The sequence below is a fragment of the Sminthopsis crassicaudata genome, chromosome 3 (genome assembly GCF_048593235.1).
Source record: "Sminthopsis crassicaudata isolate SCR6 chromosome 3, ASM4859323v1, whole genome shotgun sequence".
Classification (NCBI taxonomy): domain Eukaryota; kingdom Metazoa; phylum Chordata; class Mammalia; order Dasyuromorphia; family Dasyuridae; genus Sminthopsis; species Sminthopsis crassicaudata.
In genome coordinates, this window is record NC_133619.1 from 450314385 (window position 1) to 450458563 (window position 144179).

The 144179-nt window shown below is 33.7% G+C and overlaps 1 long non-coding RNA gene across 1 annotated transcript; it reads left to right on the plus strand.

Moving 5' to 3' along the window:
* Positions 1–29771: 29771 nt before the first annotated feature.
* Positions 29772–101642, plus strand: LOC141559667 (uncharacterized). Its single transcript, XR_012487519.1, has 4 exons — positions 29772–30276; positions 58419–58527; positions 60477–60512; positions 101515–101642. It is a non-coding gene; the product is annotated as an uncharacterized LOC141559667 (long non-coding RNA).
* Positions 101643–144179: the final 42537 nt, after the last annotated feature.

A 144179-nucleotide genomic window follows, 5' to 3' on the forward strand; every position in this document is an offset into this window, starting at 1 on the left:
AAAGTTCAGAATAAAATTTGATTAAATTTTTTAAAAATTAGAATTTTCTAGATCACTGAAAAACTGAGTGAATTGTACAGTCACATAATAAGAATATGTAAAGAACTGGAATGGAACCGAGATATTCATACCTTTGAAGCAGAACATCTATCTACTATGTATATTAATTTTATGGGGGTAGAATATCTGTGTTCAAGTATCAGTCTTGTGGAAAGAGGATCACTACATTGCTCCAGAATATGAAAAGTGACCAATAAATAAAAATTATAACGAGACAAATTTGAGGTAATTGATTTTTTAGCACTGTTGTCTGATTGCAGTTCTTGAAAAATCTAAATTGAAAATTCTCAAAAAGGTGAAGGAAAGTCTCATGATCTAATCAAATTAGGCCAGCAAATATGTATTAAGCACCTACTATGTGGTAGGCAAGGTGCTAGGTGCTGTGGAATCAAAGAAAGACAAAAATGATACCTGCCCTCTGGGAACTCATAACCTAATTAAAGAAATAACATGCAAACAACTATGTACATGCAAGAAAAATATAGGGTAAATTGGACATAATCTCATACAAGACTAAGTAACCTTTAAGAGGAATGGGAAAATTTTCTTGACAGAGCCAGCTGAGTTTTAGTTGTGACTTAAAGAAGCCCAAGAAGCAAAGATAAATAAGATGTACATGTAAATATCATTGAATCACAGAGTACTCGGAGGGAATTAAAGTGTATGAAGACTGGAAAGAAAGCAAAGATCCATGTTACAAAAGGCTTTAAAAGTCAAATATAGTGTTGTATATTTTATCCTGGAGGTAATAGGAAGTCACTAAAATTTATTGAATTGGGGGAGGGAAAGGCAGTGACAATCAGACATGAACTGAAAGAAGGTCACTTTTATAGTTAAATGAAGCACTAACTGGAGTGGAGAGAAACTTGAGGCAGGGAAATCAATCAGAAAGTCACTGCAAAGTCCAGATATGAGCTTATGAAGACTTCCACTAAGGGAGTGGCAGAATCAGAGAAAAATAGAAAAAATATTGTGAAAGAATTAAAAAGACTTTTCAACAAATATGGGGAGTGAGAGACAAAGAAAGAAAAGTCAAAGATGTCACCTCGATTTTTAGCCTGGGTGACTGAGAGAATTCATATAATTCATGACTGTAATAGGAAAGTTAGGAAAGTGGAAGGGATTTTTAGGGAAAATAATATTTCAGTTTTGGACATATTGAGTTTAAAATATCTAAAGAACATCGATTTTTAAATATTCAATAGGCCATCAGAAATGTGATGCTGATGGTCAGGAAAGATATTAGGACTGTTTTAAAAAATCTAAGAATCACCTGTATAGAAATAATAATTGACTCTATAGGAATTAATGAGATCATTAAGAAAAATAGTGTAGAAGGAGAAGAAAAGAGCACAGAATAGTCATTGGGGAGAAAGCATAGTTAATAAGAATAATCTGAAAGAAGGTTCAATAAAGAAGAGTGTGAAGAAATAGACAGATATAATGAATGAAAACCAGAGAAATGCAGTTTTAGGAAAACCTAGACAGAAAAATACAGGAAGGAGAAGAGGTAATTAATAGTGTCAAAGTCTCCCAAAAGGCCATTAGATTTGACAACTAAGCAAATTACTGGAAAGAGCTTAATTTCAATGGTGAGATCTGAAGGCATACTACAGAGAATTAGGAAGCAAAAAGAAATAAAATGGAGGCAACAATGCAGAAGTTTAGACATGAAAATGATGAGAGATATAAGATGACAACTAACAGAGACTGATGGATTTAGTGAGGTTTTTTTTTGGTGGTGGAGAGAAAATGGATGTTTTTAGACAATAGGAAAATAGACAATAGATAGGGGAGACACAATTAGTGAGAGAGTGGAGATGAGAAAAAGGAAAATCTTCTGGAAAAGACAAGATGAAATGTTATCATTTGTATATGTATAAAGGCATGCCTTAGCAAGAAAAAGAGGCATTTCTTCATGGGTGAATATCAAGTCACTGATGATGACATATGTCCATTAGAAATGTAACATAAATGAAAAGAATATAAATGAAGGAGACCTTGGAGAACAAACTATTATTTCAAAGTGAAAACATCAAAACAAGTTGGTACTAGATAAGGAATGAAATGATTGATGAATGGCAAAGATTAATGACAAAAGCAAATGAACAAAGTAGCTTAGTGTTTGTTATCCTCAAAGATCTTAAATACTGGGTTAAGAACTCACTACTTGACAAAAACTATTGTGAAAAATAGAAAGTCATCTGCCACAAACTAGACATAGACCAACAACATCTCATACAAAGAGACCCACATTATATATTGAAAAGAGAGAAAGAGAGGGAAAGAGGGAGAGAGATGGAAAGAATGAAGAGAGGAAGGAAGGGGGAAAGGAGAGAGATGAAAACTGAGTACATGATATCATTAAGGGCATAATAAAGGACGATAAGTAAATTAGAAGAGCATGGACAGAATATCTGTTAAATTAATGAATGAGGAAAAATTCAAGAACAAGAGATAGAGAAGTACATTGAAGATAAAATGGACAAATTTAATTACATACAATTTTTAAAATTTTTTTAAATTTAAAAAAATTTTAAAAAGGTTTCGCCCAAATTATTATTAATTAGGAAAATGCAAATTAAAATAACTATAAGGTACCACCTCATGCCTATCAGACTGACAAGGATGACAAAAAAAGAAAATGACAAATGTTAAAGGTGATATGGGAAATGAGTATAATAATAATTGGTAGAACTGTGAAGTAGTCCAATTATTCTAAGAACAATTTTGAACTGGTCCAAAGAGATATGAAACAATGCATTCCCTTTGAATGAGCAATAACCCTACTTGGTTCATACTCCAAGATGATCAAAGAAAAAGGGGGGAAATAGCTATATGTACAAAAATATTTATAGTTGCTCTTGTGATAGCAAAAAGAGTAAACTGTAGGGATGCCCATTAATTGGTGTTAGCTGAATAAGTTGTGATATATAATTATGATGGAATACTATTGTGCTGTAAGAAATAATAAAGGAGATGGTTTCAGAAAAACCTGGGAAGACTACTATAGATAAATGCAAAGTAAAGTAATCAGAACCAAAAGAACAATATACACAGTAGCAGCATTGTATATAAACAGCTGTGAAAGATTTGGTAATTGATAAATACAATGATCTACCACAACTTCAAAGAACTCATGATGTCAAATGCTATCCATCTCCAGACAGAGTCCTGATGAACCCAGGAGTGCAAGTTGAATTATATTTTTATCTTAGTTTTTTTATAGTTTTTTTTGGAACATGGCTAATGTAAAAATATACTTTGACACATATATATGTATATGTATGCATACTTGCATATATATATATATATATATATATATATATATATATATAATTTAAAAATAAAAAGAAGCTAAACAATCATCTCATTTCTCATATCTCAAGAAAAATTTGCTTCATTGTTTAGTCAACAGTCAGAAAGACATGAGTTCCAATACCATTTCTGACACATACTAATTGTGTAAATGCCCTCTTTAAGGACATTTATAATTTATTCATTCTATAAAAAAAAGGTTATTAAAATCTATATAGTGCCTATGTCAGAAAATTGTTGAAGAATTAAAATGAGATAATTTATCTAAGGATAAAATGCTACATAAATATTCTGTAAACCAAGTGATATAAAATATATTATCTAAGAGATATTTTACTACAAAAGGAAAAGAGGAAATCTTATAGTTACTGTGAGAAAGAGCAATTAGACAATGTTCCACATTGCTCAAATAATGTGATTAGCATAGGAAAGATTCTAGAAAATTGAGTGAGAGCCTTGGGAAGATTGATGAGAAGACAAATCCATGGCAGATAGGTGGTACAGTGGATAATCGAGTGTCAGCCTGAAATCAGGAAGATTCATTTTACTGAATTCAAATCTAGCCTCAGATATTTACTATGTGGCACTAGGCAAGTCATTTAACCATGTTTGCCTAGTTCCTCATCTGTAAAAATTAGATGGAGAAAGAAATGGCAAACCACTCCAGTTATCATCCTCAAGAAAATTCCAAATAAGATCAAAAAGAGTTGGACATGACTAAAATAACTGAACATGGATAATTGTAGTGTAAGAGAAAAAAAAAAAAACTCCATAGGATCATGAATTTGAAATTGGAAGAGACCTGAGATGGCATTAAATATAGCACCCTCATTTTACACATGAGGAAACTGAGGTCTACATTGGCTAAGTGAATCATGTAGAAACATGAAAAGTGTCTGAGGAGGGACTAAACCCCAGATAGTCCTCAATACAAGTATAAGACTTCTGATTACTATGTTAATATGTCAGTTGGCTATTAGTACATTGGGGATGCATTTCACATGGATAAAGTCATATATTTTTTGAAGTAAAATAAGAAACAATTTCCCAATAATTAGTGACATCAAACAATAAAAATACAGAGTGAAATAGTGATTTCTCACCAATCAAACTGTCCAAATAAAGGATGGAGATCTTTCTTTTAAAATGCTCTAAAATAGTATAATTTGAACTCAATTATTCCAGAAATCCTTTCCAATTTTTTAAGATTCTTTGAATCTGTGAATTTGCAAAATTGCTCAAATAGGGATTAAATATTTTCATTTCTAAAATGCAAGTTTCCTTTAATAACATATTGCTTAGGTACATTTATATTTTTCTGAAGTTAATAAATATGATTACGTGCAATTTTCAAGAAGATGTTTATTTTCTTACTATTTCTACAATGTTTTATTGATATATTTTAATCACTTACATTATCATATAAAACACCACATTCAAAAATAATCTTTTGTAAGAAAGAAAAATAGTCAACTAAAAAACAACAGGAGCAGTTAGAAGGCACAGTGGATAGAATTGCTGTGTCTGGAGTCAGGAAGTTTCATTTTCCTGAGTTCAAATCTGATCTCACACATTTACTAGCTGTGTGATTCTTGGCAACTCACTTAACTCTGTTTACCTCCATTTTCTCATTTGTAAAATGAGCTGGAGAAGGAAATGGCAAATCACTCCAGTACCTTTGCCAAGAAAACCTCAAACAGGGTCACAGAGTCATTCATACAGGACTGAAACTACACAAAAACAACAAAATACAACCAGCATGTCTCTATATCCTAGAATGTCTACAACTTTCTAAATAATCTCCAGCTTCTGTGATAGGATAGGATATTTATTTAAGATTCTGTTTTGTAAGACTGATATCAATTTTTCAGTTTCTCAGAGTTCAACTTACTTTAGTGTTTTTATATACATTTTTCTGGTCGTTATTTGCATTCTTCTCCTTGTTTAAAATATTTTACTTGACTTTATTTCTTATGAATCCATTCTTTCTGAATTCTTCATGTTTATCATTTTTACTACATAATAATATTTGAGTACACTTACATATATTATAATGAAACTTAAAGAACTTATAATATGTAAAATGAAAAATAGGTATTAGAATGTTTTCTTTTTGAAATTACTCTGCCTTAGATTTCTTTCTGACTTCCTTAAAAATTTTAAAAAGCCATCTGGTCTAGTTTCTCATTCTATAGATTAAGGAACTTTTACCCTGTCTTTTCAAAATTTTCAAATCAAATCTTTTTTTGTATGGGAGAATTTTTGTTAAATGGAAAAGCTTAACAACAGAAATGTTCATGTATTTTATTATGAGGATCATTTTTTAATTTTTTACTTTTTTACAATTAATGATCCTTGCTTTATTTGTTTGACCCTGGTGGACCCTAAAGTATCATGAGAATGAAAAAGTTAGAATTAATGGCATTGAAGTAGGTGCAAAGTGTTAGATAAGAGACAGGAAAAAAAAAAAAAAAGAACCCAGGTGAAAAGAGTATTGAAAGGGAGTAAGAAAACTGATGAGCCTTTACATTTTCTTTCAATGTTTTACAAGTCTAGAAAGTCAGGGATTTGAATTTTGATAGCAACTTTTTCACTCATCACTATATGACTGGGCAAATGACTTAATCACTCTAACCTACATTTTCCTAATTTGTAAACACAGTAAAGGGGAGGGGACGAGAATAATATTAACAAGATTTGCCTGAAAAATTAACAAATTATTGTTAGTCATTCCAAACCTAAGGGACACCTAAGGAGAGAATTGTAAAATGAGGTCAAAATGTATAGCCTCGAAGATCTTTTCCAGCTTTAAATCTATGATTTTATGAAATGTTTATAAATCCTATCCCATAATAATTTACCATCAAAGATTGGGAAGAAAATCTAGATATTTCTAAAAGTACTTCATTTCACAGTGCCAAGTTGTTTGGCTATTTGTCAGAGGATCTGTTGAAACATTATATCTTATATCAGAACTGTCTTTGAGAATGATTGTTTGCTTTGGGGTCTTATGGCAGTAATTCTAAAATCTCCAGAGTTAAGATTATTTACAGAATTCTGGACATTGTTAAAACCAACAGTCATTCAGAGTAAATTTTTGTGGACATAGCTAGAGTCTACTACTGAATTTAAAGCAATTCAACATGTCAGGTTGTCTAGATAATCATTTGTAATGAAGAATTTGTTATAATCAAAGATTTTACCATTGAAAATTTGCATCAGGAAACATGGGCATAGTTTAAAAAAAAAGCTATAGCAAAGAATTCTTACCATCTTACAAGGTTCAAGTCATCTCCTCTTTGAATGCATAGGTGATCTCCTGTATTATAATAGTTCTCTCCTTCTTCAAATTGCGTTGAATTTACTTATCTTAGTACATGTTGCATGCTCTAAGTAAATAGGAGCTTCTTTTTTTGGTTGTTTTTAATAGTATTTTATTTTTTCCAAATACATACAAAAATAGTTTTCAACATTCATCTTTGTAAAACTTTGCATTCCAAATTTTTCTCCCTCTCTCTCCTCCTCCCCAAAATAGCAAGCAATGCAATATAAATGCAATTTCTTCTAAACATATTTCCATATTTGTCATGTTATGTAAGAAAAAAAAAAACAGATGAAAAGTGAAAAAAAAAAAGCATGAGAAAGGAAAAAAACAAACAAACAAGCAAACAAACAACAACAAAAAGGTGAAAATACTATGCTATAAAATGCATTCAGTCTCCATAGTTCTCTTTCTGGATGTGTATGGCATCTCTAGTCTGTTGGAATTTCCTTGAATCATCTCTAAATAGGACTGTTTGTTTGTTTTTAAAATCCCCGACAGTGTCATCATATAGTACAACCGTAACTGAAGTAAACTTAATTGAGCTTAATTAATTAGATCGAATACACTGATCATTACTATAGCAGTTAATAAAGCAAATATTGTACTTGTATATATAACCTAAACAATCATTTCTTTATTTGAAGGCTCATATAAGTGGATATTCTATCATCTTTATTTTCCTACCAAGTTTAATGAATAAGAGAATATATGGAGAAGCAATAAGCTGAAACAATTTTCTATATCACTTTGTTTATGAAGTGGGAGTTCAAATTTATGCCATTCATATGAGCAAAAACTTTTATATAGGAAAAATAATTATGCTATATTAATCATAGATCCAGCAATTGAAATATTTGTAAAAGTAAAGAAAACTTAAAGCCACATTTATATGTTATTAGCTGGGGATCATTTTCATGCCAGATATTAATCACCATAACCATAATGAAAAGGGGCAATATATGAATCTAAAAGACATAATGGCCATAGAATCATATGATGTTCAAATAGAGAAAAAAATGGCTACTTATCAGAAATGTTTTTCAAGAAAGGTTCAATTGAATGACCTTTCTGATTCTTTCCATTCTACAATTAGAGTCTTTCAGTCAAAAATAGGACAGGATTACAAATCTTCATTCTAGGTCACCAAAATTTAGAATTTTCAGAATTTTAAAGTAATAATAGAAAAATATGTGATTTTAAATCATCACTTACATTCTTTCAGATTAAGTGAAACAATTATTTGTTGCTTAAAATCTTCCAGACACTGTGCTAAGTGCTGAAAAAAAAACACATAAATAAATAAACAAAAAAAAAAATGACAACTCCAATGAGCATAAATTCTAATAAAGAAAAACTATGCATAAAAGGAAGGCAAAGTGGAAGTGGAAAAGTAATCTGAAGAGTCATGATCTGAGCTATTTAGAAGTGAGCATGCCCAGAGTGAATTGTTTTTGGCTTTTTGTTGTTGTTGTTGTTGAATCATTTCAGAGTCTCAGTGAACCCAGTTGGTTTTGTTTGTTTGTTTTTGGCAAAGATATTGCAGTTGTTTGTTATTTTCTTCTGCAGCTCATGTAACCCATAAGAAACTTAGGCAAACAAAATTAAGTAGCTTGTTCAGGATCACACAGCAAGTAAGTGTCTGAGGCCAGACATGAACAAATAAAAATGAGTCTTCCTAGCTTTAGGTTCAGAATTCCATCCATTATACCATCTGACTGCCCTGTAATATGGGTAATTCCTCAATTAAAAATTCTTAAGGGAAACTCATGAGAAGAGGAAATTTCAGGATAGGAGGAGTTAAATATATCAGGAACTAAGAGAAACAAGGTGGCAAAGTAAAGAAAACATTCAGCTAAGCTCTTTCAACATATTCCTCTAAACAACTTTAAAATAGTGCTGCAAATTAAATTATTGAGTGGCAAACCAAGAAAAACTCAGAATGAAGTATTCTTTCAGCTCAAGACAACATAGAAAGGAAGATCTATGATATGAGGGAAATGGTTAATCCTCAGCCCTTGTAGATGAAACACCAGTAATGGGATTTGGTGGTGGTGATTGAGGAAACAACAACTTCAAGAGTTCTCAAGTCAAAGACAACAAGGGGACTTGGCAATTGATCTTATCAGAATGTCAGAAATTGACATAAGAAAAACACTTGAAACAAAGAGACATACACAGAGTTAAAATAAGGGGCAGCAATAGAGTCTATTGTACATCAGCTAAAAGAAAAAAGTCGGGATAGCAATCATGATTTCAGACACAGAAAAAAGAAAAACAGACCTAACTAAAAGACATAAGCAGGAAACTACACCTTGTTAAAAAGAACCATAGACAATGATAAAATATCAATGTTACACATATACTCACCAAATGGCATAATATCCAAACTCTTAGGAGAAAAATTAAAGGAATTAGCTGAGGAAATAGACAGTAAAACTATAATAATGGGGGAGCTCAACCTTCCCCTATCAGAGTTAGATAAAGCTAACTTTAAAACAAATAAGAACTCAAGGAAATAAATAGAACCTTTGAAAAGACAGATATAATAGATCTCAAGAGAAAATGAAATGCAAATAGCAAGGAATATGCCTTTTTCTGAGTTGTACATGACACCTTTACAAAAATTGATTATAAGGACATAAAACTCTCCCAATCAAATGGAGAAAAGCAGAAATATTAAATACACCTTTTCCAGACCACATTGCAATAAAAATTACACTTAATAAAGGGCCATGCAAGCACAGATTGAAAGTTAATTAGAATCTAAACACTCTCCTAAAGAATGAATGGGTCAAAGAACAACTCAAAGAAACAACCAATAATTTCATTAAGGAGAATGACAATAATGAGATAACATTCTAAAATATGTAGGCTATAGTATTTAGGGAGAAATTAATCTCTTGAACCAAATACATAAATAAATGAGAGAAAGTATAGATCAATGAATTGGGCACATGAAAAAAAAATACTAGAAAAGAAAACAGGCACTAAAATGGAAATCCTGAGACTCCTAGAAAAGATTAATAAGATTTAAAAGTAAAATATAAAACAATAAAAATTTTGAACTAATAAAACTAGGAATAATATTTATGGGGAAAACAAAAAAAAAGGTTAAGTTAATTAATTTGATTTTTTAAAAGGAATAAAATCAAATTACTAAAATCAAAAATGAAAAGTATGAATGTATAACAAATGTAGATGAAATAAAGGACTTATTAGTAGTTATTTTACTCAATCAAGTGCCAATAGAATCAGCAATCTAAGTGAAATGAATGAACATTTACAAAAATGTAAATTGTTCAGATTAACAGAAGAGGCTAATATTTAATTAACCCTATTTCAGAAGAAAAAGAGATTGAACAAGTAATCAATAAGTAACTTTAAAAAATTCCCAGAACCAGATGGATTTGTAGATTTACTCTACCAAATAATTAAGGAACAATTAATCCTAATATTATATAAACTATTTGAAAAAAAAACAAAGGTGAAAAAGGGATTCTATCAAATCTGTTTTATGACACAAATGTGGTGTTGATATCTAAATCAGAAAGAACAGAAGCAGAGAAAGAAAACTATGGATTAGTTTCCTTAATGAATATTGATGCAAACATTTCATATAAAATACTACCAAGGAGATTAGAGGAATATATTATAAATAGCAAACACTTTGACCAGGTGGAATTTATACCAGGAATGCAAGTTGGGTTCAATATTAGGAAAACTATCAGCCTAATTTTCCATAACACTAACAAAACCAAAAATATTTTCTGAATATATCAATAAATGCAGAAAAAGCTTTGAAAAATGCAATACTTCTTCCTATTAAAAAACACTAGAAAACATAGGATCAATAAAACCTTTCTTAAAATGATACATAGCATCCACTTAAAACCAAGAGCAAACATTATCTGTAAAACAGATAAATTTTAAGCTTTCCCAATAAGATCAAGGGGGAAAAAAGGATTATCACCAATATTATTCAATATTATAGCAGAAATGTTAGCTATAAGAATAATACAAGAAAAAATTAAAAAAAATAAAAATTAGCATTGAAGAAACAAAATCATCACTCTTTGCAGATGATATGGTGGTAGAAAAGCCTACAGAATTAGCTAACAAAGTTGAATCAACAACCTCAGCACAGTTGAAAGGTTATAAAATCAATCCACATAAATCATCAGTATTTCCATATACTGCCAGCAAAATCCAAAAACAAGAAATAGCAAAGAAAATTCTATTTAACATAATCATAAGCACTACAAAGTACCTGGAAGTCTATATACCAAAACATACTAAGGAGTTATATGAACACAATTACAACACAATTTTTATAGAAATAAAGACAATTTGCAGTTATATGTACAACCTTTTTTACTTTTTTTTTTTTTTTACTGTAGTATGTTATGGAAATACTTGTTTTATTTCATAAATTAAAAATAAAATAATTTTAAAATAAATAAAGACAAATCTAAATCCCTTGAGAAATCTTGAGTGCTATTGGGTAAGCAAAGATAATATAATAAAAATGACAATTGTACCCAAGTTAATTCCCTTAGTATCACACCAATCATACCACCAAAGAATTATCTTTAGAGATGGAAAAAATAGCAACAAAAATCTATCTGGAAGAACAAAAGATCAAGAATATGAAGGAAGTCAATGGAAAACAAATATGAAGGAAAGTAACCTAACAATTCCAGATTTCAAACTATATTACAAAATTATAATCATCAAAACAATCTGCTACTTTGATAAGAAATAGTAGTAGATTAGTGGAATAGATTAAGTATACAATAAACAGTAGCAAATAATCTTAGAATCTGGTTTTTAATAAACTCAAAGATCCATGTTTTTGAGGTAAGAACTCAACATTTGACAAAATTTGCTAGGAAAACTGTGAAATAATTTGGTAGAAACTAGGCACAGATCAACATCTCATATCCTATGCAAAGATAAAGTCAAATGGAAAAATGATTTAGACATAAAGAATGATATAAGGGTAGCATTGAAAAAAAATATAACTGTGTTACATAAATTAAGGAAAAGTTTATGTCAAAACAAGAGATAGAGAGCATCACAGAATGTAAAATCGATAATTTTGAATTACATGAAATTAAAAGGCTATTGCACATATAAAACCAATGTAGCCAAAATTAGAAGCAAAACAGAAAACTGAGGAAAAAATTATAGCAAGTTTCTGTGAATAAGGTTTCATATCTCAAATATAGAGGAAACTGAGCCAAATATACAAAACTAAGATCCACTTACAGTTGATAAATGTTCAAAGGATATGAACAATTTTCAGAAGAAAAAAACAAAATTATCATCACATGAAAAAATTCCTATTTATTATAGCAATACAAATTAAAACTGCCTCACATCTATTAGATTCACTAACATGACACAAAAGAATTGCAAATGCTGGAGGGAATATGGAAAAATTGTGAACAAGTCTAACCATTCTAAAGAACAATTTGGAACTATTTTCAAAGGATATAAAACTGTGTCTATCCTTTATCCCAGTAATGCCATGATTATGTATGTATCTCAAAGATATTGAAGAAAAGGGGGAAAAACTTATTTGTATGAATATATATATATATATCTATATCTGGAGGGATATATATATATATATATATATATATGGAGGGAGAGAGAGAGAGAGAGAGAGAGAGAGAGAGAGAGAGAGAGAGAAACAGCTCTTTTTGTGCTTACAAAGAATTGAAAAATTGAGGCGAAGTCCATCAATTGGTGAATGGCTGAAAGAAGTTGTAGTATAAGATTTTGATGGAATAGTATCACACTATGAGAAATGAAAAGCAGATTGTTTCAGCAAACCTAGGAAGACTTAAATAAATTCATACAAAGTATAGTGAGCACAACCAAGAGAACATTATACTGAGTAACCGCAATATTGTAAGGATGATCACGAAAGACTGTTCAAGACAATGACTGAAGACAAGTATAAAGGACCCACAATGAAAAATGCCATTTACCTCCAGAGAGAGAACTGATGTATTTTGAATGCAGATTGAATCATATCTTTTAAAATTCCATTTTTATTATTTTATTTTTGCATCCTGGCTACTATATAAACATGTTTTGTTTTGTATGATATAATTGATATCAAATTGTTTGCCTTCTCAAGAAGGGGAAAGTATTAGGAGAGAGAGGGAATTTGAAAGTCAACTTTAAAAACATATTGTTAATTTTTTTTTTACATTCAATTGGGAAATGTTTAGTGAAAAATAATTTAAAAGAAAAAGAATATCAGGGGCTTGTAAACATTTATAAAAAATAACTGAACATACAATAATTAAGTTTAGTACCTACAAAAATAATTGAAAATAGGAAGCTATATATGCTCTGGTATCTCTTCTTAGATAAGTCAGTCCAACATGACTTAGTCTCACCTTCTCCTTTCCATGTGACAGCTTCTCCTGAAGCAGCTTCAGGTAGTCTTCCATCATTATTTAAAACAACTGGTGGCTAGGAGCTGAACTTAACTTTTAAAAATGAGTAAAAAAGCAAAAGGAGTCCTGACTGTAGAAAGCTACTATGGAGACAGGGAAGACCAGAACACTAACCAAAAAGAGGACAGCAAAAACAATATGCCTTCAGGTGAAACCTCAAACTAGTCTCCAGCTCAGAAGGCTCTCTTATAAGAGTTCAAAAAGCATCTTTTTAAAAAGGATCTTAAGAGATAGAAGTAAAATATGAAAAAGTAACAAGTACTTTACAGGAGAACTATGAAAGGTGGGGAAAAGAGTGAACCACTTAGAAAAGGAAACATAGAAACTGATTGAAGAAACCAATTCTTTAAATAATAAATTTGGTGAAATAGAAAAAAATATATATTCTGAAGAAAAGAAATTCTTAAAAAATGAATTTTGCAAAATGGAAAAAGAAAACAACTCCTTGAAAAATAGGACCAATGCCCCCGAAGTTCTATTTTCTTACCATTGAACTCTGTCTCAGGATCTTCACACTTAGGTGGGCACATGCCTGAGATTTCATTCCTCCTGTTCAGCTGAATTTGTCTTATTTTTATAAGTTCACATCATGAATTATAACTTACGTGAAGTAGTATTTCCTGCTTTTTGACCTAAGTGTCCAGACTACTAATTAGATCTGCAGGATTAATGGAAGAATATATAGAAGACAAATGTAGATGATGAAAAATTTTGAAATTTGCTAAGTGATGAATTTGGAATAAGAACTTGGGTTAGATTCTCACTTCTGTCACTATATGTGTGACTCAAATGAGTCATTTCATTTCTGGAAGTCTCAGTTTCCTCATTTGAAAATAAAAAGGTTGGACTAGATGATGTTTTAGGCCCTTTCCAAATCTAAAGTTATGCTGTCATACTACTCTATGATTCATGTCAAATGAAAACAAACGAAACAAAAATAAAAACAAAACAAAATCCAACTATGGTTCTCTAGCCTTAGGAAAGAAATCAATTAAGAGAAGCATGGTAACCATCATTGAATAATTGAAGAGATATCAAGCGGCAGAAATTAAGATGAACTAGGGAAAATGATTTGACTTAGAATAAGGAAGAGCACTGCAGATAGTAAAATACAGGGTGCCCCCAAAACTAGTACAATTTTAAGATTTTATAGCTCAATATAAAAGAAAACTGTTTAGAAACAAACTGGACTTTTTCATAAAGTAATGTTTGATCCATCATTGAAGATAAGCTATGTGAACTCAGAAGTCCCTTCCAACTCTTATTTTATAGTTAAAATTATCATTTTTGCCCATCACATCATTTTTATCACCTACATGCAGAAGCTTTATCTCAGGTATTAGCAGTGCCTTAACTTGATGATTGGTATTCAGTCCTATGTAGATCATATACGAACATGGAAAAGAAAGGAAGGTTCTTGAGATGCTATAGCTTGTTTGCCCAAAGGACAGATAGAGTTTTATAAGTAGACTCATAAGATGCTTGGGGGGAAAATAAAACAAAAAGGTTCACTGGATTTGCAGTTTCTCCTTCCATGAACAAATCCTTGGAGGTTACTGAGTGCAAGCTGTTTGTAGCTCTTGAAAGTAAGAATGTGTCTTAAAACACAATAAAAGCTTCTATACTTATAAATGCAGATGCAGCCATCTATTTTACACAATTTTTATTAATGAATGTAGAAGAGTATAAAGCTTTAAAAGTTTGATTTATTTTAGAAGTAATGGTCTATATAGTAATTAGAGAGGCAACCACATGTCACATGAAATCAGTAACATATGCAGTTGGAAGAGTTTATCTGGGGTTTCAGTACTATCTACAATCTTTGATTTTTCAAAGTTAATGAATGATATATCTATAAAATAATATATAAAAGAATTCTCATTTGAATCATCAATAATTCCCATTTTAAGAAATCTTCAAATTCATATTTTGAATTTAAATTTTTTTTAATTTGAAAAGAGCAGTATTATTCTAGTTTATAAGTCAAACTACTTTTCATTCTGTGCATAGTGACCCACTGGTTTAGAGTGCAGTAACATATAAGATCTAAAAATTCTAAAAAGTAAACTCAGTGCAAATTTTCAGTTAAGTCAGACAAGTCTTCACACTTAATTTTGGAATCTTTACATAACTGAGGAAAAAGTAGGATTATAGCTCAGAACTACCAAGGTTATTTCTACACTAATTCCAATAATTCTTTTTTTTTTTTTTTTTCTCTTGGCATTGATTTGTATAGACTTGCTCTGAAGTAACTAAAGGTTGTTTATGTATGACCCAACAATTCAATGCTGTCATCATCAAGCCATCCAGTTTGTCCATCTTAAAAGTTAATCACGATTACTTCTTGATCATTTTGCCTCTGGGAACATCTGGATTCAATTTAATTGAGTTCAGTAAGTCTAAAGGGACAGATGCCAAAAAAACAAAACGATGAACTCATTCAAGCTATGCTCCAGTCCCCTTACTTATGCCATGTCATCGTTGTCTCAGACGCCTAAGTCATGTGATTAAGCTTCTAATTCTAGCCACTAGATGGCCGGAATGTTCTTGAAAAAATTAGACATCTCTTCTTAGGAAGAGGCATTTCAAGTATTTTCTAATCAACATTAAGAAGCCGCAGTTGGCAAACTAATACAGTTCCTTCGGCTCTTTGGAAAATCTTTTATCTAGTTGCCTATCTCTAGTCATAGTCTACTGACCACTGCCTGATTTCATCATTAGTACTTGTCAAAATTTAACTTGCATTGCCTTTGGTCTTTGCCCTTATCATGCCCAATCTATGTTTCTCTATGCTAGGAAAATTGTCAGTGCCAGGAAAATTGTCACGAGCTGGTCCTTCCAGCCATAACTCCCCTTCAGGCAATTTAGCTCTTAATACTTTTCCCTTATTGCCTTCTTATTGGATGAAGACAAGTAATATCACCCTTTCTCATTCAGCACTACAACAAGTCTCTCAAGTTATATATCAGATTCAATCCATGTTAAGTAAAGCATACATATTTTCAGGTACAATGGAAAAAACACATAGAAAATAAAAGTTTAATAATGCCCTCAATACGTTAGGGTCCTAGAAAGGTCTGCCACAAGCGCACCTTAACTTGGTTATAGGATATTGAATATTACTTGTCTCAGAGTATCATTGAAACCAATCTCTTCAGACCAAATTTATCTATGTTATTCTAGCAATCCTAGTTCCAAAGCATTCCCAGTGGATCAGTAGTATTGTGTCTCTTGGTCTCAGTTTATATAGAAAGATTTCTATGCATCTTGCCAAGATGCCAAGGGGAAAAGGCTACTCACTTCATTCTCATTTTATCTTATTACTATTTAAAAAGTCTTTACTCCCAACATAAACAGCAACAACAATCCACAAACTGTGTCTGCTTCCTGTGATGATTTGCACAGAACTTAAGGAATTTTTTTTTTTAATTTGTCTCAGAGTTCTCATGGAGAAAGAATTTTTAGAATCTGGATGTTTATTTGAAAAAAAAAAAACAACTTTTTTCATTGTAGTTGTTTTATCATTTTTCAGAGATAGACAAGTCTTCATGACCCCTATTTGTGTTTTTTTTTGCAAAGATACTACAGTAATTTCCCATTTCTTACTCCAGCTCATTTTAGCAATGAGGAAATTGAGGTAAAGCTGATCAATTGACTTGCACAGGGTGTAACAGCTAGTGAGTATCTGAGATCACACTTGAACTCAGATCTTCCTGTTGCCAAATCTGGTGCTCTATACACTGCTCCACTCTGCTGCCTCATTAATTAGTAAAATGCTACTTTAAAGTTTGGATATTTTGTTTTATATAGTCCCTAACACTCACCTCTATAGATTTGAGTTGAATGGAGTTTCTATAAGTATCACATACAAAAGGCTGAAGAGCATTTGTGGGATTTATTTGGTACATTCAGTCTAACCCCTACTCCAGAGAATACTAGAGTTGGGAAAGATTATAGAGGTCACACATTTCAACCTTTTATTTGAAACAGTAATTTGCTCTATGGAATGCTAGACAAATCGTTATTCAGCCCCCGTTTGAAATATTAAATGATGAGAAGCTCACTAACCTACAATTCTATTTCATTTGGGGGCATCTTTAATTATTAAAACATTCTCCCATTTACCAAGCTAAAATGTGTTTCTTTGTAATGTCTGCCTATCAGTCCTAACTCTGCCCTCTAGAACTATAAGTATTAACTCAGCTTCAACATGACAATCTTCCAAATATTTAAAAATAGTTATCATGCCTTCCTAACATCATACATTTTCTAGGATAAATATCCACAATTCTTCTAACTATTCTTCATGTGGTATTATTTCTAGAGTTCATGATTTATAAGCTTCAGGGTGTTGATGTATTTTTTTTGAAGTAGCCTCCCAGAACAGAATCCAACCTTCCAGGTGGCTGATGAGCACATTGTGCATTGAGACAATTACCTCCCTTGATCTGGACACTTTTATTAATGCAGCCTGAGACTGCATCAGCTCTTTTTGGCAGCTACATCACAATGCTTGAAATCAGATAAAACCAATGAACTATTTTAAACAGGTCTCTCCTACTTTATATTTCTGAAACTGAAACTAGATTCAGTTTTACATATTCCTCTGAAATTTCATCTTGTTAGTTATGGTCTGTTAGTATACTTTCTAGTCTTAATTCTGAAATACAGCATATTCATTGCCCCTTCCAACTTAGGTGGATTCCGATTATACCCTCTATGCATTCATTTAAATATTTGATAAAAATGTCAAATGTGACAATTAATATGGAACTATACAGCATTTGATACATTTTGCCCACTTGATAATCATCCATCATTCAACTATTTATGAATTTTCCTAACTGAATGATCAACTGCTCCATATTTTTTTCTGTATTGTGCATAGAAATTTCATGAGAAACTTTTCAAATACCTTACTGAATTCAACATATAGATGTGAAAATTCCTTGATTTAATAAACTAATAATCCTATCAAAGGGGGTAAATACAATCTGGATATTTAAAATAAAAAAAAAAAACAGTGATCTACAAAAGTTACATGGATTCAGTAATAATAAATTATTCATTTAATAATTTATACTTAAAACAGAAGTCATAATGGGACATATGAAAGGTTTTCAGATTGATAAGCAACAGTCTTAAATTTCTGAGAAAAGAGATTTGATAGCTTTTTAAAAATAAACTATTCCAATAATAAACCTTACTGCTAAGATGATTTCTCAATATTATAAAAATGATAATTATATTACAATCATCTTTTATGTATATAACATCTTTCAACAAACTCAACGTACTTTTCTCACATCATTATGATTTCTATATGTGGTATACAGATCAGGGTAATTCAAATGCATGTATAAATGGCTCACTTTATTATTTACTTGTATGTTATAGAATTTTACTTAAACCCATTCTCTGATATCATGAAAGTTGCAACACTTGCTCCCTTCATCTATACCCTGATTGTTCTATGGTCTGAAGCTAAATGTCAGGATTAACTATAGAAATTTTAAGTATCAAATTTTCCCAGGGACATAACAATCCATTCTTCTGGAGTTTCATTTCAAGGAGGAAATGGAGAAAAAAATGAAATCTGTCTTAACTTACTCTCTCACCCCTCACCCCTATTTGCCATCTTCTCTATTCAGCATATTTTGATCACCATCTACATCTAGGTTTTCAGTGTCTTCATGTGACTGGGCCCTCTCCATTTTAGAAAGCAATCTCATAAACAAAATTGAATTAAGACATTGATAAATATCCCTATGTGTTTTTATTTTTAAAGATGGGACCTGATACCAATATTTAAATAAAATGTGTGACTCTCTAATTTAGAATTTCAGGCCCTATGGAACCTAAATGGAAGTATTTTTTAGCTGAGAGGAAGTATTTTTTAACCTGCCACAATCCCTCACCTACCATCCAATACATTTCTTCATAATTTTAAATTCAAGTAGAAAAGTATCATAATCCTTTACACATAAGTAAAATGGTTCTTTCCTTAAGCTAAATATGGAACAATGTCAAGTTTCTTCTTTCCTCTGGTCTCAGAGAACACTCATTCCCAACTATGGAAATCAGAATTGAGCTGATTAGTTTGCTTATTAATAACAAAATTCCTGGAAGATAGGGAGTGAGAGATATTATTATGTCTTTTATATGTGGAAGTAACCTTTCTATAAGTCAGGCTAAATTAGTTGTTTGAACCCTGTCATTCAAAGGTCTATAGTAGAGATCCAATTGGACTTGATTCCCAATTCAGTTTTGTGTATTAACTGAATAGTCAAATAGACAAGCAAGCTTATTTCTGTTGGTAATAAAGAAAATATTTCATGATTCAGGTTATAAAAATTATGTTTATTAAAATAAGCAGAATGTAATTAGTACACTTTATGGTCTCATTTTGCTAGAGAATGAAGGGGGAAATGGTTACTTACAAAAATCCTATTATAGAACTCAATCCTGAAATTTTGTATTTCCTAGAACAACTCAGCAGAAGCTGGGCAAAACGCAATTATTTTCTGCCTGCAGAAGAATGGATAGATAAAGATTTTTTTTTCTTTTTACTGTCATCCTCAGGGAAATAAACATGTACTGTAGGTTAGGTTATTGTAAGGAAGGCAGTTCTAATAGTAACTTATCCTTGTGATTGTGCCTATCTCTACAAATAAGTTATGGATTTAACTTAAGTTGAAAAAAAGTCAAATGTTTTCCTTGTTTACCTGCAATAAAAGAAATGACCTCATCTCTCTATTATCATGACTCTCCAATTGGACTCTAACCCTAAACTCTAACTTGTTGTTCCTGCCTTAAACAAACATAGAAGCTCAGATTAATCCCATTCCTATATGCAACTGGTAGCATAGGAGTGTTGTTAAATCAATATTGCATGTCATAGATTATTGTAGTAATACCACCCTCAAAAAAATCTCAAATATTTAAACTTAAAGCATTTTAGAGGTTACTTTCAAAGTTTTATACCTTTACTAGTTGACTTGTGATAAAGTAACAACTGGGTACTGGTAAAAGTCCCATCAAGAAATAAGTAAAATAAATGTGTGGACCCTGCCACTCCTTACAAAATTATATAGCCCCTCTTTTTATAAATGAATAATACCTGAAACTCAGTTTTCTACCTTGCAGGAACATGAATATATATATATATATATATATATATATATATATATATATATATATATATATATATATATATATATATATATATATATATATATCACATTTCTTTGTACTTTAATAATGAAGGCAAATCTTATATTACATAGAATAATGACTAATCTGAAATGAGGAATTCAATAAAACACTGTTTAAATACTGTTGGAATTTTCTTTTGTAAGATTCACAAGAGTAAGGTGCTTATAAATATCTCAGGAAAAAGTTGAAACAGAAACTATATAGAAAAGTATGCTCTGCGTGTGTGTGTGTGTGTACTCACTCATGTACATACACACAGGCATAATGATCAAACATAGATAAAATGTGAACTATCAAAAAATGTCATTTTTCATTCATCTCTTCTGCAAACATTTATTAAGTGCCCAGTATTAGTTCTTCTATATAGGAGCTAAGGGAAGAGAGGGAATCTTCTAACTTCTCAGTTGCAGGACTTCCTCTTTCTATATACCAGAAACAAAAATACTTACATTGGCCTACCTATATGAGAAGGTTAAAAGATAAGTAAGTCTTGCAAATCATGTTGTAATCTGCAAACCACTGTGTAAATGTTACCTGATTTTGTTTATTTTTTTGTGTATTATTTGAGACACAATTTAGTGTAATGAATACAGACCTGATTTTAAGAGTTAGGAAGATTTGGGATTCAAGCTCTGCCTCTTATACACATTAGTTGCTACTATAGGCAGGTCACTTAAACTTTTAGTATCCCTAAGCAAATTTAAGACTACAAATTGCAGAAAAGGTGTTGCCCTCTTTGATCTGGGGAGTTTCCTCACTGGAAATTCCCTATGACAATGAAATCATAGGTCTGGACACCATTCTTTCCTTTCTTCTGACTCTCTCTCTTTACTCTGGAACTTCTTTTAGTTTCTAGGGTTTTCTCACCTTATAATATCCTTCTGCCATGACAATCCCCTTCTCCCACTGGAGAGTTACTTTTGGTGGTTGGTGTGGCTAGATCCAGCTCCTAACAATGCTCTAGAGTAAAACATTACATTTTGAGTGTGAGTACTTAATGCTGGCAAATTGGCAAATGCTATAAAACAGGACTTGGCTTTTGTTAATTGTTAAAACTCAAGAAAGTAATTGAGAAAATGTTGAGTGTGCCGACACATTTAGACAAGTATGTATGTATTTTATATACACACATGTGCATACATATATGTATACATACACATATATATACTATACACATATCCATACATTCATACACACACACAGAACCAATTTGTTAAACACTTAGCAGTATACTCTTATCCCAGGGCTTTTATTTTGAGGATGGGTACAGGCCAGTCATGCTTGACTCTCTATAAACTATACCATGCCTACATGTGAGCATCTTGGCGTTAAGTTCCTTTCATTTATTTTCTTCCCTCATTAGAAGCTAGAATCTAAGATCCTTGTGGGCAGGAGCTGCCTCTCCTTTAACTTCTTTTTGCATTCTCAACATTTAGCTCAGTACCTAGCAGGAATAAGTGTCCAATAAATATTTGTTGCTTTATTTACTTGCCTTATTAATGATTTAAAAAATAATAATAATGCTATCAATGGATGACAAGTATTTTGAAGGCAGGGAGTTTTTATTATACATCCTTTTCTGTCCATTGGTATATTGTGGTTTACCAATTGTAGTGTATAGTGGTAGTGATAATGATGGTAGGAGTTTTAATATTAGTTGTTGGTAAAATAACTACTAATTTTTTTAATTGAATGAAGTCCCCACAAACTCTTATGTAATTGATTAGTATTATTACTATTTCCAAAGTGATAGGTGGGTAAATTGGATATGGAGATTAGTGCAGCTTCCTGAAAGATAGGGTAACCCAACAACTTTGCCTGTTACTTTATTTGCCTCTAGGGGGAGAACATTACCTATCACCCTTCTCTACTATTATAAACTCAGCCTTCACTCTCCCTAGTCCCTATTTTCCTCTGCCTTCTCTTTCCAGACATAACTTCCTAGAATTCTCTTTTATTATTATTTCCCTCTTCACTTTAGATCCCTTCTTCTCAATTTATTTCCATCTTCCATTCCTCACTAAAAACCAGGCTTTTTCCTAAAAGTCTATGCCATCTTTTGGAGTCTTCACAAGGCTGATTTCTTGTTTACTCGTGCCACTTGGCACACAGAACCAAGAAGAAAAGTTCCCTTTCATTTATTCCCTTTCCTTATTAGAATTAAAGATTCTTGAGGGCAGGGGCTGCCTTTCCTTTGACTTCTTTTTGCATTCCCGGCATTTAGCAGTGTCTAGTTTAAACAGAGTAACTAACCAATAAATGCTTGTTGCCTTGTTGTTTACTTTCCATATCCATAATTTTACAAATTAATAATCATTAAGAACAAACAGATTGTAAGTATTTTGAAGACAGAGAGTATTTATTATATATCCCATTGTGTCCCTTAGTATATAGTGATTTAGCAATAGTAGTGTGGTAGTGGGAGTTTCTTGTTCTCCTTTGTCACTTTCAGATTTCCCTCTACCACCACCATTCAGTAATTGCTTCTCCTCTTTTAGAGTTCATCTTTGTTGCTATCATCTATAGATTTAAAGTTCATCTTCCATTCCCCATACTAAGGACAGTATCTGGGATTCATAGACAATCTCTGTCTCCTTCAAATACCCTGAATTTCTAGTTCTTTAATCTCTTTAAATGTCATAATCATAGAATCACAAAATCACAGATTAAGAGTTAGAAGGAATCCTAAAGACCACTAAGTCCAACCATTTAATTTTATAGATAAGAAAACTGAAGCACAAAAAGGTAAAGTATCTTGCACATGGTCACACAGCTAATGTCTGAGACAAGATTTGGACCTAAATATTTCTGACTCCAAGCCATTAGATTAGACATTTTGACTGGCTCTTTCTATTTCTTGTTATAGTCAAGCAGGCACAGGAAGAATGATCATACCTCTACTAAAACTCAACTGAATTTGCCCCATATGCTATTTCATTCAACAATGCTTATGATGAATGTAAGTAAACATATTCTGCTGAAGATAACTTCAGTGTATGATCCATCAACCACTGGGGGGAAAATGAAATAGAGAAATTATATAAAGAACTTTAACAAAGTCCTACAAATTCGGGTAACTTTCTTACCCAATTATTTCAATGTGAAAGTAATATGGGAAAATGGCAAAAATTGGGTTGAACAATGTCACTTGTAATCAAGAACTAAAGGCCAAAAAAAGGCTTAAAAGACTATTTAAAAATCCCAAGTCTATATATCTTACATTAAAAAAAAAAGAACTTTAAACAATATTTATGGCAAGCATAGATGACATTCAAAAAAAAAAATCAACATTCTCTTAACAAGGTGTAATTGGCTAAGATGCAGTATTGTAGAATCATTTGTCTTTACCCATCAAATCATTGATAGCTCCAGGCAAAAGTCAAAGTAAATACCAAATTAGATACAGATAATGAATGTAAATCCTTCACCCAATAATTCCAGTCACCATGCCCTCTGAAATCTATGCCCCAAACTTTCCTCCCTCCCATATGCATCACTTTCCTGTATGAATTAATTTTCTCAATTAGAGTATAAATTTCTTGAGGGTAGGGACTTTCTCATTTGTTTACTTTTATGACCCTAGTTCTTTTTTTTCCTCAATAATATTTTACTTTCCCAAATATATGTAAAGTTAGTTTTCAAAATTCATTTTTTGTAAGATTTTTATGTTGCAAATTTTTCTCTTTCTTCCAAATACCTTCCCCCACTCATCCAAGACAACAGGCAATCTGATATGGGTTAAACATGTACAATCCTTTTAAATATATTTCCATATTTGTCATGTTGTGCAAGAAAAATCAGATCAAAAAGGAAAAAACCCATGAGAAAGAAAAAAGCAAACAAATGAACAAGCCAAGGAAAAAGATATGAAAATTTTATGCTTTAATCCTTATTCAATCTTCACAATTCACTCTGGATACATATGATTTTTTTTCCATTGCAAATTTATTGGAATTGTATTGAATCATGGCATTGCTGGGAAGATCCAAGTCCATCATAGTAGACCATCACATAATGTTGCTGTTCCTATGTGGTGCCCTGATTAGTTTTCTAGCAGTCCTTGGACCATCCTTCCTTACAGCAGAGTAATCACCGTGAGAATAGCCAGGTGTTAAAGTCCAAAAGTCTTTATTGTTTTCTTCACAGTCTGTTTCCTTGCCTGTGGCCAGCCCAGCTTTCTGGAGGTCTTCCAGAATGTGTCTTGGTTTCTGTGGGGGAGGCAAGAGGACCACCATGACGGTCTCTATCTTGAAGTCTCCCTGAGTCGGGGGACTTGTGCTCTAGTCTCCAGTCCTCTGTCTTCCCAGAGTCTGTTCCAGTTCCCCTCCGAGTCTGTCTCTGGCTGAATTTGTCCCAGTTTATATGCAGTATACTGAGTATAAATCAATCATTATATCACTAGGGAACCATTATTTGTTGTAAGATTAAATCAATCATACTGAACTAGAGAACTATTAATCACCATGCTAAACTAGATAACCATTGTCTCATCAATTCCATTGAGTTAACACCTTGTTGTAGGACTAAATCAATCATACTGAGCCTTAAGTATGTTTCTCCAAGAGTTCTGGCCCATTATATTACTATGAACAATGTTCTCTTGGTTCTGCTCATTTCACTCAGCACCAATTCATGTAAGTCTTTCCAGTCTTTTCTGAAATTACCTTGCTTATAATTTATTTTGATAATAATATTCCATTACACTCTTATACCATAAGTAAAATTTCCCAACTGATGGGCATCTTCTCAATTTCTAATTCCTGTCCTTTGTAAGAGTTGCTACAAACATTTTTACACATTTAGGTCCTTTTCCCTTTTTTATGATTTCTTTGGGATATTGATCCAGTACTAACACTGTATAGTACTAGTTCTTAATATAGTTCCTAGTACATAGTAGGGAAAATGAAAGGAATAAGCATTTTTATAGTGTATAAGGCATTGTGCTAGTTATTATTATTATTTTTATTTTTTACAAATAGTATCCCTCACAACAATCCTTTAGACTAGGTGCTACTATTGCATCATTTTATAGTTGTTATATGTTGTTTATGTTATGTTATACTTGTTTATGTCTCTCTTATAACAGAGACAAAAATTAAGTAACTTGCCTAGCACCATACAACTAGTAAGTATCTGAGACTAGATTTGAACTCAAAAATAAATCCAAGCATAGAGCTCTATCCACTATGCAACCAACTGCCTCTATAGTAAAGGCTTACTAAGTGATTTTTCATTTTTTATTCATTTTTCCATTCAAAAGGAGATAACACATGTGAACATAAAAGATTTTAAGTAAACTATAGATTCAAAAAAGAAAAAAAGGAAAAAAAAGGAAAGGCATTGATCTTATCACCATTTTTTAAAGAACATTTCAACCAGTACTTAATAGTAGCCATGAAGAAAGTAAAAGAGGCTATAAACTATTCAGCAAATGCTTTATTGCATTTCCTCAGTGGGATAAGCACTGGGTTTCCTGAAAAGGCAAATGCGTGTGTGTGTGTGTGTGTGTGTGTGTGTGTGTATGTGTGTGTGTGTGTGTGTGTGTGTGTGTGTGTGTGTGTGTGTGTGTGTGTAGTAAGCTATGAAGAGCTTCAAATGCCAGAGATGTTTGCACTTAATTCCAGAAGGGACAGCACCATATAACTCAGCTCTGTCTAGCAGTCAGGCATTCAAGACGTGAATGCTTAAAGGCTTGTGTCACACATTATGCTAAATTTTGAAGAAATAAACAAAGAAAAAAAAAGCAATATTGCCTTCAAGGGGCTTACATTCTAATGAGGGATAGAGGCTGTAAATAAGTATGTATATATAAGTTATATGCAGAATAGATGGAATATGTAGAATAGAAGAGAAAATATTATTAGATGGGGAATAGGAGAAAACCTTTATCAGTTGTAGGATGAGTCTTAAAGCAAGGCAGGGAAAATAAGAGGTAGACACAAGAGGATAGATAATCCTAAGTATTGGAAAAACCAGTGCAAAAGCATAAATATGCAAGATGGAGTGTCATATGCTAGTTGCAATATGTTTGGATCACAGAGTGAGTGGAAGGGTAGGGCCAAAAGCCCTAGCTCTACATGAGCAATCTGGTACTTGCAGCTCCTTTCTGACCTTCAGGATAGAAAAGTCTGAGCTTGTCCCAATATATGTAACTTTTCATCCCTATTCTTACCTTTAGGCAGTTATTATTATGGTTAGAGTTATTATAGGTTACTTGTAGCTAAAATCTTTTTCCAAATTATTCTTTTATGAAAGAAAACAGGAATGTTTCAAATGACCAATACATGTCAATCATGTCATAAATCAATGAGCAATTATTAATTGCCTCATAAATCAAAGAGAACTAAAAAAAAATCACTTGATTAAATTCACACAAATGCAGGTATGAAGGAATGAAATTTGAATCTAAATCTCCAAATCCAGCATTCTTTCCATGGGAGCAAATGTTTAGCTTTTTATAGGGTAACAAAAAGAAAAATAGAAAAGGCACATATATCTCATGAAGGCTCAGAAGAATAAGAGACACAGAAGAATAAAATAATGAAAAATGTCCTTATTTCATAGTACTTATGCATAGTTTTTACAATAAGATTATGTGGTTATTTTTTAACTAATAAATGGAACTTAATATCTAAACAAACTAGATACAGTTGTTTATATTAAATACATTCCATTTTGAAAAGAAAAATTAATCCTATCTCACAATTGGGTTTCTAAAATGCTTTTCAGATATATTAGGATTTTTACTCATTAGATTGTCTCAACATTAGGAAAAGGTCTTAGGTCTTTTTATTTTATTTTATTTTTAGCACACAAGCCAAATTTCTCTTAGCAGAGAAGGTATAAAGATCATTCGTAATTGGGAGTTTCCTAAATATCTAAGAGATTCAATATTATAGCTTTTAGTTGTAGTTGGAATTGCTCAGTAAAGAGACTTTTAGTTCTTATCTTTAAAGTCATCTTCATTTGGAATTTCCAGTTATTTAAAAAATTAAAAGATTTAAAGTCAGAAAAGTTTGCTTATTTCTAAGTTTTTTTAAGGTAATTTTTTAATCCCTCCCACCCCTGCCCAGAGAAGAAATGGTCATGGTTTTGGAAAAGAACTTGTGGCTTGCCAATATTTTAATGACACAACCAAGAGTATAATAGCAAACTGTTGATGAAATCAGAACGCAGAATTATAGATATTTAGAGCTGAGAGGAATATCAGAGGTACATGATTTTTTCTCTTTTTATATGTTATTTAATACTTCTGGTGCTATTTTATTCATATTGATTAGCTAGATATATTGTAAAAGAACTGATTACAAATTTTCCATGAAGCCTATATGATTCTAAATTTTACATGCAACATTAAAATATATTGATATTGGTCCTCTCACATTTTTATAGTCCAAGGGAAATTATGAGGTCGTGAATGAATGTGCATCAACTGCTATTTGGAGAATAGGCATATAATACTTACTTATTTTCATTACAAAAATTGAGAAATTACAGGGTGGAGTGGAAAGATTTCTACATTTCTTTTCAGAAACTGGACCTAAATCCATCTACTTGCTGCCCATATGTTCTTGAATAAGTGAGTGTTTGTCTTTGGGTATCAGTTTCCCTATGGATATGAGAGGACTTGTTTAGGTAATCCCTAAGGTCTTTTATAACACTTAAATCTATTATCTTATGTGTGTAAATATGGTATTAAAGAAATGAAGTGGGGAGCAGCTAGATGGTGCTTGCTGGCCTTGAAGTCAGGAGGGCCTAAATTCAAATCTGGCCTTTGACACTTAATACATCCTAGCTGTGTGACCTTGGGTAAGTCACTTAACCCCAATTGCCTCAGGGAAAAAAAAAGAAGTGATTCATACATTATGGGCAAATCATGTCTATGAAAAATGAAAATTTACCTTAGTTACTTACTCATATAAAATATATTATAATGCCTAATTCCTGGTTATTTCAAAGTAGTTTAAGATATGCCATTTTTAGGATCAAAAGGATTATTATCATCAATTTTCCTTTTATAACTCAACATTTCTACAAGCACTTGGAATAAAAATACAAGTGAAAAGGAAGATAGTCCTGGCCTTCAAATTGCTTATATTCTATTGGAAGAAAAGGAACACATAAAAGGAAGCTGAAGGGGGAAAGTGGCAAGAATGGGAAAGGAACCTGGCAAGAAAGGAACCTGGCAAGACATGTGGCAGAAAATGTTCCAAAAATTCAGAAGTATAGTTTAGAGAAAAATGGAGACATGGATAGCAAAAATGTCCTTCTTTTTTAAAAAAAGGAAAGAAGGAAAGAAGGAAGGAAGGAAGGAAGGAAGGAAGGAAGGAAGGAAGGAAGGAAGGAAGGAAGGAAGGAAGGAAGGAAGGAAGGAAGGAAGGAAGGAAGGAAGGAAGGAAAGGGGGAAAAAAGGATGAGGATTCTGGGAAGATGGAAGACTAGGTTTGTAAATTTCAAATACTCCATATTTCCCTTAGAAACAGAACAAATTTGCACCTCAGAGTGAACATAGGCTGATGAAAAATCAAAAAGATTTGGGGTTCTCCTGGTATACTCCAAAAAGATACAAGGAAAGATCCCAATGGAGAATTAACCAGTGTGAGGTTCAAAGACCTGCAGGTTAGCTCTATAGAAAACCCAAATAGGGACCCCTTTGGGTAGCTGGATTGTGCTGAAGCCATAGAAACTTTCAACTCTCAGATTTCATGCTAAATCAAAGGTCTAAGTTAAGGAAGAAGGAAAGAAGCTCTTTGATTAGGAAGGACAACTGTGCTGCTGATATTAGGCCTTGGACAAGAAATAATTAGCACAATTAGTGAGTGCAGAAATAGTGGGCAGAGACTCTGCTGGCTGCAGGCACTTGCAAGAGGGTGGAGCTTTTCATTTGGGGAGAACTGAAGTGAAGCTAGAAGTAACATTCCCCCACCCCACATTAGAGAAGCTTATACTAATACTTCTCATTAAAATAATAAGAATAAATAAACAGGCAAATGAGAAAGAACCTGACTATAGAAACTTACTATGATAATAGGGAAGACTGGGGGTAAAGCTTCAGAGGAGGAGACTGATGTAAAAAAGCTTCTATGCCAAAGTAATATTTTTTTTTCTTTTTAAAAAATATTTTAAATATACATTGCTTTATGTTGGAAGAGAAAATCAGAGCAAAAGAGGAAAACCATGGGAGAGTGCTATGGGCCAGAACTTGAAACAAGGTGCTAATTCACTGGAATTGATAGAGACAATGATTATATACTTAGTACTTATTAGAATTCACACCTATAAGAGATCTATATAAGGAGCAGCTCCCACAAGCCCACTCTCAGAGGTGGAGTCAGATTCATTCCAATTTCCACCTTTGTGCTGGTTGGGGACTTTGGGAGCTTCAGATCCAGGATTCAGTCCAGTAGATTCACAAGTTGGGCAGAACTATAAGCAAGAAGCTCTCAGGGCCAGACACAGAAGCCCAAAAGCCCACTCTCTCTCGGAAGCAGAGTCAGATTCACTTCATTTCCCACCTTTGTGCTGGCTAGAGGCTGAAGGACAAACCTTTGGATTCAGAGACATTCATGGGAACTCTTGGAACCAAGGAGAGAGATGGCCTCTATTAAAGCTAACCAGGCCCCAGGAAAAGAGACAAGAATTAAAAGGAACAATAAAGGATCTGGAATTTTAACTCTTGGCTGAATTTGAGGTGATTATTACACTGAACTGAAACCAAGGCTGCTCCCAGAAGTTCCCCAAGAAACCTGTTCCTAGAGAACATTTTAATTTAGAGAAAAACATTATATTTTGATGCCTGAACGTGGGACAGACACAATCCTGATTTCAGTGGAAAAGTCTCTGATCCTGATCCAGCAGAAAAGTCTCCTCGACCCAGAAATTAGGGTGAGTACAAACAGAAAACTGTTAAAGAGCTAAAAGAGTATTTCAGCTAAAATGGGACAGAAGTTTAGAAAACAGCCTTTTGTTTCTCTTCAAGGAAAATATGTACAGAATGTTGTCAGGGTTATGAAAAGCCAAGGTTTGATTATAATTTGGGAACAGATTACTGAACTTTTAGAAACTGTACAATACACATCTCCTTGGTTCTCTATGGAAAAAAAAATTGAACCCAGATGAGTAGAAATTAGTAGGAGAGCAGCTAGGTGAATACTACAATTCCAATCCAAACTCAATTTCCAAAAATACATTTTATACATACAATTTAATACAACTGGCTTTAAGAAATTATAAAAATACTATTATAAGGAAAAAGAAGAAAGAACAGGAGGGGAAGTGCCAAATAAACTAGATGAAAAGGATGAAGAATCAGATAAGAATGGAGTTAAGTACAATTTTAAGTATGCCATTTCACAACAGGAGCATTTCCCATCTCCTCCTCCCTCAATTAACCCTTCATGGGTGGAGGGAGAAGGAGAGGGGGAAGGAGAAGTAACATAGTTAGCTTCACTTATGAAGCAGACTATGACAAGATTAGAAAAGGCATTGGTTAAGGCAAAAAATGAATGAAATGATATATTTGATTTAAAAATAAATATATACCCTGTGATTGAAGAGCTTGACTCTTCAGGTCAACAAAGGAGAAGACACACTCCTTTTGATCTGGAAAAAATTAAGGATTTGAAAAAGGGTTGTACTCTTTATGGGGCTACATCATAGTCTTATGTTAAGATGTTACTAGATAATTTGGTTTATGAATCTTAATCCCTTGGGATTAGAAATCCATAGCAAGAACATGTTTAGAACCTGGACAAAACTTGTTGTGGCTTTCAGAGTACCATGAATTATGTAGGAGTCAAGCCCAATGAAATAGGCAAACTGGAGTTAACTTCTGACCAACTAGCAGATGAAGATCAATATGTAGAGATTTTAGCACATAGAAAACCCCAGAGATTCTACTAAAAAGTTATTAGAAATAATTCACAACTTTAGCAAAGTTGCTGGATACAAAATAAATCCACATAAATCCTCAGCATTTTTATACATCACCAATAAATTGCAACAGCAAGAGATACAAAGAGAAATTCCATTCCAATCAAATGTCAAAAGCATAAAATATTTGGGAATCCATCTACCAAAGAAAAGTCAGGAATTATATGAACAAAAATACAAAGCACTTGCCACAAAAATAAAGTCAGATTTAAATAATTGGAAAGACATCCAGTGCTTGTGGATAGGCCGAGCGAATATAATGAAGATTACAATACTCCCCAAACTAATCTATTTATTTAGTGCTATACCAATCAGACTCCCAAGAAACTATTTTAGTGACCTAGAAAAAATAACAACAAAGTTCATATGGAAGAATAAAATGTCAAAAATTTCAAGGGAATTAATGAAAAAAAAAAAGTCAGATGAAGGTGGTCTAGGTATACCTGATCTAAAGCTATATTATATAGCAGCAGTCAACAAAACCATTTGGTATTGGCTAAGAAATAGACCGGGTCGATCAATGGAACAGATTAGGTACAAAGGACAAAAAAGGGTACAACTATAGCAATCTAGTGTTTCATAAATCCAAAGATACCAACATTAGGGATAAAAATTCATTACTTGAAAAAAACTGTTGGGAAAACTGCAAATTAGTATGCCAGAAATTAGATATGGATCCACACTTAACACCATATACCAAGATAAGATCAAAATGGGTCCATGATTTAGGCATAAAGAACAAGATCCTAAATAGATTAGAGGAACAGAGGATAGTCTACCTCACAGACCTGTGGAGGAGGAAGGAATTTATGACTAGAGAAGAACTAGAGATCATTATTTATCACAAAATAGAAGATTTTGATTATATCAAACTAAAAAGTTTCTGTATAAACAAAACTAATGCAAACAAGATTAGAAGGGAAGTAACAAATTTGGAAAATAAAGGTCTCATTTCCAAAATATATAGAGAATTGATCCTAATTTATAAGAAATCAAACCATTCTCCAATCGATAAATGGTCAAAGGATATGAACAGACAATTCTCAGATAATGAAATTAAAACTATTTCCACTCATATGAAAGAGTGTTCCAAATCACTACTGATCAGAGAAATGCAAATTAAGACAACTCTGAGATATCACTACACACCTGTCAGATTGGCTAAGATGACAGGAACAAATAATGATGAATATTGGAGGGGATGTGGGAAAACTGGGACACTAATACATTGTTGGTGGAGTTGTGAAAGAATCCAACCATTCTGGAGAGCAATCTGGAATTATGCCCAACAAGTTATCAAACTGTGCATACCCTTTGATCCAGCAGTGCTACTACTGGGCTTATATCCCAAAGAAATATTAAAGAGGGGAAAGGGACCTGTATGTGCCAAAATGTTTGTAGCAGTTCTTTTCGTAGTGGCTAGAAACTGGAAGATGAATGGATGTCCATCAATTGGAGAATGGTTGGGTAAATTATGGTATATGAAGGCTATGGAATATTATTGCTCTGTAAGAAATGACCAGCAGGATGAATTCAGAAAGGCTTGGAAAGACTTGCATGTACTGATGCTGAGTGAAATGAGCAGAACCAGAAGATCACTATACACTTCAATAACAATACTGTATGAAGATGTATTCTGATGGAAGTGGATATCTTCAACATAAAGAAGATCCAACTCACTTCCAGCTGATCAATGATGGACAGAAACAACTATACCCAGAAAAGGAACACTGGGAATTGAATGTAAAATATTAGCACTACTGTCTATCTACCCCGGTTACTTATACCTTTGGAATCCAATACTTAACGTGCAACAAAGAAATTGGATTTACACACATATATTATATCTAGGTTATACTGTAACACATGTAAAATGTATGGGATTGCCTATCATCTAGGGGAGGGAGTAGAGGGAGAGAGGGGAAAATCTGGAAAAATGAATACAAGAGATAATGTTATAAAAAAATTACTCATGCATATATACTGTCAAAAATTTTATAATTATAAAATTAATTTTAAAAAAAAGAAAGAAAAGAAAGAAAAAAAAAAAGATTTCAGCACAGATTAATTACCTCATAACAGCTTAAGAGCAGATCACCACTGCTGCAACAAAAGCTTGGGGTTCCCTCCCAGGAAAAGATCGGGAAGAGGGGGAAGCCTTCACAAAAATAGAGCAAGGCCCCAATGAACCTTTTGTAGATTTTGTAGGATGCTTGCAAACAGCTGTCACAAGAACCATTGGAGAAAATGCAGCTACATAAATAATGACCAGACAACTGGCTAAGAAAAATTCCAATGAAGTTTGCAGAAGAATTATATGGGGAGTTTAGAGGAGAACATAAGACGCTGTGCTACAGTGGGCAGAAATGCTTATTATACCCAGACTATGATGAACATGGAAAGACAGGGTCCCTCTTGGCAAGCATCTTCTAGAGAGAGTCATCAATGATTTCAGACAGGGTGAGAAAAGACCTAAAACCCTACATCCAAATGCCTCAAGGGCTTCCACTGGGCCTCAGAATGTAGATTGACCCAGGGAAATGAAAGGCAGGGCCCAGCTCCAAGAAATCATACAAAAGGCAGGTGGGGCATGATGGCAGCTGAGTTTACACCAGAGAGTCTTTAGAAGTTCAGGGCTCTGACGTGATATATCAGCTGAAAAGCAATCAGACATCAGAAAGGGATTACAATTGGGGAGAATACAGGCTTTTTAACCTAACAGAAGGGCAGTGTCCAGTTCAAATAGCTCCAATGTAATTGCCAGATAATGAGGAGAATTCCCAAAAGTGGTAAATAGAAGGGATTAATCTATCTAGTAACCTATCTAAATAGATTAACTACCTGGGAGAGAGAGTTTGCTTGTATTCCTGCAGATGGAGAAGGAAACAGATGGGTGGCAATGAGCATCTGGAGAGAGAAAGAAAAAAAAAAGAGAAAAATCTGGAAACAAAAGAGAAGACCTAAGAAAAAAATCTTCAGGAATCATTGGATTCCCTAATACAAGATAAGACTGTTGCAGGACTTGAAAAACAGCAGGAGTCATTGGATTCCTTGAGATGAAAAATTGTTGATAAAGATTATTGCAGGACTTGAAAACCAGCAGGACTAATTGGATTCCCTAACACAAGATAAGACTATTGTAGGACTTTAAAACTTGCAGGAATTATTGGATTCCTGGCATGTGAACTAATGGACAATAGATTCCTTTTGGACTATTTCTAGGATTTATGGATATGTATAATTCCTCATGTTGATTCATGTTATTTGTTACATTACTACTAGCCTGTGTTACTTTACTATGTGCTTATGTAATTTGTGTGATTATGTATAATACCTCCCATATTGATGGATTTGTGTATACCTATTTTAAGAGTAAGCCCCTTCAGAAACCCACTAATCTGATTTGATTTCCCATTACCTTTGGTGTTTTCATCTCCCTTCCTGAGATGTCAGGGAGGGCATGACCACCTCCTTTTCATGGTATTTTCACTCCTTTTTTGAGCAGTTAGGGAAGGTGTCATCACCTTCTTTGGGGGGATTTTCACCTCCTTGATAAGTCAGAGAAATCATGACCACCTATGTTCTAAATCAAAAGAAATCAGGAGATGTTATGAAACAAGGTGCTAAGTCACTGGAATTGATAGAGACAATGATTATGTATTTAGTACTTATTAGAATTAACACCTATAAGAGATCTATATAAGGAGCAGCTCCCACAAGCCCACTCTCAGAGGTGGAGTCAGATTCATTCCAATTTCCACCTTTGTGCTGGCTGGGGACTTTGGGAGCTTCAGATCCAGGATTCAGTCCAGTAGATTCACCAGTTGAGGAGATTCACAAGTTGGGCAGAACTATAACTAAGAAGCTCTCAGGGCCAGACACAGAAGCTCAAAAGCCCACTCTCTCTCAGAGGCAGTCAGATTCATTCCATTTCCCACCTTTGTGCTGGCTGGAGGCTGAAGGACAAACCTTTAGATTCGGAGACATTCGTGGGAACTCTTGGAACCAAGGAGAGAGATGGCCTCTATTAAAGCTAACCAGGCCCCAGGAAAAGAGACAAGAATTAAAAGGAAAAATAAAGGATCTGGGCTTTTAACTCCTGGCTGAATCTGAGGTGATTATAACACTGAACTGAAACTAAGGCTGCTCCCAGAAGCTCCCCAAGAAACCTGCTCCCAGAGAACATTATTATTTAGAGAAGAACATTACAGGAGAGATTTAAAAAAAAAAAAAAAAAAAAAAAAGTGAATATAGCTTATATTGATTTACCTTCCATCTATTTAGTTCTTTTTCTGGATACAGATAGCATTTTCTGTCCAAAATCTATTAGGATTGCTTTGAATCACTAAACCACTGAGAAGAGCCAAGTTTTTATAGTTTACCATCACACATTCTTGCTGTTACTGTGTACAATGTATTCCTGATTCTGCTTGTTTTGCTCAGCATCAGTTTCCATAAATCTTTTCAGGCCTTTCTAAAATCAGCAAGTTTATCATTTTTATAGAACAATAATATTCCATTAATTTCATATACCACAGCTTATTCAGTCATTCCCCAATTGATGGGCATCTACTCATTTTTCAATTCTTTGCTATCACAGAAAGAACTGCTACAAACGTTTTTTGAACATGTGGGTCCTTTTCTCTCCTTTATGCAAAGTAATGTTAAATGACTTCTTGCCCAGAGAGAATTTATAGAAAAAATAAAAAAATAAAAATAAAAATCACATGAGAGATATGGAGGAAAAATTAAAACTAAAAACTTTTCAAGAAAAACAAAATTATGAAAAAAGTCAACCAATTAGAGTAAACCAAGAAGATACAAAGTCTTAAAGATGAAAACAATTCTTTGAAAATTAGAATTGAACAAGGGGAAGCCAATGAAGCTATAAAGAGACCAATAAATAACAAATATATATATATATATATATATATATGAAAACATAGAATAGGATGTTAAACATCTTATAAGAAAAACAACAGATCTGGAGAACAGATCAAAAAGAGCAAATGTAAGAATAATTGGACTACCTGAAAGCTGTGGCAAAAAACAAAAAACAAAACCCTGATCCAATAATACAAGTAATATTGTCCTGGAGTGATAGACAAAGAGAAAGTAGAAATAGAAAAAATTCAACAATCACCATCTCAAAAATATGTTTAATAGAAAACACATAGGACTATTATTGCCAAATTTCAAAAACCCCAGATCAAAGAGAAAATGTTGCAAGAAACATGAAAAAAATAATTCAAATATGTGGGAGCTACAATTAGGATTATGCAGGACTCATCAGCAGCTATAATAAAAGACCACAGATCCTGGAATTACACATACTGGCAATCAAAAGAATTAGGCTTGCAGCCAAAAATATATCCAATAAAATTATCCACAATATTGAGTTAAAAAAATGAACATTAAACAAACTTTCAGATTCTCAAGACTTTCAGCTAAACCCAACTCAATAGAAAATTCAGCATATAAAACACAATATCAGAGACCAATTTTAGGGAACTTCACATGGACAAATTATTTAGTGTTTTTTTTTTTTTTTAATGGAAATGGATACCTTATGTTTAAGATTGACATCAGCAATTGGGTAGCTCAAACAAACAAACAAAAAAAAAAACAGTGAAGCAGAATTGGATATGATCTGACTCTGAAAAGCAAATCATCTAGGAAAAAGGTAAAAAAAAAAAAGGTAAACATATTAATTATATTTATATGTGTATATATACATATACACATACATATATATATAGTGTATAGGAAGAAAAGACATAGAAGCATTAGAGGGGGGAGGAGGGATCATATTTCTGAAAACCTACTCATATTGGTAATGGGTTAAATAGATAGTACTACATATATACTATGAATGGTATAGTACTCTCCAAAATCTATAAGGAAATAAAGGGAAAAGGATGGATGGGGAAGCAAAGAATGGGTGGAAAGACAAGGGAGGATCCATGAGTAAAGGTAGGGGCTAGATAATAGTAAGGCAAGTAAAGATCAAAATTAAAGTAGGAATTAGGAATAGGAAAGATATATATAGACATATATATATACACACACACATATACATATACATTCATACACACACAGAAATATTACAACAAGAATCAGGAATAGAATTCTTTTTTTTTTTAAGAAAAAGTAGGATGACAGGGAAAGATAATGCAGAATGTCAATGCTGTAAAATTACCCATGCATATATCTTGTAAATAAAAAGCTATAATAAAAAAGAAAAAGAAAAAGTAGGGCTAGTAATCACTGATCTTAGACAAACTCAGACTTAAGGATTCAATGAAAAAAGAAATCTACATTATATGTCAGCCATACTAATATTGTTTTAGATATGTTTACATATGGATAAATGCTTATGTGTGCATATCTATGTATATATGTGAGAGTCAATGGGAAAGTATGAATGTATATATATATACATATATACATATATATATTTATGATGTATGCGTGCAAACATGTGTATGTATGTATATATTTATATATGTACATATATATTATATATAATATTATATATATTTATATATATATATATATGTATATATTTGGGAAAAAAGAACAAAGTAAAAAAAGTATGTAGCAGAGAACAAAAAAGCAAAGAAAAGATGGACATTCATGAATATAATTTTTTCTACTATTTTATATTTTTTCTTGAAATGGTAATTTTTTGTTATAGATTTTGAATCCTCCTTTTTTTTTTGAATTTTTATTTTATTTTATAATTATAACATTTTTGACAGTACATATGCATGGGTAATTTTTTACAACATTATCCCTTGCACTTACTTCTATTCAGATTTTTTCCCTTCCTCCCCCAACCCCCTCCCCCAGATGGCAAGCAGTCTTATATATGTTAAATATATTACAGTATATTCTAGATACAATATATGTGTGCAGAACCGAATTTTTTGTTGCACAGGAAGAATTGGATTCAGAAGGTAAAAATAACAGTTTATATTCGTTTCCCAGTGTTCCTTTTCTGGATGTAGCTGGTTCTGTCCATCATTAATCAATTGGAATTGGATTAGCTCTTCTCTATGTTGAAGAAATCCACTTCCATCAGCATACATCCTCGTACAGTATCATTGTTGAAGTGTATAATGATCTTCTGGTTCTGCTCGTTTCACTCAGCATCTGTTGATGTAAGTCTCTCCAAGCCTCTCTGTATTTCTCCTGTTGGTCATTTCTTATAGAACAATAATATTCCATAACATTCATATACCATAGTTTACCCAACCATTCTCCAATTGATGGACATCCATTCATCTTCCAGCTTCTAGCCACTATGAAAAGGGCTGCCACAAACATTTTGGCACATACAGGTCCCTTTCCCTTCTTTCGTAGTTCCTTGGGGTATAAGCCCAGTAGTAGTATGGGTGGGTCAAAGGGTATGCACATTTTGATAACTTTTTGGGCATAATTCCAGATTGCTCTCCAGAATGGTTGGATTCTTTCACAACTCCACCAACAATGTATTAGTGTCCCAGTTTTCCCACATCCCCTCCAATATTCATCGTTATTTGTTCCTGTCATCTTAGCCAATCTGACAGGTGTGTAATGATACCTCAGAGTTGTCTTAATTTGCATTTCTCTGATCAATAGTTATTTGGAACACTCTTTCATATGAGTGGAAATAGTTTTAATTTCATCATCTGAAAATTGTCTATTCATATCCTTTGATCATTTATCAATTGGAGAATGGCTTGATTTCTTATAAATTAAAGTCAATTCTCTGTATATTTTGGAGATGAGGCCTTTATCAGAACCTTTAACTGTAAAAATTTTTTCCCAATTTGTTACTTCCCTTCTAATCTTGTTTGCATTAGTTTTGTTTGTGCAGAAACTTTTTAATTTGGTGTAATCAAAATGTTCTATTTTGTGATCAATAATGGTCTCTAGTTCTCCTTTGGACACAAATTCCTTCCTCCTCCACAAGTCTGAGAGGTAAACCATCCCATGTTCCTCCAATTTATTTATGATTTCGTTCTTTATGCCTAAATCTTGGACCCATTTTGATCTAATCTTAGTATGTGGTGTTAAATGTGGGTCCATGCCTAGTTTCTGCCATACTAATTTCCAGTTTTCCCAGCAGTTTTTGTCAAATAATGAATTCTTATCCCAAAATTTGGGATCTTTGGGTTTGTCAAAGATTAGATTGCTATTTTTATTCACTATCTTGCCCTGTGAACCTAACCTATGCCACTGATCAACTAGTCTATTTCTTAGCCAATACCAAATGGTTTTGGTGACTGTTGCTTTATAATATAGCTTTAAATCAGGTACACTTAGACCACCTTCCTCTGACTTTTTTTTCATTAGTTCCCTTGCAATTCTCGACCTTTTATTCTTCCATATGAATTTTGTTGTTATTTTTTCTAGGTCATTAAAATAGTTTCTTGGGGGTCTGATTGGTATAGCACTAAATAAATAGATTAGTTTGAGGAGTATTGTCATCTTTATTATATTCGCTCGGCCTATCCAAGAACACTGAATATCTTTCCAATTATTTAAATCTGACTTTATTTTTGTGGCAAGTGTTTTGTAATTTTGCTCATATAATTCCTGACTCTCCTTTGGTAGATATATTCCCAAATATTTTATACTATCGACTGTTATTTTGAATGGAATTTCTCTTTGTATTTCTTGCTGTTGGATTGTGTTGGTAATGTATAAAAATCCTGAGGATTTCTGTGGATTTATTTTGTATCCTGCAACTTTGCTAAAATTCTGAATTATTTCTAATAGCTTTTTAGCAGAGTCTTTGGGGTTCTCTAAGTATACCATCATGTCATCTGCGAAGAGTGACGATTTGATTTCTTCATTTCCTACTCTAATTCCTTGAATCTCTTTCTCGGCTCTTATTGCCAAGGCTAGAGTTTCTAGTACTATATTGAATAGTAATGGTGATAGTGGGCAACCTTGTTTCACTCCTGATCTTACAGGGAAAGGTTCTAGTTTATCACCATTACATATGATGTTTACTGAAGGTTTTAAATATATGCTCCTTATTATTTTAAGGAATAGTCCATTTATTCCTATACTCTCAAGCGTTTTTAGTAGGAATGGATGTTGGATTTTATCAAATGCTTTTTCTGCATCTATTGAGATGATCATATGGTTTTTATTAATTTGATTATTAATATGGTCAATTATACTAATAGTTTTCCTAATATTAAACCAGCCCTGCATTCCTGGTATAAATCCCACTTGGTCATAGTGTATTATCCTGGGGATGATTTTCTGAAGTCTATTTGCTAATATCTTATTTAAGATTTTAGCATCAATATTCATTAAGGAAATTGGTCTATCGTTTTCTTTCTCAGTTTTCGATCTACCTGGTTTAGGTATCAGTACCATGTCTGTGTCATAGAAGGAATTTGGTAGGACTCCTTCAATCCCTAATTTTTCAAATAGTTTACATAGCATTGGAGTTAGTTGTTCTTTAAATGTTTGGTAGAATTCACCTGTAAATACATCTGGTCCTGGGGACTTTTTCTTAGGAAGTTGGTTAATAGCTTGGTCTATTTCTTTTTCTGAGATGGGACTATTTAGACTACTTCTTCCTCTGTTAATCTGGGCAAGCTATATTTTTGAAGGTATTCTTCCATTTCATTTAAGTTATCGAATTTATCAGCATAAAGTTGAGCAAAGTAGCTCCTAACTATTGTTCTAATTTCCTCTTCATTAGTGATGAGTTCACCCTTTTCATTTTCAAGACTATCAATTTGCTTTTTCTCTTTCCTTTTTTTAATCAGGTTTACTAAGGGTTTGTCTATTTTGTTGGGTTTTTCATAAAACCAACTCTTAGTTTTATTAATTAGTTCAATAGTTTTTTTACTTTCAATTTTATTAATCTCACCTTTTATTTTTTGAATTTCAAGTTTTGTGTTTGTCTGGGGGTTTTAAATTTGTTCCTTTTCTAGCAATTTTAGTTGTAAGCCCAATTCGTTGGCCCTCTCTTTCTCTATTTTATGCTAGTAGGCCTGTAGAGATATAAAACTTCCCCTTATTACTGCTTTGGCTGTATCCCCCACATTTTGGTATGATGTCTCATTATTGTCATTTTCTTGGGTGAAGTTATTAATTATGTCTATGATTTGCTGTTTTACCCAATCATTCTTTAGTATAAGATTATTTAGTTTCTGTTAGGATTACTAGGTGAGAACTCAGGTTGTCTGGACAGTGACAAGGTGAGAATTCAGGTTGTCTGGACAATTACAAGGCGAATATGACTCGTTGGCACCCATCTGATTATGTTATTTATGCTACAAATGATTATGTTTTTATGCTACAAAAGGAGTAAAAGCTCCTGTTTCTCCTTCAAATACCCATCTCAAAGGCCTAGCACTAACTTCTGCTGCTATTGATCCTCCCACCCCAGACATATAGGTGTCTGCTTTAATCTTTGGCCAGTGACCGGGCCAATTGGCACCTCTAATAACTGTACGATCTGCACCCGTGTCTACCAATCCTTCAAATGGTATTCCGTTTATATAAATAGTAAGCATAGGTCGGTCAGCTGTCACAGCTGCTGTCCAATATATTCCTGGATTTTGTTCATTGGAGTCAAAATCTAGGCGACTATCACGAGGTTGCTTATTAGGGGTACGTAACAATAAGCCTGATGCTACTACTTCTCCTGGTTGATAAATCACACGTTGTCTGCCTGTGTTAGTGACTGGGATATTAGATACACGTTCTCCATTAGCAGATTCTCATTAAGGTTTTTCCCTGAAGAAAAGCATGGGCAGGGGAATAAGAAGAAAAAGAAGGAATCAGATGGGTGCCAACGAGTCATATTCGCCTTGTAATTGTCCAGACAACCTGAATTCTCACCTTGTCACTGTCCAAACAACCTGAGTTTTCACCTAGTAATCCTAACAAGTTTCCAATTATTTTTTGGTCTATTTTACCCTGGCTTTTTATTAAATGTTATTTTGATTGCATTATGGTCTGAAAAGGATGCATTTACTATTTCTGCCTTACTGCATTTGATTTTGAGGTTTTTATGCCCTAGTATATGATCAATTTTTGTATAGGTTCCATGAACTGCTGAGAAGAAAGTATATTCCTTTCTGTCTCCATTTAGCTTTCGCCAAAGATCTATCATATCAAACTTTTCTAGTATTCTATTTACCTCTTTGACTTCTTTCTTATTTATTTTGTGGTTTGATTTATCTAATTCTGAGAGTGCAAGGTTGAGATCTCCCGCTATTATAGTTTTGCTATCTATTTCCTCTTGCAGCTCTCTTAATTTCTCTTTTAAGAATTTAGATGCTGCACCACTTGGTGCATATATGTTTAATATTGATACTGCTTCATTATTGATGCTGCCCTTTAGCAAGATATAATGCCCTTCCTTATCTCTTTTAATTAGATCAATTTTTGTTTTTGCTTGATCTGAGATGAGGATGGCTACTCCTGCTTTTTTGGTTTTGCCTGAAGCATAATAGATTCTGCTCCACCCTTTTACTTTTAGTTTGAATGTATCACCCTGTTTCAGGTGTGTTTCCTGTAAACAACATATAGTAGGATTCTGACTTTTAATCCAGTCTGCTAACTGCTTCCTCTTTATGAGGCAGTTTGCCCCATTCACATTTATGGTTAGAAGGACTAATTCTATATTGCTTGCCATCCTATTAACCCCTGCTTATGCTTTTCCCCTTTCCTTCCCTTTTACCCTCCTATCCAGTATTAAACTGGTGAACACCACTTGCTTTTCACAGCCCTCCCTTTTTAGGATCCCTCCCCCACCTTAAAGATCCTCCCCTTATTTTACCCCTTTTCCTCGAAATTACTGTATTCCCTTCCCCTTAGCTTACTCCTTCCCTTTCACTTTTCAATGAAGTGGAAGAAGTTTCACCATAAATCGAATATGTCTATTGATACACGCTATGTTCATCTCCCTCCTTTCTTTCTCTCAGATATAATAGGTTACCTTTGCCTCTTCATGAGATGTAGTACCACCACTTTACACTTTTTTATGATATAATCTCCTTTCCACCTCTAGTTTCTAAGACAAATTGTACATATGTTCTTTACATATTTTTTTGACAGAAGTATAGTTCTCAAGATTTCTTTTTACCTTTTTAGAAATCTCTTGAGTTCTGTATTTGAAGATCAAACCTTTTATGTAGGTCTGGTTTTTTCATCAAAAATAGATGGAATTAATTTATTTCGTTAAATGTCCATCTTCTTCCCTGGAAAACGATGCTCATTCTTGCTGGGTAAGTTATTCTTGGCTGCATACCAAGTTCCTTAGCCTTTCGGAATATCATGTTCCAGGCCCTGCGTTCTTTTAATGTGGACGCTGGGCTAGATTCTGGGTTATCCTTATTGTGGATCCTCCATATCTGAATTGCTTTTTTCTAGCAGCTTCCAATATCTTTTCCTTTGTCTGATGGTTCTTGAACTTGGCCACTATATTTCTTGGCGTTTTGATTTTAGGGTCCCTTTCAGTAGGTGATCAATGAATTTTTTCAGTGTCTATTTTACCCTCTGTTTCCAGAATGTCTGGGCAGTTCTCTTTGATAATTTCCTCGAAAATGGTGTCCAAGCTCTTTTTTTCCTCCCATTTTTCAGGGAGTCTGATTATTCTCAAATTGTCTCTCCTGGATCTGTTTTCCAGGTCTGTTGTCTTTCTGGTAAGGTACTTGACAGTCTTTTCAATTGTTTCATTTCTCTGGTTTTGCTTGACTCCCTCTTGGTTTCTCCTTGAGTCATTCATTTCTACTTGTTCCAGTCTAATTTTCAATGATGTATTTTCTTCACTCACTTTTTTTATATCTCTTTGTAACTGTCCAATTGAGTTTTTATCTTCTATGGAATTTTTTTCCATTTTATCCATTTTATTTTTTAGAGAGCTGATTTCTTTTTCCAGCTCACTAATCCTGTTTTCCTTGGAGTTGTTTACCTTTTCCAGCTCACTAATCCTGTTTTCCTTGGATTTGTTTACCTTTTCCAGCTCACTAATCTTGTTTCTCAATGATTTGATTTCTTTATCCACTCTGTCTTTGAATGCATGGGATGACTTCTCCAGGCTCTCTTGCCAAGCTTCCCTTTCCTTTTCCCATTTCTCTTCCAGCTCTCTTGTGAGAGCCTTTTTGATTTCCTCTATGAGGTTCTTTTGCATTGAGGAGCAGCTTGTATCCCTCCCAGGGGATACATCTGGGGACAGTCTGTTCCTAGTCTCCTCAGCATTTGAAGTCTGCTCCCTCTCCACACAGAAGCTGTCAATGGTTAGAGCCCTTTTGAATTTTTTGTTCATTTTGTCAGAGTAGGAATCAAAGAAAACAAACTGACAAGAGAAACAATTGGTCTGTTTTGCGGGGGATGGGGCTGGATGGTATTAATGGGCTTCCTCTACAGACTGGGTGTAGGGCAGCAGAGAGCCACTAACAGAACAGCAATGACTGTACTGAGTCTGCGCTCTGAGGCTCCGAGAACGCACCGAGTCAGTCCAGGTGGGGGTTGGGGGTGGCCAGGCTCTGAGAGACGCTGGCTTTCTGGGGTTTTAATCTTCACCTCCGGTGTTTACACCCTCTCCGCTGCTCCTGGCTTGCTGCCAAGACTGAGCATCCACACTGGGGCAAAAGCCCTTTCACAGAAACGGCAGAGATCACACCCCTCCCCCTCTGGTCTGAGCTATGTGAGCTGCCTGTCTTGCTCTGGCTGCCTGCCCTCAGTCTGCGCCCAGTCTGACTGACCCTCCCCCGAGCAAACACAGACATTTTCTGGCGACTTTCAAGGATGTCTTCTCTTGGTGATTATTTGTGGATTTCTTTCTGGGTCAAGCATTAAGTCAGAGGCTTGTCATGAAGTAAGTTCTGAGAGAAAACGAGGAGCTCAAGCAGCTGTCTGCCTCCACGCCGCCATCTTGGCCGGAAGTCCCGATTTTGAATCCTCCTTAATGTTCATCTGGGCACAATGTGCTGCTCTGTTTTGTTTTTGTTTTCCTTCTCTGTCTTTTTTTAAAAATTATTCTTTTTTTTTCTTATTTAACAAAATTAATAGAATTTAAAAAAATTTTAAAGCAAAAAAGAAAAGAATTTCTGAAAGAATTAGCCAATAAGAGAGAAAGGCTTTTTTTGTTAGAAGCTATTTTCCAGGCACCTTATACAAAATTTTGGACGCCTTATACAAAATATCTGGATGACTCAGGAATTCAGCGGTGAGAGGAATGTCTAAAAATGAAGAAAAAGCTTTCTCAATAAGTCAAACTTCTTTAAGTGTCATATTTATGCAACGAACTGTAAGATTTAGTGTTGAGAGCAGAAATACAAAGTAGACCCTGCCCTCAAGAAGCTTAAATTTTATTAGAAAACACATTTATATTGGTAGGTAAACACAATGTAATTTGAGGATGGGAGGAGCACTAAAAATGTCATGGAGCAGAAAAATTTCATGGAGAAGGAAAAAAAAAAACTAAGAAGATATATTTTGGAGATAACTTTAATAAATGTATGATTACTGGAACATGCAGTTCTAGAGTACACAAAGTAAAAAGCATGGTGAACTTGGTCGTGGATAATGAGCAGGAACTGACGCTGGAAGGACCTGGGGTTGAATCAATCTGACATAAAGATTAGGTTAATCTTCTGGTAGAGGAAAAACTAAATATATACATACATTATGCATATGTGAGTGTATGTGTATAATTAGTCCATGTTAGAAAACTATAACAACATTTTAATATTAATGAGGGATGAAGGGAAGAGAATGACAGTTCAAGTAGTTGACTCATCTAGGGAAAGTTTTAAAATGTTCCATTGAAAGTCTTGTACAACTTCAATGCTGTATGAAGATGTATTCTGATGGAAGTGGATATCTTCAACATAAAGAAGATCCAATTCACTTCCAGTTGATCAATGATGGACAGAAACAACTACACCCAGAGAAGGAACACTGGGAAGTGAATGTAAATTGTTAGCACTACTGTCTATCTACCCAGGTTACTTATACCTTTGGAATCTAACACTTAACGTGCAACAAGAAAATTGGATTTGCACACAATATATTTTTTTATTTTATAATTATAAAAAATTTTTGACAGTATATATGCATGAGTAATTTTTTTATAACACAAGGGATAATGTTATAAAAATTACTTATGCATATATAGTGTCAAAATTTTTTTTATAATTATAATATATATATATATATAAATAAAAGATAACTTATATACACTTAAAAAAAAGAAAGTCTTGTACAATGTTCCCCCCCCCCATTTTCCTATTTTTTAAGGAGTTGTTTCTTTTTCCACCTTACACTATGAATTTTTGTGGATTCTGTCACAACAAAATCAGTTCAGAGATTTTATCTAGCATTGCTTCTGAGAAAAGCTAGGTAAAGCTCACACAATGTCCTATCTACTCTGAGCCATCCTGGCTCTACTACCACTCCTACTACCCAAATACTTATTGAAAATCTAGGAAAAAATGTGTGCCACACAACAAAAAAAATTTGTATTTATCACCGTTTTTACACACACACACACACACACACACACACACACACACACACATACACACACATACACACACACACACACACCACTCCAAATACTCTTTTTGTGGTAAATAGCAAAAATAAAAATGGACATTGTAGAGAAAAGATTGGCCATGGTAAAGAAAAGATAGATTATCAAAATATTTTTCTTTTTTTATGGTAATTCTTTTGACAGTACATATGCATAGGTAATTTTTTTTACAACATTATCCCTTGTACTCCCTTCTGTCCCGAATCTTTCCCCTCCTTCCCTCCATCCCCTCCCTTAGATGGCAGGCATTCCCATACATATTAAATACCTTACAGTATATCCTAGGTACAATATATATGTGCAGAACTGAATTTTGTTGTTGTTATTGTTGCAAAGGAAGAATTGTATTTGGAAGATAAAAATAATCTGGGAAGAAAAACAAAACAAAAAAAAAATGCTCAAAGTTTACACTCATTTCCCAGTGTTCCTTTTCTAGGTGTAGCTGATTCTGTCCATCATTGATCTATTGGAACTGAATTAGATCTACTCTTTGTTGAAGATATCCACTTCCATCAGAAACATCCTCATACAGTATCATTGTTGAAGTGTATAATGATCTCCTGATTCTGCTTGTTTCACTCAGCATCAGTTGATGAAAGTCTCTCCAAACCTCTCTGTATTCCTCCTATTGGTCATTTCTTACAGAACAATAATATTCCATAACATTCATATACCATAATTTACCCAACCATTCTCCAATTGATGGACATCCATTCATTTTCCAGTTTCTAGCCACTACAAAAAGGGCTGCCACAAACATTTTGGCACATACAGGTCCCTTTCCCTTCTTTAGTATTTCCTTGGGATATAAGCCCAGTAGTAGCACTGCTTGGTCAAAGGGTATGCACATTTTGATAACTTTTTGGGCATAATTCCAGATTGCTCTCCAGAATGGTTGGATTCTTTCACAACTCCACAAACAATGCATCAGTGTCCCAGTTTTCCCACAGCCCCTCCAACATTCATCATTATTTGTTCCTGTCATCTTAGCCAATCTGACAGGTATGTAGTGGTATCTCAGAGTTGTCTTAATTTTCATTTGATCAATAGTGATTTTGAACACTCTTTCATATGAGTGGAAATAGTTTTAATTTCATAATGTGAAAATTGTCTGTTCATATCCTTTGACCATTTATCAATTGGAGAATGGCTTGATTTCTTATAAATTAAAGTCAAATCTCTGTATATTTTGTCAGAACCTTTAACTGTAAAAATGTTTTCCCAATTTGTTACTTCCCTTCTAATGTTGTTTGCATTAGTTTCGTTTGTGCAAAAACTTTCTAATTTGATGTAATCAAAATTTTCTATTTTGTGATCAATAATGATCTCTAGTTCTCCTTTGGACACAAATTCCTTCCTCCTCCACAAGTCTGAGAGGTAAACTATCCTATGTTTCTCTAATTTATTTATGATCTCATTCTTTATGCCTAAATTTTGGACCCATTTTGATCTTATCTTAGTATGTGGTGTTAAATGTGGGTCCATGCCTAGTTTCTGCCATACTAATTTCTAGTTTTCCCAGCAGTTTTTGTCAAATAATGAATTCTTATCCCAAATTTTGGGATCTTTGGGTTTGTCAAAGATTAGATTGCTATTTTTATTCACTATCTTGCCCTATGAACCTAACCTATTCCACTGATCAACTAATCTATTTCTTAGGCAATACCAAATGGTTTTGGTGACTGTTGCTTTATAATATAGTTCTAGATCAGGTACAGCTAGACCACCTTCATTTAATTTTTTTTCATTACTTCCCTTGAAATTCTCGACCTTTTGTTGTTCCATATGAATTGTTTTTATTTTTTCTAGATCATTAAAATAGTTTCTTGGGAGTCTGATTAGTATAGTACTAAATAAATAGATTAGTTTAGGGAATATTGTCATCTTGGCCTATCCAAGAGCACTCAACGTCTTTCCAATTATTTACATCTGACTTTATTTTTGTGGCAAGTGTTTCATAATTTTGCTCATATAATTCCTGACTTTCCTTTGGTAAATATATTCCCAAATATTTTATACTATCGATAGTTATTTTGAATGGAATTTCTCTTTGTATCTCATGCTTGTGGATTGTGTTGGTAATGTATAAAAATGCTGAGGATTTATGTTGATTTATTTTGTATCCTGCAACTTTGCTAAAGTTCTAAATTATTTCTAATAGCTTTTTAGCAGAGTTTTTGGGGTTCTCTAAGTATACCATCATGTCATCTGCAAAGAGTGATAGCTTGATTTCCTCATTTCCTACTCTAATTCCTTGAATCTCTTTCTCGGCTCTTATTGCCAAGGCTAGCATTTCTAGTACTATATTGAATAGTAATGGTGATAGTGGGCAACCTTTTTTCAGTCCTGATCTTACAGGGAGAGGTTCCAGTTTATTGCCATTACATATGAAAAATATTTTTCAAGTAATGGCAACAGGGAAGTCTAGAGAGTGTGAAAAGCCAAATACTAGAAATTAGGCATGCCACAGAAATATAAAGAAAACCTATCAAGGAATTCCGAAATCAATAGTGAAGATTTTGCTACTATATAAAAGGTAGGAATTAAACCAGAAAACAGTAATCAATCAATTAATAAACATTTATTAAGTACCCACTATGTGCCAAGTATTGTGCTAAATGACATGGATGTTAAAAAAAAAAAAAAAGAAAAAAGATAATCATTGCCCTCAAGAAATTCATAATCTAGTGGGGATCACTTGAACTTGGGGTACAAAATGTATGCATTTGTCTCGAGAATCCTTTACCTCCATCATTAACAAGGAATAGATAAGAGAGATTCCCACTACTAAATTATTCTTTGAAGTAAACAGATTTTGTATACATGTTCCCAAAGTTTCAATTTGGTTTTGAGTAGCTAAAGACTTTTGGGGGTGCCTTGTATTAAATCTATTAGTGTTTCAACAAAAATTTATTAGCTACTAATATGTGTCTGAATGAAAGTCTGAAATAAGGTGGAAGCTATGTGAGTAGAAAGAAGAGTAAGATTCAGTAGATGTTGTGGAGGCAAGAAGGGCAAGGTGTGAGAATTGGGAGTTAAATGAATATGTGGAGTGAGGGAAATGAGCTTGGGAAGGAAGAGAAAATAATGATTTCAGTTTTTAGACATAGTGAATTTGAGATATCTCTAATTTCCAATTAGAGATGTCCAAATAGGAAAATGATGATGTAGGCCTAAAACTCAGGGGAAAATGGTAACTGGATTAATAGATATATAAGTTATCTGCATAGATATGATAATAAAACCCAGGGGAAATGATGAAATCATCAAAGAGTGAATATAGAGAGAAAAGAGAGGAGGACTCAAGGTTGAGCCTTGGGAAACAACCATATTTAAAGGTTATGACATTTTAAAGACTAATGAGATAACAAAAAAGAATGAGAAGAAGCAATGGGACAGGTAATAATAGAATTAAGAGAAAGTGGGGGTCATAAAAACTCAGAGATGAGAGAGAGTTTCTGATAGGAAAGTTTATTTACCAATGACAATGCTTCAGTTAGGGAAGGATTGGGACTAAGAAAAGACCATTAGATATGGCAATTAAAAAATGGTTCATAACTTTGGAGAGAGTAGTTTCAGTTAAGTGATGGGGTCAGAAGCCAGGTTATTGAAGAGTGATAAATCCATTGGACATCCTAGACCTGAGTCAGTAAACTATAGTACATGTACTAAGAAAGCCTTGCGCTATTGTTCATGACATTTCTACCAGAGTTATGGGGGGCATGAGGGGTCCAAGGCTGACCATAGGCAAAATTGTGAAGTTTATCTTTAGCCTGAATATAATTTCCTATTGTGGACAAGGCCCCTTGTCTTCCCATATAACCTATTCTTTGAACCATTTCTACTAATCTCTAATCAAGTTTTAATTTATAATTAATAAGAGTGTGCATGATGAACTTCTAGGGATATTTTCATTTGGAAGGGAGAGAAAGGCCAGAGATAAAAAAGAAAACCTAATATGTCTCCCAAGTACCTAAGTCTTATTAGGCTGGGGTATTCCTGAAACTCCTCTAACTGATGAACATTATTAATTAACATTTATAATTTATAAATTAACATTTATTTATGTTTATGAATAAACAAAGACTTGGCATAGTATTCAGAAAGATATAAAATCTTATTCTTGACCTAGTTGACAAACTAAACGCAGATGAATCATTGGAACAAAATGACATCCAAGAATTGTCAAGAAACTCGAGGAGATAGATTGTTTCAGATATCTCAAATAGCCAATGTGCCAGAAAACTGTGAATTACAAATATGCTTCCTGTATGCAGAAATGAATCTTATTTCACTACCAAGTTAATGGATTAAATCTATAACATAACATGAGGGGTAGACCTAAGGCCAATATTCAGTTCAGATTCTGTATAGGGATGAAGCAAGGTAGGTATTTGTAAGTCATTAAAGAATTAGGAAAAGGAAGTTTTCTTAGCCCAAACACAGCATCAATATGCAATAAGGAAATAGTACACTTGGCTTCTAGAGATTCAGCATCCCCACCTCTCTTTTTGAAAATGGGTCTGTTTAACAGGACAAGAAAAGTTTAGGGATCCCTGATCTTCAGATATCTAACAGCTTTGGAGGGTCCTGAGCAAGAAGTTTCATCAATATAACAAAAAGTCAACAGGATGCTTCATCAAAGAAGGCTTAACTCTTGATGTACTCCAAGGCCAATCAATTACTGAATTCATTTTCTTTTCCTAACCTATATTGAGAAGGGAAAACCCTAGTAGATACTGATTCTATTATCTTTGGAACAGTCTAGGAACAGTTGTTGAACAATTAAGAAGTAATAATGAACTGTTGGGAAATGACAGCATTTTCTTCAAAGAAAAATCTTATATTAATTCAGACAAAAATATTAAGGGCTTGCCATATAATAAATATTGGAGGAAATAAAAATATTAGATAAGATAAGGTCACTGATCTCAGAGAACAGTCTGAAAGTAAAATTAAGCACCAAATATAGCTAATTATTACAATGACATTTTCTGTGGTAAGTATATTAAGGAAAGTAAAGAACAAAGTGTCATATGAAATTTGATAGAAGATTGGCCACATAAAATATTTGTAAAGCATATGTTCAGAATGCTAGTAGAGTTGATCCTATCCATCATATAATAGAATCTTAACTTTAGATCTAGAAGAGGTCTTAAAGGTTCATTGAGTCCAACTCCTTGCTTTTAGAAATTAGCATCTGAGAAAGGGAGAAGTTCATTGACTTGCCCAGAATCACAAAGCTGGTATCTGAGGTAGGAGCTGAACCAACTCCTCTCTTATACTCTACTGTAATGCTCTAGCTTCTATGGCAACTCTTTGTTATTTAAATCATCAGTAAGTAATGTACTAGAAGTAAATAAGTATGTCTTTGAAAAAAGTAAATAAGTATGTCAAAAAAAGCCAAACAGTAGATATAACATTAAGAATTTCAAGCAACCAAAGGTTATTTAAAAGCAAATAAATGGAATCACTGGCTCAGAATAAAGAGTTGTGGTTTTTTTAAATTTTTAAATTTTTTATTTTTTTCTGGTTGGAGAACGGTTAACTGTAGAGCAGAGAGGGTTGTCAATAATTTGGAAGTATATAGTAGAAACCTCCCAATTATACAAGGAGGCAATGTGGTCCATCGGAAGGGTTAATGCTTCTATAGGCATAGAACCTATATCTAAATCCTATCTCTCTGATGATTACTACTTGTGTTATCTTGGACAATTTATTTACCCTCTCAGGGTCTTAGTTGCCTTGTCTGTAAAATGAAAGGTTCTGGTTTTTTATTGTCATTGAGTCATTTCAGTTGTGTTCAACAGCATCACCTCTTTGGAGTTTCTTGACAAAAAAACTGGAATGATTTGCCATTTCCTTTTCCAGCTGATTTTACAGCTGAGAAAACTGAGACAAATAGGGTTAAGTGATTTGCCCAGGATCACACAACTGGCATGTATGTGTCTGAAATCATATTTGAATGGGGAAAGAAGAGTCTTCCAGACTTCTGGTCTGTCCTCTTTCTTCTGTGTCACCTACCTGCCCAGGAGTTTTATTAAATGGCTGAGTTCCCCTCAGCTCTATGCCTATAATTTAATAACACTTGATACTTAGTTCTTCTATCTTCTAGGTAGGGACATATAAAGGCAACAGAGATAAGCTGGACATGACATCATAGATTTATGGCCTTACTAACACCATATCCCTAACAGCTAAACTTCCATCCCAGAATTTGGCATCCCCTCTCTTCTCTGGCTTAGATATTATGTTGTTTATCTTTGCCTTGGAGAGAAGATAGAGGGATTTGCTCTACTTTTGTTTCCTGAAAATGATCTAGGAACATTTTTTGGATATTTTTTTAAAAATAATTTTATTACTAGGCACTAGAGGCTAACGATTACAATAAAACTCAAATGGGGAAAATCACAACATTTGTTTACTCTTAAAATGGAAGTCTTCTTTCTTAGTCCTTTTTGGATTGTCTCATTCTCTACTTTTTACTAGATTTTCTCAACCAGTATAATCTTTGCCTGGGCAGAATGTTAGGATAATTCCAAATGTATTTTCAATCAATTTGTTTTGCAAAACAAAGTTGTCAGACTTTTTAGAACCTAATCTTCTCAGTCCTTATCTTTGGGTAAGAGAGCACCAACTCTTCACACACACACACACACACACACACACACACACACACACACACACACACACACACACACAAACACATACTTTATTTCCTGGAAATTGCACAGATGTGTTCTTGGCTCACTGTCCCTGTTGAGATTGAAAGAATGACTTAGATTACTATCTATGTTTTTAAAAAAAAATTCCTCTACCCATTTTGCCTGGGTCTTACCCCTCAAAAATTTTACAGATGACCTTTTTTGGTTAGGTTTAAGTTAATTAAGTGACTGCTTGAATCACTATTTAACTTTTTTTAAAAGTTTCTCTAATCTATGGCTCAGCACTTGTATTTTGGCCCTTCTTTGGTCTCTTCTTCTCATCCAAATTTGTTTTTCCCTAGCCTATAATCATATTAAAGATAGGCAAACTTTCACATTAGATTGCCTGGAACCAAAATACTATACTGTAATGTTTGGGCCAGTTTTCTGGAAGTCTTCTGGAAGGCCTTGGTCTCAGCAGGATAGTCACCAGGAGGATGGACAAGAATAGAATCCAAAATTTTTATTGTCCCCTTCATACTCTGTGTCTGCCATAGTCTGACCCAGTCTCAGTCTGAGACAATCTCCTCCAGCAGTCTGCCAATCTGCCAGTCTCAATCAGTCTCAGACTGAATCTGACTTTGTTCTCAGTTCTTTTAGTCCTTAAATACCCCATTACAATTACATCATTATAGTATACTGAGTATAAGCCAATCTAGGGTGATCATATAATTATATCAAACTAAAGTGATTATATCATTATATCATGCTAGATATATGTGAAGTAGAGAACCATTATCTCATCAATTCCACTGAGTTAACACCTCGTTTCTAGTATACTTCTTCAAAGTTCCAGCCCTCTACATCTCTGGCTTTCTTTTGTTTTAGAACACAAGTGGTCATGCCCTTCCTAACTTTTCAGAAAGGAAGGTAAAAACATCAAAAAAGAGATGATGACACCCTCCCTGACTTCTCAGGGAGGTGAGAACACTATGCCAAATATTATTAGCAGGTTTCTTTGGGGCTGACGGGTCTTACTTGAAACAGGTATACATAAATCCATCAGCATGAGAAGTATTTCATTATAATATAACACAGGCTAGTAGTGAAGTAACAAACAACATGAATCAACACCAGGAATTATATATGTCCTTAAGTCCTAGAGATAGTTTAAAACCAATCTATGGCCCATTACTTCATGTGTCAGGGATTCCAATGATTCCTGCAGCTTTTGAAGTCCTGTATCAGTCTCAGGGACAATTTTTGATGTTCATGAATTGAGTTAACAGCCGTGCTTTTCAGTGGCACACATTTTCAGCGATGGAACCACCCAATGTTTCTTGGGTCTTCTCCTTTGTTTCAAGGGTCTGCTCTGTCTCTCTCCAATGGACAAGGCAAATATGGCTCATTACCACCCATCTGATTCCTTCTCCATCTATAAGCAGTTAACCTATCTGGTCCCTTCCATTCACCACTTTCTGGATCTCTCCACATCATCTGGAGATTATCGAAAGATAGTGCAGCTGCTCGCACTGGATGCTGCCTTAACAGCGGGTTATGAAACCTGTCTGCCAGAACCAGTACATCTTTATCAAAAATAAAAAAATTAATAATGTAAAGAGCTAAACTTAAAAGTTCTCTAGGGTTACCTGTGGCTCCTCCTTTCTTTTGTTTTTGGAGGAATATCTTGATGTCTCTGTTTCTTTTTTCTACTATTGTCTGTCCTTGAGGATTAAAGTATATTCCAATGGTGTGTAAAATCTTATACTGTGCAAAACTGTGCAAAATGTTTAGAAGTAGGCCCATTATCTGTTTTTATTGCTTTGTGGGCATACCCATGATTGTAAAATCTTGTATAAGGAATTCAGTGACCACTCTGCTGTCTCTTTTGCTACTGGTATTGCAAAAGTAAATCCTGAAAACATGGATAAAAGACAGAAAACCAAAAGAATTGTAATAGGTCACATCCATTTGCCATTGGGTCTCAAACCACAAGGGTTCTTCCCTGGAGGAAGTTAGGAGCCTGGAAAGGAAGGCAAGCTAGCTGTACAGCTTTTTACTATGCTCCTAGCTTCCTCTTTTGTTATCCCAAATTGTAAACATAGTCACTGAGTCACTTCTGAATCTGAAATTCTATAATTTTGTAGAATAGAATGGAAACTAAAATTACTTTGATATTAACAACAAAGACAACTATTGTCATCTACAATATGTTAGTTACATAATATTGGATTTGCAATTTCATATGCGATCATCTTTCTAAAAATTTTGCTACAATGGAAATGCTTATTTTATTCCATAAATTAAAACTAAAATAAATATTTTTAAAGGTAAAGGAGCCCTTAGAGGTCATACAAGTCAAGAACTTCATTGTACAGCCCAGAGAAGTTAATTGACTTTTCTAAGATCACATAATAAGCAATAGAGCTATTTTTGGAACCCAGGCACTTTAATTCTAAAGCCAGTATTCTTTTTTTTTAAATTATTTTTAATAGTTTTTATTTATCAGATATATGCATAGGTAATTTTACAACATTGACAACTGCCAAACCTTTTGTTCTAATTTTTCCCCTCCTTCCCTCACCCGCAGATGGCAGGTTGACCAATACATGTTAAATATGTTAAAGTACAAATTAAATACAATATATGTATACATATCCAAACAGTTGTTTTGCTAGACCAAAAGAATCGGATAAAGCCAATATTCTTTTATTACTCCAATTGATTCTTAGGTTCTTCTACTGGATTGGGGGAGGTCACTGATTTCCCTGTATGGGAAGGAAGGAAGGAAGGAAAGATTATTAAGTACATACTATCTGCCAGACACTATTCTAAGTGCTATACAAGTATTATCTCATTTAATTCTCATTCCTTATTTTACATTTTAAAAATTGAGGCAGACAGAGGATAAATCACCTGACCAGGTAATAAATGTTTGAATCAAATTTCAACTCAGGTCTCTCTGACATCAGACCTTCTATCCATTGTGCCACAAAACTGCCTGTAGATAATATACACATAGTCTTAAAATTAAAAGAAAAAAACTAGGTCCCAATTATCACTAGCTACAATTTAATTCCATTTTCTTTGCTTGGACCTATGTAGAAATGAAAAAGAACTCAGATACATTCTTTTGGTCCATATAATCAGGATGGACCCTATTCCCAAAAGCAGAGTGCATCATCCCACTTAACTCCACATCTTATGGCTTTCATGTGCCTTTAGATAATAATAATAATGATATCAACAACATGACAAACAACAGTTTAAGCTCCCTCTTAATCCACTACAAACCATAACTCTTTTTATGATGTACCTATACAATCATATTAATCACAAACACACACACACACACACACACACACACACACACACACACTCTTAGTGAGTTTTTCTGAGTCTGTTGTTTGCTTCACTTTTCAAACCCATATTGTTGACATATCATTTATCATTTATCATAATCATTTTGAATTCCCTTTCTGTTTCCTTTTTTGTATTCTTAGGAAGTTTAATAAGCTTTCTTTCTTTTTTCCAGCATTCAAAGAAATGGTAAATATAACTGAAACCCAGACTGATCCCAATGGAATAATCTGTAGAGTTACAGTTTTTCCCTTTAGAGAAATTGGCTTAGTTGGGAGAATCATCCTAATTCTGCTAAAAAGAACTTTCTGCTTTGGAAACAAAAAGGACCCTACTGCCCCCCTCACCCCTTTAGAGGCTTTCAAATTCAAGGATTCATGTTTCCAATGGGATAGCTCACTTGAAGGGAGTTTCTGATTGTATACATATAGTTTGTGCAGGGATCTATACCTAGAAATTTGAATATTGCCACATCAGGTGAAAAAAATGAATTGGACACGTTTGTTCCCATGAGATAAATGTGAAAAATTAACAGTGTATGTTTTTTTTTTTGATCATATTAAATTGCCAAGAGAACTATTTTAACACCTGTTTTAATAATCATCACTACCCCTATCAAATTAGAAGCTCCTTAAAGACAGAGATTGTGTTTTGTTTTATCTTTGTATCTCTAGACCTCAAGATAGTGGTTTAATGCATAACAAGTGAGGCTTTTAATCAATGTTTGTTGGATTGAATTGATCCTACTTCCTGAGGTTTGTCTAGGTCAGAAATTATATAACAAAGAAAGTAGTATTTAAGAAATCTAATTATCTTGGGTGATTTCATGGAAAACAAATCCAAATTTTTATATTTTCAAGACCCATTTATAGAGGATATTTTACATCCCTTCTGTCTCTAAAGGCTGTCATCCCATCATCCTATTATAATAAATAGATAAATTTGAAACTTTAGTTCTTCACAACTAATATTCAGTTCAATGTATCAAGCACCTACTATGTGCCCAGCATGTGTTTCTGAGTAGGTGCCTTCCAATTCTGAGGCTCTATTATTCTTTCATCACTGCTAAGTAACACTGAACATTTTTTTTCCCCAAGCAGAAATCCATGTTTTGAAGACACAAAACAAGGGTGTATCCCACACATTTCACTCATGTGTTGACATAGCTTTGCAGTTAATGAATGAACATTAAGAGTGCTGTGTTGATTTTCCATTTTAAATGCTTCTTCCATATGTGAGACCTACATTCCAGGACTTTAAATTGAAAGTATCTAAAATTCACCCTGTTGTTCCACAGACAAATGATGAAGGTGCAGCTTCTCCCCTTAAATGACATTCATCTTTAAGTAGAATATGAAAGTAACTTTTAAAAGGTCAACTAAAACATTTCAGGACTAGCTTTAATGAGAACCAGATGGTTGCCACATGACACTAGAATTTTGACTACTCATTTAAAACAACAACAATAAAACCTCCAATTCATTAAGTTGAACATTTCATTTCAAATATTTGCCATCTTTTTTTTTTTTAAGAGAACTTGCTGCTATAAAATGTGACATCACAGAAATTGACAAGTAAAAATGGGTCTAGAGATCTAATGACCTGGAATATGCAGAATCTCAGAACATATATGAGGAAGAGGTAAGTGAAATGAGGAAGTTTAGCATGAAAAAACAGAAGACTTGAAGGAAATATGATAACTATCTTAAAATATTTGAAGGTCCATCATCTGAATGGGGATGGGGTTCTTATCTTTATAGTACCAATAAGATTAATGGATAGAAACTATAGAAAGGCAAATTTTAACTTAATATAAGGGAGAACATAAAAATTAGAGCTGTAGAGTAAAAGAATTGTTGTTTCGTGAGAAAGAGTCCCCTGTGACTGAAAGCATCATTAACAGGAGTTACCTTTTGGGACAGTTAGGTAGCATATTAGATAGAGTGCCAAACCTGATGTCAGGAAGACACCTTCTTCAGTTCGGTGGTGACTGCTCTAGCACCCTGGACACCTTAGAATCAGCTGGAGTCAGGATAAGCAAACGTCTTTATTCTAGGTGTTTAGCGGTAGAAGTGAAGAGCGTGGACACGTAGGATCTCTGCAACCTCACCTCTTCATTTTTCTCACAGAAATGACCCTGGCTAGTCTCACTGCACCTCCTGGTCCCTCCCACAATTCTCTGTATACACCAAATGATTGGGCCAGCACAGAATAGTGGGAAGGGCCATTTTTTGAGCATATTCCTATAGAGTATTGTCCAATCAGTAATTAGCCTCAAGTGCTCAATTGTCTGATCCCAGTGCATTGACTCAAGAGTTTCAGCCCTTTATAAGTTCAAATCTGGCCTCAGATACTTATTAGCTCTGTAACCCTGTACAAATCATTTAATCCTGTTTACCTCAGTTTCCTCATCTGTAAAATGAGCTAGAAAAGGAAATGCAAATCATTCCAGTACTTTTGAGGAGAAAATCTTAAATGGAAGAGTCGGATATGACTGAAAAATGACTCGACAACAATGGCAGGTAATTATCAGACAAATATGTATAAAGAAATAGCATCTACTGAAAGATTGACTAAATGGCCTTTAAGAATATTTCTGACACTGAGACACTAATATCCTATGAAATTAATGAGAGAAAACACATACTCATTTCAAAAGAAACTAAGAAAACATGTTGGTAAGACTGAAAATTATGCAACATATTATCATTCAAATAGAATGAATTGTCAAGTTTTACAAAAACTGATTCTGTCATTGTTATCAAAAATATATCAGCAGTAATAAAATTGATATTTTGCAAGAGCAACAAAAATGGTAAAAAAAATCTAAATTAAAAGAAATCATTTCAAATTAAGAAATGGAGATTTTTATTATAGTCTTGAAGATCATTGAGGATGAGAATTGTTGAGAATCAATTGATAAGTTGAATTTGAGGTTTTTTTCCCAACACATTGAGTGGTATTACCAACCACCCCCCCAAGACTTTTAAGGGCTTTAAGATGATCTAGGCCCTTTTGATTTGAGTAAGCAAATTTGAGCTATAAAGACTTGTTCAAGGTCAGATATTTGGCTGGTTGCAGAGCTCAAACTAGGATTCAGTTTATCTGACATCTACTTCAGTCTTATTACTATTACATTATCTTCCAATCAGCAAGTTTTAACTTGCTCTCCAGCACAGCAACCAAATGGTAACATACGCACAGCAGATGCTTAATAAATTATTTGTGACTGATGGCACTTTTCTCAGAGGTCTCCACATGCTTATAACCAGAGGCAAATATGGAATCAAATAACTTTCCCAAATCATGCCTGACCAGGTAATTATATACAGTAATGAATCTCAATACCATTGTCCCTAGTAGGCTAAACTGCAGCTAAGCAGCATCAGCCTTAGTCAAAATTCTTAAGGAGTGTGTCCTTGATAGACCTAGGCTTTCTAGTTTAGCAACCTTTACTATTCTATTCCCCTTAAAGAATCAGTTTACTCCTATACAATCTCTATCAAAATCTGCTCTCAGAAAAGTAAATTATAAACTAATTCATACTAAGATGTAAATGGTTGGTAACACTAACTATGTTACCCTTTCAGGAGTATGCTGCTTGGGTTGTTGAGGCATAATGACAGGTAAGGAGTTTTCTCAAACTTTACAAATATCTGCTAATAATAATGATTCTGTAAATTATTTATATATTTATTTATAGTTATATATATTTCTGTGTTTTTTATTTATATTTATTTATATATTTTATATATTCTTCCACTGTTATATAGGGTATTTCATAGGGGCTTACTCTCAGTTTTCACAATGAATATAAATTACTTGAAAGTATGAATTATTTCTTCTTTGTCTTTTTATGCCCAGAGCCTGCTCAGTGTCTGGTACATAACAGGTGCTTAATGAATGCTCATTGATTGACTCACTGTTGTAGAATAGAGGAAACCATCTGATAGATAAGAGGTAGCCTTAAAGGCCACATCATTTTCATCATACCACTACTCATTATCCTGAATGTGGTTGACAATGAAATTTAAGCTTCTGATTCTTATTAAGGCTGACTATTGAAACTTGATTAGGCCTATAATTACACACTGCTTGAATCAAGAATGTCAAATAATGGGGCAAGACCTGGATGGCTAGGGAATCAACTTACAACCTATATTCTTCCATGAACACTCTGTTCAGACAGTATTCAGTCATTAACTGCCCCACATTTAACCTAGTAACAACTAGTGGGATGACATTTTCTGTTGAGCTTAAAACTTGAGTTCTCATCCTTAGAATTCCAACTAAACTTAGGCATTCGAGACATATATAGATATTTATATATACTACTCTATATATGCAAATATATATATATATATACATGTATAGTGGAAATGTATTCACACAACACACGTACATATCAATAACATCTCTATAGAATTCCCTAAAATCAAATTTATATTCTAGATTGTAAGCAATAAAGGTATCTAGAATTTCTAAGACATCCATTTTTCCCTCCATCATTTTTTTGGATGATTTCATTTAAAATACATAAAAGAAAATAGCAACACTGATTTAAAAAAATGCTACTTTCCCCCACCTATCCTCTCTTTCACTATATTTTCCTTTTCTCCACCTTTCTTCCTTCCTTCATCAAATATTTCATCAAGGGTGGCATAGCCAACAAAGAGTAGGATATGAAATGAGGCAGATGATTTGGATTTGAATCTTTCTTCAGACATTTACTACTTTATAAACTATTTTACTTCTCTAAAATTCATTTACTTCAGCTGCTAAATAGGGATGAAAAGTAATTGTCACAGAGTTGTTCTGAAGTTCAAATGAGATAATATATTGAAGCACTTATCAATCCCTAAAGTACTACATAAAGTTAGCTATTGCTTCCCTTTTCCCTCTTTCTCTGTATTAATAGCACCAATTAGCCAGTTTAAGTGAAACGTGTAAATCTTTCTTTTTACTTTTTGACTAGTCATTTGGTGTCATTGACAGAGAAAGAGAAATATTCCCCCCTCATTTCCTTTGTTTTCTGATGAAGTACATTTTTTGCATACTTATATACTTATATGCTTGTATTTAAACATACAGGCAAATGAATACAGGAACAGCTAGGTGATGCTATGGATAAAGCACCAAGCCTGAAGTCAAAAAGACTCATCCTCCTGAATTCAAACAGGCCTCAGACACTTACTACCTGGGGGACCTTGAGAAATCACTTAAATCTATTGCTTCAGATCTTCATCTGTAAAATGAACTGGAGAAGGAAATGGCTAACCATTCCAATATCTTTGCCAAGAAAATTCTAAAAGAATTGGTCACAGAGAGTTGAACACAACTGACAAATAACTGCATAGCAAGGAGTAAATATATTTTACTCCACTTAATAGTTTAATAGTATATTAATTAATTATTTTATTTATTATTATATTATTTCATTATTATATATAATATATAATAAGACTACATAAATAATTATATTAATTAATTAATATTAATCAATAGTATAATGATAGTACATTTCTTGGATTGGAGAATTCCATGGAGGCCACAAGTCATATGTATTCTAACATAAGACAAAGCTCCATGATGAAGAGCTGTGAGACTGGGCTCCCAACTATGTCACACTAACCAACTGTGTGACATTGAACAATCCAATTGGCAAACTTCTCTATGTTTTACTGTTCTTATTTATAAAATACAAAATAGGGGAATTGGCTTTTCAGCTGTAGAATTCTATAATAATCTAGATTTCTAATGACATATTTTTATTAGTTCCTTTATTTATTTATTAGCTACAAATTTTATCGTTAATTTTTTTCATAGTTTTGGGAAAGTATGTCATTTATTATTTTATATTTGTTAAGCAACTTCTGCTTGGCCATGATGACTATATCACAGGGAAGGTCTAACTAATGCTATGATAGCAGTTTTGACAAAGCTAAGAAAAATTCTTCCCACTCCTCCACTCCATTCCACACATTAGGAAATGCATGACATAATGCACACTAAAAGGCAAGCATATTTCTCACAGGGGAATTTTGCAGGTCTTTTGACACACAGTTACTATAGTCTAGCTCGCCACTCAATGAGCTTTAAGGTAACAACAAGAGATCAGCTTTATTCACAGAAATGTTAATATTATGATATCTTCATTCTCTGCTTTATATTCTCAAACTTTTAAAGAGGAATATTATTGTTTTTGACATTATTTGACTTTCTTGATTCAAGCATGGTGTAATTATAGTCCTGATCAAGTTTCTGTAGGCAGCTTAAGTCCAAAGAGAAAAGCCACATATGGAAACTTTGTGGCTAATCACAAACAGATACAACTTTTTCTTAATACACATTCCATTCTTAGAATTATTCTGATTTTCAAATATGTACAATAATAAAATATATGTGTGGATTTGTGCATCCATTGTAAGTCAACAACATATTCAATTACTCTAGCCATTGATTGATTATAAATTTTCAAATATAATTTCTACATTTGTAATACTTTTATAATAAATTCTTTTCATTGCAATAAGTTCCCTAAAGAGTCTTATCTATCTTATTTTAGACATTAAAGAATTATAAATATGCAAAGTAATATATATGTGCATATATTAAGACTATAGATATATTAATAGAAGAAATGTCTACTATATAGGTCTGCCTGTCTATCTGAATGTCTATCTCTCTATCTATCCATCTAGAGTCATTACACTTGTACAGAAAATAGTATAACCATCAGAAATAGAATTGCTATTTCATAGACAAGTACATGACCACATACACATTCAGATAAAACCTTATAAAATGGGCTATTTGATTTTAAAATAATCAGTCAGTATAATGTGGGGACAAAAAGTCATTGAAATGAAATCCAAAAGAACAACCCAATAATAAAACTAATACCCCAAATTCCTTAGCTTGAGAAAATAGTTATATCTTGAAAAAATCCTAATGTATATCTATGTCACATATTATACATATATTTAAAATATATGCAATATATATATATATAAATTGATACAGATATAGTATATTTGGAGGTATTTGAATATTAAAGACCCCATAGAAAGGCCCAGAACATTGCCTTTTGAGCATTTCATACAACAAAAACACTATATAATAGAAAACTCAATGGATTTTAAAAGGAAAAGAGGAATGTAGGAAGAATGGCCTTTTTTGAACACTTGAAATTGAAAAATATTTTCCTTAAAAAGAGGCATCTAAAGAAATAGAAAGAGAAGGAAAGGAATAGTTTTCTTTGGTGTCAACAGATATGAAAAAAAGAAATTAGATCTCTACTGCTAAAAGATATTTTTAAACCATTAAAATATTAAAATATCCTTTGGGATAAAGTTATGCTAGCTATAAGAACTCAAGCCTTTATTTCTTTTCCACTGCTGACAAAAAAAAAAAAAAAAGTTTTATCAAAAAGGTAATGTGAAACTGTCTTTAGAGTAGAAACACATTCGATATTTTTATCTACCCTATAGCAAAGTCTAATGAACCAGTATATATTAAGTAACTAGTGTAGGCCCAGTTTCTTATAGGATATTACAAGAAAAAAAAAACTTTAATTGCAGCTAATAAAAAAGATGTATTTTAATTAGAAAGAGCAACTAAAACACTAAAGAATTGCATGTAATTTGAGTCCTATGATGGAGGAAAGAATAAGTAGTTTTAAAGTTCCTACTATATGCAAAGCATTGTGCTAAGTGATTTCATAAGTATTATCTCTTTGGAATCTACAACATATTTTATAAACCTAAAGTGCTATAGAATTTCACAGAAGGAAAAGATTACTGCAGTCTGGAGTAGTGTATGGAGTGTGGGTAGGATGAGGTGTGTACAAAGAACAGAGGTGGTACACTTGGCATTGAAGGAACAATTTTATTGGAAGAGTTGAGTGGAGATGATACTCGACATTGATGTGGGGTCAGGGTGGAGGGGATCAGCATGTGTTAGACCAGGGAGGTAGGACTGACCATGTCATGTGAGAAATGTAGGACTGGGGATTTAGAACTAGAAGAAATCTTAGAGTTTACCTAATTAGTCATTTAATCCAATCCTTATATTTTACTGATAAGAAAACTTAGGCCCAGAGAAATTCATTAAGTGACTTAGTCAAAGACATACAAGTAGTAAGGAAATCAACTAGAGACAGAACTGTCCTGGAGCTACAGGCAAGAACATAGCTTAGTTAAGGACCGAGGGATGATGCTAGTTTTAAACCAAATCTATTCTTTCCTTGTTATCAGAGTAAGTCAAAAAAGTAACATAAAAGTTCAACATAAAAGTCATTTTGAAAACTTTATTTTATGATCATTATTTATGTTACTGGGCTATAAACTGTGTGAAAGCAGAAAGGATGACATTTAAACTTTGTGTCTTTCCCCAGTGCCTAGCACAGTGTTCTGCACTTAGGAGTTTCTTAATAAATGTTTGAAACAAAATCCTAAAAAAAAAAAAAAAAAGAAAAGAAAAGAAAAGTTAAAAGTCACTTTGTCTGAATGGTCTCTATGCAATTCAACTTTTTAAAAAGTAGCTCCAAAAAAACAAAAAAGGAAAGCCAGAAGAATAGTAAATTTGTATCTTAACACAGATTTTTAAAAGAAGGGGGGAGAGAGAAAGGTTTCTTTCATTGGATCCACAATAGCTGCAAATTAGGGAAAATTAGATGACAATGATTTGTCTTTTTCTAAACTCACCATGACAGAAAGAGTAGGATTATATAATAGAATGTTCTCCTTCCAGCACAGCTTATCACACCAATTCAGACGTTTTATCTACATTTAGGAGCACAGGGACTGAAAGTGAATTCCTCAAAATGTGTTAGCAGGTGTTCCACATTGCTTGTCACCACCCTACTCCCTTTCTCCAATGCACTCCTTGCATGCAATCCTCATCACAAGCCTATCTTTAACACCAACTGCCAGTCAAACCAAATTGTTTAGTGGGTTTCATGAAGTAGACAGATGGGATTCTAGGAGAGGAGACCACCAAAACTGTGACCTAATCTGAGAATTAAACTCATATTTTAGAAATAAAGTATCATTTCCCTTAGCCAATTCATATAAAAAAGGAACATTTTCCTGGATCACTTTTTCCTCTAAGAGTATATATACTATTCTTTTCCCCTCACTATTAGAAATGTAAATCTGTCTCAAAATTCTTGTTTATTATTACTTTAATTGTTACCTCTTCAAAAGTAATTGAGTCATTGGAAACTGAGATAGACACAAAGCTGTTAAATAGCAAGGTCTGCTCAGATTTATTGTATATTTGATTGACTGGGGAAATGACTTTCAGTTGACATCTGAGCCAACAAGTTAGCTGAAATAAAATTTTGCTTAATACCTTTGCATCAATAATCCAGGCACAGCACCATTGATTGAGAAAGTCTGATCAATAGAGTATTACCGCCTGCCTAACTGTAACTTTGCCAGACTTTTTTGCTAATTCGGCTGATGACCTTCGTACCACTGCTTTTCAGGTTCACCGTTTTTTTCCCCCACTTTGAAATTCAATTTGCTCCATTTGCTGTTATTTAAGGAATTTACACATCCAATTGATTTCATCTTAGCTGATAAAGTAAGAGTATAGGATGAAAAGGATCGCATGAGATTGTGAGGAATCTTTTGCACTCTTAAAATACTTATTTAGGAGGCCTGTTTATATTAGATCAATCTGGATGAGATGGGGAGGTAGAGAAGGGGAGAAATCCAAGGGAAAAACAATCCACTTGAATGCTAATGAGTAAAAGAAGAAAGTAACATTGCAATATTTCGATGATACTGAAAGAGAAGTAATATTGTATAAGATAGTCCATTGATGGATCTAAGAACAATACCAATAAAATAGGCAAAATTTGAAAGCAATACCAGTACCACTATGAAAGCAGGCAGAAACAGACATTTAGCATCATACATGACCTTAGAGATATTCTAATTCATCATCCATACTCTTATTTAACAGATGAGGAAACCAAGAGCCAGATAGAAGTCATTTTTTTAATGCTGTATAGCTGATTAATGGCAAATATGTGATTAAATTTATATTTATTCTTTCTAAGTAACTCACAATATTGGAGGAAGGAGGGATCTGACTTGAAATCAAATATATCTGATTTCAAATGCAAAGTTTGGACTTTTGTTGGTGGTGAGTTATTTCAGTTGTATGTAACTCTTCATGACACCATTTGGTGTTTTCTTAGCAAAAATATTGGAGTGGTTTTCTATTTCCCTCTCCAGCTCATTTTTACAGATGAGGAAACTGAACCAAACAGGGTTAAATGATTTGTCCAGGATCATGGAGCTAGAAAGTATCTGAGGCCAAATTTGAACTCACTTCTTCATATCTCCTGGTCTAACACTCTATCCATTATTCTACCTGGCTGCTCTGTAACTTACTTAGGCATGAACAAATCTTTTAGTTCTGAATTTCTTCATTTGTAAAATGGAGATAAAAATTCTTGGGAAGATTTATTTTGAAGAAAGTACTTTGTAAAGTACATACAAATGTGAATAATTATTTATTATAATAGAAGATGGGGGAATATTAAGATTGGTTTCTTTTCTCTCAATTAGATTATTTGACTGCATGAATGAGAGTAATCTGAGTTTTCCTGTCCTAATGAAATCTTTGTTGAATTTTGCAACTCCCCACAGAGCCCTTTGGTAATGTTTATTTAAGGGGATTATTTTGTTTTGTTTTGTTTTGTTTTTTCCTATCCCTAAAAAGGGACAATGTGATTTTAATATTTAAGAGGCAACACAAACTGATTGTAAGGAAGAAACTTACAACTGGTAGATTTCAGAACTTAGAACTGCTATCCCCAATTGAAAGTGAGGATTGACAGCATTATGGCTAATTCACATTCCTCACATAACTGAAAGTTTACTTGCAAGGAACTGATACACTGAAATATTCTCATGGGATCTGGTAAAGTCCCCTTTTGCCCTTCTCTCCTTAAAACTTTACAGACCTATTAGGCAACAATTATGATGTAAAGTGAGATGAATTTTTATTTAAAAAATAAACTAATATTTGTACAGTTTAAAATTTTACTTCTCAGAATTTTTTAACCTATTTAATACAATGGTCCTGATTGCTGCTTATCATTTGTTGAGACACAACAGATTGGTACTTTTTGTAGAGAAAGTTAGGAGAGAGTCCTTTCTTTGCTTAGGGCTACATTCCACTCTCAAGATAGTCTGGACCATTTAATCAACCATTGTAGTGCTCCTTTAAGATCATCAGTAGCTTGAAGAACTCCCAGTGTGGGAATTCTTTCCAGCAAAAAATCTTTCAAACAAATTCTCATTCTTTTTTCTCTGTGATCCATTGACACTGGCCTCCTTAAAACTCCATTTCTCCATTCCAGGTATTTTCTGTAGCTACCCTCCAGCTATCATGTATGATATTTTTTCCTCTTCCCGTCCTTAGTCCTTATCTTTGCTTTCTGGTTTCCCTAACTTCCTTCAAGTCCCTACTAAAAACACATCTGGTATAGAAAGTACATAGAACTGTCTTCCCTCTGTTATTTATTTCCTATTTACCCTATATATAGGTTGTTATTCATACTTATTTGTCTGTTTTATCACCAGTACCTTTCATTAATTATAAATTCCTTAAGAATAGGAACTTTTACTTCCTTTTGTACTCCTAGTGCTTATCACAATGCCTGACACATGGTATATCTTAATAAGTCTTTATTGACTGACTGAAGACTGACCAGTTTCTAATAAAACCTATCTATGATTTAATGGATTAATTTTAAGGCATTGATTGAGGTACTTATCAATTAATGACTTATCCAGTATTCCAAGATCATATAAAGTATCAAAGATATAATTTGAACTTGACATTCTATGTCTTATAACACAATACTTCTAACTCCAGATAATCATAGAAAGAATTTGGTTATACCACATAGGATCATCAATTTCAAGCTAAAAGAGACCTTTGAGATTATCTTGTTTAGATGTTTTAATCTGGGTATACAGACTCATATTTCATGGGACCCATGATAGAAAAAAAAAATCATCTCTATTTTCACTAACTTGTGATTAAAATTTAACTATGTTCAATTATGCATTTAATTAATGAACTGGAATGACAAATATTTTCATCACTTTACAGTTGTTGATATCTTGAAATATCGTTTATTTCCACTTTGAAATTACTATGACTATTAGATCCGCTGCTCCTTTACAAGGGATTACAGTTTTTCTTCTATGGATTACATTTCAACATAACTAGTTTCCTTTGTAATTATATGTAATTTTTATGCATTTAAAAACTTTTTTTTCTGAAAAGAGGCACATAGGACTTATTGTCCTTCCAAAAGTATTCAGTAAATAAAAAAATTAAAAAATTCTTGATCTAAAAATCTCTGAAAAAGTTCAGAACTCTTATCAACAAATTATTCTCTAGGATTCTAGCATAATCATAATGAAGCATTCTACTTACCTCCTAATGAGGTGATTGACTCAGAGATTTAATTGAGAAATCTTCATCCATATCTACATCTTCATAGAACTAGCTATCTCTATTTCTATCTGTGGATATAGATATGGATATATAGATTGGACATGGCTGATACAGATATTTATTTTGCTTGACTACCTATATTTATTACAAGAGTTTTGTTTATCTTAGAAGGGGAAGGAAAAGGGATAGAATGAAGGAAAGGAAATTTTGGTTAATTAAAAAAAAAATAGAAACTTTTGAAGAACCTCTATTTTACTGTAACTCACTCTGTTTGGAGTAACAATAACCCATAGAAGTCAAATGACTTCATCCAAAATTACAGTAGTAGTAAATAACAAGGCCTAAAGCTAACTCCAAATTTAGTCATCTTTCAACTCTTCCAGGCTAAGATGTCAAATGAATAGTCCATGGAAAACAGAACTCAATGACTACATTTTGCTGAACTTGATTGCTTTGCCTGCAGCAACATAACAAATTTCACCTGACTATTCCTGTCAAAACCTTAACTATCCTGGGAATTCCTAGAGATAATCCAAGTTATATCTACATAGGTAAAACAGAAAGAAGATTTGAGATAATACATAGCAAGTTCCATCTTGTAAAGGCAATTTTATTAAAAAAAAAAAAAAAAAAAAAGCTTTTGTATGGAAATCTGAATTTACTAAAATTGACTGGGATTAATTAGCCCATTTCATAAGATAAATATTTAGAAGCCCTCTTTACTCTCTATAGAATCTAATAAATAGTAACTATAAAATATTTCTAAGACAGATGAGATCTCAATTTAGTACTATGTAAGTAATGAACCTTTTCATCTTTCCATGTGTTTATCACATAGATACAGTTCTGTGATGTTGCATTAAAACATACATATTTTAGGTAACAATTCATATAATGTTTCACAGGATTAAAAATAGCTGTTTTGTGAAAGGCATTTGGAAATTTTAAACTTATCAGATATGTAGTTCTTTGCTAATATCTCTAAGCCATATCTATACTGGCATAAACATATAATGAGAGCAACAATGTTTCAAAGTTGACATTTTTAATGTAAGAGAGAAAAGTGTGATCTAATGCTAATTACAGATGTCAATTATATTTGTGCTTTTTAGGGCACATTATGTCATTGGCACTGTATTAAAAGAGAAGAAACTATAATTTGAAATTATTCTAGAGAGTTGTTATCTGTAGGGGAAAGACATAGTAGTTAATATCTACCAAACCTCACAGCATTGGCAGAAAGCTTCGATAAATTTGAGCTAAAATCAGGTCACCAGAACTAAGTAGGATCTATGAAGAAACTTGAAGAAATTGATATGATTTAGTCGAAAAGCAAGAGCTGTGAGATGACTCTTCTTGTCTTCCTATATATCAAAAGTGATCATTAATAGGATGAGATCCATCTGTTCTTGAGTGTCAGAGGATATAACAGGAAATGATTCAAATTGCAAGGAGACAAATTTAACTTGACATACTACAGGCTCTGGGCTCATTCTCCCAACCCTATCTGAAATGGAATATCAGTTCTCCAAAGGGCTTCTATTCCCCTCCATGTGCTACGTGGATGAAGGAGAAGGGATTGTTCTAATATTGTCACTCATAAGCCCTCAACTAGTGTATTTCTCCAGTACAATTTAGCCAGTTAATATCTTCCCAATATCAATTGACTTTTACAAAGGGCTATTTGTTGAGAAGACATACCAAAAACTAAAGTGTGAAGTTTCCTCATCTTCCCTTTACCAAACATGGAGCATGGTAACAGTCTCTAGTAAAAAGAGATTCAGACTTACTTTGGAAATACACCTGTGGGTGGAAGGGATATATGCTTTAGGAATCGTTTTGGTGGCCTGAGGGAGCATTTGTTTTTTTCCTTGAGAGTCTGTTTATCTATGCCCATTCATCCAAGACCAGAAAAGAACAATCTCAGAAAGATAAAAGAAACAGAAGTGACACGTGTTCACAACCACAAGATAGTTAGGTAGGGAGATAAGATAGTTTTGTTAGGCTACTGTCTCTCTCCCCACTTGGAAACCCACAGAAGCTCATCTTTCTCACTCAAATCTTCCAGGAAAGAAAGTTTATCTGTTTGAAACTATTGCTTGCATACTCAGTTTCAACATAGTAGCCAGTTAACAGGCTTTTATCACCATAAAGCCATCAGCCAACAGAAAACAATCAAAGATTCCTAATCCTGTTTTCAAGTGGGGAGGGAAAGGAGTCCTCTATTACACATTTCCAGAAGCTGCATCACTGAGCCTCCCTGTGTAATAATCACACTTTCTCTAAATGCTAGGGCCCTATTGACCAGCCTCCTCTTCCCCATTTAATACACATAAGTAAGAACATCTTGGCAGCGGTTTTAAATTCTTAAACATGAGAGTTACAAAGGACAACTGGGAATATCTCCATCCTATAAAATCTTTAGTTTTAAGATAGGATAGATATGATAATTGATGAAATATTTCAGAGAAACTTTTCCTGATAAAGAGTTATGTTTATCTAGCTTCTAGATTGCAGAATGCTTAGGAAACTTTCTTTATTCTATTTGTTAGTTTCTAAGATCCTTAAGAGGTGGCAAGTTGGAAAGAGTACCAAGCCTAAAGCCAGGAAGACTTGAGTTCAAATGCAGCCACTAGCTATGTGACCCTGGGCAGTTATCTCATATATAAAATGAGCAGATGAAGGAAATTGCACTCTGTCAAGAAATTCTCCAATGAATTTATGAAGTCATACATAACTGAAATAACTAAACAGAAAAGCTCCTTATGAATACAGAAAACAAATTTACAATTTATTTACAATATATTATTGTAGTTATAGTCATTAACACAAAACCTATGACATATCAGATGCTCAATAAATGTATTTTAGCTAACTATTTTTTCTTCCTCTTAAAATATTCTTCCCATTGACAGTAGTTTTCTTGGTACTACTATCTACTATCCTTCTAGGCTTTCCAGCTTCTTGTGCTTCCCCACAAAAACAGAATTGTGTTTATTTTGTATAAAATTTCATATGTACATGTGGTCTCTCTAAAAGGACTCTAAATTCCTTTTCATTTCTATATTTGCATTTCTCACTGCCCAATACAAAGGCTGACAGAGAGGAGGTGGTCAACACATGCTTATTGTCTGAAATTACATTCTTTTATTTTGCATATACTTCATGTTTCTAAATCTATATACATTTTGATTTGTTCACTCTAATCTTTAGTAGAATTGTAAGTTACTTGAGGGCATGGACTGTTTTGTATACAGAACTCCTAAAACAATGGCTTTCATGCTATTGTTTATCCTTCCTAATTGAAGAGGACTGATGATAATATGTTGTTGGAATGAAGATACAGTGTGTTCAAAACCTGTTGGATAGGTTCTACCACAGGTTGTGTCACAAAATCCATTTGAACATTTGAGATGAAAATATCTCTAGATTTGTGCATCTCACATTTCCTTTGTGCTGCTGTGATTTTGTTTTGCTCATAGAGCACATAAGTCCTAATATATATAAATGTTTGTTGAATCAAAACAACAGCCCTCCTACAATGCAGTACAATCAGAAGGACTTTTTTTTCCTGGGACTGGACCAACAGACAGAATACCTTGATGGGTTTGGCCAAAAGCTATAGTTAGTACAAATTCATGGAAGGGTTTTGTGGAATTATACATGCCCTCTTGAGCTTTTTTTTTTTTTTTTTTTTTTAGATTCTGAAATACTCTTTTTCTGACCATGAAAGAAATACATATTATTTAGAGAGTGTGCACTGAAAACATGCCCCAAAGGCATAGGGTTGGAAAGATGTTAACAATGGAGAATACAGTTTTTTACTAACATTATGAAATCTAGTAACTTGATAGAGAGGATGTTTGTCTCATTAACACAAATAGATAAATTATTCTTATCAATTGAAATCCACTTTTGTTTTGGCTTTGGAAAATTATACTTGTTCCTAGATAGATTTAAAGGAAAGCTCCAACAATAGCTTAAAAAAGATTCTCATCATTACATCTAATTATAAGAAAGAGAAAGATCACCATTTAAAAAAGGCTTAAAATGCTATTGAATTCAGTGGGAGGTGTTTGTGAGCATCTTGGAAAAGAATCTAGCCACTTGGTCTTAAGTATAATGAAAGAATAATTAACAGTAAGACTAGAAGCCATTGGTATCTTGACAGTCTGTAGAGACAAAATTGAAGACATTCACTTCATCACTGAGAAATGAAGGGAATTGGGGCACTACTGGGGCAGTTCTTTAAAACAAAAAGAAATTAAAGCAATTGTATTAAATTAAATTTGAAAAAAAAAAAAAAAGAACCTTGAACATCCTTTATGTCAAGATTCCTTCCAACAGTCATGAAGCTTTCTGATTTCCAGATTTTTCATAGAAAGAAGTTGATTCTTTCAGACTTATTCAGCCTCATCAAACTGTCTCCCACTGGGAAATATCATTAAGATGGCAGCTCCCCCAATCCTCCACCTGAGAAATGGTAGCTGAATTCTCAGATTTTTATTCCCTACTGCACTTCCTCATATCCTACTGATTTCAAAGAGAACTATACATAAAGAAGGGGAATGTAAGGATGTTGAAAAGAATAAGCTTCAATTCCTCTTTTCCTAAAAGCTGGCTGGAGAAGTCTTTTTGAAAGACTACACATTAAATTCCAACATTATGCAAAGAGAGATATTTTTTCCCTACATAACTCTATCAGGCTAAGTCCATGTGGCCCAAGAAAATAAACATTTTTATGGATGAATCAATAACAAATTTATTTGAGGGCTTTTTTTTTTTTTTTAATATTAGAGGCATCATGGCACAGTGAATAGAAGATAATCCCAGGAGATAGCAACAAGTCAACATCATTGTTATGTGCCACACACTGTACTGTATCAAAAACAAACAAACAAACAAAAACAAACAACCTAGTTTCAAATATTGCCTTGGTCAAATCATCTTGATCAAATCATCTTGGTCAAATCAATGATCTTGGCAAATCATTGAAATACTGAGAGCTCGAGATAACTTCTTAAGACTCCAAGTTATGGATTAAATACAGATCTATAATGTGGAATTTCCCTACAATTAATTGTTGAAATTAAAGGGTCAGATCTAAAACAAACCAAAAAAATTAGTTTCCTGATTCTTTCATTGGCTCTTTGTGGTAGAATAATATAGTTTTCCACCTGTTTTTTAATGAAGTTGATGTGGGAGGAAAGTAGATCAAAAGTGCATGAAAAGAACAAAATTACATTCTATAGGATTAATAATAATAGTACATGGCCTATACAATCTAGGTGCTTATTCAAAATTTTCTTGCTCTATACAAAGTATATATTCCCAAATAGTCCTACATTAATGGATTTTGGGGGGAGGAAAAGGGATAAAGGAGCACCTGAAATGAAGAAATTAGTAGGATTCTTTATTCATTTAGGATAACTGATACTCTCCAGTAGAAAATGATTTCTCCTCAAATGTCTCAAAGCATTTTATCAAGACCTTTTCTTTGCACTTATCACATTCACCTTGCATGATACCTATTTATGTGCATAGTGGTATAGTAAGTGATTAGGGAAGCAGACTTGGTCTGGGCTCAAATCTAACTTCAGAAACTTAGTAGATATGTGGTCCTGAGCAAATTGTTTGATCTTCCTGTGCCTCAGTCTCTTTAGCTTAAAAATGAGTGCTTTGAAATCCAGGATTTCTAAGGAACTCAAGCTCAAGATCTTCCACTCCTAAATTGATTGCAAGATTCTTAAGAGGAAACTATGTCATTTGTCATCTCTGTTTCCTCATTTCCTGGCATAGTTATTTATACACACACACACACACACACACACACACACACACACACACACATACTCACTTACTCATACACACACACACTCACACGCACGCACGCACACACATACACAAACACAAACACAGAATATTTGATCACAAAGAAATAATAATGTTGAGGAAAACATATAGTGTTCAGTTAAGAAGAACTAGCTCTGAATTATATTAATTTAAATAAACCACTTGGAAGAAAAATTAATGGGAAATGAGTAAAAGGTATTACATCAATACTGACTGTAATGTTATCTAAAAGTTAAACGATTATAAATTAATTGCTACTACGAGAAAACTAAATGAGTCCAGAAAGTGCCTTAGTCAGGAAATACTTGACTTATTTGCCAAACAGAGAGAAGTGGCTTCCAAAGGCAACACCAAATTAGTATATAGCTTCATTTATAAGATCTTTCAAAGAAAGATGATTAATAGACAATTATGAGCAATATCATCTCATAAAACAGGAATAAGCAATGAAGGATAAAAACAGTCTGAGGGAAACTTGGCAAAAGACTCAACTAAGGAAAATCATCCCAAGGGCATTCAAAAATGAAAATAGAAAAAAGTACTATAAACAGAGAGGAAATGGAAAAGATTTGCAAAAAAAATTATTACAATAAACTGTTTTATAGACAGGAAAAGCAATTTTAATGCATTTAGTGACAATATATGTGCAAATGTGTATAAATATATACACACATTTATTATTATTTTATTAATAATAAGCATTTATTATATTTTTAAAACTTTAAGGTTTAAAAAATGTTTTACAAATATTAGCAACCCTGAGATACAGGTACAATTATTATCTCCATTTTACTGTTGAGGAAACTGGGACAGACAGAGGTAAAATGACTTGCCCAACATTACACAGCTACTAAGTGTATAAGGCCACATTTGAATTCAGTTCTTCTAGACCACAAATCTAGCACCTCCTGGCACTTCTTGGCATGCTGTCTTTCCTTTTTAGCTAATATATTTCTTGTGTTAATGTATCTATATCTATAATTGTATATGTATATAGATATATGTCTATGTTTACATAAAAATGTGAATATGTATATATCTAGAAATATCCTTATAGATATTTCTATATAGAAATCTAAATAAATCGATTTAATGATCAATATAGATATAAATATAGATCAGTTAATATAGACTGACATAGATATAGATAGATATGTATTTATAGAGAGAAATATATAAAATGGACTTAATATATACTTTGCTGAATCATTATGAGTATCAAATAAGATATTTTTAAAACATAGTATAACCTGGTACATAGTAGGTACTGAATGATGCTTTTTTTCTCTTCTTTTCCCTAGATACATATGCAATGCAGGCATGTAATGTATAAAATATGTAAATACTAAGTCTAAATTTGGATAGGTCACTAGTGTCATTTTTTTCTTTTCTTTTTTTTCATTTTTTCTTAATAAATATATGATATTCTCTATTTCTATAACTAGGATCAAGTTTGTACCTGAAAGGGATCTGTTAAAGTTCTTTGCTAATAATTCACAAGCAATTATGATGCATTTGAGTAAATAATTAGATATGAAAACCTCTTACTTTCCAGGTTTTTAGGGCAGCCAAACTTTCATTTCCAATGTAATAGACATTTCATAGTCTTCAATAGAGCTTCAGGGTAAACAAAAAACAGTTAAAAACAAATAAGAGTTGGAGTTCTCCTGGAATAATCAGAGGCGATCCAAAGGTATCAGGATATAGGTTTCGCCTATGTGAAGCATAAACACGTCCAGGTTAGTTCCACTGAAACAACAAGCTGTGAGCCTTGGGGCTAACTTGGTTGGGAGGTAGCATCAGCCCTAGCCAGAGCCAGAGGAATCTTCATGTCCCGGACAGTGTGGGAAGACCGGAGTCTGAGTTAGGGAAAATTGAGGGAAATTCTTCTGATAAGGAGTTCAAGACCCAGATGTGCTACTGAGACATAGTCCTGGGCCAGAAAGAACCAGGAAATACATGTAGAGTGCAGGAGCAAAGGAACAGAGATGTTGCTGGCTGTCAGCAAGAAGAATACAGAGAATACAATTCTTTTCAGTTTCAGGCCAGAGAGGAGAACTGAGACCAGAAGCATCATCTCCCTTGCCCTAGAACATTCTGCTATATTTTTTTAAATGAGCAAAGGAGAAAGATCACAACTATAGGAAGTTACAATGGGAATAGGAAAGACCAGAGTTCATCTTCAGAGAAAGATACTGAAGTTAAAACAAAAGTCTCTCTTACCGAGAGTAATATTAAATGATCACCTGTCCCCAAAAGAATTCACAAAAGAGCTCAAATACACTTTAGAAATCAAATAAGAGAAATTGAGGAAGTATCAAATGAGAAATTGAAGGGAAAAAAATTTTTTAAAAGAGCAATTCAAGAAAAAAAAAAAGATTATGAAAAGAAAGTCAACCAACTAGAAAAGGAGATCCAAAATCTTAAAAGAAAATAATTAGAACCGGTCAAGGGGAAGCCAGTGAAATCAGAAGAGACAATGATATAGTAAAACAAAATGAAAAAAATAGAAGGCATTATGTGATATTCTCATAAGAAAAATAATAGATCTGGAGGACAAATCAAGAGGAGAAAATTGGTCTACCTGAAAGCTATAAAAAAGAACCTTGATACAATAATAAAAAAAAAAATTAAAGAAAATTGTCTTGTATTGTTAGAACAAGAGAAGAAATTAGAAACAGAAAAAAAAAATCTAATGATCACTACCTGAAAGTGATTCTCTGAGAAAAACCTGTAGGAACATCATAGTAAAATTCAGAAACCCTCAGATAAAAGAGAAAATATGAGCAACAGGAAAAAATAATAATAATAAAAACAATTCAAATATATCTGAGAATAGAAGCCAAAAGACCTAGCAGTATCTACAATAAAAGACCTCAGATCTTGAACCATTGTATATCAAAGAGTACAAACTGGAGTTTCAGTTGAAAATATTAGGATTAAGTTTAATCCTGAGGAAAAAAAAACGATATTCAATGAATTGCCAGACTTTCAGGATTTTGTTGCAAAAAAGACCTGAACTTAATAGAAAAGTTGACAATATGAGATCCAAGAGAAATAGAAAGTAAATTGAAAAATTTCAAGGAACTCAATTAGGAGAAACTGTTTATGTTTTATATGTGTAAATATAAATCATATGTCTAAAATTGTCATAAAGAATTGGGCAGTTCAAAAGAAAGATTAGAGTAGAGATGAATATCAGGAAATCAAGGGGTGAGGATAAGTAAATGATCCTTGGAGTAGGGGTGGGTTAAGTAATAGCAAAGCAAGTTAGAGGGTAGAAATAAAGTAGAGAAGTCATAAGGCATAGGAAATAAACAATAATAAGAATCAGGAGTAAAAAAAAAAATTTAAAGCAAAAATAATAATAATTGATCTCAAAATTAAAATAAAAATAGGTTTAATTGAAAGAGAAAAATAGGGAAACTACACTATATATCAACTTTGTTAACTAATATTGTTTTAAGTATTTAAAATAACTAGATAATAGAAGTTTGGAATATTGTTATGGTGAAGGAAATGAGTTGATGGATTGAGAAAACATATGGACTTTGAGCCAGCAGTGCCACTACTAGGATGGTATCCCAAAGAAATCATAAAAGAGGGAAAAGGACCCAGATGTACAAAAATGTTTGTATTCTTTTTGTGATAACAAAGAATTGAAAAATGTGTAGATACCCATCAATAGGGGATTTGCTAAATAAGTTATGGTATATGAAAGAAATAAATAATAATGTTCTATTTAAAATTATGAAAAGGCTGGTTTTAGAAAGACCTAAGACCTGGAAAGATTTACAAGATTTACATGAATTGATGCTGAGCAAAACAAGCAGAACTAGGAAAACATTGTACACAGCAACAGCAAGGTGCAATGATCAGCTATGACAGACTTGGTTCTTTTCAGTAGTTCAGTGATCCAAGGCAATCACAATAAGCTTTGAATGGAAAGCATACGTAGAGAGAACCATAAAAACTGAATGTAAATCAACACATGCTATGTTCACTTTTCTCCTCCTTTGTCTTTTTTTTTTCTCTTGTGGTTTTTCCTTTTTTATTTTTCTCTCTCAACATGATTCATAAGGAACTGTGAAAAAAATTGAATGTACATTTATAACTCCCCCCCAAAATGTTTTTACATGTAACTGGGGAAAATTTTTTTAAAGTGTTTCACAAATAGTCAAAAGTTAAAGAAAGAAAGGGGGAAAAAAGGAAAATATGGAAAGACTTGGACTTATTAAGGATTATGTTATCCACCTTCATAGAAAAGAAGGTAAACAAGATAGTACAGTGTTACATAGATGCATGTGAATATATATGTGTGATTATAGAAATCTAAGTGTATGTTTTATGTATAACTGCATACATATATGTATATAAATATATCCACACTTGATTGTAGCCTTCTTAGGGGAGTTAGGAATGTAGGAGGAGAGGGGGGAAAAGAATAAAATAAAATATACCTAGCAGAGAACAAAAGAAAACCTACAAGAAAGCAAAGATGGACAACTCTAAACACAATGTGTATTATTTATTATATAGGTTTTCTTGAAATGGAAATTAGTTTCATATTTTGAATCCTATCTTATTTTCTGCTCTGCACAGGACATTTTTTGTTCTTTTTTTTTCTAATTACCTTAAATGAAATTTTTTTTAAAAAGAAAACAAATTTTCTGTTTTGCATTTTACCCAACTTGTGATTTTATATTTGGTCTTTTTCAACCATGTACCACCTTTAAAATTTCTGTTTGGTATAATCAGTCTTAGTTGAATTCCTGTCAACAAGTCAAAAAGGGTTTTTTGAGATGATATTCTACATGAGCTCATTTCCTGTTCAAAATCATTCTTGATAGAGGCATTATTCTTACCATTTATTTCATTATTAGGTTATTTTCTTAGAGTTTGTATATAGATTTTTCAATACCTTTAGGTTCTTAATTTTTCCCTTTTCAAATCTAAGTAACTGCTTAATTTGGGGTTTTATTTCATCCAATCTGTTCCTAAGAATGAATTGATTTCTCATAATTCTCATAATCTATGAGATGGAGATATAGGAAGGATACAAGAAGATATATCCTTGAATTTAACTCCCTTTAAATATTTGTTTTTAATTTTATTATGATACAGTACTGGTATCTAATGAAAAATATTCATAGCTTAAATATGTTTCTTGAACAGTTGTGATTTGGAAGCTTTCATAGACAGTACCATCTGTACAAAAGTCTTTTCATCTTAATAGCATTTCTGATTTTATAAGCAAATAGGTAGTTCAGTGGATAAACCATTAGTCCTGAAGAAGGAAGACCTAAGTTCAAATAAGTCCAATTATTTTAATTTTGTGATCTTGGGCAAGTCATTCAATGTCTGTTTACCTCGTTTTCCTAATCTGTAAAATGGGGATAATATCACCTACCCAACAGAATTATCATGAGGACTAAATGATATTATAATTGTTAAATGCTCAATACAGTGCCTGGCTGATTCATAGGAAGCATTATATCAGAGTAAGTTAGTTATTATCATTATTATTATTATTATTAGTCCTTTTTAATCTTACTTTCTTGTGGTACCAGAAAAGGAAAAATTGCTAATTGTTCAGGTACCTCCATGTCAAGCTAATCATCATTAAAGTTCCAAGTGGGGCCACTCTGCAGCCTTAAGTTCCCCTCCTTTCTATTATTGAAAAGATCCCTAGAAAGTCATGTCACACTGGTTGGGATGCTAACTCAATAGCAATACCACTAAAGCCCAATTGGCTGATGCTTCACTGTTCTTGCCAATCCTTCATAACTATCATTGCAGTCTCAGGACACAAAAAATCTCTCTTTACTGTTGCTCACTTCACCATAGTTGATGAGTTGAGCTTTGCTGAGATGATGATGACAATAATGATGATGATGACTCTTCTTAGAGACAGAATGATATAACTTTAGATCTGAAAAAGACCTAAAAATTATTTATTCCAACCTCCCAAATGTGAACATTAAAGAAACTGTAACCAGATCATATGACTTGTCCATGGTCATATAACAATTATCAGCAAAGATAGGACTACAGTCCAGGACTCCTGAATCCAATTCCATTAAATGCATAAGATTAATGGGAAAAAAATAGGAAAGTTATTAATATTAATTCAATATGTGTAAATCATTTTCATCTTTTTAAGTATTTTTGAAAGTTCTAAACTGAGCATATGAGATAATATATCTTCTACTGTTATAATAGACTTTATTATTTGTGAGATGTCTTTATTTACTAAACATTTCTAGAAAATGCATAATTTAGTAATTGATGAAATATTTATGAATCATTTTAATATGATTATCACAAATATGTTTTATTATTTCAGTGCCAGATACTAGGATAAGATTTGAAAGCTATGTAGAAACTTGACTATTTTTGATAAGTACCAGAACATAATTTGTATTAATGCTTTATCTAGCTTTTAGATGATCTAATTCAAGCCCCAGCTTGAAAGTTTATTAGCCATTTAACCCTATACAAATTCAGTTTCTTCATCTACAAAATAGGAGGAATAGTACATACTGTTTAATTCACTAGAATTTTCTAAGGAAGAGAGCTTTGTAAACTTTAAAGGATTATATTTAACTATTATATAATAATAATACTAATTGTAATTTAGATTTTTTAAAGTAGAAAATAAAATTGGTAGAACCAGTCTATCTAGATATATGCACATAGATATAGATTCATAAACACAAGAAAATATATTGGCCAATGGGGAAAGAGGGCAGGCCAAGAAGTGTCATGAGGTCTGGGTCTATCTATAGTTAGGAATACCTGAGTTGCAATGTGGTCTTAGGTAGTAGCAGTTGCTCTCTGCTTTGTTAATTACCTTGATTACTTTGGGCATCCACTTCTCTGATCTTAGTCACCTCAATTGTAAAGTAAGGGGATTGGACAAATTAATCTCTGAATTTCTTTTCAACTCTCATTTTAATTCAATCATTGTCAACCAATTGCCCCAAATAATGAAAGATAATTGATCAGAGATAAATATTTTATGTACTATATAGTTCCTCCACTCTCCTCTCCCTCCCCACCCAAAAAAAAATTTGGTGCAGGATAGGAGTGAGTTAGAGAAATAGTAGTTCATGTGAAATTGCTAAAACTCTTAGTATAATGTAAGCCAACAGAGTGACATGGCTATTAGAAACACTAATGATTTGTTTTAAGCCAGATAATTATTTCATTGCTATATGGAGTTCCTGGTGACAAACTCCCTTCATCATGTGAAATCAGCACATTCTCTGAATCTTAGAGATTTAGAGAGAGAGAGCATGGCATAATGGATAGAGAACTGGTTCCATTTAGGAAGACAGGTTCAAATCTGGCTTGTGTTGTATACTTTTTGTCTCTAAATTTTAAAAAGACATTCTTCCGCCAATACATACAGTGTAAAATAGAAAGTGGTTCTCAAGTTCAGGGAATACATATAACAAAGAGTAAATCATGGTTCCTAGTTTCTGGAAGTCCATTTTTCCTTTTTGTGGGGCATTCCTGAAGTGCCCATGAAACATAGTGAAGCCTTTCTGCCGAGGTTCTTATGCAGTCTTGAAGTTTCTAGGTTTATCCTATCCAAACTGTCCTTGTTTCATATTGCAGCTATTTGGAGTCACTTTAAGGATTATGATGCCAATGGGAACTCTAGAATCTTTAGGTCTTCTAAAATTCATTTGTTCTTCTTTTGGTCAAAGGGAAGAGGAAATAGGTAGAAGATTGCTCATCTCCCATTATGCTCCAGAAATGCTTTCTTAGGACTTGGCTGGGAAGTTTCCATCCTTAGTTTTAAGATACTCAAATCTCTGATTTTAAACTAACTTGTTGATTTTATACAATCCATACAGAGCAAGGGTACATTTAGATATTGGTTGTGGTAATTGTGGAAAAATATATACTCACAAATTCTATACAGACTCAGGGAAATAATTATATGGCACAGTTCATAATCAAATTCAGTAATTACCTTTCAAAGTAGATGATCCCTACTTCCAAATCCATAGTGAAACAAATTAATAAACCAATGTAACCATTTGGTAAAATGTGAATAGCTTAATGCTTATCTTAGTACTTGAAAAAGGCCTTTTTAATCCCCCAAATAATAAAGAACACAAAAGGAAGAGGAAAAATCTGGTTCCTTGAAAAGTTTCTTGAGCATACAAGGTCCACAAAGATTAAGGATTTAAAATTGACTTGAACATCATCCTCTCATCCTTCAGATGAAAAAGCAAATCAATTTGGTTTGGTGCATGTGAAACAACACCTAGACCACTAAATCCAGTAGAAGACTGGAGTCCTGGTCTTCTCCCTCTCTGCAAAGGAGCCTCTCAACTCTGGGCTAAATTAAGTATTAAATGTTTGTTGTAGCTGTTCAATCATTCAGTCATTTCCAACTCCATGAAGTTTTCTTGACAAATATACTGGAGTGGTTTGCCACTTTCTTCTCCAGAGGTTAAATGTCCTTGCTTCAGCCCCATTCCCCCAAAATTATAAATGCTTGAAGAGAGACTTAGCTATTCACCATCTCCTTTTACAGGGGGGGGGGGGATTCTTCTGCTCCTTTCCTCAGTCCCACTTCCCCTACCCAGAAAACAAAGTTCCTTATATGCAAAGAAAAGTCTAGTCCCTACAGAGGTCTCAGAGCATGTGGCATGTTCTGCTCACATGCATTAGGGTAGAATCAACTGGAAGTCATCTTTTTACCCTTTAGGTGAATTACAAAACTGCCCTGGATAAAATCCTTTTTTATCATTCTATTAATGCATAAGTTCATCCAACAATGTCTGGACAATATTGATGAGTTTCCTATTGTACAAAAAAAAAAAATTAGAAATTCTCTACAGATCTCTGTATCACAGATACTCTCCTTGGAGTTGCAGGAAAATTTTCTCTTGGATTCTATATCAAAGGATACCTGAAATTTCTCCCAAAGAAACCTTACTACTGTAAAAACAATCCAAACTGAGTTTCCAACTAACTGCCTCACTAGGATAAGTAAGATTGACTGAAAGGAAAACATATTCATTAAAGCCTTCAAATAGGTGTGGGACTTCCCCAAAGGGATTAAACATTTAGGGTTGATTATTCGGGGTTGCTGGCCCAGCAGGTAAATCTTATTTTATTCTTATCCTAAACCTTATTTTGTAATCCAAAAAGATCTCAGAGAAGCTTTCTTGAGTCATGTCACAAATAAGTACTCTTGGTCTGGTAAGTTAATAAAAATTGGAGGGTGGAGCCAAGATGGTGGACTAAAGACAGGAACTTGCCCAACCTCTCCCCCAAACCTCTCCAAATTCCTTTAAATAATGACTCTAAATAAATTTTAGAGCATCAGAACATCCAAAAAGATGGAGTCGAATATTTTCCAGTTAAAGGCAATTTAGAAGCTCAGCAGAAAAAAAACTATGGAACCAAGATGAAAGTGTGCAATCCCAGTGCAGCCTCAGCTATGACCCCAGCGTCAGCAAGTCAGCACCAGTGCTGGAGGGTTCTGAACTTCTTGGCCTGGGAATACCAAGGAGGATTCAGAAGGTCAGGGGAAAAGGTCTGTGGCAATAGGGTGGAAATCTGGTATGTAGTTCCAGTGCAGGCCAAGCCAGCTCAAACCCAACTCCAACCCTAGAAGCTTTAGCATCAGCAAAGCAGAACTGTGTTGCTTTAGCACACTAGATCTCATAGCTACAGTGTGAACACTCTTAACAACTTCAGGGCAGAAAAGACTACTTTTTGTCAAGTCCCTAGCAGGATCTCTGCAAATAACTACATAAAACCCCTAGAGCTTGAGACAGTGCACCTTTTATCCTGGAAACACAAACCTATTTTAACAAAGAATTAAAAGTAGAGTTAATAGGCTAGGAAAATGAGTAGACAACAAAAAAATGTTGCTGACTATAGAAAGATATTATGTTGACAAGGAAGATCAAAATACACACTCAGAAGATGATAACAAAGCCAAAGCTCCTACATCCAAAACTTCCAAGAAAAATAAGAATTGGGCTCAGATCATGGAAAAGCTCAAAAGGGAATTTGAAAATCAAGTAAGAGAAGAGGAAAAAATAGGAAAAGAATTGAGTGGTGCTAAAGAAAATGCAAAAAGTTAATGAGAAGAATGCCTTAAGAAACAAAATTGGCCAACTGGGAAAGGAGGTACAAAAGCTCACTGAAGAAAATAATTCCTTAAAAATTGGAATTAAGAAATGAACGCTAATGACTTTAGGAGAAATCAAGATATAATAAAGCAAAACCAAAAAAAAAAAAAAAAAAGGAAAAATGTGAAATATCTCATTGGAAAAACAACTGACCTGGAAAATAGATCCAGGAGAGATCATTTTAAAATTACTAGGCTACATGAAAGTCATAATCTTTCAAGAAATAACCAAGGAAAATTTAGAATCTAGAATCAGAGAGTAAAATAGAAATGGAAAGAATCTACTGATGACCTCCTGAAAGAGATCCAAAGATAAAACTCTCAGGAATATTACAGCTAAATTCCAGAACTCCCAGGTCAAGTAGAAAATAGAACAAGCATCCAGAAAGAAACAATTCAAATATAGTGGAACTATAGCTCAAGATAACACAAGATTTAGTAGCTTCTACATTAAAGCACCGGAAGGCTTAGAATATGATATTCTGGAGAGCAATGGAAGTAAGATTACAATTAAGAATCATCTACCCAGCCAATATAATTCTTCAAGTTGGAAAAGATGGCTATTCAATGAAATAGAGGATTTTTAAGCATTTGTGATGAAAAGATTAAAACTGAATGGAAAATTTGATTTTCAAATATAGAACTCTAGAGAAGAATAAGGAGGAATCAGAAAAAATTATATCATAAGGACTTGTGTTATTATGTTTACATTCCTACATGGGAGAGTGATACTTGTAACTCATTAGAACTTTCTCATTATTATGGCAGTTAGGAGTATAGACAGAGGGCACAGATGTAAGTTAAATATGAAGTGATAATATATATATATATATAGATGAAATTAAGAAGTGAGAAAGGAATGTAATAGGAGAAAGAGAAAAGGAGAAGTGGAAAGGTAAAAATAATCTGCCATAATCTCTTTTTTTTTAAAGAGGCAAGAAAAGATTTTACAGTGCTGAGGAAGAAGAGAAAAGGCTGAGTGAACCTTACTCTCTTCAGAATTTTCTCAAAAAGAAAATAACATACATATTCAATATGGATGTAGAAATCTATCTTGCCCTGCAGGAAAACAGAAGGGGAATGGGATACTGGAAGGGGTGGGTAATAAAAGAGGGCATATTATGTGCAAAAAACATTCATAGCAACTCTTTTCCCAGGGCAAAAAGTAGAAATTGAGGGGATGCCTATAAATTGGAAAATGATTCAATAAATTGTAGTATGTGTTTATGATAGAATATTATCATTTCATGGGAAATGATGAACAAGATGCTCTCAGAAAAAAAAAAGTCTGAAAAGTCCTTCATGAACTCAAGCAAAGTGAAATATACTATATGCAAAGTAAAAGAAATAGATGATTGTAATGTTCTGTTTCTCTAAAAATATAATCGTTCTCTTGTAGCAGATTTCTTGGGGAGCTTCTGGAGGCAGCCTTAGTTTCAGTTCGGTTCAATAATCCCAAAATGCAGCCAGGAGTTAAAGTCCTTTGCTGTCTCTTTCCAAATTTTATCTCCAGATTTTTCTCCTTCAAGTCTTGTCTCCTTCACTTGGGGCTTGGCTAGCTTTCTTAGAGGCCTCTCTTTCTCTCTTTGGTTCCCAAGAGTTCTTGTCTGAGTGTCTCCAGACATCAGGAAAGTTGAAGTTGGAATGAAATCTTGACTCCTCCTCCCAGAGTGTGGGCTTTTATATGCTTTCTAAAGGTGTGAGTCTAATGTGTGGACAAATGATGGAACTCCTTTAAAGGTGTAAACTCCTTTAAAGGTTTGAACTCCTTTAAAGGTGTGAACTAAGTGCACAAGTACCTTATAAGAATTCTAACATGATCGGCTGTAAGTGATTTTGCTATTCTTAGTAGTATAATCATCCATTACTACTCTGAAGGATTTATGATGAAAAATCCTATCCATACCCAGGAAAGGAACTGATTGTATCTGTATTCAGATTGAAACATTCTCTCTCTCTCTCTTTCTCTTTCTTTGTTTTTAAACAATTTTTCTTGAAGATGTTTATTTTCAATAGAATTGGAGAATATGTTTTCTTTCTCAACTTGACTTTTTTTTTATTCATTTTTCCAAATTATCCACTCCCTCCCCCTGATGGCAGGTAATCCCATACATTTTACATGTGTTACAATATAACCTAGATACAATATATGTGTGTAAATACCATTTTCTTGTTGCACATTAATTATTAGCTTCCGAAGGTATAAGTAACCTGGGTAGATAGACAGTAGTGCTAACAATTTACATTCGCTTCCCAGTGTTCCTTCTCTGGGTATAGTTATTTCTGTCCATCATTGATCAACTGGAAGTGAGTTGGATCTTCTTTATGTTGAAGATATCCACTTCCATCAGAATACATCCTCATACAGTATTGTTGTTGAAGTGTACAGTGATCTTCTGGTTCTGCTCATTTCACTCAGCAACAGTTGATTTAAGTCTCTCCAAGCCTCTCTGTATTCCTCCTGCTGGTCATTTCTTACAGAGCAATAATATTCCATAACCTTCATATACCACAATTTACCCAACCATTCTCCAATTGATGGACATCCATTCAACTTCCAGTTTCTAGCTACAACAAAAAGAGCTGCCACAAACATTTTGGCACATACAGGTCCCTTTCCACTCTTTAGTATTTCTTTGGGATATAATCCCAATAACAGCAATGCTGGGTCAAAGGGTATGCACAGTTTGACAACTTTTTGGGCATAGTTCCAAATTGCTCTCCAGAATGGCTGGATTCTTTCACAACTCCACCAACAATGTATCAGTGTCCCAGTTTTCCCACATCCCCTCCAACATTCATCATTATTTGTTCCTGTCATTTTAGCCAATCTGACAGGTGTGTAGTGGTATCTCAGAGTTGTCTTAATTTGCATTTCTCTGATCAGTAGTGATTTGTATCAACTTGACTTTTATGGAAATGTTTTGTATAACTTCACATGTAGTTTCTTAATTATGGGTGGGGATTAGAGAAGTAACCTAGAACGCAAAAATAATAATAATAATTGTTTTTGTTTTCTTTTGTTTTGAATGTATCTGGGGAAAAATGAAAATGAAACTTTTCATCATTCATAAAAAGCTTAAAAATGATAAATGTTTCAGAAGTAGGCACTAATATTTTAAAGATACAAAAAATCTATAATGCAACATTCATAAGAGTACAATAATGCAGACAAATACTAGTATGTAAGGACCCTGGATCTTTAAAAGGCAGAACCTAGTTATTTCCTCAGAATTTGGGGAATATCCTGGGAGTTAAAGATAGCTTCCTAGTACAATTAATCATGAATTCTCACTGTACTCTCCTATTGATAATAAGTTAATATAAATTAGTCAGCCAGAGCATATTAGATTTTAAATATTGTTTTCACTAATGGGGTATATAAGAACAGTTGATACCAAACCGCCCTTTCAAAGGCCTGAGACATATTCACACATAGTCCAGGAGAAAGTGGGCTCAAGCTTTAAAAAAAATGAGTCAAAATTGAGAAGGTTGAAATTGCAAGATGTCCTTTTAGTAGTCTTCAAGAAATTTTCTGGAGACATGATATAACTTCCTTCTGGGCTCTTTTAAAAGTTATTTTTCCTCATTTCCTATTTTTATCTTGATTTATGATGGTAACATTTTTACCACTCACTGCTTTCCCTGGATTGTTGATAAAATGACAATGAAAGAAAAGGTCCAAACCTTTCAACACTATGGAGTTTATAAGGATATCTGTGATGAAAGAGTTATGGGGTAAGGAGAATGAGGAAGAATGAGAAAGGATGAAACAGAGGTTCTACTCCTCCTCTACTCTCCAAATAATTCATTCAGGGATTTGGCTGGGAGTATTCTCTTCTTTAAGCTGCCAGATACTCAAATGTCAAGGTTGCAAAGATGTCTTGGTATTTTATACAAAACCTACAAGATGTTATTGCATAGACATTAGTTTAACTTTTTTGTTTGATGATTCACTCAATGGAGGTGTTCACACTTGGTGAAATTATAAAGGTTAAAGTTATTTTTAAGTAGGGTGGGGTGATAAATTCAAACTCAACTTTTACAAAAGTACAATAATAGAACAGGAAGAGATTTCAGTTTAATCCAGCTCCCACATTTTGCAAGTGAGGAAATTAAATATAAGAAGAATAAATGATTTATCCAAAGTCATAAAAGTAGGAGGTAGTAGATCCTAGATTCCTAATCAGATTTATAAGTCCAAACCTTTCTCACTCCTTTCAATAAACCATGTTGATTCACTAAAAAAGACTCAATTCAATATTTCTTATCAACACTGCAATTGTGATACTTTGGTTCCATTATTTTGAAATTCTGTCATTATATCTGTAATTACTTAATGCAATATAATTCCCTTGTAGGCTATTACAGATGAAACATATATTGTTTATCTATAGTTCATGTCTGAAACTTTGATGGTGAATATTTGCTTCCTTAAGCTATAGATTATATTATTCCAACACAAGAATCATGATGACAAATAGATTACTCACTAAAATATTTGTGTATTTCATTGAAATACTCTGTATATAATTAGCAGAAAGATAATATTAAGTAAATCTCAAATCAAAATTTCACATTAAATACCTAGGTTAATTAAAATCAAAATTTCACATTAAATACTTAGGCTAATTAAAATCAGAATTTCAATAAAAATTTTACATTAAATACCTAGGCTAAATAAAATCTCTAACAAATGTAGTACTTTGAAACAGAAAGTACTATTTTTAATGTTAGTCTACTAATTAAAAAAGACAATCCAGACAATATTCTAATGAGTTATGCCATGAGAAGCAAAATTGGAATAATAAATAGAACATACTTTAAAGCATTTTTTTGTGACAAGCTCTTTAACATTCTCTAATCCTGGAAAATGTACAGCAAGACATAAATTAATTTATTTGCTGGATGACAGATACTATAGAATTTAGGTAATAACTGCTAAGTGACAAATGCACATTTTCAAATAGATGGCAATGAATCCAGAAAGTGCAATTATGTCATCAATTCCTTGTAAAAACGTGTGAAGATAATGAATACAATGATGATAATTAATAGTGCTGATGAATAAATAAAAAAACTAGGTAAACAACTAATAGGGGAAATAATTTTTAAATATATGTGTGTACATGTGTTTATATATACATATATATGCATATGTAGGTATATATATATAATATGAACATAATCAGAAACTTATAAATATAATCCCTTCTCATAATCTTTGATTCTTATTTATTTAAGGTAGCATTTACATTTGTAGCCATACCATCTCCCAACTCCAGTAATGTAATAGTTAGCAATTAAACAAATTTTAATACACTTGGCACTTAGCTTAAATAATGATGAACCACCCCCCAAATCACCAAACTCCATTTAACACTTCCAAATAAGCAGTAAGTGGTTTGGCAACATGCTGTATTTTTTTCCCTTTAATAAAGTGGTCAACAAAATGCTATTAGTGCAATTTACAGTCATTGAGTCAGTGTGAACGATTAGAAATTAGGTTAAAGGTATTTTTAAAATATCGCTTCTCCTTCACCCCAACCAAAGAAGGAAGTGAGAGCCTTAATTGAAATAGTTATTTATGTACAATATTAGTGCTTTTATGGGTAAGGTTTTGTCAGCATTTCTGCTCAACACCCTTGTTGTCATGGTAAAGAACTCTATTTCCCAAAAATAAACTTAAGACATATAGAATAAGTTTTTTAAAAGCCATTTTGTTTGCATTCAAGGACATTTTGCCATAGGTATCTCAATTGAGATTTTTGTTTTAATTTACCACAAAAGGCTAATTTAATAAATGCAAAATAAAACAGTTTTGAGGTTTTATTTAAAACACATCAACGAAATTGTCAGTTGCTGGAATACAAAATGTAAGAAGGGCTATGGGAAGACAGTGGCATTAATACAATTTGATAGTGTTATGAGTTGAAACAAATGTTCTGAAAAACAATTAAAAATTCTTTAAGTAAATTTGCTAAATTACCCATACAATTTGGCCCAGTAATCCCATCATTTAATTTATTTCCCAAAGAGGTCAAGAGGAAAGAAATATCTTAAGTATTTCAAAATATCTATAGCAACACTGTTTTGTGTCAATAAAAATCTGAAAGTAAAGTGAATGACCATCAAATAGCATCTGAAGAAATTATGCTATTTGAATATAAAAGGTTATTATTACCTTAAGGAAGGTCAGATATAAGTAAATTAGAGAAGTAAGAAGCTTGGATCAATGAAAAGGAGATCCAGGAAATCACAATATACCAATACCAAAATAATAAAATCTAATCTGTAATACAGCAAAACTCTTAAAACAATGGCTAATCTTTATCCCAAATAATATATAATGAACAATCCTTCCATTCTCTAGTATCAAGGTAGTGAATTAATATGAATAATGCATCTACAATGAGAAATGGTCATTGTGCTGGTTGGTTGATCTTCAACTATTCTCTTTTCCCCTATTCTTAGCTAAAGATCTTATTTTTTTTATTTTTTGAGGGGGAAATGGGGGACATTTGATGTAAACATTTTCTAATTTCTTATATCATTTCAAACATCATTGACCACTCTTTCTTTTTATTCCCAGCCTCTGACAAAGAGGCAGCCCTTCTTCTTACCAAATCCAATTCTAGTACGTGCACCTTTGGTCACAACCCCTTATCCTTTCTAGCAGATAACAACTTCACCTAATTTTCAATCCCTTCCTATGTACTGGTTAATCCCCCCCCTCACTGCTTTTAAATATTGCCTGACCTTCCCCATCCTAAAAGAATCTTTTCTGGATACTACCATCCTTTCAAGTTATTGTTTCATCTTCCTCTTCACTTTCCTAGGAGAAGGTAGATGGTACCTGTGAATAGTGAATAGAGAAATCAGCTTGGAATCAGGAAGAAGAGTTGAAATTTAGATTCAGATATCTGGGTGTCTTGAGAAACGCTGAGTATTTTGGGAGTATTTTGGGAAATCTCCCTTTTTCCCTTGCTGCAACTGAACTGATTCCCACAGTGAAACTCTCTCTTAAAACTACTTCAGGGAAGGCAATGTCTTGGGAAAATCACTTAACCTGTGTGCCTTAGTTTCCCCACACTATAAAATTGGATAATCTCATCATTTTTTAAATTGCTTCAGCTTTGAGACTCAATACTTTCTCAGAACTTTCAGTTACCTCTAACCTCTGATTGGAAGATTGATAAAACAATGAAATTCTCCCAAGCCTTCCCCTTATAGAAGGCTCAGACTTTTTAAGCTAACTTCATTTATCATTCATCTGCTGCTCCATTTGATTTCAATTGTGTGAATATCCTATCTCTGAATTGGGGTTCCTCTGCTCTCCCCCCACTTTTAACTTTCTTTCTTGTTTTGTCTTCCCCTGTTAAATTATAAGCTCCTTGAGGTCAGGGTCCATTTTTCTTTTTCTGATTTGTATCCCCAGCAATAGTGCCTAGCATCTAGTAGGCATTTAAAATTTTTTAAAAATTAAAAAATGTTTACTGCTTCCTAGGATGGTTATGAAGATCAAATGACATGATATTTACAAAGTGCTTAAAGCAGTGCCTGGCATGGTATATATAGTAGGCATGATATAGATTGTTGTTTTGCAGCCAAACTCCTTGAAGAATGACAATACTCATTGCCTCCAATTCTCTTCTCACTATTCAGTGTTTTGCAATCTATCCTCTGACCCCATTATTCAATTGTTTCTCCAATGTTAACAAAGATTGAATTGCCTGTATGATGTTCTAATCATACTCAGTCCTAATTCTTCTCAAACACTGCTGAATTTGACATCATTGTCTGCCCCAATAGAATGTGAGTTCCTTGAGGACAAGATTTTTCTATTTGCTTTGTATTCTCAGCATTTCCCTTAGCATTTGATCTTAGTAATCAATTAAAAATGTTTTCTTAATTGATTCAGGGGCATATTGTGAGATGACTGTGTAATTTCTTTAAAAGGATCAATAAAACTGTGATTTTTAAAGAGGGTATTTTGAAAACAAGAATTAAGCTTAGTTTACTAGCAATTTGAGTTTTAAACTCTCATTAAAGGTTTGCCCATTCTGATTGTTTCTATGTAATGTTCTAATGTAATTCTATGTTTCTATGTAACTGAGAGCCTATAAAGTGAGTCTAATGTAGCCAGTGCTCTTGCATTTTATATTTGTCCAGTACAGCCTTCCCTTTTTCTATGTCAGCTTGCTCTGTAAGCTTATAATAAAATTGAGTTAGAAGAAAACATATGGTGAAATTGGCGAATCTGCCTCACTTGTCCAAATGGTTTAAGGGAGCAATTTCATGACAGTAGCAAAATAGCTTTATCTAGCATCACATACAAAGAAATTCTTAAATTCTTTCTCAGGTGGTTGCAGATATTCTCAGGTGAATCAATAGAGTAGGGGAGAGATTGAAAGAACTTCTGGTTAAGCATAGGGAATGAATCTGAAATGACCTGGGGTGCTAAGAGCTGGTCCCTTCCCAGTACAATGCAGTACCAGATGTCTCTTATCTTGTACTTCTCTTTCTGCTTTTGAGGGACGGAGGAGAAGGGAAAGAATCTAATACAAAATAGACCTTAAACTCCTAGATTCTTAGTCCCCCAAAAAAGCATATCATCTTTTAATTCTGGCCATGCAAAGACTTTGATTCCAAGTCAAAAGTGATTCTTTCTGTTGTTTATATGTGAGCAATCAGCGACTGAACAAGAAATCCCCCTTTTTCCCTTGCTGCAACTGAACTGATTCCCACAGTGAAACTCTCTCTTAAAACTTGCTGGGCCAGATTAATTCTACTTCAGGGAAGGCAATGTCCAGAACCCAATGAACTTTCCCTGACAGAGAACATTGGTTCACAGAAACATGGCCTGGAGGAGGATGGTGATAAGATGTGGAACTAAGGTTATACAATGCAAAATTAAAGTTAAAAATGGAAATGCTATTTTCCTAACATAGCCCAGTGAGTGAATGACAAACATTGCTAAGGCTCCAAATATTTAACTGATAGGAGGAAAGAGTTATGGAAGGGGAGAGGAAAAAAAGAGGAAAGGAAACCGGAACTTTAATTAAACATTTACAACACAGCTTTATGTTTATGAGGACTATGCCTTCCCAAGAAGATTTAAGACCCAAGTACTCAATTGAGATGAATAGATTTAATTAAATGATATTTTTGCATATTGAAATGATTAATTAAAAATTCAAAAATATTTTGTTCTTTTTATTTTTTAAATTTTTTTTACAATTTATTATATGTTTGATATTATTTCACCTCCTTTCCCAAGTCTTTATACTATAGATAGTAAGCCTTTCAAGGCAAGGACTGGAGTTTTTCAATATAAAGCTTCTATTTTTATTATTTTAGCAGAACACAGTTTGAAGTGGCACTTTATATACATGACAACAAGGAAAATTCACAGGAAAGTAGGCTTTTTTGCAAAAAGATAAATTATCCACTGAATACGCCATGATCAGTGGCTACTTCCCAGAGTATGTGTAAGGTTAAGTGCTACTGCATTTCTATCAAAATATTGCATATGGTAGAAGCATAATAGTATTAGAGTTGGAGGCAGAACACCTGGGCTTCAATATTATCTTTGATGTTTAGTATTTGTAAAAGTAACTTCAACTCTTTTTGTTTAATTTTCCCCAACTGTGAAATGGGGAATCTAGTTCAGGTGACTTCAAATCAATAAGCATTTAATAAGTGCCTACAATGTGTCAGGCACTATGCTGGATATACAAAGAAAAGGATAAAAAGATCCTGTCCTCAAGGAGCTCATAATCTAATGAAAGAGACAAAATGCAAAAAATTATTTTTAAAGGTTACATAGGGTCAATTGGAAATAATCACAGTGGCACAGTGGGTAGACACTAGCATTAAGGGAAACCAGGAATTCTAAGAATGGAGATAAGCTGGTAAAAATGGGCAAAGATGGAAGATGGAGTATCTTGTAAAAGGAGGTCAGTGACATTAATACTTAGAATGTTGAAGAAAATAAAATGTGAGAAGTTTGGAAAGGTAGGAAGGTAGAAGGCAAGAAGGTTATGAAAGACTTAAAAGTCAAAGGAAAGATTTTATATACAGTATACCAAATGTGTTATGGTGATCTTAAGTTTTAATTGTTTACATTATTTTCTGGACTTGATGCTAAAGGTAAAGGTGAACCACTGGAATTTATTGAAGTTGGGGGGTAGAGATAATCAGACCTGCACTTTAGAAAGATCACTGACTGGAAAGCTGAATAGAAGATGGATTGAAGTAAGGAGAGAGAAGGCAGGGAGACAAAGCAGAAGGCTAATGTGAAAGTCCAAATGTGAAGTGATAAGTAACTGATTGGTAGTAGTGTCAAAAGGAGAATAACAGGCAAAAAAATGAGAGATGTAATGAATTCAGAATTGACTGAACTTGGCAAGAGATTGGATGTGGGGCAGGGGTGGTGTGGGGTGGTGAAGTAAAAGAGAGTAAAGTGTCATGGATGACACATAGGCTGTGACTAAGAAGATGGTGTGCCCCCATAGTAAAAGGGTAAATGGGAAAAGAAAAAGAATTTTAAGGAAAAATAATAAATTTGGTTTTAGACATATTGAATTTATCTACATAATGTACAATTCAAAACATCCAGTATGCAGTTAGAAATAAGAGACTGGAATTTAGAAGAAAGAGTGGAGTGGGATAAATAGATGTGAGAATCATCTACGTATTATCATATTGAAAAAAGAATTGAACAAAAATAGGAAAATAGTCTCTATGATACCAACAACACTATAAAAACAAACAACTTTGAAAACTACAAAAACTTTGATCAATATGATGCATATCTTTGATTTCAGAAAAAGGATGATGAAAACGACTATCTACCTTCTGATAAATGACATATTTAGGTTGCAGAAAAAGACAATTATATTTTTGTACATGGTCAATGAAAGAATTTATTTTGTTTGGCTATACATATTTGTAACAGAAAACTGTTTTTCTTCTTTTTTTCCCTAATAAGGCGTTTGGGACAAAAAAAGGATAGGCTTCTGTACATTTAAAAAAAATAATTTAAACAAGTAAGATACACAGAGAAAAAGAGACACAGAGAGAGAGAGAGAGAGAGAGAGAGAGAGAGAGAGAGAGAGAGAGAGAGAGAGAGAGAGAGAGAGAGAGAGAGAGAGAGAGAAAGGAGGGAGAAAAGGAGGAGGAAGAGAAAAAGAGAGAGAAAGGAGAGAGGGAGAGAAAGGAGAGAGAGAGAGGGAGAGAAAGGGAGGGGAGGGAAAAAAGGGAAATGGAGGGAGGAGGAAGGGAGAGGAAAGATGAGAGAGGGAGAGAAAGAGGGAAGGACAGAGGTGGGGGAGAGAGAGAGGGAAAGGGAGAAGGAGAGAAAAAGAAATAGGGAGGGAGAGAAGGAGGGAAGGAGGCAAGGAAAGATTCATCTATATAGAGACTTTTATTGTGTGAACTGATGAGATCACCAAGTGAAAATAGAAGAAGAGAAAAGACCCTTGAGGGACATCCAGGGTTAGTCAGCATAGACTAGATGAAGAACCAGCCACAGATGCTGAGAAGGAGCAGTCAGACAGGTTGGAAAAGAACCAGGAGAGAAAAGTATCATGAAAATCTCAAGAGAAGAGAATATCAAGAAGAGGGTGATCGACAGTGTCAAAGGCTACAGAGAGGTCAAGAAGGATGAGGATTAAGAATAGCCCATTAGATCTGGCAATTAAGAGATCAATGGTGACTTTGGAGAGAGTTGTTTCAGTTGAATGATAAGGTTGGAAGCCAAAACACTGAGAATTAAGAGAGGAAGAGGAAAGGAAATGGAGTCACATTGTACAGATTGTAGAATGTTAGCTAGGGTGGATAGATGAATCAATTGAGGATTTTTAAAGATGGAGGAGACATGGATGGGTTTGTAAGCAGCAGGAAAGCAGTCAGTAGACAGAGAGATTGAATATTAGTGACAGAATAAGGATGGTAGAGGAGATAATCTGATCCCCTCTTTCTTTCTCAAAGACAAGTTTGTCACAACTGACAACCAATTCCAATCCAAAGCCGGTATGGGGAGGAAGGACTGGCAAGGATCAGTGAAATCAGGACAACACATTTTTTTCTTATAAGTAGTTTCTCCACTTTTTAATATGTGTTGTAGATATCTTTAAAAATATAATGTTAGCATTTCAGATCTTTGATTTCATTTATGTTGGGAAATTAATATGGAAACTCCCCTCACAAATGAAGGGATTGTCAGGGGAATAAGCATTCATTAAGAACCTACTATATGCCAGACATTTTACAAATATCTATTTGATCCTTACTGTCAGGGGATGTAAGCACTGTTATTATCTCCATTTTACAGCTATAGAAACTGAGGCAGAGGTTAAGTGGCTTTTTTACCATATAAATAATAAGTGTAATATCTTCCTGATTCCAGGTCTAGTGCTCTACTCACCTTTCAAGACCCATCTGGTTGCATCATTGCTGCTCATCTGTAATTTATAGTTGTAGAGAGGTGGTAGAAAGTATTGAATGGTTAAATAACTTGCTTGTTCATAATCACCTACCTGACAAAGACATAAGTCCAAATATTCCTGACTCCCCCGGCTCCTCTCCTTGGTGCCTATCTTGGTGGTTTAATGACTATCCCAAAATTTTCACCTTATAACCACAAATGAGTTCTTTTTCTACAATGTCTATTTTCAAATATAATTAATTAGTTAAAAATGTTAAAAATGCAGCACACTCTCATGTGATCATTTTGTAATTTCAATTTATAATAGGCATCTAGTATATCTCTACTGATAGTCAAGCTTCTTTATAGAGTGTCTATGGTTATGTGTTGGTTGAAGTTATTTTTTATATATAGCATATGGCCATAAATTAATAAGATCAATTTCACAAGCCATACGTACAAATCTTTCTCATTACATTATAATCACAACTCATTTTTCCTATCAGCATAGAGCCCAATTTCTACATTTCAAAATTATAATTGTAGAAATGAATTTTTGAGAGAAAATAAGCATTTAACCAATTTATTTTTTAAAGCCCTTCTTATTAAAGTAACTATTTTAGAACAACTGGTTTAAATATTCTTTCTTTTCTTAAGTTTTACCAATGAATGAACCACAAGTCAATGTGGGAAGCTCCCCAATGTTAAGAAATGTATAAGTAGTGTTTGTTTCTCTGAGTAAAGAGATTTGATTTCCCAAAGGGCAGGTGGTGAGAGCTGTGCGGAAGTGAGGCAAGGCTTTGTGGGAATTATCCCAGGCTTAAAGAAATTTAGGAGGTTTGGAAGTTAAATAAGGTTCAAGTTGGTTCTTATTGTGGGTGTCTAAACTATTTTGCCCTTCCCTAGTGAAGTGCCATAAAGTCAGGTGTGAATAGACTGTGAAATGGTGTTTTCTTGTGCAGAAAGCCTTCACCAAATGGTGATCACTCTTATTTAAGTGCTCTTGGCAGCAGCCCATTTTGTTGTGATTTTATGTGCAACCTTTAGTCAATGATAAAAAAGAAAAAAAATTAGCTATCCATTGTTATTTAAATCATACAGTAAGGGCTAACTGTCTTCTGTCTTAAATGTCAAATCTCACATCGATTCATTTCTTCATAGATTTTTTTTTACCTAAACTAATGTTTTGTTAGGAAAATACTGAAACCAGTTACATTTAAAACAATAAGTTCTGATTATGATTGGGGGAAAACTGGATTTGTGATTTCTATTGATATACAAAACTCCTAATGAGGGAACTTCTTTTACTAAGGCCGATGGGCACATCATCATCATCATTTATATTGTCTACTATATGTCTTACAAATATTACCTCATTTGATTTTGACAATAACCCTTGGAGATAGGTATTATAAATATCCCCACTTTACAGTTAAAGAAACCAAGAAAACAGAATTTAAGTGCTTTGCTCAGTCACATAGCTAGTAAGTGTCTGAACTGAGATTTGAACTCAAGTCTTCCTGATGTCAGGTCCAGCTACCTAGGTTTAATCTTAGAAGATGGTCTGGTCATTAATTTTAAGTGGTTTGATCCAGGAGATATCCAGTATATGTGTAAGAGATCATACTTGAACTTAGATCTTTTCAAAATTATTTGTGTAAGGAACTGCTGGTGGAAACACCTTCCCATCCCACCCTGCACTGTTGCAGGTGGTCAAATCCTCTGTGTAGAAAAATATAACACATTCCATTACATATAGTTTAAAAGAGTTGCTTTGAGGATCCTGAAAAATTAATTGACATGCCTATAGTATCCCAGTTGCCATATGTCAAGAATTATGAACTTCTATCTAGAGACTAACCTAAACACTATATCATTATGTCTCTTGTGCATAACATATTTTTGGGATGCAAAACTATGATTTTTTTTTGTTATAGGAAACTCCCAGTGAATACATTTCTTTTACTAATGTAGATCTGCAATGCTCTACATTGCATACACATTATAGTCTTGAGAATTGCCTATAAACACTAAGAAGTGAAGGAATTTGCTCAGGATCATATAGCCAATATTGTGTCAGAGGTGGACCATGATCTCCAAATCCTTCGTTCAAGAAGGCAGTTCAGCTCAGACATCTCCTCATTTATTCACCTAAATATACTAATTTGGGGCTTCTCTGTCCTCTCTCAAGCTATTTGCCCTTCTTACCTTTTTCAGCTTCCTTTTGTATGTTGTCATCCTCCATTAGATGGTAAGGTCCTTCAGGGGAAGGGACAGTCTCTTCTTGTATTTGCACTGTGCCTGGCACATAGTAGGTGCTTTAGAAACATTTATTGACTGACTGATTGAACTAAAGCCTGGTTTTCCTAATCTTTATTAGAAAGGACTCTGTCTTCTAATCATTATAAAATGCTAATTAATAAATTATCTTTAGCAATCCAGAGCAATGAGCTAGTGTGTCTTGTTATGTGTAGATGTGAGTGTTTGGGGGGCTAACTGACAATTGACAGAAGATGGAAACACGAAATAACTTTGAAAATTTCAAGTCAGAAAGCAAAAATTCAGTTTCTCTTGATCTTTTGGAGTCAAGCTTTTTACATTAACAATGATGCTTAAGACTTTATATAGTTATTTGGAAATGTTACAAGTATACTCTCAAAATTATTGCATACCAAGGTGACAAGGCTCAAAATTCAAACCTAACTTGTGTGTGCTACAGAATTATTTCAGTTTATTATTCAGAATATGCTGCTTAAACAGCTGTCCTGGCAGCTTAGCAATGAGTAGAAAATCAAGAAAAAACAGAAGATAATTGGGCAGCACCAAAAAGCAAAAAGACTTCTGTATTACATTTCTTTTCATTGCACAAAGAGTTTTCTATATTCAAATTCAGTGTCTAATAACTTAATAGGCATTTCTGACAGGAATCATACCTAAAATAGAACTGAGTCTAGCTGGACAAAGCCCTAATATTTTTCAGCATGTTGTTTCTCCTTGAAGGTGACATATTGTAAGAGAGAGCATGGCAGAGTGGATAAAATCCTGGCTACAAGAGCAGAAAGACTTTGATTCAAGACTCACTGCTCACTCACTGGCTCTATGATACAAGGCAGGCCATTTAACTACTCAGTGCCCCAAGGAACTCACTGAAGAGTGGTTTTCCTTGGTCAGCATTGGTAGAGCAAATTCCCCTAATCAGAGATTTCTATACCAATGAAATCATGTGACTAGTTCAAAACAAAGATAGCATGAAGTAGTTAAACTTTTATTTGTAATTAATGATGAAACTTCCTTTTAATTGTCATTTCTTATTATAAAACAATATTCTATGACATTCACATGCCAGAATTGCTGTTGATTTCCACTCAGTTTCCAAACAATGTGTACTTTCTTTGTTTCCAGTTCTTTTCTCAAGGGGTGTTGGTATACAATAAGACATTGTTTTTATCTTAAGCTATTCTAGTAATGGGATTTCTGGGTCAAAGGGTACTAACAATTTAGCCATTCCAAATAAAAAAACAGAATAGTTGGTTCAATTGTCAAGTCCACTAATAATAATAATAATAATGGTAATAATAATAATAAATTTGTTGTTGAGTTGTTCTCAGTTGTGTCAGTTTCTTTGTGGTTCCATTTGTGGTTTTCTTATTAATGAAGAGGTTTGCTATTCCTTCTCCAATTTATTTTACAGATGAAGAAACTGAGGCAAACAACTCCCTGACTTGCCCAGGGTCACACAGATAGTAAGGGCCCATTTGATCTCAGGTCCTCCTGACTTCAAGGCTAGTGCTCTATGCAGTAAGTCATCTAACTGCCCACATTCCCATAGTCCAGTAGTTGTATTTGTATCTATCATTGACTGTTCTCATTTGTATCCTGTTTGTCAATTTGTGTGAAGAAAAATCTTAGTTCTTTTTAATGATTTGCTCCATATTTTTCATGTGTCATTTATATGGTAATATAAATAATAACTGGTAAAAAAATATAAATATAAAAAATAACTGGTAAGTTATTTGTTCATATTACTTGACCATCAATCTCTTGGAGAAGGGATCTTCTTGTTATTTATTTTCCCAAATTCCCTGAATATTTTGGACATCAGATCTTTATCAGTAGTATTTGATTCGATTTTCCTAGCTTACTAATGTTGTTGTAATTCTATTCTTGATTTTATTCATTCAAAATCTTTTTAGGTTTGTATCATAAAAATTATCTTTTTATATAATGATTCTCCTCTACCCCTTATTTTATTAAAAATTCTTAGATTAACCATAGTTTTTGTAAAAGTATTTGATATTCTCTTCTAATTTTTTAAAGGTATAACCTTTTATATGCAGTTCACATATCTACTTTGAGTGTAATAAAATGTGTGGTATCGAGTTGTACTTTTCCCCAAACTGCTTACTGATTATTGCAGTAGTTTTTTATCAAAAATATCATCCATTCTTTAGTAGTTAATGTTCTTGTATTTATCAAACTTTGAACAATTGTTTTCACTTGACTGTTTCTTGACTATTTGGTCTATTGTGTTCAAGTACTAAAGAGCATTGATTGCTCATACTTTATAACATAGTTTAAAATCTGATAATACTTTTCTATCTCCCTTTATTTACTTTTTTCCTGAATATTCAAGGCTTTGTTTTAAAGAAATGTTATTATTTTGTTGGATTTTAAACTACATTTCCTTATGTTAGATTATTTAGTATAAAAAAATGACACTCTTGGCTTAGAGTCATTTGATATATAATAAAATTTTTCTAGTATAGGTCTTCTCTCTTTTTTAATTTTATTTTTCAGTGTTTGTCTTCTCTCTTTTTATTCAGTATAGGCCTTTTCTCTCTCTCTGCAAGATCTGCTTTCAGTCCTCATAGTTCTCTCTCTAGATATAGATAGCATTTTCTATCCCAAGTGTATTGGAATTATCTTGGAAGATTCTATTGCTGAGAAGAGGTAAGAGTATCATAGTTGATCATCATACAAGATTGCTGTCATTAGTGTATAATGCTCTCCTGGTTTTGCTCAATTCACATCACATCACTTCATGTAAGTCTTCCCAGCCTTTTCAGAAATCAGCCTGCTCATCATTTCTTATAAAATAATAAAATTCACATACTATAACTTATTCAGTTATTCCCTATTCAATTTCCAATTCTTTGCCACCACAAAAACAATTGCTACAAACATTTTGGCACTTGTGGGTCCTTTCCATTTTTTATGATCTCTTTGGGACCCAGTTGTAACACTGCTGGATCAAAAGGTATGCACAGTTTTATAACCTTTTGGGCATGAAAAACTCTAACAACAATTTCATTTTCCTCCCATCCTCTCCAGCATTTATCATTATCTTTTCCTGTCATCTTAGCCAATCTGGTAGGTGTAAAGTGGTATCTCAGACCTGTTTTAGTTTGTATTTTTCTAATCAGTAGTGATTTATAGCACTTTTTCATGTGACTATAGATAGCTTTAATTTCTTTATCTGAAACTTGGTCTTCTCTCTTTTTATTTAATATATATGTTTTTAAATTTTTCCCAGTAACATGCAAAACATTTTTTTTATATTTGCTTTTAAAACTTTTGAGTTTTACATTGTTTCTTTTCCTCATTAACTTCCCCCATTGAGATAGTACAAGTGAAGTTATACATAACATTTCCATAAAAACATGTTGTGAAAGAAAACATAGATCTCCCTTCCATCAAAAAACCCTCAAGAAAAAGAATGCAAAAAAATGCTTCAATATGTATTCAGACACAATTAGTTATTTCTCTGGGTATAGATAGCATTTTTTCATCATAAGTCCTTCAGAGTACTCTTGGGTAATTGTATTGCTAAGAATAGCAAACTTATTCATGGCTGATCATCCCACAACATTACTATTACTTTGTACACAAGACATTTCACAAGGGTTTCCCAGATTTTTCTGAGAGCATTTTGTTCATCACTTCATATAGAACAATACTATTCTATCATAAGCACATACCACAATTTATTTTGACATTTATTATATAGTATATGAATTTAATGGAATATTATTGTTTTACAAGAAATGATAAGCAAGCTGATTTCTAAAAAGCCTGAAAAGGTTTACATGAACTGATGTGGTGTGAAGTGAGCAGAACCAGGAGAACATTATACACCAGTTACAGCATTGATGATCAACTATGATACACTTAGTTCTTTTCAGTAATAGAATTCTTTGTCTTGGGGAAAAAAAGCTGCTTTAAATATTTTTTAACATATAGTTACTTTTTCTTTTTTAAAAAATCTTTTTTGGGATTCATCGCTAAGTCAAAGGATATGCATGATTTTTATAGCCTTTTAGGCATAATTCATATCTTTTGATTATTTATCAATAGGGGCATGGCTCTTATTTTTAATAAATTTAACTCAGTTCCCTATGTGTTTTAGAAATGAGGCCTTATCAAAGAAATTTGCTTCAAAATGCTTTTTGCAATTACTATTGCCAACTGTTTTTCCTTCCTGTTTATTCTATTCTCTATCCTTTTACTCTGAACTTCCTCAAAAGTATTTTCCTTCTGACTATCCCTTACCCTAAAATTTTCTCTCTTCGATCCCCCTTCCCCTATCTTATATCCCCTTCCTGACCTACTTCTCTGTAGGGTAAAATACCTTTGTATCCCCATATTTATTGTGTATGTTATTTCCTCTTTGAGCCAATTCTGATGAGAGTAAAGTTCACTCATTCTACCTCTACTTCTCCTCTTCCCCTTTACTGTAAAAAGCTATTTCTTACTTCTTTTTTAATGGCACATTAAATTAATGTCATTCTAATTCTCTTTCCCTTTTTCCAAGCATATTACACTCATCCCTTAGTTTTATTGTTTCTAGATATTATTCCTTCATATTCAACTCACACTTGTGCCTTCTATCTATAAATACTTTTTCTAATAGTCATAATAATGAGAAAGTTTTTATGAGTTACAAGTATGAAACTACCATGTAAATATGTGAACAGATAAACCTTATCAAGTCCTTTATGATTTTCCTTTCCTGATTACTTCCTTATGATTCTCCTGAGTCCTGTATCTAAAAATCAAATTTTCTGTTCAGCTCTGGTCTTTTTATCTTGAGTGCTGGAAAGTCCTCTATTTCACTTAATATCCACCTTTTCCCTTGAAGGATATTATTTAGTTTTGCTGGGTCAGTGATTCTTGGTTGTAATCCTAGCTCTGCTGCTCTCCAGAATATTATATTTAAAGTTCTCCAATTCTTTCATATAGAAGCTGCTAAATACTGTGTTATCTTGACTGTGGTTCCACTATGTTTGAATTGTTTCTTTCCGAAAGCTTACAATATTTCCTCCTTGATTGGAAGTTTTGGAATTTGGCTATAATATTCCTGGGATGGCAACAACAAGATTATATGATGAACAATTCTGATGGACATGGGATCTTTGCAACAATGAGAAAATTGAGGCCAGTTCCAATGATCTTGTGATGAAGAAAGCCATCTATATCCAGAGAGAGGACTGTGGTTACTGAGTATGGATCACAACATACATAGCATTTTCACTCTTTTTGTTGTTGTTTGCTTGCATTTTATTTTTTCTCATTTTTTCCCTTTAGGATTTGATTTTTCTTATGTAGCAAGATAATTGTATAAATAGTATATATTGGATTTAGCATATATTTTAAATGTATTTTTCATATATCGGATTATTTACCATCTAAGAAGAGGTGGGGGGAAAAGGGGAAATTTGAAACACAAGGTTTTATAAGAGTAAATGTTGAAAAATTATCCATGCATATGTTTTGAAAATAAAAAGCTTTAATAATAATAATAATATTCCTGGGAGTTTTCATCTTTGGATCTCTTTCATGAGGTAATAAGTGAATTCTTTCAATTTCTATTTTACTCTCTGGTTATAGAATATTGGGACAATTTTCTTGGAAATTGTTACTTTCTTGAAAGATGATGGCTAGGGTCTTTTTTTTTTTTTTTGATTGTTTCATTGTGGCTTTCAGGCAGACTAATAATTTTTAAATCATCTCTTCTGGATCTATTTTCCAGGTCAGTTATTTTTTTTGTGAGATAATTTACATTGTCTTCTAATTTTTTCATTCTTTTGGTTTTGCTTAATTTTATCTTAATTATCTCTATATGCTCAATTCTAATTTTTAAAGAATTATTTTCCTCAGTGAGCTTTTGTACATCCTTTCCCATTTGTCCAATTTTGCTTTTTAAGGCATACTTTTCTTCATTAGGTTTTTGTATTTCATTTTGTATCCCTCTCATTTCTCTTCCCCATTTTTGCTCTTCTTCTCTTATTTGATTTTCAAAATCTTTTTTTGAGCTTTTCCAAAGCCTGACACCAATTCTTATTTTTCTTGAAGGTTTTTGATGAAGGAGCTTTGACTTTGTTATCTTTTTCTGAGTGTATGTTTTGATTTTCTTTATCACTATAATAACTTTTGATGATCAGAATCTTTTTACTGTTGTTTGCTCATTTTCCCAATCTATTACTTGGATTTTAACTCTATGTTAAAGTAGATCTCTGTATCCAGGGTGGAGGATATAATGCCCCAAGCTGAAGGGGTTTTGTGCAGTTGTTTTCAGAGATCATTTTAGGGACCTATAAGTTTTCAGCCAAGGTGGTATGATCCAAGGAGAAAGGTTTTGAGTAACCACAAGAGCTCTTTTCTACCCAGGAACTGTGAGGAGGGTCTGCGCTCCACCATAGCTGTTAAGTTTTAGTGTGCTAAACAAATAGAGTCCTTCCAAAATGCTAATAAAGAGACTTCCTTCTGACCAGTTCAACTTTCTTACTATTTATGGGCTGAGACTTTCTGCAGCTGCTGCTGCTGCTGCCACTGACACCACTCTCCTACTCCTGCTTTGCTGATTTCCCAAGGCTTTCTCACTCTAGTGGAAAAAACCTTTCCTACTAACCTTCCCCTTTATCTTTGGTGTCTTTGGGCTGAAAGATTTGGAAACCACTACTGTTGCCACTGATTTAAAAGTCCCAGTGCCTGCTCCTCGTTTGCTGAGACCAGTATTGCACTAGACTCCTATCCTGATGCAATAGACCTTTCCAGTTTTTGTGTTTTTGATGCTTTAAAACTTCTTTAGTCATTATTTAAAGAAATTAGGAAGAGTTTGGCAGAGACTCTCTCAACTCTATCAACTTGGTTCTACTTCCTTAGTCTTTTCTCTTTTTAAAATGTGTTTCTTAAACACATTAGATGGTAGAGTTTTGTTTTCCCACTCAATCTATCAATCTTTTTTCATTTTATTGATTGGTAAATTCATTCACATTTGGAGCTGCAAGAATTTGCTTTATATTTTCCTCCTTTTGACTCTAATACTACTTCCCTCAAATAATATTTAGTTGATGCAAGTAGATATAACATTGGGTTTGAAGCGGCTTTAAGTCTGGCTTCATTCACTTATCAGTTGTAAGTGAAGTCATCCAGACTGTTTTAGTATCTTTAATTGTAAAATGGGGACAATAACAGTACTTACCGTGCAAAGTTGTTGTGAAGATCAAGTAAGCAAATATTTGCCAGTGCCTAGCTCATATCAAATGCTTTATAAATGCTTATTCCATTCATTAGTAATTGTTTTTTCTTGATTTGCCTCAAAAATCAGTTCCCAGGGTCCCTGTCCTAATCTTCTGAGTGTCAGTTTACCCCAAGGTTTCTGATTCCCCTTTTCCTGAGACAGGATAAATGGTTTCTCTAATAACCAAATCCCTACACATATGCTGAAGACTCTTCAACTCCCCTTACAGAATACATGCTTTTACTAATAGGAGGATTCATCAGTGGTACTCCCAAGATTACAACAACATTCCCCTTTTCTTTTCTCCCTTTCCAATCTTTCCCTTTGTTTCCAGTTGCCTCTTTTCTTTCTAAGAAACTATAAGAATACATTTTTCTTCCATTCTTAGCCTTTGATTTGATTAGGGTACATAATATGATCCCTTCTATTTTCTTCCTTTATTTCCCATTTTTATACATTTTTCCATTTTGTAATTTAATTCCACAAAAACAAAATAAAATAAAAAACTCTATATAGATCCAACTGTAAGCTATCATAAAGATTAATTTGTGATGTTTCAGATCTACCATCACTTCTATTTGACTTCTGCTTTCATACTTGTTTCTTCATGTAATTTATAGAAACATTTCTTAATGGCCTTTCTTTTTATTTTATTGCTATTGTCTTTGTTGTATTTGTTTACCTTTTTATGTATTTCTGTTGTTGGGTATTTTAGAAGGCAATCTAGCTTTCTTTCTAGGAAATAAAGGTGTTTAAAACATCTTTTATTACTGAATGTGCATCTTTTAAAAAATTATGATTAGGTTCAAATTTACAAAGTATATTACCTTGGATTGAATTTTTAATTTTATTGATCTTTGAAATACATTATTCCATTTTGCCCTACATTTTCTGGCCGGTATAGAATAGTCTTACATTAATTCAAATGTTCTTTCCTTTGTACTGTCTTTTTTCTGGTCACCTGCAAAATTTGTTGTCTCTTAGTGGAACATTTTGTTAAATATAATCACAATGAGTCTTGGATTTTGAAGCCTCTTTTCAATGTAATTTTTAATTTTTTTTCAATTGGCACTTAGTTTTAGAAGTTTTGGAAATTTTTCTTTTACTATTTCTCACAACATAGAGTTTAAGTTTTTAGACTTGTATTCCTCTGGAAGAAAAATAATTTTTAAGTTATCTCTATGTATCCTATCTTTGAAATGATTTTGTTTTGCTTCTATGCAAAGCTTGCCTTTTTTTAAGAGTTACTGCTTTTTGTTTCTCTTCCTCTAGATTGCTCTGCAGTTGTATAAATTTGCATTCCAAACAGTTTTATTCTCTTTTCTTTTTTTTATTTTTTTTTTTGGTAAGACTTGCTACTGCAGATTCAAGTTTTTCTGTTTTGTCAATTATTTCTGCTATGCAGGTCATAAATTCTGCTTTCAGATTTTTTATTTATTTTTTGAACCATTCAAGAATAGAGTAGTATGGTTTCATGTTCTCCTCTAAATCAAAAGGATCTTCTGACACATCAAGTACTGGATCATGTTCCTTTGTATAAATATCTTTATTATAAATTCTGGAGCTCTTTAAATAGATATGGAGGTTATGTTTCTTTCCATTTTCTATGGCTTCCCTTTTGGTTTAGCTTCTTATGCTAAAGATCTTTGACTTTTCTTTCTTCTAAGATGTTTTATATTTTCATTTCTTTCTCACCCCTCCCCTTTCCCTATTACACACTTTTTGACTCCCTCTCCTCTGACAGTAGTTTCTCCTTTTTTCCCCAAGTGACTTCTGGTTGGACAGATCTTCTTTGCCTCAGGCTTATCAAAGTACCACATATCTCTATATTCTTTCTCTTCTTTATTACTCTGGCTCCTTGACACCAAATCCTGTCTTCCCAATAACAAAGGTGAGGTAAACTTTTGCTGTTTGAATCTCCACAGTACTAGGAATAAGTTATGAGAATGGAACTAGGGGTAGGTGTGAGGTCGGAGTTTAGAATTGAAATCTATTACAAACAAGGATGTGTATTTTACCCAGTTTCCTCTATTCTTCTTGCTCGGGTTCAGCTCTGTTGTGGCACAAAACTGTTTTAGAGTACTTGCAAGTTGATCAAGTTTCTGCCATTTGGAATTTGGATCTCCAAAGCTGTGGGAGAAGAGATATAGAGTGAGGAAGTAGAACTAATTTCTCTTACAAACTCATGTGTCCACTTGTACAATCTTGCTGGTGTGAGAGTGATGAACAGGGAATTTGTCCTAAATGAGCACTCATTGGAGTTTAATGGATATTGGGCTACTTTGATATTGTCATTGAGATTTTTAATCTTCTTTGGGTTCTTGGCATCCTCTATTGGAACAGCTGGAGTTTCTTTATCTCTGGGGGAGATTTGAAAGACTATGAGGATTGGAGAAAATGTATAATTCTCCCTCTTCTTGGTTGTATGATCTGCTATTTGTGTCTAAAAGGAAAGTAATGCCAAATACTGGGAGAGAGGAAATAATTTAAGATTATATAACTAGTTAAGAGAAAAGCTGGCATAAATAGGTTCTGTCTACCCACAATCAAGCTCTTGTGTATATGAATGCTTTATCACCTCTCTTCATTTTCTCTCTTTATCCTTTGATCCACATGACAGATTCAATTGTGAGTTCTATGCACATACTTCTCAAATGAATATATCTTGCCCTTCTTTTTTCCCTGATCTGCAGGCTCCATGTCTCCCTTTACCAACTGTAATTTATCAATTACTTTGATAGCTTATCAACATGCTAAACTCAATATGTACAAAAGATCTCTGTCTCCAAGCCTCTTTACCCTTTCTGAATCACTAAGATCCTCCTCCCATCTTCCTTAATTCTGTGGTAGTCACCTCCATCTTCCCTTTAAAAACCATGGAATCATCTTTGACCCTTCCTTTTACTCCCATCTTTCCCTATATCCAACCAAGTAACAGATTCTGACAAGACATTTCATGTACCATATCTCACATCTGCCCTTCTTTCTGAATTCATGTTGCTACTCTCATTGTTTAAGCCTTCTCAATTTTTATCAGAACTATTATAATTGCCTCTTAACTGGTCTCCTTGACCCTAGTATCTTTCCTCTCTAATCCATGCTTCACAGAGCTGCCAAAATGATCTTCCCAAAGCATAGATTTGATCTTTGTCATTCCTGTGCTCACAAGTGCTCAAATACTATAAGTGTCTCCTTATTGCTTTTAATGATAAAAGGCAAACATATTGTGGAATGAAGTTAAACGGCATAATTTGGTGCCAACCTATCTTTTCATTCTTATTTAATGTCCACATACTCTATATTTAGATGGTTTCAGAATTTCATAAATATTTCCTAATTTCAATGCATTCATGTAATCTATTCCCATTCCCATCCTACCCCCAAGCCTGGAATACACTCCCTCCTCATCTTTGTCTTTCAGAATCTTTTAAGATTCAGGTTGTAGGCTCAAATCTCTCTCCTAAAATGCTCTTTCCATACCTAAATTTGCCTAGAACATTTTATTTGTATTTTTCCATTATGACTATGTTTATCAACCTTATATTAGATTTATCTAAGCAAGTGCCATACTCCTCCAGACTAAGAGAATGCAGGTTCCTCAAGGGCCTGGACAAGTTACCTTTGCATAGCAGTGCCTAACACATTATCTTGTATGTATATAAATGCATAATGTACTTTCCTACAAACATCAACATATCATGCAGTAGAAAACTGGCATTACATGGCTCTACCATTTTCCTGGAAGAATATTTAGTAATGTGTATGCCTGTTTTCCCCTCTCAGTCCAGAATATGTTTTAATTTAGGACTGTACTAAAGATGAAACAACAGCATTGGAAATGTTCAGCTCCATGTAGGAAAAATCATAGAGGAAGAGAAAGATTAGGCCTTTTCTCTGAGGGTTGCATGAGCCTACTCTATGATCTATAAGTAAATATAAACAATAGTGCCTCCATTCAACAAATCATTATATGTTCTTTAGATTTTTCTAGATTTCTTTAAACCTGGATTTTATTCTCTGTACTCTAACAACAAAAAAACAACAATAAAACAAAAAAAAAAAAAAAACAAAAACAAAAAAAAAACAAACAGCTCTTACCAGAGTCACACAAAATATCTTGATCTTTGTGAGATAGATAGTCAAAAATTCTATGCTTGGTATTAGTTGGCTTAAGAGTGTATCTATAAACAAAGCTGCAGAATGGGTTGGACCAAAAGAGTTTTTGGATGTAATTTTTACCTCATGGAAAGACTATGGCTTGAAAAGTGAAGACATGCATTCTCTCTCTCTCTCTCTCTCTCTCTCTCTCTCTCTCTCTCTCTCTCTCTCTCTCTCTCTCTCTCTCTCTCTCTTTCTCTCTTTCTCTTTCTCTCTTTCTCTCTCTCTCAAGATCAGTAACAGCAATTGTTAAATTGTATGTGTGTCTCCTCACATCTATGTGACAATCAGCAGTTTCATTGGAAGCTAATGCTTTAACCCTAGTCCTTTTCATGCAGAAGGATGGCACATCCTAATTGGCCCTTTAAAAACAGATATTCAAATCAAGCAGTTGAAAAAATCCATCATTGTCAATTTCAGTTGTTCTTAAGCAACCATCTTCATCCCAGTTAAATAGGATGCTGTTTTATTAGTTGATATCGATAATAAGGTTGCCTTCAAGTGATTGTGGGTCGAATACAATATGTGTCACTGTCCTGAAAACAAAGAGAATTATTAGAGAAAACAAACTGAGGAACTGACTGCCAATTTGAATACTGGGTATCACAGCAGTCATAAATTTTACTGAATATTCTTATGTTCAACCACTTTCACAAAATGACTGACAACTAAAGCACATTATTTCTTAAGTCTAAGAGGGAGTTTCAAACTGGCATCTGCTAGAAGACCATATAGTTCCCTTATTACAAACAACTGATCTGCTTGCTGTTCTAGGGAATGTGTTAATTGGCAGAGTGGATAAGTCACTGGACCTGGAGTTAGGAAGAATTGCTTCATATGAGGCTAAGCAACTAGCTATGCAACTCTGGGTAAATCACTTAATCTTTGTCTGCCTCAGTTTCTTTACCTGAAAATTAAAGTTAATAATAGCACCTATCTCTTGGGATTGCTATTAAGACTAAAATTATTTATGAAAAGTTTTACAAACCCTGAAGTACTATATAAATGTTATTATTACTGCTTACTGAATATAAAACATAGTTAGCATTGTTGTTCATTCCTTTATCCCCACTTGTCTAAACTATTGTAAAAATCTCCTAATTTGTGGGTTCATAATTTGTGGTCTGTGAACTTTAAAAAATATGTTGATAATTGTATTTCATTATAATTGGATTCCTTTACATGTATTTTAATATTTCTATGTACTTTATGCATTCAAAAATATTATTCTGAAAAGGAGTCCATAGCTTTTACCAATCTACTAGAAGGGTCCATGGAGTAAAAAAAAGTTAAAGAAACCCTATCCTAATTGTTCTCCTTGGCTTAACTCCCTCTTTTCTCATCCATTCTCATAACTACCAAAGAAATATTCCTAAAGCATAAATCTTTTTATTTTATTATTATAAAAGCTTTTTTTATTTTCAAAACATATGCAAAGGCAATTTTCAACATTCACCCTTGAAAAACTTTGTATTCTAATTTTTTTTTTCTTTCCCCAACCCCCTCCCCTAGACTGCAAGCAATCCAACATGTTAAACAAGTACAATTCTTCTATACATATTTCCACAATTATGATGCTGTAAAAGAAAAATCCGATCCAAAAGAAAAAAAAATGAGAAAGAAATCAAAATGCAAGCAAACAACAGCAAAAAAAGTGAAACTACTATGTTGTGATCCACATTCAGTTCCCACAGTCCTCTCTGGGGGCAGATAACTGTCTTTATCACAAGACCTTTGGAATTAACCTAACTCATCTTGCTATTAACCCTCTTTTCATGCAGAAGGATGGCAATTCCTAATTGGCCCTTTAAAATAGATATTCAAATCAAACAGTTGGAAAAATCAATCACTGTCATTTTCTATTGTTCTTAAGCAATCATATTCATCCCACATCTGTCAGAAAAGATCCACTGTAAAATCTTGCTGTTGCTGTGTACAATGTTCTCTTGGTTCTACTCACTTTATTTTGCATCAGTTCATGTAAGTTTCTCCAGGCCTCTCTGAAATCATCCTGCTGATTATTTATTATAGAGCAATAATATTCCATAACATTCATATACTGTAACTTAATTCAGCCATTTTCCAAGCAATAGGCATCCATTCAGTTTCCAGTTCCTTACTACTACAAAAAAGGCTGCTACAAACATGTTAGCACATATGGGTCATTTTCCTTTTTTTAATGATCTCTTTGGAATACAGGCCCAGTAGAGTCACTGCTGGATCAAAGGGCATGCATAGTTTGATAGCCCTTTGGGCATAGTTTAAATTGCTGTCCAAATGGCTGGATCAGTTCACAATTCCACCAACAATGTATTAGAGTCCCACTTTTCTCACATCCCCTCTAACACTAATAATTATCTTTTCCTGTCATTTTAGCCAATCTGAGAGGTATGCAGTGGAACCTCAAAGTTGTCTTAATTTAGACAATTTTTCATATGATTATAAGTAATTTTAATTTCTTCATCTGAAAATTGTCTACTTATATCCTTTGATTATTTATCAATTGGAGAATGGCTTGAATTTATAAATTAGAGTCAATTCTCTATATATTTTAGAAATGAGACCTTTATCAGAAAGCTTGGATGTAAAAAGATTTTCCTAGTTTATTGCTTCCCTACTAATCTTGTATGCATTGGCTTTGTACAAAAACTTTTTAGCTAAATATAATCAAAACTATCCATTTTGCATTCCATAATATATTCTAATTATTCTTTGGCCACAAATTTTTTTCCTTCTCTACATATCTGAGAGGTAGACTATTCTTTGTTCTTTGAAATTTGCTTATAATATTACTATGTCTAAATCATGAACACATTTTGACCTTTTCTTGGTATAAAGTATTAAGGGATGGATCAATGCCTAATTTCTGCCATACTATTTTCCAATTTCCCCAGTAATTTTTGTTAAATAGTGAGGTCTTATCCCAGAAGCTGGAGTCTTTGAGTTATTTAAACATTAAATTACTGTAGTTATTGACTATAGTGTCTTGTAAATCTAACCTATCCACTGAGCAACTACTCTGTTTCTTAGCCAGTACCAAATGGTTTTGATGACTGCTGCCTACAGTATACATCTAACCATGTTATTCTCCCACTTAAACTTTCATGGCTCCCTATTTTTTTCTACAAACTTCTACTTGGCATTTATAATTTTTTCACAGCTTACTCTGAACCTATCTTTGTAGCCTTAGTATAATATTACTCCCCTTCTTATACTGATCAATACAGTTGAATTGCCCTTATTGCTATTCCTCTCACAAGAAATTTCACTTCTGAGACATGAAGACACAGAGATGAGAAGTGAAATGTCATGCCTGAAATGCACTCACTCCCTTTTCACTTTTATTCATTAGACACTACATAATGGATTCCCCAACTTCTTTCAAAATTCAGCTCTGGAGTCCTCTCCTACAAGAGCTGTTTTCTGATTCTCTCAGCATTAGTTTCCTTTCACAAAATTATTTTGATTTACTTATATTATGTATATTTTGTGTACTGTGCCTTTCCCAACCCCTCAACAGCACGTAAACTTTTTGAAGGCATTGTTTCATTTCTCTTTTTTGTATGCTAGAATGACTGCCTTGTTTGGAGAATACGCACTTAATGAATAATTTTTAAATGAACTTAAATGGCAATGTGGTCTTGGATCTTAGGAAACCTTTCTCCTTACTTTCCTTTCTCTGTAACAATTACTACATGACAAGGAAGAAGGGGCAAACAGGGAAGCTATAACCTGCTGGGAATCCTCTCTCACTACAAAGAGAATTTCTGAAGTTTAGAATCTCCCTTAAAACAGAAAATCCTGAAAACAAACATGAGTACTTCCACTAAATTGTTAATGAGACTCAGGTATGGTGCTCTGAATCCTTTGGTGCCCTACCTGCTGCAGATTGAAGTCTCTCATCTTTTCTACTATTTTCTATCCTCCTCCTCTCCTTTTTCAAATTGAGATGGCTAGCTGATACCCTTGTTCTTCTCCTGACTATTCTCAATTTTGTTATTAATTTTTTTTTACCTTCACAACTCTGGGAAATAGATACTATCATCATATCCACTTTACAGATATGGAAACTGAGTTAAACAGAGGTTAAGTCACTTGTCCAGTTCACACAGCTAGTAAATGCTTAAGCTCAGCTCCAAATGCAGTGTTCTATCTACTGAATCTTTTAGTTGAAATTAGGCAATGAGATATGAAATCTCATTTTGGTCTGCTTTAAACATATATGAAAGACATCCTTCACAGACTGTTGGCTTGCTAATAGTTGCCCTACCAATACAAGATTATCTAGTCAGAATCATTAAGGCTTTATAGAATATGGATCAAAAAAAAAAAACTCTATAATAAGACTTTGTTGTCTTTAGGGACAAAGGTGATAGAATAATCTTGTCCTAAACCAATGTCCAAACTCAGGAGACTCACAAAAGAAGAAAAAAAGCTCAGAGGTTCTTTAGGTCCTATGGACCTACAAGGCACAACCCAGACCCAATGCCTACACACTGGATAATCTCAGCAAACTCAATGAGAGGAACTCCCAAGTAGCTCTTTTCCTGGAGTGACTAGGACAATCTTCATCGATCAAGAGTACTGCTCTTTGTATGGCAGTTATCACGGATAGATACACTCAAGTGATCGACTTTTACTCACCAAATTGTCAGGTGGAACAGTGAGAACAAGAACAAATATACCAAGCAAATAATCAAGCATATAAATTGTGTAAACACAAGAGATGCAGTAACAGCAACACTGGTGGTCAACTGTGATAGATTTAACTCTTCTCAACAATACAGTGATCCAAGACAATTTCCAAACCGCTCATGATGAAAATGTTACTCATATCCAGAGAAAGAACTATGAGTTTGAATGCAAACTATTTTACTGTCATTTTGTTTGTTTGATTTTTCTTTCTCATGATATTTTCCTTTTTTTCTGATTCTTCTTTTACAATGTGATTAATGTGGAAATATAGTCAACTTGATTGTATATGTATAACCTATATCAGATTACTTGTTATCTTGTAGAAGGGGAAAAGAAGGAAAGGAGGAAGAAAAATTTGGAATTCAAGATCTTACAAAAATGAATGCTGAAAATTTCTTTACATGTAAGTGGAAAAAAATACTACCAAGCTAAAAAAATTAACACAGAATTATATTTATAAAGATATTCTAGGGAGATTAGGGATAGTCTCATATTGGAAGTAACATCTGAGCTGAACTTTGAAGGAAATTCAGAATTCTAAAAAGTGGAAGTGAGAGAGGAGAGTATGGACAAATATATAAGTACAGAAAGTGGAATGTGTAAGGAAGAGCAACAAGGTAATTTTTAATGGATTGTAATGGGGGAAAAGGATTAATGTCTTCTAAATTGGAAAGGTAGATTGAAACCTAGTTGTGAAAGGTCTTAAATGTCAAACATAAATGCTTGTATTAGGTTCTAGAAGGAAAAGGGAATTTAATGAGAAGATGAGTGATATACTCTGTCTTACACCTATACAGCCATCTAGAACAGGAAAATTTGTTAGTAATTCAGAAAATTCCTAAAAGGAATTAAAAGCAATTATTAAAATTAAAAGAAAATATTATCCCTTGCTTAGAGTTAAGGATTCTGAGTCAAAATGGAAGAATAGAAATAATCTGAAGGTCAAACTATCCCTCTTCCAGGAGAACTATATGGCATTAATACCCAAGAAGCTGAGATGACTAGGAAAACTGGGACCAATTAGAAAATTTAAAGTCACAGGAATCTGCAAAAAAATGTAGGGAGTCAATATTCATAAAGTAGGTCAGCTCAGTCTGCTTCCCACAGTTTAGATCTTTGTCATTCTGGAGCAGAGAATGCCTCACCCCTAGCTTGTTCTTTGTCCCACATGTTCTAAATGGGCAAATATAAATCCACAGAAATGGCATGATGGTATTTCTTCTCCTGACTCAGATCTCTTACTACTGATGGGAGTGAAGAAGGCAGATATGTGACAGTTTTATGTGACAGAATTATGTGACAGTTTCTAATAAAATCAGGTAACCAAATGGGGCCATATAGTCACTATTGAGCATCTTCAGTCTTTTATTTTCCCTCATCTAGATCATGGAATAGCTAGAGATCCCTTGACTTGTAGCATGGGAAACCTGAGTTTGAATTCTGTAAACACTGCTGGATCAAAGGGTATACACTGTTTGAAAATCCTTTGAGCATAGTTACAAACTTTTCTCCAGAATGATTGAATGCATTCACAATTCCACCAACAATGTATTAGTATCCCAGTTTTCCCACATTCCCTCCAAAGTTTGTCATTATCTTTTCCTGTCATCTTAGCCAATCTGAGATGTGTGTAATGAATACCTAAAATTTATCCAGCAGTGTTTCTATTGGACTTATATCTTAAAGAGATCTTAAAGAAGAGAAAGTGATGGACATGTGCAAAAATGTTTGTGGCAGCCCTTTTTGTAGTGGCAAGAAACTGGAAACTGAGTGGATGCCCATCAGTGGGAGAATGGCTGAATTAGTTATGATATATGAATGTTATGGAATATTATTGTTCTATAAGAAATGATCAGCAGGATAATTTCAGAGATGCCTAGAAAGACTTGCATGAATTGATGCTAAGTGAAGTGAGAAGAACCAGGAGATCATTGTATATAGCAACATCAATATTGTATGACAATCAATTGTGATGAATGTGACTCTTTCCAACAAAAAGATGATTGATATCAGTCCAATAATCTTGTGACAAAGAGGGCCATCTGCCCCCAGAGAGAGGACTGTGGGAACTGAATGTGGATTACTACATAACATTTTCACTCTTTTTGTTGTTGTTCTCTTGCATTTTGTTTTCTTACTCATTTACTTTCTTTTTTGATCTGATTTTTCTTGTGCATTAAGAGAATTATATAAATATGTTTACACATATTGGATTTAACAAATATTTTACCATGTATAAAATATATTGGATTTCTTGCCATCTAGGGAAGGGGGTGGGAGGAAGGAGGGGAAAATCTGAAACACAAGGCTATGCAAGGGTTAATGTTTAAAAAATTATCCATGCATATGTCTGAAAATAAAATGCTTTAATAAATTTTTTTAAATAAATAAATAAAATTTAGGTGTTCATTTTTCCAAGTCCTGTTGTATATTTGCTCGACAGCCCCATCAATTCACTTTATAGAACAACAGACTTTTAACCTTTCACGAAGATGCCATCAATAGCATAGCCTTCCCCATTGTTTACATGATCTAAGGACAAGAACGGATTGGTTGTCTTATGATGGGGAAATAAGGTACATGCATAAGGGTGGACAAGGGATGTCTATCCCAGGTTGTTATTAAATTAGATGTGTAAATTAGATTAGATTAGATCAACTAGATGCCCCTAGTTGATATAGTGGATAGAGCACCATCCCTGAAATTAGGAGGATTCAAGTTCAAATCTGGCCTCAGACACTTAATACTTCCTGGCTGTGTGACCCTGGGCAAGTCACTTAACCCTAGTTGCCTCAGTAAAAAAATAAGTTATATGTGTTTTTCCCAAAATTATCGTGTAATAGGGAATATATCTGGATACTCCTTGCCCAATGACTTACACACTTAATAAAGAAATGTGAACAGATATTTAATAATAGGTCCCATTCCCATAAAGTGCATCTGTTCTTCAGGGGTTTTCCTATTAACATCCATAAGCTCAAACCATCTCTAACACTCACTGCATTGTCAAAGGCTACCATGGTTAGCATGTATTCAAACATTGTGTTATTTATTTTGTATAAATGAAACAAGCCATATGTCTCCTTGAAAGGTTCATTTCCTAGGACAAAATCTCAAGTTTTATTGTCAGGAAACAGTCATGGGCAAATAAATATTTGTCTTTCTTATGTTAATGATGATAATTCTAATAATGCTAGTAACAATTATGACTATATAAAATAAGTATTAAATAATTGAACAAAACATCTCAATTAATTTCACAAAACCCCTGTGCTGTAACTTTATTTTGCATATAAAGAACAAAAATTCAGAGATGTTAAGCATTTCAAGATCATAGACCTAATACAGGCTTTTAATTCAGGCCTTCCCAACTTCAAGTCTAGAACCTTGTCTACTGTACCACAAAAAGTAATATTCATAAAAATAAAATTCCCTATTATTATCCTATAAGAAATAATCAGCAGGAAGATTCCAGAAAGCCCTGGAGAGACTTAAATTAGTTGATACTAAATGAAGTGAGTAGAACTAAGAGAACATTATACACGGCAACAAGAAGATTACATGATGATCAACTGTGCTGGACTTGGCTCTTTTTTTTTAACAATGAGGGGATTCAGGCCAATTAAAATAGCCTTGTGATGGAGAGATCCATTTGCATCCAGAAAGAGGACTATGGGGACTGAATGAGGATCCTGACACAGTAATTTCACCTTTTTGTTGTTGCTTGCTGGCTTTTTTCCCCTCATTTTTCTCTCTTTTAGATCTGATTTTTCTCCTACAACATGATTAATGTGGAAATATGCATAGAAGAATTGCCCATGTTTAAAAAATTTGGCTAGACTAAAATGGTTAACAAAGGTGTGGATTGTGAAGGGCTTTTAAAAACCCAGATAATTTAGTATTTGATCTTGTTTGGGATATGGGAGGGAAAATATTAGTCATACCTAATTCTGATTGAAATCTCCTTCAATCTTCAACAGGATAGATAATAGTCATCAAGAAGCATGTATTAAGCAACTACCATGAGTCATGTATTGTGCTATGTGCAAGATGTACAAAACAAAAATAGTCCCTGCCCTCAGGGAGTTCATGATCTAATGGGGAGAGATAATATGCAAACAACTTTGTACAAACAAGATTTGCAATGTACAGACCAGAGATAATCTCAAAAGAAAGAAGGTAGCATTAATAGAAATTAGGAAAGATTTCTTACAGGAGTTTCTACCCATTCTCTCTCACCATCTCTATGTATTTTCATTGGTTTTCTCCCATGCCTGAAATGTTGTTCCTCCTCATCTATGCTTCTTGACTTTCTTGAATTTCTGTTAAGTTTCAATTAAACTCCTCTCTCACCTAACAAGGAGGCCAGTGTCATAGCATCACAGAATATGATGAGAGCGGTAATTTGTAGGACAATTAGAAAGATAGGAAGGGCCTAAATTATTGGACAGTATTCAAATACAACAGAAAATTTAATATTTGATTCTGGAAATAATAGGAAACCATAAGAGTTTGTTAAATATGTGGGAGGGGGGAGGTGCAGCGGAGGACAAGAGTAGTGACATGATCAAATCTGTATTTGAGAAAGAACATTTTGATCTTAAGTGGAAGATCTTAAGTGGAAAGAGAGCCAAACTAAAAGACTATTGCTCTAGAATAAGAATGAGGTGATAGGGGATTGTACCAGAGTGATGGAAGTGTCAGAGGAGAGTATGGAGCTTATAAGAAAGCTCTTATGAAGGTAAAATCTATAAGATTTGGCTACTAAATTGATTTAGAAAGGTGAGAGAGAGTGGGTAGAAAGGATAACTCCCAGTTTATAAGCTTGTTTGACTTAGTGGAGAGTGGTTCCTTCTACAATAATACAAAAATTAGGAAGAAGATGATATTTAGAAGAAAAAACATGGTGAGTTTAAGTTGTTTATAAGACATTCAGTTTGAGATGTCCAATAGGCAGCTAAATATGTGAGACTAGAAGTCAGCAGAGAGATTAGGACTAAATAGATCTAAGAATCATTTATATAGAGATGATAATTGAATCCAGGGGAATTGATGAGATCATTAAATGAAATAGTATAGAATGAGAAGAGGAGAGGGCCCAAAATCAAACCTTGGGATCACCCATAGTTAGTGGACATTAAACTGGATAAAGACTGAGCAAAAGGAACTGAAAAGGAATTGTCAGACATGTAGGAGAACCAAAAGAGGAAAATGTTTTTAAAAACCCAAAGAGAATAAATTAGGAAGATTAAAAGAGTGATCAATATTGTCAAAATCAAGTGATTTTAGTTAATCTTTTCCTTTCAAGCACAAAACAATAAAGTCTCATCTTCTGGAGGATGGAAACAGTGAATGAATGAATCTGTACCCTTTTTTGTTCAGTATAGCAGAATGATTTACTAGAAAGCAACTCATGTCATAGTCATGGATCTGCTCTTTACCTCTGATAGATTTCTTGCATATTCTCATAATCCAGAGGCCAATTTAGGGAACAAGTCTACACGAACCACTACTATATTGCATAAATATTGTGGAGAATTCTTTTTGTGGAGCAATGCTATGCAGCTTTGTAAACACATGTATGCTGTTTTTCAGGTCAATACTGAGTTGTATTTTCAAAACCAAGCTAACCCCCAGATATTCTTTGTATTTCTTCTACAGCTAGACTGAGTGATTTCTTGATATCTAAGGAAAACAATCTTCTGATCTGAACTAACTTATCCACTGATAATTTCCCCTAAATTCAGAGCCCCATTGTCATCCAAAGCTCCACAATCAAGGAATGGATATCCTGGGTAATTTTAGAAGTTACATATTCCAAAGTTTCAGTCAATTTATAATAGAATTAATTCCAAATACTGCATGTTAGACAATATTAGTTGCTGCTCTCTGAATTGTCTTCCATACATGTGATTTAAGAATTAACAAGAAATAAATATGGTATTTTTGTGCCTCCATTATTTCACTGTATCCTTGCCCTTTTTGAGAGTCTTTAGCTAAGGCAATACAAGACAGTGTGATAGAAGTGCCACAATGAAAGCAAAGCCTATAATGTGCTTCCTAATCTGTCACCACTGGGAGTGGAGAGAGTAAAAGCCCTTGGATTACACTGAGGTAAATTAATTACAGATCTGAAATGTCTAAATAACCTTTGGAATTGAGGTGGGGGGAGGGGAAGGAGAGAGAGGGAAAGAAGCTACCCAGTTCCCTGGAATCATTCTCTATAGCTTCTTTCTCCAGTTCTCAAATCACTGAGTCTGACCACATCCATTAAGGTGATCTGCAAGTTATCTGAGTTTTGATGAGGTTGGCAAATTGGTGAGAAATCAAGTTTCTGGTAGACCTATCATTAACATTTTTCCCCGAATCTCTACCAAGAAATTAATCCTATGGAAGCAAGTCAGTTTGACTCAAGGAAATCCAATGCTGTTTATAGAAAGCTTCCTCCAAAATGGAGATTCAATTTTTTAACACTTTTAATCTGGATAGCACTAATTGGGAGAAGCCTTTCATTGAATCTCTGATTTAATTTACATGAAGTTAACAGGATATCAGTTGATACTTATGACATTCACAATGATGCCTAAGTTATTAGATTCCTAACTCAATCAGCTTACCCTCAAATGACAAGTCTAATCTACCCCTGTGGCAAAATTATCACTGGAGCCATGAAAATTCAGTGTGAACCTGGAGAGTCAGACTCCAAACAGGTAAGAACTAGCTAATTATCTATCCTGACTTCAGAGACACTTTATCAAGGGACAAGTTTATAACAGGACACAGATCTACTGACCCCAAGCTCTTTGGTTCTCCATAACATTTCATTCTATCCAGTGGTGACATCCTGTCATCAAGAGATAAATTTCAAGAGTGAGGGAACTCAGCTAGTTACTGATTGCAAAGCACTTTGAAAATGGAAAACCAAATACAGTACAGTCTAAGTGTTAGGTGCTGCTATTATTCAGAAAGGAAGTGTCTGAGTGCAGAGCTATCACTCCTATTTACAACTGGGATAGAGAAGAACATAGGAAAGTAGGCATAAGAGCTATGTATAATAGAACTGAGTAACTTAAAGTTCCAATATGAAACTTTGATTTATTTGGTGAGAAATGGGAGCAGAGACCGTCTGAAATAGCAGCAGATGGCTTTGATTGAACTGAGGGATTAGTATCATTCTTGGAAAAATCTGAGCTATAAATTTGTGCAGGGCATAACACAATGGTAATTGACATTTTAGGTGGGGGTATTTTTTCCCATGCCATTTTCCAAATGATAAGAATCCTGTTAGCCTTTGGTGAAATGCAATCACCTCTAGATTGTTAAGCTACCTAAAAAACTTCTGTATCAAAATGTGTCTGGTTTTAAGAGAAAGAAAATTTGAATTTGGACAGTCATTCCTAATTCTTTCAAAAGATTCTCAGTAAGCTTTGAAAAACTTCATTTTGGTTGAAAATCCACCTTTCTCTAAAGCAGAATTACATAGTACTAAAAATTTCAGTGGGTCATTTTTGCCACAGCATATCAAGAAGTAAGAAGTTTCCAGTCTTCTACATAATCAACCATTTTCTCACTGTTTTTTGCTTTTTCAAGTTCATTCTCATTTTTCCTCCCTTGGTGAACAGTGATATGGCATAGTGAATAAAATCACCAGAAATAAGAAAGAAATTTAAATTCATCAGAAAGAAAGAAAGAAAGAGAGAGAGAAAGAAAGAAAGAAAGAAAGAAAGAAAGAAAGAAAGAAAGAAAGAAAGAAAGAAAGAAAGAAAGAAAGAAAGAAAGAAAGAAAGAAAGAAAGAAAGAAAGAAAGAAAGAAAGAAAGAAAGAAAGAAAGAAAGAAAGAAAGAAAGAAAGAAAGAAAGAAAGAAAGAAAGAAAGAAAGAAAGAAAGAAAGAAAGAAAGAAAGAAAGAAAGAAAGAAAGAAAGAAAGAAAGAAAGAGAGAAAGAAAGAAAGAAAGAGAGAAAGAGAGAGAGAGAGAGAGAGAGAGAAAGAGAGAGAGGGAGGGAGGAAGAAAGAGAGAAAGGGAGGGAGGGAGGAAGAAAGAGAGAAAGGGAGGGAGGGAGGGAAGAAAAAAAGAAGGAAGGAAAGAGGAGGGAGGGAAGGAGAGAGGAAAGGAGGGAGGAAGAAGGGACAATGACATTAGCATTTCCATAAGCTGTTTTCCCCCTTCTTACATAGGACCAAACTTATTTTATGATTAATATAGGAAACATTTTCCATTGAAAGACACAATGAAAGCTAATATCTCTTAAATAGTTATAAGTTGTATAATCAAAAAAAATTTTTTAACTTTTTTTTTAATTTTAGAGAGGCAATTTTAATAACAGAGAGGAAAGAATTATGGGGTCATAAAATCAGTAAGTTTGGTTTTTATGCTTTCTTTGCCCTCTTCTTCCTTTTTTTTTTTTTAAACATCTGAAAATGATTCTACCTGCTCTGGCCTGCAACCTCTACTAAACTATGTACATAGTTAATGTACTGGTTTACATTGTCTTGTGGGGCCATTTTGGAGTAAGCTACCAAAAAAGGAAAGACACAAAGAAAAGATGAGAGAAAAAGAGAATGAGAGAGAGAGAGAGAGAGAGAGAGAGAGAGAGAGAGAGAGAGAGAGAGAGAAAGAAAGAAAGGAAATAAAGAAAATATAGTTCTTTCCTTCCTGCTGATAGTATTTCTTAATTCATTACACTTGGCCTCTTAATTTTATATAAACATTTCTAATTTGAGAAACATTCTCATTAGCAGCTAGGGGAAAGAACTTTATCTTAAGCAATTCCAGACTTTTTGCATTTTCACTGGCTGCCTCCCATGCCTAGAATACTTCCCTTCTTCATCTTTCCTTCCTTCCTGGCTTCCTTCACTCTCAGCTAAAATCTCATTTTCTATGAAAAGTATTTCTTGATCCCCATAAAGGGCAGTGCCTTTCTTTTTGTTGATTATCTCTAATATGCTTTGAATCTATCTTGTTTCTTTATACTTGCTTGCTTATATGTCCCCCATTAAACTGAGAGCTCCCTGAAAACATGGATTATCTTTGACTTTCCTTTCTATTCCCATAGACTAGGACAGTGTTTTAACACATAATAGTCACATGAATTGACTGACATCTAGCACAGTGCACTGAATATAATAGGTGCCCAATAAATATCTATTTATGACCAAGTCAGTAAAAAAAAGAAAGCAATATTAAAATACCACAGAGAGAAAACATCATGCAGACAGCAATAGAATCTATGAGAAATCAGAATCCAATTTAAACAAAATACAAAATATATTTATAACTAGAAGTCTTCAGCTTTAGTAAAGTTATAATAATAATAGCATTTTTATGGTGCTTTGAAGTTTTCAAAATGCTTTACTCATATTTATTTCACAATCTGTGAGGGAGGAAGAGAATTATTTATTTATTTATTTGTTTTACAGATGAGGAAATTGAGGTAGAAAGAACTTAGGACTTTACAAGTGTCACAAAGCTGATAAATGTCTGAGGAGCACTTGACCCTAATATTTGTATGTATGATTATTTTGGGGGAAATATCTCCTTTATAAAAATTGTAAATGATCATTTTTGCTATTTCTTCAGACTCCTTTGTGTTATTAATATTAATTTATTAATTTTGTGTATAGCTTCAGTCATCTGGATATAAAGAATATTTTATGTTATCTAACTTGTGGGGGAAAAAAAACAGTGAAAAACCTATCTAATACATTTTTCACCTTGTTTTCCTTCTCCCCTACTCACCACACCAACATGTTTCCCATTCTATATTATCACTTAATATTAAGAATATATAGAAAAAAAAGAGTCCCATTCAAGCAAAAATGAGGTCATTACCAATGACCATATGTAGACCCCAGATAATTTGGTGACTACAACTTGTTGTTCATAGACATAATCAATTGATTGGAGTAAATCATTCAGGTAGTAGTAGTAGTAATAGTAGTAGTAAACAATAATAGTAGTTCATATTTACATATTCCTTCATTGTCTAAAAAGAAAGGACTTGTGATTTTATCAGTATAGAGAACTTCTGGTGGGTAGCTTTATCAATGCAAATCAACAGTTTCTCTGGAATTTATAATCTTAGAGAATTATTTGGGGCACTGAATGATTAAGAAAATTGCCCAAAAACATGCAATCAATACATTGCAGTTTGGGGACTTGAACCCAGGTCTTCTAGGCTCTGAGGCCAACTGTCTACTCACTGTTACATTCCCTTTTATTTTCTGACATATAAGATCCTAAAAATCTGACCATATACATACATACATATTTAAAGGGCAGGAACTTTGGAGAAATAAGGCTCAATATGATTGATTTAAACAAGGTGTTAACTCAGTGAATTGATAAGACAATTGTTATCTAGATTAGCCTGTGAGTTCTCTAGTTCAGTAGGATTGATTTAATCTTACAACAAATAATGGTTCCCTAGTGATATAATGATTGGTTTATACTCAGTATGCTGTAATGATGTAATTGTAATAGAGCATATAAACTGGGGACAAACTCAGCTAGAGACAGACTTCAAGAGGCAGACCATAGTGATGGCTCTCCTTCTTCTTCCACTGAAACCAAGACACATTCTGGAGGGCCTCCAGAAAACTAGCAGAGCCCCATGTGGAGACAGACTGTGATGGAGATTATAAAGGCTTTGGACTTTATACCTGATTATTCTCGTGGTGATTTATTCTGCTGAAAACAAGGCTGGTCTCGAGACCCCCAAAAAACTAACCAGAACATTACATACATATATATGTATGTACATATAATGTTTTCTTTTTTTTTCTTAATTGTCATCTAATGAGATGTAAAGTAGGACAAGCACTGATCAAGAATGCCATATAGATTTCAGATACCTTATGTATATGAAGATTATTTTTAATTTTCTTTTCAGGTATTGGACTCCCAAGGTCCTTTTTAATTTTGAGAATCTGTAGTGGGCAGAGGCAACATGTACTTACTAACACTTGTCAATCCCAAAACCAGATCAGTGAAAAATTTTAATCCTTTTTTGAGTTCCAGATTTTGATTAAGGTAAGAAATTGAGTTATTGGACTGTCCCAGATTTTACAATGTTTTCTGTGACTTGACAGCGTAAGGGATGGAACAAAATGAAAGATTCAAAAAGTATGGGATTGTCTTTCCCTCCCCCCATTTTCTCAACCCCCAAAGCAACATTATACCTGCCAGGTCTTCCAACCACAGAGGTTTCCCTAGACAATAAATATTCAGCTATGCTCTTGTAAGCCCTTGTCTGGGAAAAAGAATTTTCAAGGGACAAGAACCAAGCTGTTTATTTATATTAAACTCTTCTGCTACATTTCTACTTATATATTTGTATTCACATTTTGATATAAACATATACATATATGTACATATATTCTTATATATGTATGTACATAAATAATTTTTTCTCCCAACCAATTAACTAAACTAATTGCTTCTATCAGTAAAGCTGAACAACCATTCAGTCAAGACTCCAAATGGTTCAACCTGCTTACATGTGTAGTCAATGACAGTCAAGTATAAATTTGGTTATCAACATGTGTGCCAAGGAGAGAACAAACAAAATGCTTAAATCCTAATGTAGCGTTTTGGGGATCGAAATTTCTGAGTTTGACTATACTCATCAAATTTCTAAGATGTTTTGCAAATTTCCACTTTATTCAGTGCCATGTAGACACAAGGTAGGGAGGTAAATACAGAAGATAATTTTTTTATGTGGTTTATTTCATTAATCCTGCACTATTATTATCTAAATTATTTCTAATCTTTTGTTCATTTGCAACTAAATAATCTCCTTTTTAATTCTGAATCTCAAACACACACTGCCTAGCTTAGCTGGAGGGAGTGGAACTCAGCTCCAGGAAGTCCCAGAGAAGCGGAACCTTTGAACTAGGGACCGCGGTTTCTGGCAGACACTTCCAGTTTGAGCGCAGGGGCTTCTTACGTCACCTGCTGCAGACACCCACTCCCCACCCGGACACATAGGCTGGGCTTCTTGCTATCTTCACTATTCTACGCCCTCGAAGCACAGTAGTGCTAATCACCTCTGAGGCACTCCCAGGGAGAGGGTGGGGAACTCTCTCCCAGAGCTCTCTCTTAGCTCAGGCTCAGGAGCCGCTGCATCCATCCGGTCTGGGAGGAAGCTGGTAAAGAAGTAAATAATTTCCTACCCCAGAGACAGACCCCAAAAGATTTTTTTTAAGTATGAGCAAAAAAGCTAGAAAAACCATACATTCCTTCTATACAGAGAAAGAGCGGGTGTCCAACCCCGAGGAAGTCGACAGCAGAGAATCAGATAACAACCTAAAGGGGAACGATTCCTGCCCCCCATCACATAACTCTCTCCTAGAAGAAGCTCTTAAAAAATTGAGGGAGATCGAAGAAAAATGGGGAAAAGAAAGGGAAGTTATGATAGAGAATAACAATGTCCTGAAATTGGAGTTGGAAAAAATAAAGAATTCACAGGAGATGCAGGGAAACAAAATTAGTGAATTAGAAAAGGTTAAAAAAACACAGGAAAGTAGGATTTCTGAATTGGAAAAGATAAAAAAGTCTCAAGAAAATAGAATTTCTGAATTGGAAAAAGAAAATAATTCTCAAAAAAAAAAATTAGGGAAATGGAAAAAAACTCAATAGAGCAAAATAATTCATTTAAAAACGAAATTGGGCATTTACAAAAAGAACTAAAAACTGTGAAAGAAGAAAATAACTCCTTAAAAGTCAGGATGGAACAAATAGAAATGAATGATTCACAGAGAACCCAAGAATCAGTCAAACAAAACAAAAAAAATGAGAAGCTGGAGAACAACGTCAAATACTTACTGGGAAAATCTATAGACCTGGAAAATAGATCTAGGAGAGATAATCTGCGGATTATTGGACTTCCAGAAAACTATGACCAAAAAAAGAGCCTAGATTCTATTTTACAGGAAATTATCAAAGAGAACTGTCCAGAGATAATAGAAACAGAAGGGAAAGTAGATGTGGAAAGAATTCATCGAACTCCTTCTGAAATAGACCCTAAAAAAAGAACACCACGGAATATTGTGGCTAAGCTGCAGAATTACCACACAAAGGAGAAAATCCTGCAAGCAGCTAGAAAAAAACAATTTAAATACCAAGGTGCCACAATAAGGGTCACCCAAGATCTGGCTGCCTCCACATTAAAAGATAGAAGGGCCTGGAACCTGATATTCCGAAAGGCAAAAGATCAAGGACTGCAACCAAGAATGAACTACCCAGCTAAGTTTAGCATCTTTTTCCATGGAAGAAGATGGTCATTCAATGAAACAGAGGAATTCTATATGTTTCTAAGAAAAAAACCAGACTTAAACAAAAAATTTGATCTACATCCACAAGACTGAAGAGAAACAGAAAAAGGTACACAGAACCCTTGAGAACTGTAACTCTGTTGTGGGTATATAAAAAATACTCAAGGATAATTTGATTTTACTGATATAAAAGAAAAAAAGGGGGGTGTGGTAAAGGGAAGGAGGTCGGTTCAGAAAAAGGGGAAGGAGTGATAAAAAGAGGGAAACTACATCCCAGGAAGAGACATAGAAAATACACCATATCTGAGGGAACTTAGTGAGGGGGAGAATCATTGTGTGAATCTTACTCTCATCAGAAGAGGCTCAAAGAGTAAATAATTAACATATTTGTTTTTCAGAGAATTTTCTCTCACCTCATTAAAAGGGGGGAGAGGAAAAGGGGAAAGGAAAAGGAGAATAAGTGAAGGGACTTGGAGGGAGGGGGGAGGGATCCTAAAAAAAAAAAAAAAAAAAGAGGGAGGGTTGCGCGTCACAAGGGGGGTCTGTAAATTAAATATCGGGGAGGGGGATCAGGGGGGTCAAGGGAAAAAAGTATAATCTGGGGATAATACGATGGCAGGAAATACAGAATTAGTAATTTTAACTGTAAATGTAAATGGGATGAACGATCCCATCAAACGGAGACGGATAGCAGATTGGATCAAAAAGCAGAACCCTACAATATGTTGTCTACAGGAAACACACTTAAAGCAGGGAGATACATACAGAGTAAAGGTAAAAGGTTGGAACAGAGCTTATTATGCTTCAGGTAAAGCCAAAAAAGCAGGGGTAGCTATCCTTATCTCAGATCAAGCAAAAGCAGAAGTAGATCTCGTTAAAAAAGATAAGGAAGGAAACTATATCCTGCTGAAAGGTAGCATAAATAATGAAGCCATATCAATACTAAACATATATGCACCAAGTGGTATAGCATCTAACTTTCTAAAGGAAAAGTTAAGAGAACTGCAAGAAGAAATAGACAGTAAAACTATAATAGTGGGAGATCTCAACCTTGCACTCTCAGATTTAGACAAATCAAACCACAAAACAAACAAGAAAGAAATTAAAAAAGTAAATAGAACATTAGAAAAACTAGGTATGATAGACCTTTGGAGAAAACTGAATGGCAATAGGAAGGAATATACTTTCTTCTCAGCAGTTCATGGATCCTATACAAAAATTGACCATATATTAGGACATAAAGATCTCAAAATTAAATGTAGGAAGGCAGAAATAATAAATGCCTTCTTCTCAGATCACAATGCAATAAAAGCTACATTCAGTAAAAAGTTAGGGGTAAATAGACCAAAAAGTAATTGGAAACTGAATAATCTCATCTTAAAGAATGCCTGGGTGAAAGAGCAAATTATAGAAAGAATTAACAATTTCACCCAAGACAATGACAATGATGAGACATCATATCAAAATCTTTGGGATGCAGCTAAAGCAGTAATAAGGGGAAATTTTATATCTTTAGAGGCTTATTTGAAGAAAATTGAGAAAGAGAAGATTAACGAATTGGGCTTACAACTTAAAAGGCTAGAAAAAGACCAAATTATAAACCCCCAACCAAAAATTAAACTCGAAATACAAAAATTAAAAGGAGAAATCAATAAAATTGAAAGTAAAAAAACTATTGAATTAATAAATAAAACCAAGAGTTGGTTTTATGAAAAAGCCAATAAAATAGATAAACCTTTGGTAAATTTGATCAAAAAAAAGAAAGAGGAAAATCAAATTGATAGTCTTACAAATGAAAAGGGGGATCTTTCCACCAATGAAGAGGAAATTAGAGAAATAATAAGGAGTTACTTTGCCCAACTTTATGCCAATAAATTTGATAACTTAAGTGAAATGGATGACTTTCTCCAAAAATATAGGCTCCCTAGATTAACAGAGGAGGAGATAAATTGCTTAAATAGTCCCATTTCAGAAAAAGAAATAGAACAAGCTATTAATCAACTCCCCAGGAAAAAATCCCCAGGGCCAGATGGATTCACATGTGAATTCTACCAAACATTTAAAGAACAATTAGCCCCAATGTTATATAAATTATTTGAAAAAATAGGGGATGAAGGAGTCCTACCAAACTCCTTTTATGACCCAGACATGGTACTGATACCTAAACCTGGTAGATCGAAAACTGAGAAAGAAAATTATAGACCAATCTCCTTAATGAATATTGATGCTAAAATCTTAAATAAGATATTAGCAAAAAGACTTCAGAAAATCATCTCCAAGATAATACACTATGATCAAGTAGGATTTATTCCAGGAATGCAGGGCTGGTTTAATATTAGGAAAACTATTAATATAATTGACCATATTAATAATCAAATTAATAAGAACCATATGATCATCTCAATAGATGCAGAAAAAGCATTTGACAAAATCCAACATCCATTCCTACTAAAAACTCTTGAGAGTATAGGAATAAATGGATTATTCCTTAGAATAATCAGGAGTATATATTTAAGACCGTCAGTAAGCATAATATGCAATAGAAATAAACTGCAACCTTTCCCAGTAAGATCAGGAGTGAAACAAGGTTGCCCACTATCACCATTACTATTCAATATAGTACTAGAAACGCTAGCCTCGGCAATAAGAGCCGAGAAAGAGATTCAAGGAATTAGAGTAGGAAATGAGGAAATTAAACTATCACTTTTTGCAGATGACATGATGGTATACTTAGAGAACCCCAAAGACTCTGCTAAAAAGCTACTAGAAATAATTCAAAATTTCAGCAAAGTGGCAGGATACAAAATAAATCCACATAAATCCTCGGCATTTTTATATATCACTAACAAAATGCAACAGCAAGAGATACAAAGAGAAATTCCATTCCAAACAAATGTTGAGAGTATAAAATATTTGGGAATCCATCTACCAAAGAAAAGTCAGGAATTATATGAGAAAAATTACAAAACACTTGCCACAAAAATAAAATCAGATTTAAATAATTGGAAAGACATTCAGTGCTCTTGGATAGGCCGAGCGAATATAATAAAGATGACAATACTCCCCAAACTAATCTATTTATTTAGTGCTATACCAATCAGACTCCCAAGAAACTATTTTAATGACCTAGAAAAAATAACAACAAAATTCATATGGAAGAATAAAAGGTCAAGAATTGCAAGGGAACTAATGAAAAAAAACTCAGAGGAAGGTGGTCTAAGTGTACCTGATCTAAAGCTATATTATATAGCAGCAGTCACCAAAACCATTTGGTATTGGCTAAGAAATAGACCGGTAGATCAGTGGAACAGATTAGATACAAAGGACAAAAAAGGGTACATCTATAGCAATCTAATCTTTGACAAACCCAAAGATTCCAACATTAGGGATAAAAATTCATTATTTGGAAAAAACTGTTGGGAAAACTGGAAATTAGTATGGCAGAAATTAGATATGGATCCACACTTAACACCATATACCAAGATAAGATCAAAATGGGTCCATGATTTAGGCATAAAGAGGGAGATAATAAATAGATTAGAGGAACAGAGGATAATCTACCTCTCAGACTTGTGGAGGAGGAAGGAATTTATGACCAGAGGAGAACTAGAGATCATTATTGATCACAAAATAGAAGATTTTGATTACATCAAACTAAAAAGTTTCTGTACAAATAATACTAATGCAAACAAGATTAGAAGGGAAGTAACAAATTGGGAAAATATTTTTAAAAACAAAGGTTCTGACAAAGGTCTCATTTCCAAAATATATAGAGAACTGACCATAATTTATAAGAAACCGAACCATTCTCCAATTGATAAATGGTCAAAGGATATGAACAGACAATTCTCAGAGGAAGAAATTGAAACTATATCCACTCACATGAAAGAGTGTTCCAAATCACTACTGATCAGAGAAATGCAAATTAAGACCACTCTGAGATACCACTACACACCTGTCAGATTGGCTAAGATGACAGGAACAAATAATGACAAATGTTGCAGGGGATGTGGGGAAACTGGGACACTAATACATTGCTGGTGGAGTTGTGAAAGAATCCAGCCATTCTGGAGAGCAATCTGGAATTATGCCCAAAAAGTTATCAAACTGTGCATACCCTTTGACCCAGCAGCGCTACTACTGGGATTATATCCCAAAGAAATACTAAAGAGCGGAAAGAGACATATATGTGCCAAAATGTTTGTGGCAGCTCTTTTTGTTGTAGCTAGAAACTGGAGGATGAATGGATGTCCATCAGTTGGAGAATGGTTGGGTAAATTGTGGTATATGAAGGTTATGGAATATTATTGCTCGGTAAGAAATGACCAGCAGGAGGAATATAGAGAGGCCTGGAGAGACTTAAATCAACTGATGCTGAGTGAAATGAGCAGAACCAGAAGATCACTGTACACTTCAACAACAATACTGTATGAGGATGTATTCTGATGGAAGTGGAAATCTTCAACATAAAGAAGATCTAACTCACTTCCAGTTGATCAATGATGGACAGAGGTAGCTGCACCCAGAGAAGAAACACTGGGAGGGGAATGAAAATTGTTAGCACTAATATCTGTCTGCCCAGGTTGCATGTACCTTCGGATTCTAATGTTTATTGTGCAACAAGAAAATGATATTCGCACACATGTATTGTACCTAGACTATATTGTAACACATGTAAAATGTATGGTATTGCCTGTCGTCGGGGGGAGGGAATAGAGGGAGGGGGGGTAAATTGGAAAAATGAATACAAGGGATAATATTATAAAATATATATATATATATATATAATAAAAAAAAAATTCTGAATCTCAGCAGTTTGATTGTACAGAACCAAAAGTACTGAAGTTTGGGGATGCCTGAGAACTATATACAACCAAATGTTTCCATGTGAAGGCCCAAGGTAATTTAGGGATTCTTAAATCAGTATGACTTTCTGAGCAATTAAAGGAGCACACCTTTAGAGTCTGGAAATAATATTTAATTTGATTTTTTTTTTTAATTTGTAAAAAAAAAAATCTATGGTAAACAGAAATGTTTCTTTTCATGTGCCATATTTGGGTATGTATTTAAATATTTCCTTAGGAGACTTTTCAGTAGGAAAGGCTGCACATTTGGTTTAGTTCCTAGGAATAAAGAAAGTGAAAATGACTAGAAATACAAATTAAGCTTACTACTACAATTTCATTTCCAAAACTGGATGAGAATAGAGTAGGATTGAATAGGGAAGGAAAAAGAATTAAAAAAAAAAAAAAAAAAAAAAAGAATAGAGAGAAAAGAGGGAGTGGCTGAAAAAATTAACACATTAAGATTCATTTAAGTCCTTTAAAATCTGATCTCTCAAATGAGGCAATAATATTTACATGACTTAGAAATATGTGGGACCTGGTTTTTAAGAAATAAACCACTCGGCACTTAATTATGGAATTTCCTTTGCTTTGATTGGACTATTGGTAAAAGAGATTCCTTTATCAAAGATAAAAATTCATGCATCTAAGGCAATCATTGAATAACATTCTCAAAACTATAAGGGTAGTTAAGCAAGACCATATCAATTTGCTAAACACATACTCCAATCCATTGCAACTCAGCATTGATTACAAAATGGTCTATTTGGCATTCAAAACCCTTCATAATCTAGACTCCCTCCTATCTCTCTGGACTTCTGTTACCTTACTCCCCTCATGTATTCTTTGATACAGTAATATTGGCCTCTAGCCTGTTCCATAAATAAGATATTTCATTATTGAGCTCCAGGATTTTTTCAGGCTGTCTCTAACTTATCCATAAGGATTACAGACCTCCCTCAATTCCTTAGTGGAGGCTTTCCCCAAACTCTTTTAATTCTAGAGCATTTCCTCCATTGATTACTTCCTATTTTTCCATATAACTTGATCTATATATATATTTGCTTGCATATTTTCTCCCTTTTTAGACTGTAAGCTCTTTGAAAGCAAGAACTATCTTTTGTGGTTTTTGGTATGATTCCCCAGCTCTTAGAAATGTGATTGTGAGAAGCTAGGTACAGTCCTGAAGTCAGGAAGACCTGAGTTCAGATTTGGCCTCAAATACTTAACACTTCCTATCTCTGTGACCCTGGGCAAATCACTTAACCCCAATTGCCTCAGCTAAATAAATAAATAAATAAGCAAAAAAAAAAAAAAAAAAAGAAAAAAGAAAGAAAGAAATGTGACTGAAAATGCTTATTAAATGTTTATTGATTGATATTCTTTGTAATAATATGGATCAGGAGTATAAGAGATAGGAAGGCAACTTGGTGATCTAATAGGTAGAGCTCTGGACTGGAGTCAGAAAGATTTGAGTTCAAATCTGACTGGAGATACTTCCTAGTTTGGTGACCCTGGACAAGTCACTTAACTCTATTTGCTTCTATTCTGTAAATCGAGGTGCAGAAGCAAATCGCAAACTACTTCAATATTTTTGCCAAAATATCCCGAATAAGTTTAAAGTCAGATATAACTAAAAAGACTGAATAACATCATGATATTACAATTCATAGGATTCTGAATAGGGATTCAAACCTAGTTTAAATCAAGTTTTATTTCTTTTTTTTTATTATTATATATTTTTTTATAATATTATCCCTTGTATTCCTTTTTCCAAATTATCCCTCCCTCCCTCTACTCCCTCCCCCCGATGACAGGCTATCCCATACATTTTACATGTGTTACAAGATAACCTAGATACAATACATGTGTGTAAATACCATTTTCTTGTTGCACAATAAGCATTAGATTCCGAAGGTACATGTAACCTGGGTAGATAGACAGTAGTGCTAACAATTTACATTCATTTCCCAGTGTTTCTTCTCTGGGTGTAGCTACCTCTGTCCATCATTGATCAAATGGAAGTGAGTTGGCTCTTCTTTATGTTGAAGATTTCCCCTTCCATCAGAATACATCCTCATACAGCATTGTTGTTGAAGTGTACAGTGATCTTCTGGTTCTTCTCATTTCACTCAGCAACAGTTGATGTAAGTCTCTCTCTGTATTCCTCCTGCTGGTCATTTCTTACAGAGCAATAATATTCCATAACCTTCATATACCATAATTTACCCAACCATTCTCCAACTGATGGACATCCATTCATCTTCCAGTTTCTAGCTACAACAAAAAGAGCTGCCACAAACATTTTGGCACATATAGGTCTCTTTCTGCTCTTTAGTATTTCTTTGGGATATAAGCCCAGTAGTAGCACTGCTGGATCAAAGGGTATGCACAGTTTGATAACTTTTTGGGCATAATTCCAGATTGCTCTCCAGAATGGCTGGATTCTTTCACAACTCCACCAGCAATGTATTAGTGTCCCAGTTTTCCCACATCCTCTCCAACATTCATCATTATTTGTTCCTGTCATCTTAGCCAATCTGACAGGTGTATAGTGGTATCTCAGAGTTGTCTTAATTTGCATTTCTCTAATCAGTAGTGATTTGGAACACTCTTTCATGTGAGTGGATATAGTTTCAATTTCTTCATCTGAGAATTGTCTGTTCATATCCTTTGACCATTTATCAATTGGAGAATGGTTCGGTTTCTTATAAATTAGGGTCAGTTCTCTATATATTTTGGAAATGAGACCTTTGTCAGAACCTTTGTTTTTAAAAATATTTTCCCAATTTGTTACTTCCCTTCTAATCTTGTTTGCATTAGTATTATTTGTACAGAAACTTTTTAGTTTGATGTAATCAAAATCTTCTATTTTGTGATCAATAATGATCTCTAGTTCTCCTCTGGTCATAAATTCCTTCCTCCTCCACAGGTCTGAGATTTAGACTATCCTCTGTTCCTCTAATCTATTTATTATCTCCCTCTTTATGCCTAAATCATGGACCCATTTTGATCTTATCTTGCTATATGGTGTTAAGTGTGGATCCATATCTAATTTCTGCCATATTAGTTTCCAGTTTTCCCAACAGTTTTTTCCAAATAATGAATTTTTATCCCTAATGTTGGTATCTTTGGGTTTGTCAAAGATTAGATTGCTATAGATGTACCCTTTTTTGTCCTTTGTATCTAATCTGTTCCACTGATCTACCGGTCTATTTCTTAGCCAATACCAAATGGTTTTGGTGACTGCTGCTATATAATATAGCTTTAGATCAGGTACACTTAGACCACCTTCCTCTGAGTTTTTTTTCATTTGATCCCTTGCAATTCTCGACCTTTTATTCTTCCATATGAATTTTGTTGTTATTTTTTCTAGGTCATTGAAATAGTTTCTTGGGAGTCTGATTGGTATAGCACTAAATAAATAGATTAGTTTGGGGAGTATTGTCATCTTTATTATATTCGCTCGGCCTATCCAAGAGCACTGAATGTCTTTCCAATTATTTAAATCTGACTTTATTTTTATGGCAAGTGTTTTGTAATTTTTCTCATATAATTCCTGCCTTTTCTTTGGTAGATGGATTCCCAAATACTTTATACTCTCAACATTTGTTTGGAATGGAATTTCTCTTTGTATCTCTTGCTGTTGCATTTTGTTGGTGATATATAAAAATGCTGAGGATTTATGTGGATTTATTTTGTATCCTGCCACTTTGCTGAAATTTTGAATTATTTCTAGTAGCTTTTTAGCAGAGTCTTTGGGGTTCTCTAAGTATACCATCATGTCATCAAATCAAGTTTTATTTCAAGGCTAAATCTCTTCATTACACAAAACTCTTCCTTTTCTTCCTCTCTTTCTTCATATTTTCTTTTTCCTACTTCTTCTCTCTTTCTCCCTCTGAAAAAACTGTATAATGAGATGTATGTGTGTATATGTGTAGCCCGAACAGGGACCAAGAACCTTCATCTGTGACCCAGAAATTAGGGTGAGTACAACAAGGAAACTTTGTTAAAGAGCTAAACTAGTATTTCAGCTAAAATGGGACAGATGTTTAGAATACAGCCTTCTTTTCCAATTCAAGGAAAATGTGTAGAGAGCATTATCAGACTTATGAAAAGCCAAGGTTTGATTATAATTTGGGAGCAGATCACTGAACTTTTAGAAACTGTACAATACACATCTCCTTGGTTCTCTAAAGAAAAAGAATTGGATCTAGAGAAGTGGAAATTAGTGGGAGAGCAACTATGTCAATTCTACAATTAAAATGGACCTGACTCAATTTCCAAAAACACACTTAATCATATAATTTAATACAACTGGCTTTAGGAAATTATATAAGTTATAGAATAAGGAAAAAGACAAAAGAACAGGAGGGGAAGGTTCTAAAAAACTAGGTGAAAAGAATGAAGAATCAGATAAGAATGGAGCTAAGTACAACTTTTTAAGTGTGGTGCTTCACAGCAGGAGTTAGGTCATTCCCCATCCCCTGACCTACTTCCCTCAATTAACCTTTCATGGGTGGAGGGAGAAGAAAGAAGGGGAGAGGCAGAAACATAATCAGCACCACGTATGAAGCAGCCTATGACAAGATTACAAAAAGTTTTAGTTAAGGCTAAGAATGAAGGACAGGATATATCTGAATTAAAAATAAATGCATACCCTGTGATTGAAGAGCTTGATTCTTCAGGTCAAAAAAGAAGAAGATACACTCCTTTTGATTTGGAAAAAAATAAGAATCTGAAAAAAGGTTGCATTCTTTGTGGGGCTATATCACCTTATGTTAAGATGTTACTAGATAATTTGGCTTATGAAATCTTAACCCCTTGTGATTGGAAATCTATAGCAAGGACATGTTTAGAACCTGGACAAAACTTGTGGCTTTCAGAATATCATGAATTATGTAGGATTCAAGCCCAATGAAATAGGCAAACTGGAGTTAGCATGCAAATTACTTTTGACCAACTAGCAGGTGAAGGTCAGTATGGAGGGAATTCAGCACAGATTAACTATCCCATAACAGTGTATGAGCAAATTTCTAAGGCTGCAATAAAAACTTGGGGTTCCCTTCCAAGAAAAGATCAAAGGGAATCCTTCACAAAAATAGAGCAAGATCCCAATGAACCCTTTGCGGATTTTATGGGACATTTGCAAACAGCAAACCACTGGAGAAAATACAGCTACAGAAATAATGACCAGACATCTGGCTAAGGAAAATATTAATGAGGTTTACAAAAGAATTATATGGGGACTACACAAAGATGCTCCTTTAGAGGAGATCATAAGACGCTGTGCCACAGTGGGTACAAATGCTTATTATACCCAGACTATGGTGAACATGGGAAGACAGAGTCCCTCTTGGCAAGGGACTTCTAGAGAGAGTCATCAATGTTTTCAGTGTTGAAAAGTTGGACATCTGAGAGCTCAGTGTAGGCAAAGAGATAGAATGAGATAGGGTGAAAGAAGACCTAAAACCTTATGTCCAAAATGCCACAAGGGCTTCCACTGGATCTCAGCATGTAGATTTACCCAAGGAAATGAGAAGCAGGGCCTAGCCTAACACAAGATAAGACTGTTGCAGGACTTGAAAACTTGCAGGAATTATTGGATTCCTGCCACATGAAGTAATGGACAATAGATTCCTTTTGGACTATTTCTAGGACTTATGGACATGTATAATTCCTCATGTTGATTCATGTTATTTGTTACATCACTACCAGCCTGTGTTACTATGTGCTTATGTAATTTATGTAATTATGTGTAATACCTCCCATATTAATGGATTTATGTATACCTGTTTCAAGTGAGCCCCTTCACAAACGTGCTAATCTGATTTGATTTCCCATTTCCTTTGGTGTTTTCATCTCCCTTCCTGAGATATCTGGGAAGGCATGATCACCTCCTTTTTATAGTGTTTTCACTCTTTTTTTGAGCAATCAGGAAAGGCATGATCACCTTCCTTTTTGGGGTTCTCACCTCCTTGAGAAGTCAGGAAGGTCATGACCACCTATGTTCAAAATCAAAAGAAAGCTGGAGATGTTAGGATTCTTACAAGGTGCTAAGTCACTGGAATGGATAGAGACAATAATTATCTAATTTAGCATAGTTCAATATGATCAATCTGATCCTACAAGGAGATGTTATGGGCTAGAACTTGAAACAAGGTACTAAGTGGAATTTAGGAGACAATGATTAAATCTAGTTTAGTATTGATTTAATCCTACAACAAATAATGGTTTCCTAGTGATGTAATGGTTGGTGTATACTCAGTATGGGGCATATAAGGAGGAGGTCTCAGGGCCAGGAAGGGCAAGCCCACTAGAAGCTCATTTGGAGGAAGCTAGAGGCAGAAGCTGGCAGAGGCAAAGGACTAGTAGCAGGAGCTCTCAGAACCAAGGAGAGAGATAGGCCTCTAAGAAAGCTAACCGAGCCCCAGAAAAAGAAACAAGACTTTGAAGGAAACAATAAGGGATTTAGACTTTAACTCCTGGCTGCATTTGGGGTAGTTACACTGAACTGAAATGAAGGCTGCCTCCAGAGACCCCAAGGAAACCCCAAGAGAAGATTACATTTTTTAGAGAAGAAAATTATACAACATGAGTTTATGTATCTGTCTAGGTTCTTCTGAAATATACTTGTTGATCATTTCTTATAACACAATAGCATACCACAATTTGTACCATTTCCCAACTGATAAGTATCCCCTCAGTTTTCAATTCTTTGCCACTATGGAAAGAGCTGCTATAAAATATTTTTGTTTGGGTAGGTCCTTTCTCCTTTTTTTATCATCTTTTTGGGATACACACCTAGTTATGGCATTGCTGGATCAAAGGGCATGCCCAGGTTGTTTGCCCTTTAGGCATAGTTACAAATTGCTTTCTGTAATTGGTTGAATCAGTTCACTATTTCACCAACAATGTATTAGTGTCCTAATTTTCCCACATCCCCTCCAACATTTTTTATTTTCTTTATTTTGGCATATTAGCCAATCTCATAGGTATGAGGTGGTACCTCAAAGTTGTTTTAATTTGCATCTCTCTAATCAATAGTAATTTAGAGTATTTTTACATTCTTCTAAATTTGACTCCATTCTCTATATATTTAAGAAATGAGGCCTTTATTAGAAATAATTTCTGTTTAAAATGTTTCCCAGATTTCTGCTTTTCTTCCAATCTTATTTGCATTGGTCTTGCTTGTGCAAAAACTTTTTAATTTTACATAATCAAAATTATATACCCTACATTTTATAATTCTCTGTATCTCTTGTTTGGTCATAAATTCTTCCCTTTATAGATCTGACAGATAAACTATTCCTTGCTCTCTTAATTACCCTTCATGTCTAAATTATGTACCCATTTTGACTTTATTTCGGTATATGGTGTGAGATGTTGGTCTGCATCTCGTTTATGCCAGATTTCCCAGGAGGATTTATTTTTTAATCAAAAAGTAAGGTTTTATCTTAGAAGCTGGAGTCTTTAGATTTATCACACATATATTATTGCAATTATTTACTACTGTGTCTTGTCTATGTAATCTATTTTATTAATGTACCATTTTATTTCTTATCTAGTACCAAATAGCTTTGATGACTGCTACTTTTTAATATAATTTTATACCTAGTATAGCTAGGTCACAGGAAAGATATAATCTAGAATATAATTAAGATGAGTATATGCAGAACCTGAAATATATCAGAATAAAGCTATAGCCAATGGACTTCAAACATTTTTGAAAAGCAATTACTACCATTTCCTTTTCTATCCTTTTCCTTATTCTTCAGCAGAATTTGGGGTATTATATTTTGTTATGGAAAGTCTAAGGGTTTCTGGTCCTGGTTCTTACACTAATATTTTAGAACCTAGAAAAGAACATTTAATTTCTGATGATTTAATTTTCCTTATCTTTAAGGAGGATTACCTATAATGGGGATTATGTTATCTCCCTTACCGTTTGGTGAGGATCAAAGTTTTTTGGAAAGAGTAAATCATTATGTAAATATCTCAAATTATTATTTATTCAGGACATCCCATGTACTGAGTACTTGTTTTTGTCCTTTCCAGGGTCCTAAATGTGTTGGTAGAACAGAAATGCCTAAGTGAAATTTCAACCAATGCAGAAGGTTTGTTCAGGCTAAAATACAATTAATGTTTCAAGGTTGAGAGAAAAGTTTTCAGATTCAAAATAGACCTTCCTCATCCTAGAAAGGGTGGGAGGCCTATGCCTTAATTGTATTACACAGGTAAGCAAACGAAATGAGGGAATTTTGTTTTATTTGCTTGATTAGGTATTTGGGTATTAAGCTTTTCATTGACCTTCAAACTAATTTAGGAATGTTGATAGATAAAAAGCTAAATTCCAAGTGTGGGAAACCTGGATTTAAAGGCTGTCTCTAAGAGGTACATGCTTTGTGATTTTGGGTGCATAATTTAATTTCTGAGTTTCCCTTTCAAGCACCCTATTACTTTTATGGAAACTTCTTCCTTTTAATAGTCCTATTGTTGTAGAGTCATTTCAGTTACATCTGACTCTTTATATCCCCATTTTGGGTTTTTTTTGCAAAGACACTGGAATGGTTTTCCACTTTCTTCTATAGTTTATTTTACAAGAGAAGAAACTGAAGCAAGCAGGTTTACATGACTTACCCAGCATCACAAAGTTAGTAAATATCTGAGACCAAATTTGAATTGAGGAAGATAAGGCTTCCTGACTCCAGGCGCGGTGCTCTGTCTACTGCCTCATTTAGCTTCCCTGGATATTCTTCACTTAGAAGTTCTAAATCTGATCACTAAATATTGATCCTAGAGCAGGAAAAGTTTCAGTGAAGGAGATAGAAATAATCTATGAAATTATGTGTGAAAATGGATTTAGAACATTAACTTACTCCCTATATACTATTTCATCCAGAATTTCTAGATCTACAATTATAATAATACCTTACATTCTTATAGTACTTCATAATTTATGAAGTGTTTTCAAATGGTTCTCATCAGTTTTATGAGATTGAGTAATCCCTTTATTTTGCAGATAAGAAAACTAAGATTCAGAAATGGTAAGTGACTAGCCCAAAGAAATGTTGCTAGAGATATTTTTCAAATCTAAACCTTCTGACTTCAAGCCGGCTTTGTTACTATGATACATGAACTATTTATTTATATAAATATACGAACTATATTTATATAGTCCATCAATAACCCCCCCAAAAAAAAATTTTTTTCAGGCACTGTACTAAGCATTGGAGATGCATTTTACAGATGAGAAAAGTGAGACAAAGAGGATTAAGTGATTTACCGAGGTTCCCATAGCTAGTAAATATCTGAGGCAGGAGTTGAACTTTGGTCTTTGTGACTTCAGGCTCAGCATTCTATCTAGTTCACTACTAGTATTAAAATACTAGAAAATTTAATTATAAGTGGGGCAAGTAAATGGCACAGGAAAACTCATTATCCTGAGTTTAAATCTACTTTCAGGTACTTGCTAGCTGTATGATCTTGGGCAAGTTACTTAACTCTGCTTGTCTCAATTTCCTTATCTGTAAAATGAACTGGAGTGGAAATGACAAACCACTCCAATATATTTACCTAGAAAACCCCAGATGGTGCCATGAAGAGTTGAAAATGAGGAAGAGTTGGAAATGATTGAAAACAACTAAGTTTTGTTTAGGGAAAGTACTGTTTTTTGTTTAAACCACAGAAGTGTATATAAATGCTGTCTATTCCCATATAGCTTAATGATTTACGAAGGGAATCCAGAATGTCTGTTCCTATCCACCTATAAATAATATGACTGGAAAAGCTACTATATAATATACAGGACTGATATAAAGATTAATTCCTAAAACTGAAAGGTCTCTGTGAACATTGTTAACAAA